Raw genomic sequence first — 109,587 nt, forward strand, 5'->3', positions numbered from 1 at the left:
GCTCCGGAGCGATCCATGGTGACCGGGGAACCCAGCGGGCTGCACGGACTGAGCTCGGATTCCTGCTCTGTTCGCTCTAAAGGAGGAAGGCTGTTAAAAATAGGAAGAAAGAAGCAGAAAGCAGCCGGAGAAGGATGAAATAAACACAAAAACAAAACAATAAAAAGCAAACGCACAAATCCACCCGAACCCAACAGAACGGCACCACGCGGACTCGCGCACGGCGGGGAGGGGGGAAAAGAAGTGGGAGGGGGGGGGGGGTGGAAATCCACGCAGAAACCCGCCCGACCCACTCAGGATGCGATCCGTGAACCTCAGATTTTACCGGAGCGTGCGGGCGGCGCAGCCATGATTGCTGGATGGGGGGGGGGGGGGGCAGAAAGGGGGGGGTTGTGTGTGTGTATATGTGTGTGTACGTGCGTGTGTGTGTGTGTGTACGTGTGTACGTGTGTCCCTACGTTGTTGCATGGGCGCGGGGCGAGCGTGCGGGGTGCGGGCGGGCGCGGGGCGGGGGCACGCCGCCACCCCCGGGTTTCCCCCCCCCCCACCCCGATCCTCCCGGGCCAACCCGGAGCACCGCCCGGCTCCGCACCGCCGCGCCGCCGCCACGGGGGGCCGGGCACCCCTCGCCCCCGGTGGGGCGGCCGTGTGAAAGGAGGCGGCGGACGGGGAGGGGAGCGGGGAGGAGGAGTGTGTGCGTAAAGGGAGGAGAAGGGGGGGGGGGGGGGGGGGAAAGGAAACCCTCATGGAAGTATGAAGGAGATGGTGGGAGGCTGCTGTGTCTGTTCTGATGAGCGGGGCTGGGCGGAGAACCCGCTGGTGTACTGCGATGGACACGGCTGCAATGTGGCGGTGCACCAAGGTAGGAGCGCGGCCCCGCATCGCGCCCGCGGGGCAGAGAGGGGCGGAGGGGGGGGAGGGAAGAGGGGGGAGCGGGGGCCGCCGCCTCCCCTGCCGGGAGCCCCGGAGGCCGGGGGAGCGGGGGCGAGGGGGGGGGGGAGTAAAGGGGGGGCTTTGTTTTCTCCCCATTGTTCCAAATAACGGTGTTGCCGACGGGCCGCCTCCGCCGCGGAGCCGCGCGGGGGGAGCGGAACCGACCGTCAGCTGCGCCCCGGGGTTGGGTGCGGGGGGGGCCGGCAGTGTGCGGGGCTGTGCGCGGTACCGGGAGCAGACAGCCGCCGCCGGCCGCTTCCTGCCGCGGGGTGCGGGGGGGGGGGAGGGGGGGGGGAAGAAGAAGGGGGGTCCGCACGGCCGGGAGGGGCGGAGGGGGGTGGGGGGGTTGGGGTCGGGCACCGCGGTGCGGAGGGGGGGTTCAGACCCTCCGCCCCTCCGTGCCCCGCGGCCGCGCATGGCCCCGTGTAACCCCGCGGGGGCGGCCGCGGGCCCGGCAGCCGCCGCCTCCTCCGAGGGCAGGGAGGAAGCGGCCCTTCTCCTCCCCGAGATAAGCGCGATTTGCATTTTAAATGACTCGGAGCACGCCCCTAACACACGCGATGGGACCGGAAAGTTTGTCCTCCGCGCATCTCCCAGGAAATAGAGACGTGCGCGCGTTTGTGTGTCTTTAAATCCGACAGAGAGGAGCGGCGATCGGCCCGGCTGGTTTGTTTTGAACAGCACCGAGGTTTCTGGTCTCATCTGGCGTGTCCGTGTTGCCGTCTATTATTATCACATCCATCTCACCGCGTGTCCCAACCCCTTCCTACGCGGCTCTCCCCGCTGTCCGGCCGCACGAAATGCCTCCCGCATCAGGCGCGGCTCTGGGGGTCCGCAGGTGGAGCTTTCTTCTCCTTTTTTCCCGTGCTTGTGCTGACAGCAGGTGATGGGAGAGGGGATGAAAGAGGAAGCCAAGCCGGTCAGGGTTGCTCTGCGCTCGGTCAGTGCTCAGCATCTCCTGGTTGCCTCCGTGTTGGGTCTCTCTGGAAGGATGTTTGGCTTCTGAATGTCGGTGGTGCAGCTCTTCCATTCCTCCCATCTCTCATCGGACTGCGTGTGAGGGAGTGGTTTCATTCACCGCTGTTTTTGGAGGGAGGTAAAGGATGCTGACATCCACGTGCTCGCCGCCAAGGTTCATCCGGATGCTTCGATTTGGTGGCAGGAATGATTTCAAATTGTGGCACGTTGAGGGTGCGTGCTTCTGGGCCCCGTGGCCACAGAGATGGATGTGCTGGCTGCTAACAGCAGGCAGGTTGTGTTGATTTGGTAGAGCTGGAGCGCGTTGGAAGAGCCCCTTGGAGAGCACTGCTGGTGTGCTTGGAAAGCACAGCTGTGTAGTTAGGATGTAGCAGCTCACGGGGAGCAGAGCAGTGTGCAGTGGCTGCTCAGAACACCTTCAGTTTGCTCCCCAAGCACAGCAGCAGTGCGGTGTTTTGCTGGGCTTCAGGTTCCTAAAGAGAAGCAAACCATAGTGGGAGTTCATCTCATCTCCTTCCCCAAGGCCACGCGCTGTGTTTGATGCCTGAATAGCTGCAGAACCAACGTTGGCTTTTGGGATGACTGTCAGGCTCAGTGAGGAACCCCCTGCTCAGCACAGAGCTGAGTTAAAAACCACCAGTACCACTTCTGTGACGACACTAAGACATCTCTCCAGCAAAAAAAATCATTCAAGACCTTAACAAAAACTGGAAACGAAATCTCCAAGAAGAACATTTGCAGATGACGTTTTCAGCTCTGCCTTATTGACAGTCTGCTTTTCTCCTTGTTTTCTTCCCCGTTTTCCTTTTGGAAGCAGCGGGCACAGAAGCTCACGCTGGCTCCAGCTGAGTGCTTGCTGTTGGCCCTGAGCCTGTTGCTAAAGATGGACCCTCGGCAGGCTCCTCTGTCATTGCTTTCATGTAGTTTCTATTTCCTTGTGTCTGTGCCTTGGCTCATCTTGCAGTCGGCTCTCTCAGTTTAACTCCAGCATTGCGTTCGTTTTCCTGGCTGAAGCAGAATAAAAGACATTAGAGAGATGGAGAGAGCCTGCTGTGGGTCGTGGCTGCTCCTTTCCCCGGGGACAGCACCGGATTGCTTCCAGCAGGATATTTTCAGATGCTTTGTCCAACCTAGTTTCAAATGTCTCGAGTGGCCGGGATTCCATTCCAACTGCCAGCTCGCATCTGAAAGTGGAATACAGGAGATAGAATTTGCTCTTTCCTCCGAGAATTCCCCCACCTGGACACACACAGCTTTATTTCTTACCCCTATCTTTACCAGCTCTGTTGCTATAAACCCACCTGTGCGGTGCTCAGGTTCACCAAAGCTCCCTCAAGGCCTCAACAGAGAGCATCCATGGAGGTGATGGGCTTCAAGCAGCACGGCCCTGTGGGACAAGGAATGAATGTTAGAAGCGTGGGAGCTGCAGCTTGCAGAGGGAAACCCCTGAGACAATCCATAGGGGCGTGAAAAGCAGAAGGGATGCCTGGTGCAGCTGGGTGAGGAAGCAGCTTTGTTGGGAGATGGAGTTAACATGTAACCCGTTCCTGGGGTGCTCCTGAATATCCGAATTTGGTGCTCACATCATTCCCTTCACCATGCTGAGATCTATCTTACCACTGATTATGGAGAAGGTGCTTAGCAGCCATCTATGGGACAGTGTTAGATTCAGATCACTGGTGATGCTTGCAAAGTTAAGGGGTGAGAATTGACCCCATTTGGGTTCGTTGGGCAGAACCGGTCTCTGAAGTGCTGCATTCCCACTTTAGGGCAGATTCTCACTGGAATGCTTCCTTCTGGCTGTGAGCTCGTTGGATCACTGTGTCATGCTGGACCTCTCACTCTGGGCTGCCTGCTGCTGTTGGGTGTAGAAATGAGAAAGGGGAAGAGAATGCTGCTCGAGTGCAATTCTTGGTTCTGTTACCCGCTTCTGACCAATAAGACATGAAAATTGCTCCGTTCAAAGATGGTCAAATGAATGTTTCTGCTTCCCTCGCAGCTTGCTATGGGATTGTCCAGGTTCCTACTGGCCCGTGGTTCTGTCGGAAGTGTGAATCTCAAGAGAGAGCCGCCAGGGTGGTGAGTACAGAACCCACGTGTTCCTATGGGGAGCAGATTGGGGCAGAGCCCTTCATGCCACTGCCCTGACCGAGGGATCCCAGCTCTGCCCAAACCCTACAGTGTGACTTTAAGCAAGGAATTCACCCCTCACCATCCCGAGGGACCAATTCTCTTTCCAAATCTTTCCCTTCGCTTCTTATTTGTGCAATAGGAGGAATTATATCAGAGGGTTCTCTAAACCGTTTCAGTGAGAGCGCTGCCAAAGGAGCTTGTAAGCAAAGTGACAGCAGGGAAATCTGGAGACCTCAAGCATAACGGTGTGCTTGTAAAAGGTTGTGGCTCTTCTGTGCAGCTCCTCAGAAAGTTTTGCAGTGCTGGAGGGCTGTCATCACTTGAGACACTGCTGACAGGCTGGAATTCCTGTCTCACTTGCAGCAATGGTCTCCCGTGTGAAGGATTTGTTGCATAGAGGAAGGAAATGCCAGGATGCTGGACCAGGGCTTCATTTCTGCCTAAGTAGCAGTTTAGCTGCATGGAACACTTTGCAAACGTTCTTAATTAACCCTGGTGGGGCAGAGAAGTGGAAGCCATCGGGCCAGCAGTGCCCCTGAGGTCTGTCTGTGGGGCAGTTATTTGTGTGGGCTGTGAGGTTATAGCACAGCAGCTCCTTGCAGTGCCTGCACATGTGAGCCCCCATCAGATGGGGCTGCACCAGCTGCTGCTGAGGGCCTGGATGCAGATCTGTCAGCTGTATTGGAGCCATTGCCTCTGCTCTGCCCTAAGTCCAAGATAGTCCCCCGCTTCACTTCCTTCAAAGTGAGTTTAGATTGAAGCGTGGCCTTTTTCAAACAGAGAAGAGCTCAGCTGGGATGGTCAGCACTGATGGATGCTCACGCTGCCTTCTGAGCTGTTTCAGCTCATTTTTGGATGAAGCCAACAGAGGGGATCTCTACAGATGTGTGCTCCATCCCAGCTGGGCTTTGCTCACTGCAGGACAAAAGTGTGATCTGCTCCACGGATGGGTGAAGAACTTGGCAAGGAGGGGTGGATGGGGAAGTAGGTATCTGTGCCACGCATCCTGCATCGCAGTGACTCATTCCTCATTGGAAGCGAGAGTGTAAACAAGACCAGGCTTTCAGACCTGAGCTCTCCTCCCTTTGTGAGACGCCGCTTTTATGTGCGGCAGTAAAGAGGATCAAATGTGTCTCTGAGCAGCTTTACATCCTGCAGATCGCTTCAGAGCAAAGAAAGGAATTTGGGTTTCCTGAGCCTCCTTCCTCCCCCCTCTCCCAGGTAAAGAGAAGTGGAGCAGCAATGCAACCCGTAGTAGTGCATGCAGCTCCTCCTCACCTGAGCTCATCACAAGGGTTCCCACTTTCCTCTTGTGCTTCAGGCACTTCCAAGGTGTCAAACAAACATCACCCCCACAGGTGGCTGCTCATTTAGCTCAGCCCCCCTGAAATCTCTCATACCCTTCCATCCTGCAGCATTCAGCCCTGCTGCTCCGATAACCCAGCGGTGATAATCTTCCTTCCCAAAGCAGAGCTGGGGGCAACTTCCTATCCAAATCCTTCACCTTTCCAGTCATAGCAGCAGATGTGCAGATGGGTAAAATGCACGAAAAGAATCTTCTTTGATGTAGTGTGATCAGAGTGAGGGAAATGAGTCAGGTCCTGGGCGATGCGCTCAGCTCCGCCGCTGCGGTGCCGTTGGATGTGCGCTCCGTGGTGCAGCACTGCCATGGGTATCACTGCACCTCTGCTGCAGTGCTGCCTTCCTGCACACGCTGCTCTCAGAGGAACGCTGCTTTCTGAGTGCAAAACCCACTCCCAGCAGCGGGACGAATTGAGATTTGTGTTTCTTTCGTTGCAAACTCCTTTTGCAAAACAGCGGCGTCTTTCTTCTCCGTCTGCCTCCGTGGATAAAGCTTGTAACCAGCTTTGAGGTTCCACAACAAGCGTCTGCATTGGCTAAATATTGATATTTCTGCTTTGAAAGCGAGATAGGAAAGTGCAAAGGATGCTGCTCTCCTTGAAAACTTTGTGTTGTCTGTGCTTTAGGGGGAGTCCGTCTCCTCTTTGGTTTGGAAGGAGCTCAGTGCCCTGACCGCAGTGGGATGATGCTCCCATGGCTCTGTCCCTGAGTCCACAGCCCTGGGGGGGGAGGGAAGGAAGGGGAGTCAGGAGCTCCAACCTTGCTTTTAATCAACCAACTCCGCTCTTTTCCCAAAGAATTAAAGTAAAAACCCCGGAGGCTGCACAGGTTGAGTGAAAGGAGGAGGTACCGTTAATCCCTGCCCGCATCCCGGCTCAAACGTGCGGGTCCCTAAAGGATGCAGCCGATGCTTTGTGCTTACCGTAAGCAGCTCAAACCCATCCACTTTGTAATCAAATTGTCTGGCGAGCCCGGTGAGCTGCGATGGCCAGAGGGCACTCATGTGAGGGATCATGTGAAAGCTTTAGCTGTCATTTAGAGGCAGGGCTATTAAAAGTCTTGTGTGGGGCCGATGGAGCTGTTAACCCCTCTTGTTACAATCAGAGCTTTGCTAATCGCGTGGTGGGAGAGCCGCTTTGATCCGAGGGGTGGAAGGGAGAGCGGAGGGGCCTTTTCAAGTGCAAATTTCTTATTACAGTGTCTCGGTTCACCCAGTTGTTTTTTCTGTCTTGGCTTTCCATGCTAATTGTGAGAGCCTCTCCGTCAGTCTGGACCCAAGCAGCAGCAATGTGAACCGCGTATTCCAAGCAAAGTTGCAGGGAAAGTGAGGTGGGCACCGGTTTTTGTCCCTTCATCACTTATTTGTGCATTGTCGTGGGGATTTGAGAGCTGGGATGAGCCTCACTGCTGCCCACAGCACTGCAGTCCCACTGCTTGTGTCTGAACGTCAGCAGGAGGAGCACTGAGCTCCGTGAGGATGCCCGCCTCTATGGAAGGAATTTGGGATGTACAGGGATGCCCACCTCTAAGGATGGTCTTCAGGGATGTACAAGGATGCCCACCTCTGTGGAAGGTTTTTGGGAGTGTATAAGGATGCCCACCTGTATGGAAGGTCTTTGGGGATGGGTGAGGATGCCCACCTGTATGGAAGGTCTTTGGGGATGGGTGAGGATGCCCACCTCTATGGAAGGTCTTTGAGGATGGGTGAGGATGCCCACCTTTATGGAAGGTCTTTGGGGGTATATAAGGATGCCCACCTTTATGGAAGGTCTTTGAGGATGGGTGAGGACGCCCACCTCTATGGAAGGTCTTTGGGGATGGGTGAGGATGCCCACCTGTATGGAAGGTCTTTGGGGATGGGTGAGGATGCCCACCTGTATGGAAGGTCTTTGGGGGTGTATAAGGATGCCCACCTGTATGGAAGGTCTTTGGGGATGGGTGAGGATGCCAACCTCTATGGAAGGTGAAGGTTTTTGGGGATGGATGAGGATGCCCACCTTTGTGGAGGGTCTTTGGGGGTGTTTGAGGATGCCCACGTTTGTGGAATGTGCTCAGGTGTGTCTGAGCAGCAGTACTTGTGCTGGAGGGCTGCTCTTGATGAGTGCTTCTCATGGCACAGCGCTCCTAGCAGTACAGCCACCATCCTTCTGCAATGCCTGGCAGCTCAGTTCAAAACTTTCTGGTGAAGCACAGGAAAAAAAAAATCACCATTATTGGTGGGTTTCTTTAATTAACTATTATTATTATTATTTTACAAATCTGGTATTTCTGCTAGGGAAGGAGAAGGGCTGGGAGGGGGTCACCTGTGTGTGCCAGCGTGCCCCCAAACCTCCCCAGTGCACATCTGCATATGGAAACTGAGGATCCAGAGCAGACAGCAGTGAGCAGTGCTGGGCTATGGGGCTGGGCAACCCATAGCTGTTGGAAATGTTACAGCAGCCCCAGTCATGAGACTGGCTGGAAAAAAAAAATATATATATATATCACAAGAGAAAGAGAAAAGGAAGGAAGGAAAGAGGCAAAGATAGATAATGGCTTCTGCTTATTTGCCTTTTGCTCTCTGAGTCACGGTTTTCAGTTTTACTTCACGACCGCAAGGACCAAAACTTCTTTTTAAAAAGCCCCATGAAAGTCAAGAGCTGCCTGTGGCCCCCAGGTTGGGGCTTAAACGTGTCCATATCACACAGTCTGACACAGCTCAGTGTCTTTCTGTACCCACACCGCTCTCAGCCCTCCTTCCACTTCCTCTCCTTGAAAGCAGCCCCGTCTTTCAGAAGCACATTCTAAACCAACCACCCTTCTCCCAGCCCTGTGCCTTAGGTGGGGAAGTCAGATTAAACTTGTTGTTTCTGCTTCATTTCAAGAGATGTGAGCTGTGTCCCCACAAAGATGGAGCCCTGAAACGGACTGACAACGGAGGTGAGTGCAGAGCATTGGGGTCCCAGCAGCTCTCCTGGCTGCAAAGCAATTCTCCTTTGAGCTGCATCACCAGCAAAATGAAGCTGGAAGCACAAAGGATGTGAGCATTCTGCCCTGAGAAATCAGTTTTCAGAAAGGCTTCCATACCTTCGTGCCCTGCACCTTGATAGTGGTGAGGGAGGTCTTTATTCTGATGGAGAATAAGATTTGGAGAGGAAGCCCTGAGCCCTGGGTGTGTTTGGCAGTATTGTCTGCTAGAAGAACCTTAGTTCAATAGCATCCCCATATGGGGGATTGCTTTGTAATAGCATAGCATCTTCCTGCTGTCATTCTGTGGTTTGGGCAGGTCTGTGCAGACAGGCACACGAGGTGTTATGCACGTGTCACTGTGCACACACAGCCTGAGTGCTTCGAATGCTGTGTGACTCTGTAACCATAGAGCCCAGCTCTGCCCATCCGAGTGAGTCCACCCTCATTCTAACCAATTTCTGCCAGTGCAGTCAGCATACCAGCATGGATCAACCCCCAAAGGCTCCTGACCTTCAAGCTTTCTCAGTTCTGTCCTGACCAGATGGAATTTCAGCTGACACATCTGATTTGGGGGAGCGTCTTGGTGGCTTCAGATTGTAATCTCACTTGGCTTGGTGAAAAAGAGCCTTCTCCAGCCACTGATAGCAGCCAATAAAGGGAGCTTTGTTCCCACTGGCATGGGACCACACGTCAGACTCACCCCATCAGCATCACTTACTGCTGGGACGCTGCCCATGGCTTTGGTTAGATCTGCAGCACTGGGTTATGAGTCCTCAGGTTTGAAGGGCGCTGAGTGCTGCACGGTGCTTTTCCCCAAAGAAACCTCTGCGTTCTCCTGTCTATCTGCCCATCTTCCTCCCACAAAGGCTCTGATTCCTAACCAAGTTACAACAAGCAGCGTTTCAAATCTAATATCTAACTCAAGTTGGCTTCCTTCCTATATTTCTCTTCCTTCTTTCCCTGCCGTGCCTTTCTGCAGCCCTGCGTGAGCAGAGGGCTCTTCTGTGCTGCAGCACGTTCAGCACTGCTCTGCCTTTGCTTCCCCAGGCTGGGCCCACGTTGTGTGTGCTCTGTACATCCCAGAGGTGCAGTTTGCCAACGTGCTGACCATGGAGCCCATCGTCCTGCAGTACGTCCCGCACGACCGCTTCAACAAGGTGAGCCCTCCTTGCCCCAAGGATGCTTACCCTGCCTTGTTTCCTGGCTTCTTTTAGTCTTTTGTGGCCACCTGCACAATCTCCCAGCTCCTGTGTTTATTTTGATCAAATAACCTGTTTGGATCAAACGCATGCATTGTTTGGGGTTGGAGAAGGGGCTGCGTGAGTCGTGTGCGTGGCACTGAGAAACGACTGCAGCTGCCATCTCAAGAGGGAGGTGATGTGAGAGCTGAGCTCCTGAAAGCTTTGCCTCCTGGGGAACAGCAGAGCAGCCTGCTTCTCTGAGAGATTCCCTTTGCCTTTTTTTCTTTTTTTTTTTTTGCAGACCTGCTACATTTGTGAGGAGCAGGGCAGGGAGAGCAAAGCAGCTTCTGGAGCGTGCATGGCGTGCAACCGGCACGGCTGTCGGCAAGCTTTCCATGTCACCTGGTGAGCTCCATCCTCTCTGCATCAGTTCCCAGCTGGTGGTTTTGCTGCTGTGGCTTTGGGGCTGCAGCACGCAGTGGTGTGTAAGGCTTGGGGCAAATCCCTCTTGTGTGTGTTCTGTTGAGGGATATCTCATCCGTGTTCTGTTTGCAAGGGGAACTTCCCCAGGAAGGCTGAGGTTTCAGCAAAGCCTTCCCCGCTGAGAATGAGGGCTGGGGATTTCCCTAGGACTGTGTGGAATCCAAGGAGAGAAGGGATGAGTCATGAGCCAGGAATGTTCCTTTTCCAGCACGGTATCATCTAGGTGATGTGATGTTAAGGGCTGATATCCTCGTGTACCCCTGCAGCCTGAAAGCAGCACTGCCCACCAGCACAACGAGGGGATTCCCAGCCCTGCTCAGATTCCTTCCTCCTTGTGTGTCTTCTGCTGGAGCTGCTGCTGCTCCCTTAAGAAAAGCAAAAATTGCTCAGCAGTTTGGTGGAAAAGTAGTGGCAATTCTAATAGTCTTAATATGGATTTAAAATAGTCTGAACTCTGCTTCTCCATCCACTTCCCCAAAGACTATTAGCCAAACAAAACGGGAGGATTCACCACCTTCCCTGGGTGCCCTGAACTGTTGTTTGGCCATTTATGAGACACCACGTCTGGCTGTGTGTAATTCTTGTTATCCTCCTGCTGATTCCATGTATTCCAGTGCCCAGATGGCTGGCCTCCTGTGTGAAGAAGAAGTCCTGGAAGTTGACAACGTCAAGTATTGTGGCTACTGCAAGTACCACTTCAATAAGATGGTGAGTTTCCTCATCCTTCAATGGGGATTTTTTTTTGTCATACGTAAGGCATCATCTTCATCCTGCATTTGGCTTCCCTCATCCCACCTGTGTGGCTGCAGAAGCGATCCCAAGATGTCAAAGGGATGTTTTCTCTTCGAAGGAGGTGCTGCATTTCGGTGCAAGGGATGGCAGGAGATGGGAAAGGAGAGCAGGGAGTTAACATGCACCCCGAGCAGGAGGTGTAACAGAACAGCCTGAGCTTCTGCCATCGGACAGGGAGAATCCAGAAGGGATGTGGAGTCATTTGTGGGTGGTTTGAGGGGTATTTGAGGCAAAGGATTTCCCCTATTAATTACAGGAGTGAGAAGCATCGTTAGCAGACACCTGCTCTCCCCCTCCAGTAAAAAGGAAAGCTGACCTCTTCATGGTGGCTCTGTTACCTGCTTTGCCCACTTCCCTCCCTTCTTATCAGTGCCATCACACACTGACTGATGTCTCCAGCTTCCCCTCCAAGCTGGAGGACCCCTGCCCTGCCCTGCAGGTACCCTCAGTATTTGATGTGAGCGCAGCTCAGATCTGGGATGAACAGCAATATTCCTGGGCAGCCTTCCCCACAGCCCCACACGAGACCAAAAACTGCACGCCGTGTCTCAGGAGGGTTGATTTATCCAAGCAGCATCGCTGCTTCCATTCCTCTGGTCTGCAGGATGGTGGTTTCCATCTTAGTAGCAGGGCTATCTGATGCAGACAGAACTCAGCCCCGCATGTTGTGAGCCATTCACTTACGGTGGCATCGCTCGGGTGAAAGCTGGGCTCTATAAAACCGTTCCCTCTCTCTGTTCCTGACCCCCACCCCTGCTTTCCATGGCTCCCCTTCCCCGCTGACCCCAGAAGACCTCACGGCACTCTGCAGGCAGCTCCTTCATTGCTGGGAGGCGGAGCAGATCCACGTCCCCCACCCAGGAGAAGCACGTGTCCCACCACGAAAGGCCAAAGAAGGTGAGATGTGTGTGCAGAGCTCTCGGTCCTGAGGCAGAGAGATGGAGGTGAGGAGGGGAAGGGAGGCGCAGGGAGCATGGATGGATCCTCAGGGGGGCTCTGCAAAGGGATCTGTGCTCAGAGATCTGAACTTTTGTGATGGGAACCCAGAAACGTGCAAATAGAGCATGGGGAATGGGGAGCCAGGTTGTGTGTTTGGATTATAGAGGTGTGCTGGCCCATGAGATGCACAGCTTTCCCATCTCTCTTATGACACGTTGACGTTGTGCTGTGGGTTCCATCTGCAGGGCTGATCCCTGGGAGTACTTTGAGCTGTGATGTTAAACACGAGAGCTTGATAAACTGGGGGTCATTATCCTCAGTTCCCTGATCCCAACTTTTAGGGGACTGATGAGTAAGCTAAGCTTCGACCAGCAGCTTAATTACCAGCAGCAGCACCGCTTCCTATAACATAAGTAGTGCTTTGTGCCACCTGCTTCAAGTCCACTCCTGAAAATAACTTACATTTGCTAAACAAGTGTTTAGAAGGGCACTGCGTGCCAGATCTGATGAGTGCGAGCGTTGTTTGTTTAACTGTGCTGGTTAAGGTGTACTCATCAAAATTGCTGCAAGGTTACAGGCTGTGTTAACAGCACGCCGGGGTTCATAATTAACCAACGGAGCCACGTGATGAAGGTTTGTATTTCAAGGAGAAACAGCAGTGAGCACAGAGGGCAGAATCCCAGCAGAGCTCTGGCTTTCCCCCCTTCGCACCCCAAAACAGGGGTGTAGAATCTGCAGTGGAAATAACATGGGAGGGAATGCATTCAGTGCTGTCAGTTTTTCATCCTGCATTGGTCAGGCTGTGGTTTTTGTTTGGAAAAAAACCCAGAATTATTCCAACAAATGACCTCTGCATGTTTTTTGCTGTGGTCAAAAGCCAAATTACCCCGTTGTGATGTGGTGACCCGATGGAAATGACAGCTTGAGGCCCTCGGTGTAGGGCTGCCTGCTTGTTTTCCTGTGTGTGCTCTCCCCTTGTTGCATCCTCAGCGTGAATAAATGATGCTGAGTGGGTAATCACAGTGACCCACATCCAGCAGCAGCCCTTGGGTTGTGTGGCTGGAGCCTGGTGGATCCCAGCCCAGTTTCCAGGCTTTCAGAAGCAATGTGGCCGTGCTGAATGACCTGCTGGCACCCTGCTGGCAGGCTCAGCTGAGAGCCCATAAGCTGTGTGGGCAGGAAAGCCGTCTCCCTCTTTATTTACAGAGGTTATCCTTCAATATCCAGCTTGAAACACTGCCCACCGTGCCCATGAGGTGCTTGGGAAGCTTGCCCAAACCTACCTGATATGTGTGCAAACAAGGCAAGCCTCACTTCCCAGGTCTGCACGTAGCCAGTGACACCGAGTCAGTAAATTTCCCACTGGTGACAAGGCTCAAACATATTGGGAGTGTTTACTCCTCGTGTGTGTGTGCTCAGCTGCTGGGAGGGGAGGAGGAAGGAGAAAGAGCATCTGTGCATGGGCTGGGAGGTTGGCACGGGGCGAAGCGCTGCGCTGGAACGCACTATTTTTAGGCAGGAGCAGTTGGGGGGGGGGGTGAGAGAGGAGGGGAGGGCAGGGTTGGGTGATGGGCTGGGATGATAACTGACAGTGCAAAGCTGGGGGCTGGCAGAGCTTTGGTGTGTTTGCACAGCTCTGGCTGGGTGCAGGCTGGTGCAGCGCTGCTGGCCAGCTTGGAAAGCAGGTCAGCGCCAGGGGGAAGCAAAAGCAGGAGGGTTGGGGTTTTATTTATAGCTTCCTGGTGTTGCTTGGCACTATTGTTGGCCTCCAGGCTCCTTCGGAAGCATGCAGAGTCCGTCTTGTTGCTGTGGGTGCAGTGAGGCCCTGGTGGGGCTTGGAGTGCTTGGTGCAGCTGCAGTGCCAGGGCTGAATCGTCTGCGTCCCCATGGGGAGGGCAGGAAGACCAGAGTGGGGCTGCAGGGGCAGAGCAGCAGGGCTGGGGGTTGTAAGGATGCTTGGAAGGGGCAGGGAGGGTGGATGGAGGTGGCCAAATTGGGGTTGAGCCCAAATTGGGGTTGAGCGCAAATTGGGGTTGAGCCCAAAAAGGAGCTGAGCCCAAATTGGGGTTGAACCCAAATTGGGGCTGAGCCCAAATTGGAGTTGAACCCAAATTGGGGCTGAACCCAAAAAGGAGCTGAGCCCAAATTGGGGTTGAGCCCAAAAAGGAGCTGAGCGCAAATTGGGGTTGAGCCCAAATTGGGGCTGAGCCCAAAAAGGAGCTGAGCGCAAATTGGGGTTGAGCCCATAAAGGAGTTGAGCCCAAATTCGGGTTGAACCCAAATTGGGGTTGAGCCCAAAAAGGAGCTGAGCCCAAATTGGGGCTGAGCCCAAATTGATGCTTCCCACAGAGTTTTGGAGTACCTGACATGCAGAGTGTGATCTAACCAACATGTTGCAGGGCAGCTGGATGTGCTGCTGCACTGAGCTGCTGCAGAACAGCTTTGCCCTGAGTCTGTCCACCTGTATGGCTGTCGGGTTCCATCCTGCACCGGGTGCTGAATGCTCACTGCACAGCACGGTGTGTGAGCTCCAGGCTGCAGGTGCTCTGCATGGCATTCAGTGCCCCAACACAGAGCAGAGCAGTGCTGCTCTGCTTTAGAGGAGCACAAAGTGAGGAGCACCGCGCTGAGCCCCGTGGCTTCAGTATGACAACAGAGCTGGGCTTTGGGTTCCTGAGCCCTGCTGGGAAGCAGCCTGGTGTTTGTGAAGAATCTTGTTCTCTGCAGGACAAGGGATGATTGTGATGTGGGACTGCAGGCCAGCAACAAGATCCCCCGCCCCTTGCAGGCACTAATGATACCAACTCCAGCATTTCCTTCTGTGCTGTCCTGAAAATGGGAGAACTCCAAGCTTTGGACATGCCAGACGTTAGAAAAAAGATCCCCGTTTATTTCCTTGGGGTTGGTAGTGCCATGTGTGTGCTCTGCCCTGTGGGAGCCTTTGCAGGGTTTGTTTAAAAGGGAAAGGAAGGAAGAAAGAAAGGAAGAAAGAAAGGAAGAAAGATTAAGAAAGAAAGAAACAAAGCAATAGCTAAACACCAAGAAAATGCTGGAGTTGAATGAAGTGCAGATGTTCTGTCACCTATATTGTCTGCTGGAAATGCATAGAAAAATAAATTACTATACCCCATGGAACGTAGTTTGTCCCACCAGGAGTGAATGGGAGCACAGAAATGCTACAAGATATTAAGGCATAAAGCAGAGACACTCATCCAGTGCTGCTCTTAATGAGCAGGGATGCTCATCCAGTGCTGCTCTTACCAAACTCCTGGAATCCGTGAGCAAAATTAGGGGACTGAACGTGGGAGGTGGTTATGAGAGGGGAAAACCCCCATCCTGGAGACTTGCAGTGATGCAGGAACCAGAGGCAGAGATTGGAGCAAAGGAACCCACCTGCAGCTTTGCCCCAGGGCTGGGGATGGAGCAGTTCTGCACAGTCCTGACACACGGTGAGCTCCCAAACTGCTTCCCTCACTGCAGGGTGGAAGCCAGGACCATGGCTGTGCTGCCTCCTCCTCCTTGCAGCCCCCAGAGCCATTGGATTCTGTAAGGCTTTTTGTGTTTGCCTTTGGGTTCGTGATGGAGGTCCATCTGAAGTCTTGGAGCTTTGTTTCCACGCAGGCACTGAGGTGCAAAGCCGACGCTTTTTCCACGTGGGAAGGAGTGCTGAACCTCAGTCTGCTCTAATCTAGCAGAGGAGCCTTGTTTGGCAGCATCCTTGACTCCTTTCTGGGGCCTTTTGCAGTGCAGGTGGGGGGTCTAGGAGGGGGTTTGGTGCCCCTCTGCCCGGTGCCTTCCTCCTCACTGCGGCTGCCATGGCTGCAGCCCTGTTCTCCTCCTCCTCCTCCTCCTCCTCCTTTGGGCAGGGAGTTCAGAGAGCCTGGGAAAGAGGGAGGGAGCAGCAGAGCCCATTTGGCTCTTCCCAACTCCTGGCTCTGCCCTCCTTCCTTCCCTGCCTGGTCTACTTTTAACGATCCCATTGCTGGTGTCCATCAGATTAGAAGAGGGGGCTCTGGGAAGGGGAGCCAGCAAGGGGGGGAAGAGGAGGAACTGTGCACAGCCCTTTTTGGCAGCAAGAGATCCTGTTTCATTCCTTCTCTGCTGGTTGAGCACGAAGGGAGATTGTGTGGCTGGCATGTCCCTGGTGTGGCCGTGCCCTCCCCCCCCCTCCACTATGGCCTGCCCTGCCCCATGCCCACATGCCAAGCTCCAGCTGCTCAGCCCTGCATGGGAAGGGCTCATTTTCCATGAAGTTTGTTGCTTGGGGACAGGTTTGTGCTCCCTGCAGACTGCAGCTCGCCCAGCATGCCTACCTACTGCAGGGAGCATCCAGCAGCTGCAAGGTAGGGCTCAGCTTTGGCTTGCAAAAATGTGGGCAGTGAGAGGTTTCCTGCACGCAGTGCATCCTCTTTTTCTCCTCCTCCTCCTCCAATGGGTTCTGCTTCATGGCATAGCCACGCAGGTCTGGAAAGTTTCCTGGAAAGGTTTCCAGAGGAGCTCTGGGGAGTGCTGGGCACAGCATAGCTGGGTACAGAGCAGGCACTTGAGAGGCAGGGGATGATGCTGCTGCCCTCTGCTCCTCCTGCCCTCCCTTCTTTGCACCCTGTGGTTCTGGCAGGAAGTATTTGGAGCCTTCCAGTTCCTGGAGAGAACCCACAGCTGCTGGGGGAGGCCTGGGTTGCCTTAGTGCATATGAGCATCCAGCCAGGAGGGACCGAGCCTGTTCCTGTCCCGGTGCCTTTGTGGGCATCACCATCCCACCAGCACCTCGCTCTGCCCACCTGCTGAGCCATGGCACTAATTAACCATGCCCACTTAACACGGGGCACTGCTCTGCTCCTCATCGGGTTGCAGTGGCAGAGCACGAAGGCTGCTCTCTGCAGGGCACATCTGCAGTTTGTGTGCAGTTGCTCAGCACATGGAGAGAAGGCCAGATCTTCAAAGGAGCTCCGTGCCCAGCGTTTATTATTTTGGAGAATGTGATGGTTTATTCAAGCATCTGAATGGGAACTGAGGCGTTCCAGAAATCTGGTCCCTATTGTGCAGGCAGGGCTCTTGCTGAATATGTACATATGTATGCACTCCTACAGAGAAGCAGAGCGCTGCTCAGTTGGCTGTTGCAGGCTTTACCAGCAGTGAGGGGAGGCTGTTCAGCCAGGAGACAGGCAGCATTTTGGAGCTGGAGGATGTGAGTTTGGCTGTTAGCATCACGGTGACATCGTGGGAGGTTTCGTGGCTCGCAGTGGTGGCAGGCAGGACATTCCTCTCCTTCTCCATGTGGGTGTGTGTAGGTGTGTAGGCTCAGTGTCATAGCTGTGGTTTGGCTCTCTCTTGTCCCATCCTGACTGTGAACGTGGATTTAAATGATTCCAGCACTGGCTGGCTGGTACTCACAGCATCATGCTGTATTCCCCCCTCTTGCACCTTCGAGGCTGAAATGCATTTGGGGGTCTGAAAGAGAGGGAATGAGTTCTGTGTTGTAAGGAGGTGTGTGGCTCCTGCCTCCATTTCCATGGCTCTTGCAGTTTGTTCTGCTTTGAGAGCACTCATCCAGGTGGGATTGGGGTCCCCAGCTCCTCCTTCTGAGTGTTGCTGTGACTTCCTGTGAAGTCACTGTGAGTTCTCTCATCCCATGCACCCTCACTTCCCAAGTTGTAGAACGAGATGCAGATATCGAAAAGCTTTCTTGAGCTCATCAGCACTTTGCTGTGTGCTGTCAAGTGAATGCAAACGGTTGGTGCTACATCCCACCCCTGGCATGCAGCATCCCATCCCTGCCATCGTGTGCTGGCAGTGCTAGCCCCAAGGCTCTGTCTGCAGGAGGAAGCAATCTCCATCTTCTGGAGAGTCCCTCCCATGTGATTGCTGTGTTCTGAACACATTCTTGAGGTGAGGATTCGGCTCCTGGAGTAAAACAGCCATGTGGAGGAGTGGGACTCTGGTCAGAGCCCATTCTCTAGATGATAGAAGCAGGGTGGGCAGGACTCGGTGTTTCTCAGACCGTGATTTTTCCTTGGTTTGTGATTTGAAGAGTCCCATCTTTCTGGGATTTTAATGAGACAAAGAAACTGGACGGAGGAATGCATCCGAATAGTCTGGCTGCAGTTAGATGGGCCTGGAGCAGCTGTTCTCTGCTGGGAGGGGGAGGTGGGGAGGGTCTGTGGGTTGGGATCTTCACTGTGTGAGCTCTTTACCTGTGCACGTGCAACGCGTGCTGAGGCTGGGATCCTCCCAATGGCTGCACAGGGTGGATCTGAGAGACCTTCCAAGAAGGTAAGAGAGCGAAGGGTAAGGGGCGCAGAGCCCCGGTTGGGGAAACAGCAAAAGGAAAGCTCAGGTTTCTTGAAATCAGGCAGAGCTTGTTTTAAATCCTTCCCTATCTTCTGAAGCATGAACTGATTCGGGGGCTTCTATTGATATTCTGCGCTCCAGATGTTGGCTGCAGCTGGAGCAGAGATAGTGGGACACTCCCAAGCTGGGATGTGGGGGAAGGGACATTGGGCTCTTGTGGATGGGTGGGGAAGGAAAGAGGAATATGAATGTATGGTTGTAAATCCAGCCCTACACACCCTCCTTTCTTTTCCCTTACAACCGCTATTCTCAGCAGAGGAAAAAATAAGCCTTCCAGTGCTCTCTGATTTCTTTTGCAGAGTCGGAAGGACAAAGAAAGACCTAAACAGAAGCACAAAAAACGTCCAGAATCTCCCACCAGCCTTCCAACACCCACGGTGCCCATCGCTGCAGAAAAGGTACTGAGCCCATAGGGTGAGAGAGGGAGGGGAGGGGGAAACCACACTCCTACAGGAGGTGGGATGGAGGATGCAGAGGGGCAGAGAAAGAGCTTTTTGTCCATTGTTTGTGATTCCTGATTCGTTCTCACTCTCTGCTCCCACCTCGGGGATTTGGCACAGCAGCTGCCTGGGTGTCTGTCAGCACTGACAGTGCAGTGATGGAGCTGTAAGTGCCCGCCTGTTCTGCAGCAGATGTTCAGATTTAAAGCTCTCGCAGAACAGATAAATATCCATGATTTGGCCTTTCCTGCTGCCACACAGTAAACAGCCGAGGCAGGTAGGTAAGCAAGGCAAGGCTTAGGGGAGGAGCTGTTATCCTTTGTTAGTCTGGGTCCTTCTGGGTTAGGATTGAAGAGGATTTGCTGTGTGGGGCCAAGCCTGGAGCAGGGAGGAGATGCAGGATAGAGCTGAGATGGCACAGTCAGTCTGAAGGGGCCTCGGACTGGGAGACACAGCTGGATAGAAGGAAGAAATAGCTTCTGAGCTTCAGTCGCTCCTGGTTTCCCTGTACTCATAAGGAGCTCAGCTCTGGCTTTGGGGAGCAGCAGATTCACCCAGTTAACAGAGCTGTTGGGAACTGATGGCGTAAGAAGATTATTTTCAAGCTAAACTGGAATCCAAAACCTGACTCCTGGCCAGCTGAAGTGGTGGCACACAATTACCCACTGTCTCCTCAAAGCCCTGCCAGACCTTATAAACAAGGACAGGAGGGTGAATTTAGTTTTACAGGCAGTTGCAACTTTCTGGAAGCTAAAATGCAGGGGATCCTAATGGCTGTAGCTGTGCTGAGTGACAGCATTTTGGTGTTATTGTTAATCCTCATAGCAGAGGATGCTTTTTGTGTGTGTGTGTGTGTGCAGAGTATCTCAAAGCATTGTTCAAACTCTGCTACCCAAAGCACCACTCTGGATCCAATGTGGGTGCTGCAAAGCCTGCGTGAGGCTTTCTGGATGCTTGCACCAATGCAGCATGGCAGTAAGACCTTGAGACACGTTGATGCAATACATCCAAACAGGTTTTTTCTTTGGAGCCCAAGCCACCTTTGTCCTTTTTAAAGTCTTGGATAGCACTGCTCACCCCAGCAGAGTGTGTTGGGGTACACACAGCAAACAAGAAGCTGACAAGTGTGACAGTGCAGAAGAGCACAGTGCTGATTTTCCCCATTTCCTCAGGCAGCCTGGCCCCTGCTGCCCATCTTTAATTTTGCAATGCAGATTTATTTCTCCGTTCCAATTCTCACCTGCTGCGTTGTCCACCCCTTGCTCCCCTCTTGAACCACGTAGCTGTGAAGATGCTTTGATGTGGTTTCGGTCTTCCTCTTGAAATCAGTTGTGTTACACCTCTGGCTTCTGCCAGCGTTCTGAACCTCTCACTGAAATGCTTCCCTGCGTCTTCTAGGAATCTGAATCCCATTCATATCTGTTGCTTGGGCCCAGCCAAACTCCTGTGCTGTCACTGCCTCTCTCTGCTTTGGGCTGTGAGCACACGAAAGCACAGAAGTGACCTCAGCTCTTATATACACTGGAAACTGAGAGTGTGAACTTCCAGCATGGAAATGATTATTCATGACACCTCTGAGCCCTTCCCCTGCCCCCAACAGATGTCCTTGTGCAGTGTGGATGGCATTGCTCTCAGAGATGGGCAGATCCTGGGGCAGGAGAGCATCCTCATGAGAGCAGAAGGAGTGAAAATCCCCCCGAGGTGCTCGTGGATGGGGCTTGGGGATGCTTGTGCAGTGGGGTGGGTTGTAAGGAATGGATCTCACTCATGGTCATGCTGGTTGCTTGCAGCTCCTGCAGACTTTTCAGGGGAGCAGGAGAGAGGCAGAAGCCATCCCTCCCCTCTGTGTAATGCTCTCTGGCTGTGTTAGTTTCTAGCTGTGGCCCATCCAAACCTTCAAAAACACTGCCAGCTCGTTATGCTTTGGAAAAGCCTCTTGGAAAGATGGTATCCGCAGAGCGAGCTCAGGGCAGGGGAGGGTTTCTTGCCAGCACAGTGGCTCACCAGCAAACCTTGGCTCTGCCAAGCAGCAGTCCCTGCTCTCAGGGTCGGTCTGTGCAGCTGGGGCTCAGTGCTGGCTGCATGGCTTAGCAAGCACAGCAAGCAGCACGCTGCAAGCCCTCACCTTCCCCCTGCAACCCCCCTCCCCCTGGGGAGCCGTCCTGCCGCTCTCTGTTGCACTTGCAGTAAATCTGCAGGCTTGCAAGCCACCCCAGCTGCCTCCTTCTGCCAGCTGCAGCCATCACGATCACTTGTTGACACACACACACATGCTACGTGTTTGGAGCTGCAACATCTGGCTTTCTCTGGGGTTTGTAATGGAAGCGGCGGATGCTGGGGGCTCCCCGCACCCACGCGGCCATCAGGTGCTGGAGGAGGTTGAAGGGGTGGTCCTGAGGTTTTTGTTTTTTTTTTTTTGCAGTGTGATTTAAGTTCTGGGGGTCTGCCAGCAGGCCTGGAGCTGACAGATGTTGGGAACCTCTGCACCATGCATTGCTCGGGCAGATGCGGTAGCTGGGATGGCGCAGGGGTTGTTCTGGTTCCCCTCTGCTCATCAAAGTGTGTCTCAGCATTAGATGTTTGCATAGAGCCTTTCAGCATCCCTCATCCTGACACGGGTATGAATTTCCCAGAGGCATCAAGGAGCAAAAAATACAGCCTTCAGCCCATCGTGCCCATAAGGAGCACAGCAGGGTGCTGGCTGCGAGCAGCTCAGGCACTGATGCTGCAGCTCATCCAGGCACCTCAACCCAGAGCTCCCAATGGAGATGCGTTTGACCTCTGCTGAGCAATCTGGTTTGGAAGGGCAGCCGATGCACACAGCCTGCCCGAGTGGCTGCTCCAACACGTCTCATCTCCTGCTCTCACAGCATTGTTCCTTGTTTGCATCCTCCCTGCTTCTCCTCGCCAGTAGTTTAATCCAGGGCAAAGCAGCTCTGCGTTTTCCACGCTGCACAGCCTCCCCCCACCCCCTTCTGCCTTCCGTCAGTGGTTCCCTCTAGGAGCTCGTCCCTCCAATCAGAAGGCAAAGAGATGCTCTTCTGATTTCCCATCAATAAATTAATGAATGAAGAGCGCTCGGGTGCTGCACAGTGTCACAGAGAGGCCAGCAAACAGGTACAGCCCCGTGGGGACAGCGAGCAGAGCACCGGGGGGAGGAGGTGCATGCATGCCTGTGCTCTGTGCAATGTGGCTCTGCGCTGCTGGAGCAGGAGTTCCCCTCCTGTCACCTCCAGCTGGGGCAGCAGGTTTGTCCTGCTGACGTTTTTCCCTCGGTTGCTTAAAACAGCTCCTCAAAATGGAACTGCTGCCTCATTTTGAAAGGGTGCTCTCGCTTCCTCCGTGCTTCTCTGTTGGTTTTTGGTGTTGTTTTTCCCCCCCCCTCCTTCCTCCTCCTCCTTCCCCCCCCCCCCCCCCAGGCTCTGCTGCATGCGCTCCCCCCCCCCCCCCCCGTGTGCACCTGTTTGCAAAGCACACAAACCATTGGTGTTTCTACACATAAATGCTGGAGGAAAGGTGATGGTGCAGAGCTTGGGGCTTCTGTTTCTATGCAATGCAAGCAGCTGGCATGCAGGCTTTTCTCCAGCCCTCCTTCCTCCAGCTGGAGGATCTCCTTCATTAGGGATGCGGTGGGATGGCAGCCCTCGTTACTGTTATTAATATTGGCACTTCCCATTGGGTCACGGCTGTGTTGCACTTGGCAGTCCATGTGTGTGTCCTGGAAGGATGCAGTGCCACACAGAGAGGAAACAGAGTCACAGTGGGGGGGGGGGAAAGTGATTGAGCTTGGGGGCTCAGGCCCTTGCCCTGTGCTCAGGCTCTGCATGGTGAGGGGTTCCTGGTGGCACCACGCAGATCCATTTGGACACGTGGTGAAATCCTGCCCCCCAGATGTAGGGGGGGGGTCCATCAGAGCAGATTGGGGATCCAAGCATCCCTGCAGGTGGGTTCTTGCCCTCAGCACTGCCCCGTCAGCCTCTCTCCCCCTCCTTTTTCTTTTCTTTTTTTTTTTTTCCTTTAATTTTGCAATTAAGATTTATTTCCCAGCTCAGATTTCCCCCTCCCACCCCGCAGTAATTCATTGCTTGCCCTGCACTCCCTTCCTGACGCTCCCCATTTAGAACATGTCCTCTCATGCGATTTCCCTCTGCCCTTCTGTGGCCTCGTGCACCTTGTGTGAAGTTCCACAGAGGTAAATTTATGGGGCTGGGGGTGGTGGTGGGGGGGAATGCATTTGTGCTGAGGCATGAGCCTTCTTGTTGCTGTGACTTCCCATAGCCCCCAGACACCTCTCTCCTTCCCCCCCCCCCCCCGAGGCAGATGTGGAAAGTCAGAAAGATTTTCATGCTCCCTCTGAGATCATAAATCAGGAAGGCTTAATCTCCTACATCCAGGAGTCTGTGATGAGAAAATACAGATTCCACCCCCTTCTCCCCCCCCCACCCTAATTTCCACCACTCCCTTCCTCCTGTCTTTCATATTCCCGGCACATCTGGTGTGCGTTAGGCCGCCAGCTGTTGCATTGTGCAGAGTGATGAAACCACGTGGGAGGAATAAGGAAAGATTTCTATCTGGGCATCGAGTGTGCATCATCCCCAGCTCTTTTTGCTTTAGCTCTCCCTAAGAAGAGGTCACCTGGAATCAATGCCAGGAAGGTATTGTGCTTCTCTGTGTCTTCCTTCTTATCTGCTCCCATTACAAAATAAAAGGGGTTTGCACTGATGTGCAGGTGTTGCATCTGGGGCTGTGGCCATCAGGTTGGAGCAGTATCTAATATCGATTTGCTTGCAGTCGTGCCTTGCAAGAAGTGATTCTTTGCTGCTGTTTTGGCTTTGAAGTGATGTGAAGGTGAAGCTGTCACATCCCAGTGTGGCTGCCCAGAGGGATCTGGTTTTCCATTCATTCCACCCCCCCTCCTTGCTCAGCTCCCACACTTCTCTCTCTCTCTCACCCCAAGCTCCTGGATTTCCCAGCACCTGCCTGGCCTCTTCACCCCCTGCTTCCCTGTCTCCTGCAGGCTTACAGGGGGTTTGGGCAGCATCTGTTGTTAGATGGTCAGATGCTGTGCAAAAAATACGTGCTGCAGTGGATGTGCAGCTCCCTGGAACGGCAGCAGAGCTGATGGGAAACTCATTGCAACTCCCATCACAGCAGCAGGACGGCCGGGTTCTTGCAGGTGGAGCGACCTGGTGCAGAGAACAGCACACCTGAGGGATGCAGCTGAGACGTGCCTTTGAATTGCAGCCAGTTTCAGGTTGTGTTTGGGTTGAATAACCCCTCTGAGCCTGGGTGCTTCTCTCCGCTGCCCTGCCTGCGCTGTCGGTGCCCTGTTTAATTTCCTGCACTTAGATGGGATGAGCGTAATCCCTGAGTTATAAAGACTGGTGCCACCGAGGAGCAGCAGAGAGGGATGCTGTTGTTCTCCTGGGGGTAACGTGAGCTGGCCTTCGCTCTGTGGGCAGAGAGAGCAATTACTTCTCTTAAGGGGAAATTGGTAAAAAGAGCCCCTGCTGTGGCCACATCTGGTTCAAGTGAGTCACCTCCGTGTTTGCTGCTTGCCAGGGCTCCAGCAGCCACCATGAGGGGAGCAAAGAGACCTCAGAGGTCGGGAGATCAGAGGTGAAAGGCAAGAAGTCCTCGAGTCATGGCAGCAGCCACAAGGGGAAGAAGACGGGGAGCGGGAAGAGCTCAGCTGGGTTCAGCTCTGCATCTTCCAGCAGCACCTTCCAGCCTGCAGGTAAGGGGTGAAGGAGGAGTGAGGGTGAAGGGGGGAATGGCAGTGATGGTTTGCTTTGATTCTTGTTGGTATCTCTGTATCAGTTCACCAGGGTAGCAGTTCAGAGCACGTGCTTTGTGACTGGGCTGATTGCACTTTAACCCCTTTGAACAGAAGGGGGAAGGACTGGTTGCCCCTTGCTCTGTGCATGGGGGGAATAAGTGGGTCTGAACGCTGCAGCCCTGCTCCTGCGTGCGCCTTCTGCACTGAGGGAAAGCAGATCCAGATGTCTGAGCAGAGGGAGGAGGAAAGGGATGCTTGCTCAGGCAGTGTGGGCAGCACCTGCCTCCGCCTCCATAGGTGGGACTGCAGGCAGCAGTGCTGTAAGGAGTGCTGGGGAGAGGACCTGAGAGCCCCATACCCCAGAGCATTGAGTGGAAACCTGACAGGGTTCCCATCTGCTCAGATTTTTTTGTTTGTTTTTGAGCTGTTGCCAGAACTGCTTGCAGGTTTCATCTCCTGGGACCCTGGTTGGGGCTGGAAGAAGGGTGATGGTGCAGGGGAGCAAACACATGCGGGTTTGGGTGGGGTGAAGCTGCTGCAGTGCAACCTTGGTGCTTCCTAGAGAGCATCAGAGCAGCTGGGCAGGGCTGGAAGGTGGCAGAGATGTCTGTCAGCTCGGTAAGCAGCCTGTGACCAGGGAGCTGCCCTCTGACCACGTGCTCTCATTGCATCGTGGGCTGTGTTATTGCCTCCACGAGCCTTCCTATGTCTGCTTCCCCTCTCCCTCCCCCAGGCACCTCCTGCAGCTCCTTGCAATGCTCCCAGGATTTCGTGGCATTCCCCAAGCTAGAGCAGGACGACGAGAAGTACCGCAAGCCCGTCTCCTCCTCTTCATCTTCCCACTGCTCCCCGCTGTATGAAGGCCAGAAGGGGGACATCTTTGAGCAGAAGGTGATCTTCTCAGGCTTCGGGTCCATCATGCGCTTTTCCACTTCTGCTGTGAGCCAGCCGAGGGCCCGTGATGCTTCCCCTGTGGATTACAAAGCCTCAAACCCCATCGGTGGCCCTTCGGCAACAGGCAGCGTTGCCACAAGCAGCAGCCACAAGCGTATGCCATCCCTCAGCATGGAAGAGGGAGAGGTGCTGAAGGAAAAGAAGCACAAAGGCAGCAAGAAAAACAAGCACGGGCCTGGCAGGCCAAAAGGAGGCAAAAGCAAAGAGATGTTGGGTGCCCAGCTGGCTGGGTCCACATCGACGTCCTCGTCACCGTTCTCTGGGGGTTCTCTTGTCAGCTCCAGCATCAGCAACTCTTCGCGGCCCTTCAGCCACACGGGGAACCTGCCCAGCCTCAGCATGGAGTCTCCGCTGCTGAGTTCAGGTATGTTTCCCCCGAGGGCTCCAGGTGTTGCTCCTCTCAGCCCTGCTCCCTTCAGCATCACGTCTGTCTGGTGCCTGAACCTGCCTCTGCGCACTGTCCGGTCCCCATCCATCACTCCCAAAAACTGTAAGAACCCACCTCCAATCTTCTGTTCCCATTGTGGTCTTCATCCCCCGGGTCATCTCCACGCTTGTTGGAACTGGGCTCATTTCAAGCCTGTCTTGCTCAAGTGCTGGAAAACCTCAGCAAGTCAAAGCAAGGCAGACAGGGATATTCCCAGGCCAAATTGGAGCAACCGCCATCTGACCCCAAATGAGGGATTCTCAGGAGTGGTTCAAGCTTAACCCTTCTTTAAAAAGCAAAACCTTTCGTCCTGGTGTGGCCACATCCACGTAGGGTTGGAGGATGGGTGCCCCATTAACGCTGCAGAGGGGCTGTCAGCTGCCCCTGGCCTGGGAACCCAAATCCTGAGCCCTGATCTGGCTGGGGAGGGGTGAGAGCAGCAGGATGTGCGGCAGGAAGGGGTTAAGGCAGCATGCAGGGGAGGGGCCTGCAGCTCCAGGCTGAGGTTTGACACTGTTCTGGCAGCAGAACTTGTCATGGGTCTATTGTGGGTTGTTTGCAGATGCTCCAATTTAGGTCAGATTGCAAAGGGGGGTGGGAAGGGGGGGGTTTAATTCTGCTGCGTGCACCCGGGAGCTGCAGCCCATTTGTTTGCATTGCCTGAGAGCGGAGAGGAACTGCAAGAATCCTTGCAGCCTCCTCCATCATCACAACCTTAGGCCAATTTTTTTCTTTCTTTTTTTTTTTTTTCTTTCCTCTCCCCCTGGAACAACAAAGGAACGTTTCAGAGAGGAAGAGGCTGCCAGGGCCTGCCCTCTCCCTGCTCATTCTCCCATTCTTCTGCAGAGGGATGTTGGCAGAACCAGCGCTGAGCTGTGTGCCTGTGCAGCAGCTCCTTCCTCGTCCCTCTTTGTCCCCCCTAAGCCATTTCTCTGTCCCTGTCCTTCCTCAGTCCCTGAGCACAGTGGAAGGGGTCAGGTTAACTCAGCAGCAGTGCTGTCCCTTGGCTGTGGGTCTCCCTTCTGCCACCCACGTGTGGCTTTGGTGAGTCACTCAATCCAACGCACGGTTTCTCAGTCCAACTGTATCGAGGTGCAGCAGGCAAATGAGGAGGGAAGGCTGGAAAACTTTGACGCCTTTTGACAGAACGATGATGGGCTGTCATTGCTCTGGACCACGAGATGCTGAGGTGTCCATCCCACGTGGTCCTTCTGCAGTGCCACCCTCCCTTGCAGAGATGCGCCCTGCAGGACACCAGAGATGCTCCTTGCTGCTGCTGGGAGCCTCTCTAACACATTTCCTCCCCTCACAGGGATCTACACCAGTAACAAGGACCCTATTTCCCACGGGGGTGGAGTGCTCCGGGCTGTTTGCAGCACACCCCTCTCCTCCAGCCTTCTGGCACACCAGGGCACCGCATCCATCCCTCCTCTCAACCGCTCTCCTTTTGCAAGCACCATCCCCACCTCCTCCTCCTCCTCCGTCTCCACCACGCAGGTAAGAACCTGGGGAGCAGGGTGGGCTGTTGTTCAGGAGGGCACTGCACTGAGCAGGGCTGGTTTGTGGGCGCAGAGGAGCTGCTTTTTCCCTTCCTTTGCTTTGGAAGGGAGCTGCCAGCTGCACCTTCCTTTGGCATCACTTAAAAGATGCAGACGGAGAAAGTTGCGGGCAGTTTGGCATCACAGCAACAAAGTTCCCTTGTCTGAATCACTTCAGTCTGGAGACTGCGCTGTTCTGTTGGGTTTTTATACCTGAAAGACTGCAGAAGTGGCATAACCCTGAGCCTGTTGTTGCTACAGCTCAGAATATCACTCAATGCACACAACAAACCCTGTGTCCGGGGCGCTCTGAGGATGCACGCAGCCACTTTGGGGTGAGAGGAATTGCAGCCTGATGGCACGTTACACTAAACTCCAGCACAAGGAGCAGAGCTCAGGTGGCAGAGGCGTTGTGTCCCTGCTGCTCACCACCAGTGCCATCCCTCCAGCACGGGGAGCTCAGTGGGAGGCATCTCAGCTGGGTGGGCTGCACGTGTGCCAGCACACAGAGCCCCGTCCTTTGTTGGGAGCTGGTGGTGAGAGGTGTTTTACAGGGAGGAGAGAGTTAGTTTTACAGCTGCAGCGTTACTCAGCCTCTTCAGACCTCTTGGCTCGGAGATGGGGCTGGGAAGATTTTCAGCTGTCTGCTGGGACTTCCAGGGAGATATTTTTAACGCTCTCTCTCATGACCGAGCCGAGTTCAAGAAGTAATCTCTCCCTTTCCCTCCCTCCCACCTCCCTCCTTTCTCTCCCTCCCCACCCTCCCACCTCCCATTGCCATGCAGGTGTTCTCTCTGGCAGGTTCCACGTTCAGCCTCCCCTCCTCACATATTTTTGGAAGCCCCCTCACATCTGGGCTGTCCATCAACCCGCTCTTAAATCAGTCGGAAAGCAGCCGGGCAGGTACGTGAACCAGAAGGTATGTGAGCTTGGGCTCCTGGAGGGATCTCCCTGGAGGAATCGAGAGAAACAGCATCCATAGTTGTCCATCTGCCCCCCCCCCTTGCTTGCTCCCACCCCACAGACGTGGCATACAGGGCCAGGGAGGAGGCGCAGTGGCTTTTCCCCATGTTTGCCTTCACAAAGTATCCCCCCCCCAGCCCTGTATTTGCTGCCCTGTGATGCGTGTCCCTGGACACGAGCTGAGGAGGTGCAAGAATGGAAATCTTTCCCTCCTTCCACACCCCAAACATTTCCCTTTCCCAAAGATTCGGTGCCTTTTTACCGACTAAAGCTGTGCAAACCCACTGAAGAGCTATTCTGAGCTTTTGCTTATTCAAAAATCCTCCAAAGGGCCTTTTTGTTGTTGTTTAAAACACTCTTAATTTTCATCTTCCAGTCCTGTTTTGAGTTACTTTCTGCTCTTCCCCTTTGGCTTTCTCATGAAATGCAGCAGAATCTGCTGTTTTCCACTTCCAAACACAAACGTGCCAAGCACCGAATTGCTTACAACTGCTCATTTTTTCCCACCAAGGCAAATCCATTTTTCTTGGAAAGCTGCCTGGTTCATAAGCAGGAAACTTGAAGCATCGTAAGGCTCTTTTTTTTTTTTTTTTTTTTCCAAGCAGAACCGGCCTGCCTTTCAGTTTGCTCTGTAGTTCAGCAATAGCAGTTAGCAGGGCTCGTGCTCCCCTAGCCCAGAAATGCTGGCAGCTCAGCATGTTGGATGCTGAACCCACGGAGGTAAAGCTCTGCCCAGCATCACGTGGAGCAACAAGGGCTCGGAATGGCACAGACCTCAATAGGGATCACCCTGAGCTCCCTGCTTAATCCATTGTGCCCTCGTTTGCCTTTAACCATGCCTGCATGTAAAGCATGAGGGAACGCGTGTGTTTATGTATGAGCCCTCTGGAAATTGCTTGTGTGTGGCTCTGCTGGCAGTGTTGTGTCTGCATGAGTGCAAAGGGAAGGGAACCACACTGCTGACAGCAGCGGGGTCAGGGCTGCTGTGCAGGAGCTGTGAGCCAGGAGTGGTCACCTGGAATGGAGGAGGGAATGGGATGATTCCAAGAGTTATTCCTCCCCCGTGGCCATCAATAAGAGAGAGGAGGGGACCCCGCTGCCACTTCCCTGGGCTGTTATTTTGGCGAGGTGCTGACAGCAGGAGGAAGCAAATGGGTTTTTAGGAGCAGCCTTGTGGTTCAGGTGCTGTGCAAAGGCTCAGCAGCCCGGGTTCAGCTCCAGCCCTGTGGCTGATGATGGATGAAGCAGGCAGGCAAAGCCCTCACTGCTCAGTTTCCATCTCCAAAATCGCTCTTTTGGTTTGAGTGGGATTCTTCCTGATTCCAGCCAGCCTCCAGAACAGCTCCTGTTGTTTGTCACCTTTAAAAGTTCTCTATCACCATCTCCTCTCTGCTGCAGCAGCGACCTGGAGGCCATTAAGCCAAATTCCTTTCTTTTTTTTTCTTTTTCTTTCCAGTGGGATTAATTAACATGCATTAAACCTCCTTTGCAGCCATTTTCACTTAAAACTGTGACGACTGCTTTAATCCCAAGTCGTTAACAAGGTGGCTGTGACGTTTTAAGTGTTCCTGCCTTGTCTTTAATACAGATTACCTTTCCTGGGAGTGTCTGTGTAGACAGATCCCCTGCAGACATAGCTTTCATTGCCCTGATATTCGAGTCCTTCACAACTTTAATGTGATGTAGGGAAACGGTGTTATCCTGTCTTACAGATGGAGGAACCAAAAAAACTGTTATCCCTGATGCAGGTTGATACCAGAGTGCCTTTGGCAATGCAAAAAAGTCTGATTCTTATCTTCCCACTCCCTCAGCTCCTGTCTGGTTCATCCACCCACTGCTTGTCCTGGATCCTGCCTCACCACGATGACAGCCCAAATGCATTTATCTCCCGTGGCTGTTTTCGAGCCTCTTTTTCCTACTTGTTGCCCTGCAAAGAGCTGTCTGTGTGTGATAACTCAGTTATCTGCCAGACTTCCAGCCAACAGAATGGCGTTGGCCAGGAGATAGCTGAGTGTGGAGCTGCAGAATCACATGTATGGACACAGCCTCCCTGGTCTGCAAGAAAACAGGACAGCAGCATGCAGACAGTCAGAGCTTGGCTGAACGTTGGTCTGCTTGCATGTTAAACCTGTTGTGGCACTGCTGCATGCCATGGGATGTGGATATGGATATGTTCTGAAGGGTTTAGGGGTGAAAATGAACTGCTGTGGTGGGACTGCCCCCAGGAGCTGAGGAAGGCTCCATGGCATCCCCTAAATCCAGCCTTGTTGGCCTTGTTTCCTTACACCAGCACATCACTGCTGGCTGGGAGCAGTGGCTTCTCCCCATATGGGCTGACCAGGTGTGGTTGGTGGCTGAAAAGGCACCACCACATGGCTGAAGGGCTGAGGGCTGGTCTCATTCCTGTAAGCCTTGCCCTTGCTTGTTCTCAGCAGCAGCAAATATTGCTGGTAACCAATGCCCAGCTCAGGGCATGATGGTGTAAATCACAGTGCTTTGCAGTGCTCCCTGCGGGAGACTTCCTGGATTCCTGCACATGAGAAACATCTCTTGTTGTGTGAGGAAGAGGAGGGGCAGCCAGGCGCCGGGGTTGGGCTGCATTCACAACACCTGGGTTGCCCCAGAGCAAGGCTAGCATGTGCTTAGGGGCTGCAAACAGCAGATAAATCCTCCTCGTTCTCGATGACTGTTTGGATAGGAGATGTCTCACAGCAGCATCACTGGGTGCTGGGGCACTGGAACAGACTGCCAGAGAGCTGTGGGTGCCCCATCACCGAGGGAGGGAGGGGGGCTCTAAGCCATGGATGTGCAGCCTGAGCTGGGGAGGAGACCGATTAGGGCAGGGGTTGGAACTAAATGATCTTGAAGGTCGCTTCCAAGCGGAGCTGTCCTGTGATTGTATGATGTGGAAAAGCTGGAGGACCGCAATGCTGGGTTGGGGGAGGGATGCTGAAGGCTCAGAAAGCCGAGCGCGTCCGCGCCCGCGAATCATCCTCAGCAAAACGAGCATCTTCAGCTCGGTGATCGCAGCCCGGACGGCACCCAGTCGTGACCTTCCCCGGGTGACACTCGGGGACACGCAGCCCCTCCTCCGTCGCCTCCCCCCGGGGGCGGGGGCTTTGCGGGCGCTGCGTGACGCAAAGGTTCGGCCGGGCTGCTCGGTGCTCCCATCTAGCGGGGACAGCCCGGCTGCGGGCACCTGCAGCACCGAGCGCTTATGAACGGGGTGCCTCTCTGTGCTTCTCCCCATCCAGAGCCCGACCTGGAGGATTGCAGTTTCGGTTGCCGAGGGACTTCGCCCCAGGAGAGTCTCTCTTCCATGTGAGCGAGCTTCGGGTGTTTCGGGAGCCGTGGGAAGTGGGTGAGGCGGAGTGGGGAAGGAAGGCTCGTGTCCTCCTCCTGGGGAGGAAGGCGTAGGGCTGCTCCGGCAGCTGGGCAGGTAGAAACGTGGGATCTGCTCCTGGAGAGGGGATGGGAAGAGCAGAGCTGGGAGGGGTGTGGAAGAGCTGCGGGGAGAAGGGAGGGGAGGAGTGCGGTGCAGATGAGGGGTTCTGACTGCATCCCCCCCTCACCACACCTCCTCCAGGTCCCCCATCAGCAGCCTGCCGACCCTCTTTGACCAGACGGTGTCCTGCAGCAGCAGCGGGCAGCTGGAAAATGTCCCCCAGGCCACCCCCAACATCGAGCAGCTGCTGGAGAAGCAGGGCAATGGGGAAGCTGGCGTTAACAGTGAGTCACTGGGGGGGGGGGGAGGCGCGGGGCTGCGGGAGGAGCGATCTTTGGGTGTGTTTTGGGGGGGTTTTGCCCATAAGAAATGGAGCCAGGCTGGGGATGAAGCACTGAGCTGTGGTGTGGGGAGGAGCTGGCAGTTGGGGGGCCAACCTTCACTCGATGTGCTCTAATTGCAGCACCCCTGTGTGCTCCCCCTTCTCCTCTTCTCCTCCCCGGATTCCATCCCTCCTCCCCTTGTTCTCTTCCATTGCAGTTGTAGAGATGCTCAAAGCTCTGCACTCGCTGCAGAAGGAGAACCAGAGGCTCCAGGAGCAGATCATGACGCTGACAGCCAAGAAGGAACGTTTGCAGCTCCTCAACGTCCAGCTCTCTGTCCCTTTCCCAGTGGTGACCAGCAGCAACGGGCCTGGCAGCCAAACCCATTACATCCTGCCCAGCAACGGTGAGGGGCGGTGGGAAGCATCGCTCTGTGTCCCCTTATAGGAGGTCCTGGGGTGGGCAGGGGTGGGTCAAGGCAGGGAGGATCTGACCCATTTATGTGGCTGCAACCACTGGTGGCAGAGCCATTGCTGTGGCAACGTCAGGCTCCACCCCTGACTCTCTGTTCTCACTTCTTTCCTCCTTATAGTGTGCAACAATGATTCCCTGAGCATCAGCAAGAGCCCCCCGTGCAAGAACAGCTTTGGGATTGAGAACTCGCTCTCCACTTCCTCTGAGGTACACGGGGGTCACACGTCCCCCAGCCAGCTGGGGAAGGGACTGGGGAGGGAGCAGAGCAGTGCAGTGCCAGTGCTCTGGTTTGGTGTCCAGCTCACAAAGCCTCGTAGCCGAGGCTTCTTTCTCTGGAGTTGCTCATTCTCAGTGCTGAGGGTCGCTGAGCCCGCGAGCGAGAGGTGAGAGTGCTTCCAGGCTATTCCAGCCACGCTTTTAGAGATCCTGCAAAGCATGTCTGAGTTCTGGGACCTCTCTGAGCATACGCCTGCACTTGCACTCACAGCCCCCTTCCCACCTCCGGCTCCACCCCCCCCCCAGAGCTGAGCCAACCTTTCACAAGCTGCCCCAGTCCGATGCTCTTATGTCCGTTTCTCCCCCAGGACCCTCATTCAGGTTGCCCCAGCAGGAGCAGCTCTTCCCTGTCCTTCCACAGCACTCCTCCACCCCTGCCCATGCTGCAGCAGAGTCCTGCCTCGCTACCCCTTCCCGGGGTGCAGCAGGTGAATGGCCTGGCCAGGGTGGCAGGCAGCGGGCTGGGGGGTGGCACCACTGCCAGCCACAGCCTCTCCACGGTGCCCATGGTGGACGGCCTGATGGGGACCGTGGCAGGAGGTCAGCAGATGCCCATCAACGGGATCCTGGGGAATCTGAACGGAGCTCAGGCCGCCCAGCCTCCAAGCGCGCTGACGCAGGCGAGCGGCCCTCCGACCTTGCAGCTCTCCACCAGCCTGAGCAGGTGAGGACGGGGAGCTCGCGGGGACAGCCGGGCCCTTCCCAGCAGAAGTTTAGCACCGGGAGGGAGGGAGGGATCCTTGCACACGCAGGACCAAGGCAGGCCGTGCTGATGCTGGCCGCTCCGCTCCCTTGCAGCATGCCGAGCCTGAGTCCCCTGACGGAGCAGCAGCGGCACGTCTTGCACCAACACGAGCAGCAGCTCCAGCAGCTCCAGCAGCTCCTGACTTCTCAACCCCTTAATCCGGTAAGTGCTGGCACCTTCTGTCTGATGAACTGTTGAGTGGGAAGGTCCTGGAGCTGGGATGGGAAGCGTTGCTCCCTCCTGCAGCTGAGCCGAACCTTGCGGTCGTGCGCGTTCTCCCCATCTTGGTGCTGCTGCGGGTGGAGCGAGGAGGAAAAGCTGTAGGCAGGAAGGTGTGGAGGGGACAGATAGGGGCGTGGACTTTGTTGTGCAAGGGAAAAAATCACACCCTGAGGGTGTGAGAGCACGGCAAAGCCAAGCCGAGGTGAAAGCAGGAGCACTGTTACCTCCTCCTGCCAAGTGAGTGCAAACCGTGTCTGCTCCTGCTGCAGATGTACCAAGGCTCACAGGAGAGGAGGAACTCGCCGAAGGACACTGAGTGTAGAAGGAGATAAGCACCAAATTGTTTAGTCCTGAGGCAGGCAAGCCATGCCTGGGCACCAACGTGGAGAACTGGATGTGGGGTCAGGAGAAGGGCTGGGCAGCTGCTCTGAGGGTCTGACCCCATCCTCCCGGGGGAAACAACAGCAGGCAGCTGTGGGCAGGCTGCACAGACGGGTGGTGGACAGAACCTGGAGCTGCAGTCGCTCACCCTGCAGCCACCAGTGCTGTCCCTCACTGCGGTCACACAGGAGCGCTGACAGCTCCCGTCAATGAAGCTCTGCTCATTTCTATCTCCCGTGAACTCGGCCCCCTGTTCTTTGCACAGATTTCTGGGTCAGGCTATTTATAACCAGGGAAAAGCAAATTTCCAAAGGCTTCTCTTTGCAGCGGCTGATGTCACCGTGTCATCAGCTGCATCCCTATGGGCATGGAAACAAAGTCAGCTCTCAGCGCGCCGCATTGGTCGATGGTTGCTATAGTGACTTCTGCAGTTCAGTTGGGTGCCAGGGCATCCATCCCTCCAGGCTCAGGTGTGCTGTGGTCCTCATCCCAAGGCTCACCCAGACCCACCCTGGGGTGCAGCAGGATGGGCTGGGAGAGGAAAGCAGCACCCAGCGTAGATATCCAGGGTTGGGAGTGCAGCAGATTTAAAATCCATGGATTGGTTATGTGGAAAGCACTTAGTGGGTATGTGTGCCCATGCTTCAGGATCTGATAGGGTCGGAGAGGTGATGAGCACAGGCTGCTAACGAACACAACAGATGGTTCCTCTCCGTACTTACAGGGATGTGATGAAGGGGACTCTTGCCTTATCCCCATCCACAGCGTGCTGATAAGTCTCCTGGCTTCTTTGCCTTAGGTGTTACCCCTTCCCAAGCCTTTCGCCCCTCCTTTGATGGCTCTCCTCACCTTTCCCCACAGGAGCAGCAGGCCCTGGTGTTCCAGATGATGCAGCAAATCCAGCAGAAGAGGGAGCTGCAGCGGCTGCAGATGACGAGCTCATCCCAGCTATCCATGAGCAGCCTCCTGGCAGCCACCTCCACCCCCCTCCTGCACTCCAGCACCAGCGCCCCGATGACCTCGGCCCCCCAGCAACCCCTCAACAGCAGCTCCCTCATGGCCTCCCTCTCCCCCCAGCAGCTCAACCCTAGCAATGCCCTCCTGGCTCCACCACAGGCCACCCCACCGCTCAGCGCTCCTGGCAGCAGCCTCATGGCTTCGGGGACAGGCATCCCTCCCGTCCTCACAGCACAGACTAACCCGTTTCTCAACCTGCAGGCTGATGGCAACACCCCGAAAGGAACGGTGCGTATGCTGCTTACACTCCCCTAACCCCACTGAGCTCCTGGTGCCAGGCACTGCGCGCCATGCACCGCACTTAACGTGGGGGAAGCAGGGCATCGTGTGGGCAGCAGAGCCAGGGCGCTCCGCTGGCTTTGTGCCCCTCTGAGTGGCCACTGTCACGTGCTGACAGACCTCCAAGGACTTCTCTAGGCCCAAAGCTGGGCTGTAGGTGGCCCAAAGCAGGGCACCCTTCCTAAGACGTGGATGGGTAGAGTGCCCTTTGCGGTGCCAGCCCTCGTGACGAAACGCAGAGGTGACTGCATGCTGAGACCCAGGGTTTAGAAAGGAATCTAAGAGGTCTGCAGCCTCTCTGTAAAGCATCCTTGTACTGCAACACCAGCATCCAGGGATGGGGTGATACTTTTGCAATTCCTCCATCCCTCCCCTGGCCTGTGTTTGTACCCGGAAGGTCCAGCCCTGGTTGGAGACGTTTAGGAGCAGGCAGAGGGGAAGCCTAGGGCTCCCTGGTGTGTCTGTTGCTCTTGGTGGAGCCTGAGAGGTGGCAGTGAGCAGGGCCAGCTTGGCAGCACAGCAGAGCTCTCTGTTTCTGCCCCTCCGGTACTGATACCTGTCTCCTCTGCGTTTCTCTTTCTGTTTTGTTTTGTTTTTAAAGAACATGAATGAAAAGGGAGCTCCTCTTACCCAAGACAAGGGCTAAGCTCCCTCTCACCCTGAACAAACCAGCAGCCAACTCCTCTCAGCCAGGGGGAATGTGGCTTTCCACAGTCAGCAGCTTTGGTACTGTTAGAGCAATGAGCACAAGGCTTCCGAGAAGCATTTCCTGCTGCTGGGCAATGCCAAGAGGTGCTTTGGAAGACAGTCCGTCTCCGACCAAGCCCTGCTATCGGGAAGAGCAAAGGTGGGGGGCAGCTTGCCACGCTGTTCCGTGCCCCACATGGCTCAGAGTGAAGCCGTGTTTCCAGACATGAGTAGAGGAGAGTTAACAACCGCGTGCCACCATCGTGCTGTGAGCACAAGAGTGTGGGCTGTGTGTGCACTGAGAGCACGGAGCATCCTCAGCCAAGAGCTCGGTGGAAGGGGGAGGGGGGGGACGACTCCCCCTGCTGAGGACACTGGTGTGCAGTGCAGAGGGACGTGGAGGTGCCCTCGGAGGCAGCGCTGGATGTGAGCCACCTGGGGATGCTGTGCTGGTACCTACGTGGTCTGCTCCTCCCCGCTGGGGGGGGGGGTGTGAAGAAGTTCCATAGCTGTGATTTCTCACCTGCTGGGCTCTTAGGATGCTCTTTGGAGCCGTCATACGATGCCCCTACACCTGAGCTGGACGCAGCCCCAGCCTGAAGGATGCGGGTGGTGGAGTGATGGGTGAGGAGTGGTGTTTGGAGAGCTGCAAGCTGCTGCTGCTGTAAAGGACACGGCCAGCTGCTGGTGGGTCAGTGCTGTGCTTGGGGCCTGAAAAGCACATTCCTGCTCCTCGTGCTGCCTCTCTTTTCTTCTGAGATGTCCAAAGCCTGACGTTCAGCTTGCAGAGAGGGGCTGTGGTCGGTGTTACCCCATCTCAGCCATCTCCCGAAGGTGCGTTGAACCTGGCTCTTACATCCCAAGCCTCAGCTGGGCAGCAGAAACGTTGTGTGCATGGAAAAGACAGCTCCAATCGTGGTGCATCCTTTCCCCACCACAAATCATTCCGGTCTGGCAAAAAAAAAACCAACAAACAAACAAAAACCAACCCCAAGAAACAGCGTTCTTCCATTGGTCTTAGGCACTGAGAGAGGGGATCTCCAAGCAGCAGGGCATCGTTGAGCTCCCACGTTGGGGCATTGGACTCTTTGTTCTCTTCCACCTTTTGACCTTAACTCCGTCTCACAGCCCAGAACCTCAGCGAGGAGCTTCTGCTTCTGAGCCTGGATGTCACAGATGGATGGCAGGGCAGGTGGGGCTGCTCTGAAGGTGGGGAGCATTACGTCAAACGTAGACGTGCTCCTCTTTTTCCTCTTCCCAGCTCTCCTGGGTGGGGGGAGGATGGGACAGGTGTAAAAACTCCAGCAAACAGAAGCTCCGAGGGTCTTAAAATGTAACACATGGGCAGACCTGAATCTTTTTCAGCACATTCCCACTGCCCCTAACTGGTTTGCACTATTCGAATTTGTCAGCAGTGGGTCTGTGCTGATGGGAATAGAAGGCTGGTGGTGGGCAGATCTCATCCGTGATGTCTTTCTTCCTTTTTTTGGTTTGGTTTGTTGTTTTCTGTTTGGGAAATGATCACCCCGAGGGTTGGATAAAGCTAAAGACCAGAGGGAAAAGCTCCATTCTGATCTCCAGTTCTGTGAACTGGGCAGCACGCAGCCGTCTGCCCAGAAATACAGTTATATATCATTTTGATTTAAATTTTTTTAAATGCTAATGTTTTAACAAGGTTAAGAAGCTATCGGGAAGGATGGGGATGGCAGCTAACAAGGAAAAATAAAACCCAAGGACAAAAAACTTCCCCCCTCCTCGTGGTCCCTGCAGCGCAGCCCCGGCTCGGAGCACCTCCTCCCCATTGCATCCATTGGGGCTGGGGGTCTGACAGCAGCTGTGAGCTCTGCCTGCTGCTGCTCTGCTCACCTGGGGCTCTGATTCGATTCTGATGATGATGCTTTTTCTTTTTTCACTCGGAGGTCCCTATGGGGGGGGTAAAAGGGGGGGGTGCCACCTGGTGACCCGCTGCCCATGCGCACGCAGGCTGTTGCAGAGCAGAGCCACGTCACAGAATCACAGAATTGTAGGGGTTGGAAGGGACCTCCAGAGATCATCGAGTCCGACCCCCCTGCCAAAGCAGGTTCCCTACACCAGGGAAGCTCAGATCACCAGTTCTAGGCTCAGACACAGTACTGAGTTGTACCGAGTTTGAAGGGTTCACGTGCCTCACTGGAAGGGCACGTGGGGCAGCAGGCACCACCTCAAGCTGCTGGCATTTAAGAAGTGTTTGGATATAGCGTTTGGATTATGAAGGGTCCAGCATGGGGCCAGGAGTTGGGCTCAAGGATCCCTGGAGGATTCTTCCAACTGAGGATGTTCTGTGGCCCTATGAAGACCTGGGAGCAGGGAAGGAAAGGGTTTGATGGGTTGGTGAGTTCCATCAGCGTGGCTCTGATCAGCAAATCAAAGCCTTGCTTGGATCTGTGGGTCAGCACCCCAATGCTGAGCACCAGCAGGGAGCCATGGGGTCAGGAGAGGCTCATAGGAAAGGTGAGAGCCCCGCAGATAAAGCACTTAGACATTCCTCGGGGCTCTTCCAGAGGTGCCAGCACCTCTCAAGGCACCTCCTGCCCCCTGAGATCCCTTTGGGCAATGGGGGGGGATCAGCACCGAGCACCCTTATGGCTGTGAAGACAGGAGGAGGAGGAGGAAGGAAAAGAAAAGCTAAAGATGAGCTGTGTTTCAGTTGCACTGGGGTACGTTTCTTTACCCATTTTGATGCTGATGTCTCATTTAGTACGTTGCATGTGTCTTTCTTTTGTTCTGTTTCGTTGTTTTTTTTTTTTTTAATTAAATAAAAGAGAAAAAAATGTGTATATTTTTGGCAATTTAAGGTAATGTAGCTAAGATATATTTTTTTCACGCTGCTTGACTGTTCTTTATTATAATAAATAATATTAATATGAAAAAAAAAGGCGTCGTTAATGCACCTGTGGGGGCGCAGCTGCTCACAACCCCAGCTCTCCAAAGCTGGCACAAAGCTGGAGGGGCCCCAGGCTCAGTGAAGGGCTCCGTGGGGACACAGCAACACTTTGGGGGTGGCACAAAAGCCTCTCATTGCCCTGCTTGTCTGCAAACCTCCCTGCAAAGCACAAATGAGGTGTGTGAGAAGGGCTTTGCAGGTGTGCAAAGGACACCAGGGAAGCTGGGCTCCTCCAGTGCAGCAGTTCTTGCATCCCAGGTGAGCAGCTTGCATTGCTTTGCTGCTTGCTGCTGCCCTCGGCGTTGCAGTGAGGTTGCTTGAAAGGGTGAAGCAGCAGCTTCCCAGCAGGAGGCCTGAATGCACAGCTCACACGTGTCCTCTTGTCTCCTGTTTTCCAGTGGATGGACAGCAAGGAGGGTGTTTGGGAACAGCTGGAGAAGGGAAAGGGAAAAGGGGAGGGAAAACAGGGCAGGAAAGGGAATGGAAAAGGGAAGGGGAAGGAGAAAAGGGAAGGAAAAAGGGGGGGAAAAGTGGAAGAAAAAGAAGAAACGGGGGGGGGGGGAGGGGGAAGGTGAAAAACATTGGAAAGAAAAGAAAAAGAAAAAAGAAAAAGGAAAAAGAAAAAGGAAAAAGGAAAAAGGAAAGAAAAAGGAAAAAGAAAAAGGAAAAAGAAAAAGGAAAAAGAAAAAGGAAAAAGAAAAAGGAAAAAGAAAAAGGAAAAAGAAAAGGGAAAGAAAAAGAAAAAGGAAAAAGGAAAAAGAAAAAGGAAAGAAAAAGGAAAAGGAAAAAGGAAAAGCAAAGAAAAAGAAAAAGGAAAGAAAAAGAAGAAAACGAAAAAAGGAGGGGGAAAGAAGAAGAAAGATGAAGAAGAAGAGAAAAAAGGGGGGGAAGAGGGAAAAAAAGGAAAAAAGAAGAGGAAAAAAGGGAAAAAAAATAAAAAGATCAAAAAAAGGAAAAAAGAAAAAGGAAAAAAGGGAAAAAAAAGAAAAAAGAAAAAGTAGAAAAGGAAAAAAAAAGATGAAAAAGAAAAAAAAAAAGAAAAAAGAAAAGAAAAAAGAAAAAAAAGAAATAAGGGGGGAAAAAAGAAATAAAAGGTAAAAAGAGAAAGGAGAAAAAAAAAGAGAAGGAAAAGAAAGAAAAAAAAATAAAAAGGAAAAAAGAAAAAGAAGGAAAAAGAGAAAGAGGAGAAAAAGAAGGAAAAAAAAAGAAAAGGGGGGGAAGGAAGGAAAAAGAAGGAAAAGAAGCGAGAAAAAGAAGGGGAAAGAGAAAAAAAAAGAAGGGAAAAAAGAGAGAAAAAGAAGGGAAAAAAGAGAGAAAAAGAAGGAAAAAAAAGAGAGAAAAAGAAGAGGAGGAGGCGGGGCGGCCGCTGTGACGCGGCGGATCCGAATTTCCGGCCCGGCGGAGCTGCGGCCGTTCCGGGGCGGTGCGGGATGGCGGCGGTGCGGCGCGGGGCGGCCGCTCTCGTGACCCGGCTGAGGGCTGCGCTCTCCCCCCGCATCGCGTTTCCGTACCGCGTGGAGCTGAAGGAGGGAAAGAAATACGCGTGGTGCTCGTGCGGGCACAGCCGGGCGCAGGTGCGCGGCTGCGGGATGGGCCGGAGGGGTTGCGGGATGGGTGCGGGCTTCCCGCAGTTTTTCCTCTCGCAGAACCGCGGTTCTTTTTTATTTCTCAGCCGTTCTGCGACGGCACGCACCGCACCTTGGCTCCGGACAGCGTTCCGCTGCGTTTCACGGCGGAGGCGGATGGCAAAGTGTGGCTGTGCGGATGCAAACGGACCCGCAGCCCCCCCCGGTGCGACGGCAGCCACCTGCGGCTGTGGGAGGCGGGGAGCGGAACCCGGCGCTGAGCTCCGTTGTTGGGTCCCCTCCTCATCCTCGTCACCGCACCCGGCGGGGCAACCCGTAGGGATGCGGCCCCCTGTGGTTTTGTGTGGCTGCCGGGGGGTGCGTGGCACTGAGCAGCGTTTATTGCACGTCCCGAGCTGGGGCGTAATGCAAATGTTTGCCCGATGATTGTATGGGATGATGCAAATATATTATGGGATGTGACGGTAGGTGGGATGTGAGCACATGGAGCGTAGAGGGGAAAAAACACACCGGGGGGGAGGGGAGGAGGGGGGGGTCCTGCAGCATCGCAGTGCAGGAGGTGGGGGCTGCAGTGACACCCCAGGAGCAGCATTTGAAGAAAGCAATCCTAAAGCAATCCGTGAGCCCACCGATGCACCCCAGGGTCCGGGGAGTGGGGTGAGAGGCAGCCCGGGCTGAAAGGAACTGTGGTGCCTTTGGTCTGTATGCCAAAAATCCAACATGGAGATGGGAAATGAATCATCCCAGTGGGGAGTGAGGGCTGGGGGGGGAGGAGGAGGATGTGTGGGGCAGCGCCCGGCTCGCACAACTGCAGCGTTAAATAACAAAACCGAAACTGTTTGCAGCAGCGTGGAGAGGTGCTGAACAGCTGCCTAAAGCTATGGGTGCCCCGTCCATCCCTGGAGGCGTTCAAGGCCAGGGTTGGGGCCCTGGACAACCTGCTCTAGTATTAAATGTGAAGGTTGGCGGCCCTGCTTGCAGCGGGGGGGGGTTGGAGCTCCATGATCCTTGAGGTCCCTTCCAACCCGAGCCATTCTAGGATTCATTTGAAAACACCCGAGCTCCCCTCTGCGCCTCACCTGCACTCTGAACCCACCCGTAAAACACGCGTGCACGATCTGCACCTCCCTCTGTACACGTCTCTCTTTATAGATGCACATATATATAATATATAGAGCTATACAAAACCAACGCGGCCGTCCCCCCCCTCCCCCCGTTAGGTCAGCGCGGACCCCGCGGGGCCGTGAGCCGCGGCTTTGCGGCAGCGGGAGGGGGGCAACGGGGGGCAGTTCGAAGCGCCGTGGGGAGCGGCGGCGGTTGTGGGGCTGGGAGAACCGTGGGGCGGAGTGCCGGGGCTGGGAAGGGAGGGCGGAGTGCGGGGCAGCGTGGCGGGGCTGTGCGCTTTGTCGCTGAGCGATTCGCATTCGGAGGCGCCGCTGGTGTTGGTGCACTCGGAGGTGGGCGGCTGAGGCAGCTTCAGGCGCTTGCAGGTCGGCTGGACGCGGTATTTGAGAGGCAGAGGGCCGTTCTGTGGGGGGAGACGGGCAGAGCGTGGCACCTTGCACCCTGTGTGCCCCACACACCTTGTGCTCCATGCACCCTACACGCCCTGTGCACCATACAACCCGCACCCCGTGCACCTTGGACACCCCGTGCTCCACGATCCCTGCACACCTTGTTGCACTCTGTGCTCCGTGCACCCTACACACCCTGCACACCCAGTGGCCCGTGCACCCTGTGCACCATGCACCCTGCACCCCGTGCACCCTGCGTCTTGTGCATCCCATGCACCTCATGTCCTGTGCCCTCTGTGCACTGTGCACCATGCACCTCGTGCACCCCGTGCACCTTGCATCTTATGCATCCCCTGCACCCCACGTTCTATGCCCCCTCTGCACCGTGCACCCCACATCCCATGCATCCCATGACCCATGCACCCTGCATCTCATGCACCCCATGACCTTTGCACCTGACATCCCATGCACCCCATGTCCCGTGCACCCAACGTCCCATGCCCTCTGTGCACCATGCATCATGTGCACCCCCTGCACACCCCATACTCTGTGCCCCACGCACCCTGCATCTTGTGCATGCCACACACCTCACGTCCTGTGCCCCCTGTGCACCATGAACCCCACATCCCACGCGCTGTGCACCCCATAGCCCACGCACCCTGCATCCCCCCACTCACCCTCCTCCAGGGGTAGATGTAGGCGATGTCCATCAGTGTGTAATACTCCCTCAGGGGCTCATCTCCATAGAGAACCTCCACCTGGTGCAGAGGACAGCATCAGTGCCCCAGGGCGGGGGAACGAGCAAAGCCGGGTTGGGGGCGGGGAGAGGGGATAGCAGGGGTGCTCACCTGGTACTTGCTGGGCACGTCCATCTTATTACGCAGGAACTTGGCCAGGTGCATGACAGTCATAGCCGCGGGGCAGCGCAGGAACCGCACCGCGTTCCTCTGGGGGAGAAGTGCTGCTGAGCACCCCCTGCAGTGGGGGCAGCCCCCCACCCTCACCCTTCCGGTGTGTCCCCGTTGCCCCTCCTCCCGCGCTCACCTTCTCCTTCTCCAGATCCCCATTCTCGATGGTTCCTTTTTTCTCTTCTCTGGGGGGCAAGAAAACAAAGAGGGCGGTCAAAGCTGAAGGAAAACGCAGCCCCCCGTGGGAACCTTCCAGGGGGACACGGGGGGGGGGAAGAGAGGGAGGACACCTCGGGGCCTTTCGCCGAGCTCCGTGCGCACAGCGCTGCATCTCCGACACCGAGCGCTGCTGCTGGGGACGTGGGGCTGAGCCTTGCGATGGGCCCTGGATGCTCCCCGCCCCACATCCCCGCCCCACATCCCCTTCCCGACCCCCACCCCACGTCCTCGCCCGGCGCTACCTGGCTCCTTCGTAGAACTCAATGGACAGACTGACGATGCCGTCCTCCGTCGGCTGCGTCCCGTCGCGCTGCGGAACCTCCCCGCGGTCCTCGTTGGAGCCGTTGGACACTGGCGGGCACGGGGGGAAAAGAGGAGGGGTCTGAGCCGGGGGTCGCGTAGGAAGGGGGAAGGGGACCCCATGGGCAGGCACTCACCCTCGGCCACGGGGTACGCGGCGTAGAAGTCGCGGCGACGCTTCATCTCATCTGTAAAAGAGGGGGATGAAAGGAGGGGGGGGCACGGCCGGGGGTCCCGGGGGTCCCGCAGCGCCGACCCGCACCGTACCCGTGAACAGTCCCGGAACCAATTTGTACACCACGTCCTGCAGCGTTCTGTCTGACCTGAAGGGAAGGGAAACGAGAAAAGGCGGTGGGAACGGCACTTCTCCCCCCATCCCATCCCACCCCATCCCATCCCACCCCATCCCACCCCATCCCATCCCACCTCCCCTAACCTCATCTCCCCCCACCTCTCCCACATCCCAGCCCCACATCCCCCCCCACCGTAGGGGTCACCCAGCAAAATATCCCGGCACACCACGCACCTGATGCTGAGGAGGGGTCTGGTTTTGTGCACCTGGGCGTCGCACATGGGGCAGTACTTGTTGGCCTCCAGGTAACGCACGATGCAGGTTTTGCAGACTGCGGGGAGAAACGCAACGCCCCATTGAGCGGGACAGCCCCCCCCCCCATCATCCCCCATCCCCCCTTTCTGTTCCATTACAACCGCACGGCGTGGGGCACCCGCGCCCACTCACACGAGTGTAGGCACTCCACGATGGTGGCGGCGTCGATGAAATACCCCCCGCACAGCGCGCACATCAGGTGCGGGTTCAGCTCGGTGATCTTTATCCGGGTGGTCCTGTGCATGTTGCAGCAGCTCCGCCCTGGTTGGGGGGAGGGAGGGGAAAGGGGAAGGAGAACGACACGATCGGTGCCAAACCGGGACCCGTCCTACCTCCCGCAAACGGCCCCGGAGCCGCACGATGGGCAGCGCCCGCATCGCCACGCACTGCCCCGCACATTGCCCCGCACAGCCCCACGCACCGCCCTCCCCCAATCCGTTCTCCCTTCCTCCACCGCTTTAGGACTGCATTCCCAAGCGTATCCCCAGCGCCCCTCTGCCTGCAGCTGCCCGGGCTGCACACGCACACGTGCACACACACACACACACACACACGAGTGCACGAGTGTGCTTTGGTTTTGTTAGATGGAAGAGGCACTTATCGCCTCTCTCGGTTTCTATAGAAACTCTGGAGTCTGCCGCTGGGCACTGTGGGCACCTGTGTGCAACGGGTGTGCAATGGGTGTGCACGGGGGGTGTGCACAGATGAGTTTGCACAGAAGGGTGTGCACAAAGTGGTGTGCACGGATGGGTGTGAAGAGATGGATGTGCACAGATGGGTGTTCGGGGAAGGGTGCGCATGGATAGGCGTGCACAAAGTGGTGTGCACACATGGGTGTGCACAGAGAGATGGGCATAGATGGGTGTTCAGGGAGGGGTGTGCTTAGGTGTGCACACGGGAGCGTGCATGGGTGAATTTGCACAGAAGGATTTGCACAAAGTGGTGTGCACAGAGGGGTGTGCACAGGGTTGGGCATGGATGGCTTTGCACGGATGGGTGCGCACAGATTGGTGTGCATGGGGCTGGGCTTAGATGAGTGTGCATGGATGGGTGTGCACAGAGAGATGGGCATGGATAGGTGTGCACAGGGTTGGGCATAGGTGGGCGTGCACGGATGGGTGTGCACACAGAGAGGTGCGGATGGATACGTGTGCACAGATGGGTGTTCAGGGAGGGGCGTGCATGGATAGGTGCGCACAGAGGGCTGTGCACGGATGGGTGTGCAGGGCCAGGCGTGCAAAGGCGGTGCCCCCCGGCACCACAAGCTCTGCCCGCTCCATCCGTGCCGCCTTCACGGTGGGACGGCGCAGCCACGGCCCGAAATCACCGCAGTTTTATGGTTTCCATGGCAACCCCCCGCTCGGAGCAGGGGCGAGGATGCGGGCAGCAAAGCGCTGCGCTCGTGGAAAGCGGCGCGGGGTGCGCACGGGGGGTGCGCGTGGGGGTGTGCACAACCGGGTGTGCACGGGGGGGTCTATGGGGTGCGTGCAGGGCGTGCACGGGGTGTGCATGGGTGTGTGATGGAGCTGTGAGTGTGCACACGACTCGGACCCCCCCCTCTCCCCACCCCCACCGCAGCCGCCCCCCTCCCCGCGCTTTATTTCCCCACGGGCTGCTTCTGGTCGCCGCCCCCCCCCCGGCAAAACCCCCAAGCAGGAGCTCGCCGGGTCGGTGGGGGCTGCGGGTCTCCCGGCGGCGGGGGGGGGGGCACAGAACCACCGGCACAAACCGGTTCCACATCTCGACCCCCCCCCCGTCGGGTGTCATACAGTGGCTGACCGCGAACCGGGGGGGTTTTTGTCCCGGAGCCCCCTCCCTAAAATCCGCAACGCGTTGTGTTGGAGAGGGAGGGGGGGAAGGAAGGGCGTCTCAAAGTCACCGCTCCGTACCGGGACGGGGCACGCGGTGAAACGACCCCCCCCTGCCAAACCCCCCCCCCAACCCCTCGTGTGTCCCCGCCGGTGGGTGACGCTGCGCCGGGACGCGGACACGCGAGTTGAACGAAGCGGATCACATCCAACCCCCCCCCGCGGTGTCACCCCTCGGCCCAATGGGGGCTGTTGCCCACCCCCCCCACCTCCGCTGCCCGCACCCTTTGTACCGAGGCTGCCCCCCCCTCCCTCCTTCCCTCCCCCGTGGAGCTGTCAGCGCCCGACGCCCCGCGCCCGTGGGGGGGTCACGGCACAAGGCGGCCATCGGCCATCTTTGAACGCGGAGAGAAAAGGGCGGGGGGGGGGGGGGGGGGGGGACGCGGGGGGGTCCGGTCCGTACCTGCTGGCGCTGCCCGGTTCGGCGCGGCTCGGCTCGGCGCTGCGGCCGGAGCCCTTTTTTTTTTTTTTTTTTTTTTCCTTTTCTTTTTTTCTCTCTTTCTCCCGTTTCTTTCTTTTTCTTTTTCTTTTTTTTTTTTTTCCCTTCCCTCCCTTCCTCCTCCTTTTTTTTTTTTTCCCCTTTTATTTTTTTTCCCCTTTTTTTTTTTTTTTTTTAATTTTTTCCCTCCTCCAGCCGCCGCCAGGCCCCGCCCCCCCCCTCACGTGACCTCATTCCTTTGGGGTGTTACGGAGGAGGGGAGTGAGGGGCTGAGATTGCGGCCCCCCCCCCCTTTCCCCCCCATCCTCCCCCGTTATGGCCCCACGGAGATCCGGGACCCCCCCGCGGCGGCGCCACTCACCGGGACCTGCACTCTTCACCCCCCCGGGGAACAACGGGCGGTGCGCGGTGCTCGTGGTTCGGGGGGAGGATGGGGAGCAAACAGGAGGGGGGAAAAAATAAAGGGAAAAGAGGGAGAAAAAGGGGGGGAAATAAAAGAAGGGGAGAAAGGAGAGAATGAGGAAAGGAATAGGGGAGAAAAAGGAAAAGGAGGGGGTAAAAAAGGCAGGGAAAGGGAAAAAGGGAAATAAATGTAAAGGATGGAACGGGGGGCTCCGCGCCCCCCCCGCGGCGGCAGCGCAGCACTCAGGGCAGCGGCCGCAGCGCTGCTGTCAGCGCGGTCTCTGTGGCGCAATCGGTTAGCGCGTTCGGCTGTTAACCGAAAGGTTGGTGGTTCGAGCCCACCCAGGGACGGGGCGGCCTTTTTACCTGCGCTGCGTGTTTTGCTTTTTCTTCTTCTTCTTTTTTTTTACCTCTTTTACCCTCTCTTTTACCCCGACCCGAATCCAATCCCACGCGATCCCCGCGGGCCCGCAGCTCCCTGCGCCGGATCTGCGTTTCGCTGGGAAAACAAAAGCTGAAAGGGATCCAAAATCTGCGCTGCTGAATTCCTCCTCTTTTACAAAGCCTTTGTAAAATTGATGCCACAAAATCTATTCATGTTCCCGGCCTGTCCCGGTCTTGTTTTCATACCAGAAATAATGAAGTTCGTGTTTTACTGCGGGGTGTGAGGCAGAGCAAGGAGTTCCCTGCTGTTCCCTGCACAGAACCTCGAGCAGTAAGAACAGGGGGTGGAATGGGATGGGATGGGGATAGAAACGAGGTAGAGGTTGGGATTGGAGTGGGGGTGGGATAGGAATGGAGTGTGATGAGAAAAGGGATAGAGATGGGATGGGATGGGGATAGAGATGGGATGGAGATGGGGTCTTGAGGATGGGATGGGATGGGATGGGGATAGGAACGAGGTTCAGGTTGGGATTGGGGTGGGGATGGGATGGGAATGGGATGAGATGGGAAAAGGGATAGAGATGGGATGGGATGGGGATAGGAACAAGGTAGAGGTTGGGATTGGAGTGGGGGATGGGATGGGAATAGGATGGGAATGGGGTGAGATGAGAAAAGAGATAGAGATGGGATGGAGATGGGGTTGGGGATGGGATGGAGATGGGGTTGGGGATGGGATGGGATGAGGATAGGAATGAGGTTCAGGTTGGGATTGGGGTGGGGATGAGATGGGAATGGGATGGGAATGGGATGAGATGGGAAAAGGGATAGAGATGGGATGGGGTTGGGGATGGGATGGGAAAAGGGATAGAGATGGGATGGAGATGGGGTTGGGGATGGGATGGGATGGGGATAGAAACGAGGTAGAGGTTGAGATTGGAGTGGGGATGGGATGGGAATGGGGTGAGATGAGAAAAGGGATAGAGATGGGATGGGGATGGGGTTGGGGATGAGATGGGAAAAGGGATAGAGATGGGATGGGGTTGGGAATGGGATGGGGATAGGAATGAGGTTCAGGTTGGGATTGGGGTGGGGATGGGATGGAAATGGGATGAGATGGGAAAAGGGATAGAGATGGGGTGGGGTGGGATGGAAACGAGATGGGGATAGGAATGAGGCTGCAGTTGGGGTTGGGGTGGGGGTGGGAGAGGAATGATTTGAGATGGGAAAAGGGGTAGAGGTGGGATGGGGATGGGATGGGTGGGGATGGGATCAGTGCTGCCCTTCAGGTCTGGCTGGAAGGTGAAGGGCAGTGGTAACCAGGGGGATCGCTGCCCTGAACCATGCGGGGGGGCTGTGGAGGCTCTGAGCTCAGCCACAATCTGCCTTTCATTTCCGCCTGGCTTTGGTGCTCCTCTCCTCACTGAACGACACGTTCCTGCCAGAACTTCATTCCCACAAGAAACCTTTTACAATGGAAAAGTCTTTAAAAATCCAACGGCCGTGGGATGGGCTGAGCCTGCAGGGCTCGGTTTTGGGACAGGCGCTGCGGGGGCTGTGGGGGTTCATTGAAACCAGGCGGGTGATCTGCTGTGCGTTTTGAGCGCGTTTCCAAACACATGGATCTCTGTCCCTTTGGCACGGCATCACTCCCTGAACCGAAACATTGAATCCTGTCCCCTCCAGGGCTGAGCCGCTGGGAGACTCTGCTGCGCTGCTCCATCAGTCCGCACTGCTCCAGCACCGCCAGGGATTGGAGGAAACCATTTGTGCCCACCCCCCCTTGTGGGTTATGGTGCTGCCCAGCTGTGCAGTGCTTCTGTATGGACACCCAGCTGTGCAATGTCCCGCATGCACATCCAGCTGTGCAATGCATACCTAGAGATGCAATGTCCGACGTGCACACCCAGCTGTGCAGTGTCCCTAAATATGTGTGCATCTGTGCAATGCTCAGCATGCACACCCAGCTGTGCAATGTCCCTAAATATGTGTGCATCTGTGCAATGCTCAGCATGCACACCCAGCGTTGCAATATCCCTAAATATGTGTGCATCTGTGCAATACTCAGCATGCACACCCAGCGTTGCAGTGTCCCTAAATATGTGTGCATCTGTGCAATACTCAGCATGCACACCCAGCGTTGCAGTGTCCCTAAATATGTGTGCATCTGTGCAATGCTCAGCATGCACACCCAGCTGTGCAATGTCCCTAAATATGCGTGCATCTGTGCAATGCTCAGCATGCACACCCAGCGTTGCAATGTCCCTAAATATGTGTGCATCTGTGCAATGCTCAGCATGCACACCCAGCTGTGCAATGCTCTGCATACATGTCCATCTACCTGTGCAATGCTCAGCATGCACACCCAGCTGTGCAATGCCCCCAAGCCGTGCAAGCCCTGCATGCACGCCCAGCTGAGCATCCGCCCCCGGTCCGCCCCGCGGTCCGCCGCCGTCCCGGCATGCCCCGCTCGCTATGACTCTTCATTTTCCCCCCTTCCTCCTTCTCTATGGTAGCAGCCAGTCAGGCTCCGCCCCCCAGAGGGACAGTCCACCAATAGAGAGCGGCGGATTGACCGGAAGAGCGCGGCGGTGGCCAATGGGAAGAGGAGAGGGGCGGGACAGCGGAGCGGCGGGGTTGAGGCCGAGGCCGAAAGCGGAGCAGCAGCGCGGGGTTTGGGGTTTGTCCGAACAGCCGGCATCATGGTGAGTGCCGGGCTGGGGCACATCGGGGATGGGACCGGGGTCTACGGAGCCCCGGCTGAGCGAGAAGCCGCGGGTGGGAGCTGGGGGGAGGGCCGCTGCGGCTTCTCAGCCGGAGCTGTGGGGGCAGAGCGGTGGGGGAAGGCCTGAATGTGGGAACCTAAAGGCTGGGGGGGGCAGGGCTGGGTGGTCTCTGGGGGCTGGGAGATGGGGGGGGAGCATGGTTGAGTGGTCCCTGTGGGGCTGGGAGATGAGAGGGGAAGAAGGGGGGGGGAAGGGGGAAAAGGTTGAGGGGGGGGGGAAGGCAGGGTTGAGTGGTCCCTCGGGGGAGGGGGGGCGAGGCTGGGGAGATTGGGGGGGAGGGCTGAGTGGTCCCTGTGGGGCTGGGAGATGGGGTGGGGGGGGCAGGGTTGAATGGTCCCTGTGGGCTGGGGGCAATGGGATAGGGAAGGGGGGAAAGGCTGGGGGGAGGCAGGGTTGAGTGGTCCCTGTGGGGCTGGGGAGAGGCCAGGGCTGGATGGTCCCTGTGGGGCTGAGAGATGGGGGGGAGGGAAGGGGAGAAAGGGTGGGAGGGGGGGAGACAGGGTTGAGTGGTGCCTGTAGGGCTGGGGGCAATGGGAGAGGGAGGCAGGGTTGAGTTGTCCCTGTGGGGCTGGAGGGGGCAGGGCTGGATGGTCCCTGTGGAGCTGGGATGTGTGTGGCTGTGCCCCCCCCCTGCTGTACCTGCTGCCTTCTCTTGCAGTCGATTATGTCATATAACGGTGGGGCCGTGATGGCCATGAGAGGGAAGAACTGCGTGGCCATTGCTGCTGACCGTCGCTTCGGGATCCAGGCACAGATGGTGACCACAGACTTCCAGAAGATTTTCCCTATGGGAGAAAGGCTGTACATCGGGCTGGCAGGTCTGGCCACGGATGTGCAGACGGTGTAAGTGGTGCTGTCCCAACTGCGTGTCCCCAGGCTGAGCCTGGGAGGGGTTTATTTACAGGGACACCAATGGCAGCCTGTGCCACATGTGTAAAAATTGAGGAGTGTAACAAGTGGTACCAGCACTCCTCTGGTCTCCCTTCACTGGGTTTTTTTGGGCTGTTCTGAGACAAGTTGAAAGAGTCAGGTTTGGTTCTCGCTGTGCTCACTTCTGACCTCACATGTATGTGCTGGAATGTTTTCCTAATCTTTGATTACTTGTGTTTATACAACTTCTGCTTATGTTTGCCATACAAGAGTGGATTCTTTATTTTAAAAGTAAAACAGTGTGTGATTTAAGACCTCGTTGCTTCTAAGAATTAATAACTTCAGGTATAAAAGGGAATTGCACCTGAGGTACCTGCCTGTCTCAGGCATGCATTGGGAGCAGCTGGTATCTCTGTGAGCAACTCAGGTCTGGTGAAGATGAAAGCAAAACGAACCTGCTTGGGCCTTAATGCTGATGGTCCTCTCTTCTTGCAGAGCCCAGAGGCTGAAGTTCAGGCTGAACCTCTATGAGCTGAAGGAAGGGAGGCAGATCAAACCGCAGACTTTTATGAGCATGGTTTCCAATCTGCTCTACGAGAGACGGTAAGTGTCAAACAACTGAGTGCTGTTTGTGTGTTGGCAAAGGGTGCAGCTGTTGGAGTTCGTCTGATGTGAGGGAGAGAGCTGGGAGGCTGAGGAAGGCTCCTTGTAAAGACTTGTTTTGGTGTGGGAAAAGGAAACTTTCATTTATTGCCAATGTTATCTTCAGTTTCCTTGCCAAATAATAATGAATTTTGTTAAAATACTCCACTAACAGTAAAATTTTTTTCACTTTGCCATGTTAAAACCACTGTGAGATGCTTCTAGATCAATCTGAAAGGTCCACCACCAAAAGTGCCTGTGGGATATTTTCCTTGTATGGACATTTACATGGCACTTCTTCCAGGTGGTTGGACTGTTTTGCACTCTGTTATTCTTTCCAGGTTTGGACCTTACTACACAGAACCGGTCATTGCTGGCCTGGACCCCATAACACACGAACCTTTCATCTGCTCCCTGGACCTGATTGGCTGCCCCATGATAACTGAGGACTTTGTGGTTAGCGGCACCTGCTCGGAGCAGATGTATGGCATGTGTGAGTCCCTCTGGGAGCCCGATATGGTGAGTGAGGCAAGCAGGTTCTGCCTGGATCCCGGGATTCTGCCTCCTGCTGTTAGCTGGGGAAGCAGAGAGAAGGTTGGATGAGCAGCTCTGTCCTTGGATGACTCGGGAGAATAAAGGCTGTAGCTCACAGCAGCCTGCAGGAAAATGCTTGCGGCATCTCGATGGTGTTTTGGGGGTGTTGACAAAATCTGGTGACTTGACATCCAGTTCTAAAACAGCTTCTCTTCTTCAGGAACCCGATCACCTCTTTGAAACGATCTCGCAGGCCATGTTGAATGCAGTGGACAGAGATGCCCTATCTGGCATGGGAGTAGTAGTGCACATAATGTGAGTGCTGCTTTCTTGACCTTCTGAACAGAGGTAGAGTTTCCCAGCCTCAGAGCTAAAATCAGTTGAGGGATTGGCTTCCCAGCTATCTCCAGTCTTGTTCTTTTTCAACAGTACTCTTAGAGCAGAAAGCATTACTAAGTAGTTAGTTATTTCCCACGTATGCTTGCTGTTGCTACAACTGCAGCAGTTAACTCTAGAGTTCAACTCTCACTGCATGTGGATTCCCTCACAGCATTCCCATCAGTGTTTAGTAGCATGATCCCTTCAATGGAAGTAGTACTGAGCAAGAGAATGCTCTTTGCCACAGCAGGATGCAGGGTTAGCTTTCTGACTGCAGTCAGACTCTCATCAGATGCAGCTTATTTTGCTTGTGGTGCTGCTGCCCAGCACTGTCCCCAGGCATTGCTGCTGGCTGAGCCTGCTCAGCTCCTCTGGAGCACAGCAACAGGAGGAGGATTGCTGAGTTCTGACAGTCACCTCACATGTTTCTGCATGTGCACACTGCACCTTGTGAGGAAAATGATGATCTGCATAGAAGTATCTAACACTGATGTCTTCTCTGTCTCCCTCTTTAGTGAAAAAGACAAGATCACCACCCGGACTCTGAAGGCACGCATGGACTAACCCAGCACAGCTGTTCCTGTGTCTCTCAGCCCAGTTTGCGTGCAAATTTTTTAAAATAAAACTCTCTATTGTAGTGAACTTTCCTTTTCTTGAGCCCTAACAGCGGGATTCAGTTCTTATCTCTAAAGCTTGCAGAAGGAGCTTGGGTTTCACACACTAGCAGAGCTTATCTTTCTCACTAAGCCACCTGTGCTCATCTTCCTCAGTCCACCTGTATGTGAGCATCAGCAGCATCTCCTCCTGCCAGCTCTGAGTGGTTCTCATGTGCATCATGTGGCAGAATCAGTCCTTGGGAGCACAGAGCTCTTCTTTAGCTGTGGTTAATCCAGGACTGAAGATGACCAAACATCCCATGCAATACCAGCTGGTCGTCAGAACACGCTGCAGAGGACAGCAAGGAAGAACACGTGTACACAAAGTTTTGATTTTATTTTTCTCTGCTTGGAGACTCATCTTGTAACATGCATGCATTTCAAAACAGTAACAGTGTCTCAAACTGCTCCTAGCAAACAGACAAGCACAGAGGACTTAAAATTCCTATTTAAAAAACAGCAGTGAAAAAAACCTAGAACGCATTATTATTTTTTTTTTCCTGTTTGTTTTGTTTAGTTTCAAACTTAATTTATTCACATTTGTTTTCAGTTGCACTGATTAGCCCTACTCACCCCCCTCTCAGGACCTGTGTTTCACACTCCCTTGCCACAACTTGACCCACTGCACTTTGCTTTGTGCAGCTGAACGAGGAGCAGCGCAGGTTGTGAGTGATGAAAACCAAAACCATGATCAGCAACGAGCGAGCAGAAGTTGGTTCTCTGTGCTTTGCCATTGCTGGTCCACGGGAAAAGAGCAAGGGAAATCAGTAGTGGCTGATAGAGATCGTGGAGAGCAGCTCTGCAGGAGGAGGGCAAGGCGACAGCGAACCTGAAACGGTGTTTGGGAGGGGAGGAGATGCTGTTGTAACAGTGATCCATCTCAGGTCGGTTGCACGGTGTCACAAACCAAGGTTTAGCACACGCTGACTGCTGAAGGGTTTGTGCCACCTCGGGGTGGGACTCAGAGCTCTGCAGCTCGAAGGGAGGCCTCTGTAAAGACTGCATAGCAGTCACAGGAGGGAGGCAGCTGCTCTGAGATGAAGACAATCCCTATTGAACACAGCCTGCAGCAACTAAACCAGTGTCAGAGCTCACAGCTGGGGCTGTGCAGTGCCCTGCAGGGATGCACGGAGTCTTCTCCCAGCTCCCAAAGTACAACTCGAGTGCCTCAGTGCTCCTGCTGGTCATGGCACAGCAGCTGGAAGCCAGGATCCTCCAGCGTGGGGGGAGCATAGGAATGCAGAGAAGCAGAAGCCAACAACCACCCCGAAAATTCCAAGTGAGGAACTTCACAATCGTGGCCTTTATAATGAACACTGGGTCCCTCCAAGACAAGAAGGAAGGAGTGCAATGCTTCCTGCAGCAAGAATTGAGCTCCCACTGCCACTGCTCATGCATTGCCACCAGCAGGCTGCTCCCTGGTGCTGACCCACAGGGTGGGTGCTCCCTGTTCCCCCCCCAACCCCCACCTTTGGGTGACCCCTCCTATTCTCGAGCATTTTTATATTGCACCAACAGGGCAGCACAGCACTCAGACATGCACTGCTGTGCTCTGCCTTCCCTCTTCCCCTCTCCTTTTTGCCCCAGGATCTCTCTTTTAGGCAACCCAAAGCACATTTCAGCGCTCACATTTCAACAACATCAGGGCCATACTCTGAGAAAGCCCACCCTGGGACAGGCAGGACCACCCCCAGCCCACCCTGCACTCTGTGGGGCACATCTACAGACACAGCTACCTACATCCAGCACACTACAACTAAACTCACACCAGCAACAGACAACAAACGAGCACGAGCAGCTGTAAAACCAGAATGGAAAGGGCTAGGCTTTCTTAAATACTTGAGTTAAAAATAATAATAATAATAATAATAATAATAATGACCTAAAATAAGATTTAAAAACAAAAAGAACAAACAAAAAACCCAAAGTCCCTTTTAAAAACAAAATATTTGCAGCTTCACCTTCTTGTTCTGGTAAGAAAAATACTGTCTCAAAACGAAAATTAGCATCTTGAACACAATGCTACCTCCCCAAATGTAAACAATATACAAAACGCTCACGTTAAACGAAGTTACACGCCTGGGTAACACAGCATTAAGTGAGAAAATGGCATTTCCTTACTGCAGTACACACAGCATGGCAACAAGGGGCAGAGCTGGGGAAATGGGCTGAGCCACAGCCCCCTCCAGTTCAGTCCTAGCATGAGTTTTGCTGGAGAGGAGTAACACAGCTCAGTGCCTGCAGCTCACAGGCTCCCCTCCCTCCTTCCCCCCCTGCCCTTTCCTCTTCTTTTATATTATTATTTTATAAATACATGATTTAAAGATGATCAGTTTAAAAGGAGACAGCTCACTGCCCAGGAGAGCAGCAAAGCTCACCAAGCCAAAGCTGCAGCTCCAATGCAGGTTCTTAAAACAGTCAAGAATAAAAAGCAATAGGTGTCAAATTCCTAAGGGATAGTAAACGTTAAGTGCTTATTTTCTTTCTTTAAAAGAGCACAGCAACCAACAGAACGTCCTCCATCCTCCCTTTTTCAAGTGCTCTCTCAGCTGCACTGCTTCTGAGGCTGCCCCACCTCCCAGGGAACGACCCACAGAAGGTCTGTATCCCTCTGTTGACCCCCAATGGTCATTTCTGACTCCGTGAGTGCCCTATTTACAGCGTGCCTCTATGGGCTGAAGCTCAAGGCCCTTCTGTCCCCTTCCAAGCTGAGAATGGTGGCATTCAGGCTGCATCACAAGGAACTGCCCGTATCCCACATCCCACAGCAGAGCCAGGAGCCCGTGGGGACAGCTGGGATGCAACGAGCACCAGAGATCCCCCAAAAGGAGTGAGCCCTGCAGGGCATCCCAAAGAGCCTTCATCCCAAAACAAAGGCATTTGTGAAAACAGTTCAAGGCAGATAAGCAACGCGTTGCGACGGCGAGTTTTGTTCAAGACGCTGAATCCTGCTGAGAAAGGAAACGAAGGAAGGAACCCAAAGGTCCATCAGCGTTGTGCAGTGCTGAGAATGGAGCCCACAAAGCCTGTCTGGAGTTGGGGGAGGGGAGGGAGAGGAGAGGATCAATATTCCCCCATCCTTCCATACTGCTCAGAGAGGAGCACACAGCCACAGCTCCGGGCACGATCGCATCAGCATGGCAAAAACAAACCCAGAAATCCACAACCCTCCATCAGGAAGCAAATCCAAGCATGCCTGCTGCAGACCGAGCGAATGAGGAAGACACAACTTTAGCTGGATTAACACTGAACTGCAGACACGAAGCTACGAACCAAAGAGACACAGCGACTCCCAACTGCGGTGCGTGGGGAAAAGGTTGCAGGTAGTCAGGTGTTATCCCACACCTCCAGGGACACAGAGCTTTGCTTTTTTTTCTGTCCTTTCACATCATCTTCACAGCTGGCCAATCGTACAGCACGCTGGGTCTGAGCACATCACCATCTGATGTTGTTCAATGTCTCTTAATGCTTCTCACATTGCTTTTTTTAGGCTCCGGGAGCAAAGACCTCTCTTAGTGATCATCTTTGGTAGATGTTCATTTCCCTCATCTTTCTTGTAAATCGAGTGCACATACAAAACAAAACAAAACAAAAAAAACCAACAAACAACATCTTTTTGTTACTTAAATTAACCAAAAGATATAAAGTGTCCCAGTCTGAATTCACCTAAAGTTCAGCGACTCCTCCTCATCAGTGTAATATTTTCCATCCTCGAGATGGCGAGCGATTTTCCTTCCGATTCTCAGAACGAGGGAAGTAAAAGGGCTTGGAGGTCATTCTTGCAAAGACAATTCGATGATAATTAATTAAAAAAAAGAAAAAAAAATAATAATAAATGTAGTTTGTGGCATCAGGCACTGCTTTACTCCAAAGTAAAGCTGAGCTCAAGTGCCCCTCCTGCGCAGCGCCTCATGTCACATCCCTGGGAGTCCCTTGGTCAGAGAGGAGGAAACACCGTCAGGAAGAGCAGTGCTGGAAACAATGCACTTTTCTTGTTTTAAAAAAAGCCCTCGAATTGATGTCTGGGCACTTTTGTAACAAACACCCCCTTCTCCCCCCCCCCTTTTTTCTCCCACCTGGCTGATGTGGGCTGTTGGAGGGTGCACCGAAAAATGCGTTTTCTCTGAAGTCACGCAGTGCCACGCACTCACTCACACTCACACTCACACACACCCCACATGCTGCTACAGAGTCTGTTTTAGTGTCACAGGCTGCGTTCTCCGCTGGGAAGTAGCCCCTCTTCTCTTCGTGTTCCTCTGAAGGCTGAAGATGACTATGTCAGGATATTGGACATGAATTCATTGAAGCGTTTGGAGTACTGCTCCGGGTTCACGGTGGAGATCTCTGCCCCAGCCTGCAAGGCAGAGAGGAGGAGAGATGAATCACAGCAGCCTCCCTGCACGCAGAGCTCACAGCAGTGCACAGCAGGAGGAGGGAGGCCAGCAGGGAGCACTGCCTGGCTGTGCTGGGAGAAACCCACAACACAATCTGCAATTTCTAGGAAAAGCCAACAGCTGGAGAGGGTTGGAAAGATCCCCAAGGAAAATGGGTTTTAGCTGCAGCTGCATTTCTCCTGCAGACTACTGAGTCAGAGCTTTGGAGCTGTTCTCTTATGGGTCAGAGATGTGGAAAAGAGATGTGGAAAGAGAGTGAAAACACGTTTTTCCATTGAATGGGGATTTTTTGGAGCTCTTTTGGGAAGTTCGGAGTCGGTGCCTGTGAACAGGTCTGGCTGCAGGAAGGGGGCATCATGCCTGCCTGCACCCCAAACATTCCTGCCCCCACCAGGCTGCTGCTGCCATGCAGGGAACTCAGGTGAGGGAGGGAAGGGCTGCTCTTGGACGTGGGATCACTGGACAACATCCAGCCTGGCACAAAACACACGTCAGGAAGCACCACGCACACACACAAGCATGCAGGCAAAGCAGAAGCCCCAAAGCCCATCCTCCCTGCAGGAACCAGGCTGCTTACCCCATGTTTCACTGTTTTGGCAGCGTGTGCAGCTTTCTTCTTTGCATCGTATGGTGTAAGAATGTCTATAATGGCCATGAAGTACACTTCCTTCTTGGGGGCACCTAGCAAGGCAAGAGAGTTGCTAGCACACCCTGAGCTGTCAGCAAAACCCAGTTGCATCCCTTTCTTGAGGGACAGCAGATCTGCTTTAATGCAAACAGGAGAGAAAGCAAGGCAGGGGGAGCTCTGGAAGGGCAGAGAGGAATAACTGGAAACTGCACACCAGAAATTCACACACACACACACACACATTCTGAACACTGCACTGCTCCTCAAACATCACTTCCAACATTCAAACTCACACCACCTGCAGACAGGGACAGCACAGGAGAGGCACTTGGGAGAGTTTCCTTCTCTCTATGGACAGTCCTCCGTTCCCTTTAGCTCACACAGTCCACAGGATGCCTCCTCTGCCCTCCACACCTTCAAGGCAACATCCCACAGTACTCACTGTCGTGGCTTTTCATGGCGTAGACATCAACTGAAGGATCAAACTCTCCAGGCCCAAAGAAGCGAGGGTAATTGAGGAGATTGCCAGGGCTGTCTGGGGGGGTTCCATACGAGGAGATGGGGTTCCCTCCGAGACCATCATTCTCACACTCCTCATCCTCTGCCCGATCCTCCACTTCCATCTCTTCCTGCTCTGCTCGGTCAACATCGTGGATCCCAACCAGCAGGCTGTAGTCCATGATCTTCAGCTGAGCTAAGAACTGGGAGAAAGAGATGAGTGAGAATAATGGAACCCGTGTGAGATCACAAATCCTGCCCTACTCTCCTGGTATCCCCTTAAGGGAGCATTTAAACCCATATTAGTCCCCACAGAACCTACGTGGGAGCTCCAAGCTGTGCCCTCAGCCATGGGTATAACCCTGACCACATCTGTGTGCTTTCTGGCCTTTGTGCAGGTGGTACACAGTGAGGCACAGAACAAAAGCCATCCCCCAGGATATTCTACCTCCACATCCCGCTTCAGCTTCTCGAGGAAGTTCTTTTTGCTCTCTTCCCCAACATGCAGCTTCTGTCCCTCATTCAAGAAGTCGTTGTCCTTGAACGTCGGCAAGTCCTTGGCCTGGAACAAAAATCCTGTGTCAAATTCCCAAACCTGGACCCCTCGAGGCCAGGGTGCACGCTGATCCTTTAGCAATAAACCCATTGCTCAGCATGGGGCAGCACCGGAATCTCCCGTCTGTTCATAAGCCTCATCCCATCCACTAATTAGGAAATGGCAGCAGGCAGAGCACAACGTTTGTCAATGAGTCTGTGTACCTCCGTGCTTCCCTTCGTACCCTGAGAACAGCTCAACTTTAAGGACTGCTGGGAAGAAGTGCTGCAGGCTGAATGCTTGGCAGCTGGGCTCCGGCCCAACCAGCTCCCAGAATAGAAATGCATCCTGTTGGATTCTGCCTGGGGTTGGGGGAATTGAAAACAAAACTCTTCTTTCCCAAAAGACTCGAAGAAAGAAAAAAAAAAAAAAATTAAAACTGCCTGTTTGAAGGAATTTGTCTGCCAACGGACCCTGAGGATTTTCTCAGGGATGTGGAAGAATGCACAACGCTTTTGTGCAACTGGGAGTTCAATTATTTTGTTCTTAGGATGATATATGAGCGTGGTGGCTTTATATAGGTCTGATCTGAATGGTCTGAGACAAAGTGCATACACAGAAAAAGCTGGAGACTAAACAGGCAGCGAGCCAGGGACGTTTGGGCACCATGAAGCCGTGCCTCAATGCCAGAGCTTTTGGTGCAAATGCAACTTCCTCTGCTCGTGCCAGGGATTCATTTTAGGCTGAGCTGCTGTAGACTTTGCTCCGTAGCTTCAAACCTGCAAAGCTCACATGCAAAAAGGTGCGAATTCAAACAGGATTTTTCATGACAACGTCAGAGCTGAGGTTTTGCAGGGGCAGAGCTCCCAGTTGTAAGTTCCCCTCATGGCAACAGAACCCAAATTTACAAACAGGCCGAGACGTGCCAAGAATCCGAGAGGAGTTGGTCTGGTTTATAGAAGCAGCTGTTGCAAAAGCAAACTGCTGACCTGACTCAGTTTGACACGCTGGGGGTGTATATTGCACAAATGTGGGCTTTGCTACGTGTGGAATTGTGTCCCAAGAGGTTTCTCCCCCTCTCCTGGCAGTGTCAATGTAACAGAGCACCACCTCTCCTTGGACATTACTGGGAGCAGCCTGGTGGCTGGGACAGGAGCAGTGTACCATGCAGGGCCTGCTTTGTTTCCCCTCCTCTGAACCCCTTTGGAAGAGGGAGGTCAGATCCCACCTGCTTCCCAAAGGCAGGAGGAAGGGATGGTCCGTACCTTCTCCTTATCGCTTGCTTCCCTGGACACTGTTGAGCCCTAGCAAAAGAAAGAAGAGAACATTGCTGCATTCCCAAGGAACTGATTGAAACCATTTAACTCATGCCTGAGACAGTTACAGACCTCCCTGGTGCAGCGCAGACCACGTGGGACAGAGGAACAGAATGACACTTAAATCCCACACAAAGCCCCCAGAACTCGACTCCCTGAACAAGAAGCAAAGCCCAGGACCCTCTCACACAGGGGTCACAGAGATCACCCCTCACCCTGCAGGGCTCCCAGCCTCACCTTCAGGTCGTATTTTCGGTGCACTGTCAGCCTGTGGCTGAACACATTTCTGGTCACCACCATGTAGGTTTCCACTCCATCCACGGTGAGCCGGTACATGCCGAGGAACTGGGGCAGAAGGGTGTTCCCATGGCACTCCACTATGAACTGCAGAGAAGCAGGAAGGGAAGGGCAGAGAAAGACAGCACTGTCACACAACACCCATTGCTGGTGGAACACAAGCTCAGCAAGAAGCTGATAAGGAAGCTTCCAGCTCCAGCCATCTGACACTGATGAGAAAGGGAAGGAGGCTTGCAAATGGCTCTTTGCATCTCAAGAACAGCAAGCTGGGGCACTGTGAGATGTTTACAGCCCTCAGCTGAGACAGAGCATCTCATTGTGTGCAGGCTCAGGCTGCTGGAATAGGCCAAGTGTGCCCTCCTACCACCTGGTCACAGAAGTGTGAGCCTGCTGCTGGCAGCATCTTACATCACCTTTTTGGTTACGGGGAAGTAAAGTGCAGATGGACTGGAAGATAACACAGACAACAGCAGAACACTTCCAGCTGTGTCACCTGCCTTCTTTTCCATGCTGCAAGCAGCTCTGTCCTTCCCCTGGTCCCTTCACAAAGTCTAATTCAAAGCATTGAATTAGCACCGTGTTCACAGGTCTCAGATAACAGCAATCCATAATTCATTGCTGTAAGGGACAGGGTGAGCAGGACTCAGCACTGTGAAGGAGCAGGTAGACGTGACCTGGTCAGTGCTACAGAACACTGCTTTCATCTATCTGCAAACTCTGCCACAGCTTCCCAGCACATCACAAAGTGCTCCAAAGCTCCCTGCAGGGCTGCAGACTCACCGTACCTGGTGGTACTTCTTTAAGATGTTGTGCATCTCTGCTACATCCTCACTCGACACGGCCTTAATGACAAACCTCCTGTCGTAGGTGGTGAGGAACCGGGCCCCACATCGGCCCTGGCTGTCGCTGTTCACTGGGGCACTTCGTGTCACCGAGTTCTGAGGGAAACAGAATAAAATAAACAGAATAAAACCGTGGGGAGGAGAAGCAGGAGCTGCCACCTCACTGGGGAAGGAAGCAGAGCGGTCTCAGAAAACAGGTGGGTGCCCAGGAGCACCTCCACAGCCTGGCTCTGTCAGAAGATCCCCAAGATAACACCAAAATATAAATAAAACCAGAACAAAATGAATGGAAACAGTCATCCACGTGAACTGGCAACATTTTCAATGTTGAGGGATTCTTTACAGGACACCCCGAAAGCAAAAGCCACCCTCAGCCCAATCAGATGAGGACGACTGTGACCACGAACCGCTCAGCAGCATCCACCTTTATACCCCCATCTCCACCCTTAGCAACAAAACACTGCAGCTTCTCATCATAACAGCACCACTGGAAAATCCCAAGCTCCCAACTCCAGCACCTCCATCACCTGCACCCATTCAGAAGCCATTTTGTCACCCATCACTACAGGCTCCTGGTTGCAAGCAGACGGGGAGAGCTGAGCTCTGAAACACAGCAGCACCAACATCTAACAGCAGCCTGCAGCTCGAGGTGGATGTCCTTTTCAGGAGGGCTGGGCACTGCGCTCTGTGATGTGTTTTCTAGCTGTTTTATGGCTCTGTTCCTCCCACCCTTGGGCTCTCTGAGCAGTGGACACCAGAGGGAGCCTGCTCTGCTGCAGACACACGCAGGCGAGCACAGCCTGCTGCAAAGAGAGATTTACCACACCATGCTGCGAGCAAGCAGAGAGCTTTCCTTTCAGAAGGAAGCATTTAAAGCCTTTAAAACTTTAATGAAGCAGGGGAACAACTCCTGCCAACGGCTTTAGAAACCATCAGGAAAATAAAAGCAAACAAAAGAAACCTCACTGCTCGCTGACATTTGCAAACGAGTCTGTGCTGCACGGTTTAATCACCCCCTCACCTCAAAACCACAGAGCATTTCTTAGAGTGGAGATGGGAAGCAGAAACTGCGACCACATATGGACATTACCAAACTCACAGGTTTACTTAATTCCCTTCCTGTCATCCCCACCTCCTCCAGTGCTGGGTGTTATGTTTAGCATCCTGGCTCGGCTCCCGCTCCAGCCATCACATTTTACCCACCTGAATTCAGCTCAGTGAATGTTTTCTGCTTTCTGCTCTAGCTAAGCAATTCCAACAGTCACACCGCTCTGCTCGAGGTGGGAGAAGCAATCCTTCACCCCCTTGGTCTGGGAAGAAGGGGTGGAGGAAAGGATGGAGGAGCTGCACGTCTGCTCCTCATGCTATGCAGGACCAAGATCCCCCAGCTCCTGCCTGCCTGCAGCCATCTGCTGCCCCTTATTCCATGCCCACACTGAGCTCTCACCTTTTCACCCTGCAATTGCCCACTGCTTGGCCTAGAGAGATCCATCCCACTGCTGGGAGCCCCTCAAACGATGGGAAACCCATTCACACTGTGATCATAAGGCCTTAAAAACCACAAAAAAAACTTGCCGCTGTTGCAGTTTCTCCCCCAGGCTGCTTATTTCCATCACATAGAAACGAGTCAGGACAGCAGGGAGAGAAAAAAATAAAAGATACCTGGTAGTCCTGGTCATCAATCCCAAACCTTTCCCGGAGGTTTCGGAACACCAGAGGACAGTATTCCTTAAATTTAAAGCGACTGGGCAAGTTTTCCCTAAAAGCAAAGCAGAAGAAATATTCTCGTCAATGATCAGCTTGTGAAATCAAAGTCCTTCCCACACCTCACTGCTAACCATGCAGGATCCCCCCAGCACAGCTCTCCAGGAATTCACCCTCATTAGCTCTGCTTGCTTCTTTAGATGCCTACAACCCACAGAAGCAGTTACAGGTAAGCTGTGAGGCGCACACTTACTTGTTGAACAGGTGATTGTCCACCTTGATCTTGCTGTAGGCTTTAAAATCATCAGGCATCAACATGACAGGGACAGGAACGTTGCTGAGTTCGTTGATCTGCAAGAAAAAGGAAATTGAGACACAAAGCCCAAACAGCCCTGCATTTACCACCAATGGGTTTACGAAGATGCTGAATGCCCCAGAATCTGTTTTGGAAGGAATATAAGCCAGGCAGGCTTTCAGAACACCTTGCTGTGCAGAAGGAACCTGGCGAATGCTGTGGTTTTAAGCCACAGAAGCAGCTCGTTCAGCCCAGCACACAGCAATACCCCCAGCTCTCCCATCTCATCACCCAGGACGCAGCCCAGAACAGACACAAAAGCTGCTATTCCTTCATCTGGAGGTTTGTTTAAAAACAAACAAACCACAAATCAGCCAACTTCTCAGCTCGTTCTCAGCAATGCCCATCTCAGCTGCCCAGCATCAGCCAGTGCAGACGTGGGGAGCACAGCACAGCTCCCCTGCAGACACCGCTCCTCTGTTTGCTGTCTCCTGCTGCTCTTATCCCACCTTCCTTCCTATCAAGGGATGAGTCACTCCATGAGATTGTTTTTGCTCCTCAGTCACGCGTGGCGGCCGCAGGAACACAGGGAAGCAGGAGAAAACGAATGTTGGTTCAGCTGCTGCTGTACAGATCAGCTCACACTGCAGCAGTGGAAGCATCTGCAGTAAGGAACGCGTGCCTGGGCTGCCACACAGCCAGGATGTACAGAGCAGCACGTGTGTGAAATTCCTTTTCCAAGGGCAGCCTCAGCACCACTCATTCATAGGGATATCTGAGGGATCAGTGCCACCCGACCTGCATGCTGCATTTAGAAAGTGATTCCGTTACAACATTCACACCCAGCAGGTAACACTGGAGGGATCACAGACTCACAGAATAGCCTGGGTTGAAAACAATCACAAAGATCATTTAGTTTCAACCCCCCTGCTATGTGCAGGGTCGCCAACCACCACACCAGGCTGCCCAGAGCCACATCCAGCCTGGGGATGCAGTCAACCATGCCAGCAGTTTGGCTTGGCTAGGAGCACAGCTTGCATTGTGCACCCAAACCCAGGCAGCTCAGGGCACTCCCAGCACACCTGGGAAGCACATGGCATTTTCCTGCCTCCAGGGGATGGGGCTCAAGTGCTCAGCCCAAGGAAATGGGCTCTGCTTCAGGGATCCTCCTCTTGCACGCTTACGCACTCAAAGGTGCTGCCACATCTCCAAGCAGGGAGGTGCAAGAAGGGACGAGGAAAGCACGATGTGTGACACAGTGCAGGTGCTGGGGGGAGGTCGTGGCTCTGCAGATGCACGGTGAGCTGCCTGGTACATGGCTGAGCCTTCCACAGGTGGGTGTTCTTCATATCCTGTCCCCATCGTTACCAATGGGAAAACAGAGCAGATTTCACAAACGTCAGACTGGGCAGAAAGACACACATACATACATACACACACACACAGCAAAGAGAAAAGATGACTATTTTCAGAGACAGCCATCCCACACAACAGATAAAGCGGAAAGTAAAGCAGCCCCTGCTCAGCTGAGAGCAGAGCCCTGCCCTAAGGAGCACTAAGCACTGCCACAAAGTGCTCAGAAATGCCACACCACTGAATAATGCCACAGGCATTACAAAGAAATTAAACATAACGCCACAGGCCTCCCATTGCTTGGGGTCAGAGTGGAGCAGGAAGGCTGGCAGCTGGCTCTGCAACAAGCTCAGTGCTGCAATGGGAGCAATAGGGGCAGCCCCACACTCAGCTCCTCCTGCCAGGTGAAGGGAGAAAGAGAAAAAAACAGCTCATTCTGCACCAAGCCACCCATTAATGCTGTCAGACAGCAGGGGAAGCCCGGCAGCACAGCTCTGCACGCTCTCAGCCCTCATCTCAGCACTGGGAAGGCACAAACAAGCTGTTATCAGCTCCTTCCAGCGTGGAGGAAGGGTGCTGAGATGGAGAGGGAACAGCAGCTTGGAGATTTTTCTCCTCCCTGCCAGAAATTCAGACAGAGACGGTAGCAAAGTGAGATGTCACGACGTCTCCTCGTGTCCTCGTTTCTGCCAAAGCAGAAACCTCAAAGCAAATGTTGTACCTGTTGCCAGCTTCCTGACAGGCAGAAATAGCATCGTCTCCTTGCTCTCGTGCTTCCCAACGTACAACAGCCAAAAGAAAACCCCCCTGCAGGAGCCTCTCCCCCCTTCCAGCTGCACACAGAGGAGCCTTCTGGATGCTTCGGGATTCCTGTGCTGGAGGAGATGGGGGGAAGGAAGAGATTGGTGCAAAGAGTTGCTTTCCCAAATGAGAGCAGAGAACAGCAGTGCTTCATAGGGTTCCTCTCCTGGTGGAGCCTGAGCAGCTGCTGAGAGCAGAGCAACCAACACCGGGCACATGTTGGTTCTCTCACCTTCTTTCCCAGGCAGATTATAAATAGCAGAGTGTGTCTGTGTGTATTTATGCTACAGGAGGCAAGGTTGCAGCAAGGTACCCTGCAGAGAGGTGCCCAGCACTGCCTTTTCCCATAGACACTGCTCAGCTGGAGCACAGTGCCCACACCTGGAGCTCTGTAGGTCCCCTCTGGTGCTGCCCTCAGGATGCTCAGATCTGGTTCTTTGTTTGGAAGCAACCAGATCCCCACCAGCATCACCTCACTGCAGGCTGCTGTGAGGAGCAAAGAAACTCCAAAGCAGCCTGAGGACACCAGCAGCCTTTCATCCCCCCAGCACAGACAGCCCTGAGCTGAAAGCACCACTAAGGAACAAACTGTGCCACCACCACCTGCGTTCTGCAGCAGTGCACAGGACATCTGTGCAAGGCAGTGCAAACAGCAGAAGCTGGACAGCCTCACATAGCTCACACATTTATACATAGAGGCTCCCAGCAGAGCTCAGAGGACTTAAAACCACGACACGTTTCAGAGAAACCAATGGGCATCTTCAGCTCTGGCCAGCACAGTGCTGGGTTTATCTGTCTATGATGCCCCTGTGCCACCAAAGAATTCCTTTCTCAATACCACACACACTCAGGGACAGCTGCTGCAATGTGATTTTGTTTCAGAACCTGACTGTGGTCCCAAAGTAGCAATTACCATCAGTAAATTGATGGGAAAATGCTATTTGTTTACTAACGAGATCCAAACGACGCAGTGTGAGAATCTGCTCTCCAGGATTCTTTACAACAAAATTACTTTGCTCCTCTCGATGCCACCCAGCTCTGCATCTCAGAGCGTTCTGAATGGTGCAAGTTCACAATACCCCAGGGCAGCAGGTAACAGACACGCAGCAAAAAAATCACTTCAGCACAGAGCAAAGCAGCAAAACTTTGCAGCACAGGACAGCTGGGCAGCAGTTAGGGGGGAAAAAAGCACTACTCTGCATGAACTAGGGCATGGTTAATCAGCATGGGAATTAACAGAACCTCCATGCAATGCTGGGCATGGGTGAATCCACCTCTATGAAGCGTGTTGGAGCCACAGTGTGGGTGCAGGGGGCACAGCACATCCCCATCACCACAAGGAGCCCGGAGTTGGGCTTTAACAGAAGGTCCCAGGCTGTGGAAGCTCAGAGCCAGCAGGCTCCATCGTTAGCACCGGTGCTCATCACCATTACTGCCATATGCTGTGCTCTCCAGAGGTCAATTAGAGCCAGGGCAGACAGCGAGTGCAGGAAAGGCCAAACACAGACTGCTTCCCCTGCGCCAGCACTGATTTATAGCACTTCAGCATTTGATACGTGGCAGATGCTGCTCTGGCTAGAGTTAACATGGCAACACCAAAAACAACGCCGAGGAGAAGGGAGAAGCGTGCTGCAAATCCCAATGCTGCTCTTTCCCTTGAATACTAACGAGCTTCACGTTGTGCTGCCTGGCACCAGGCGGGTCCTGGGAGAGCAGCAGGAGCTGCAGCAGCAACCAGAGCCCCCAGGGCAGACCCACAGTGCCAGCAGAGATCTGCCCTTCTCAGCAGGATGGGATTTCTTTCAGGCCATCCCCACCACATCCACAGAGCACAGTGGGACCAGCAGCCCCAAAGCAGCACCGGCGCGCCGCAGGCAGCTGCCTGCTCATCACACAGTGCCCTCTCCTCCCCAGCACATCACACAGTCAGCGCCTTACAACCGTTTCTATGGTTTCCTGAGCATCACACAACAGCACTGCCTTCATCTTGGTGCTTCCGAGATGGCTGCTCCCACCCAGCACCACCCGACCTTCCCCCTGCCCACCGGAGCTGCACCACCTCTCCCAGCACCATGACAACAGCAGACACAGCAAAGCTTCCCCTGGAGCCGTCTCCACGCTCGCTGAGTTCCACATTGCAGGCTTGGAGCTCACAAAAAAAAAAAACCATCACAAACCCAAAAGGTGAACCCTCGTGACTCCGCTCCATCCTATCTGCATCCCGGCTCCTCTCCCCCAAGCACGGCTTTCTGGCTCCAGGTTTGGCTCTCAGTGATACCACCCACGTCCGGCCGCGTTTCAGCAGCCACAGCCGCACCCATGCGATGCTCTGAGCTCAAGCATTGGCTCGGGAGCACTGGGACAGCAGAGAGCCAACTCACAATTCACATAGAAACGCTCAGAATGGGTGTTCCAAAAGCAGTTCCTGTGCTCTGCACTAACATCACTGCTCTGATCCTCTCCAGACCATCGCTGCCTCTACTCGCACCAGCTGCTAGCAAGCTTGTTTAAACACAAGGCAGGGCTGTGCTGCTGCCAGACTCTGTTAATGGACCCGGGGGAATTTCTTCAGTCAGCAGAGATGGTGGATTGCATAAAATGGTTGTTTGTTTGATTTATCCATGAAAAAGTTCATCTCAACCACCAGCATTTCTGATGGAATCGTGCTGGTAGCGGCGCGCTCCCCACGGCGTCTGCTTCTCTTTGCAAGGCTGTGCACCAGAAACCAAACGTGAAACAACCCCAGCAGATTCCTGACAAGGTTCAAAGGCACTTCTGAAAACACCCATCAGCTGCCCGGAGCAGTTTGCTTGAAGAACAAAAAGCAATCCCACCTTCCATACGAGCAGGGCACCAGCAGCATCTCTCGGGAGCAGATCGGGATGAACAGCTGCTCGTGTGTTGAGCAAAACACAAATAGTTTGGCTCACAGCCTGCCCTGCTCCAACCCTCGGCTGCTCACCACTGCAAACCGAGTTGCAGGAATGGGAGCTGGGGGAATCCCTGCTGCCTGCACCGGGGGGGGAGGAGGTCACAGCTGAGATGTTCTCCACCCTTTTCCAGCTCCTCCAGGATACGGTCCTCGTTTCTGGCAGCAGCTCCTTCACAACGTGCACCCGATACCATCTGCATGGACACAGCTTGCAAGGAGAACTATCAGCTTGCAGAAATATTTCACAGCCAAACGGTCCTGAAGTTGCAGGCCCTGATCCAGAGCCTAAAAAAGACTCCAGGCTGCCCCACCAGCCACAGAAGAGGGCGAGCTGGCAGCCAGCAGCCTTAAGAGGCCACAAATGAAAGAGAAAAGCCCCACCAGCTTCACTGCTTCTTCAGGGCTCCCAAGGGCACTGCTGATCAAAGCCTGGTTCAAGTCATTGCTCTGCTTCTTAGGTGAGGAGCAGCGAGCATTGGGAACATCCTCTGGCTCTGGAGAGACAACAGTGCTGAACTACAGTGGGAAGATTCACTCCACCATCAGGAAAGCTAGGAATATAATCCTATTTTTCCCAAAGCGTTGTTTATTCCTGCAAAAGCTAAACCCAGAGAAGGAAAGGGATCCAGGAAACAGCCGCAGAGAAACGCGTGCCTTTGAGCCTGAAGGTGTGTTAATTGAGGAAGGCATGAGGTTGCTTAATTTTAACCACCTGAACATCATCATTACCCACATCCAAGAGAGCGCAGAGGAAGGGCAGCCCTTCCAGCCTACGCTATGGAGGAAAGAGAGGTTTCCAGAGAGAAGGGTGATTTTAGGAAGCTCCGTTGGAGGTGGGCTGCAGTGCTGAGCTGTTCCCACAGAGCAGCTCCTTGCTTCATCCTGGGGCTTCAGGGGGAAACAGAGCAGCTCAGGAACACACAGATGTGGCACCGCCAGCAGAAAGATGGGAATCAAAGCGACTCAAGGCTGGGCAAATTGGGCCCAACGATACAGGATGGAGCTGTGGGACACATCGCTCCCCCCAGGGCCCATCCCCAGCCCCCTCACTGAGATCTGGCCCTGTGATAGAAGACCAGGGGTTGGTGGTAGGGGGTGCCCTGGGGGGATGCTCACAGCTAAGCACGCCTGGACCACAGCATCTTACAGGAAGGGCTGTTATCCTAAATGGCAGCAGGGAAACGGGGGAGACGGATGCTGGGGGGCAGCGCCCGGGGGAAAGGCTGCAATGGGACGGGGGTAGAAAGAAAGAAAGGGGCAGCGGGGCTGAGGGGGGTTCCCTTCCGAGCCCCTACGGCAGGCAGGGCGCTGGGGTGAAGGCTTCGCCCCGACGGGAGGGAAGGGGGGGGGGGATGTGGGGTGGGGGGTTCCGCCCGCTGCTCACCGTATGGTTGGCCCCCCACATGAGGACGCTGAGCAGCGGCTCCGAAGCCCGGAACAGCTTCACCTTCTGGCACACGAAATGTTTTTTCTTGGTCTTGGTTTTGCTGGCGCTCAGTGCCGAACCCAAAGCCGCTCCGCCGCTCCCAGCCGCCGATCCCCCAGCGCAATTCGAGGCCATGGCGGCCTCCGAACGGCCCCGCAAAGCCCCCCTCCCCCGGCGCTCCCCTACCAGCGCCTCCGCATGGCACCGCCCGGCCCGGCGCACGCCCCTCTGCTCTCAGCGGTTCCGGCCGCCTCCGTCACCCCCGGGGCCGGCTCGGCCGCTCCGCTCCCAGCTCGCTGCTCTCCCCGCGGCGGTTGTTCCGTCCCCGCCTCCCTCCCTCCCTCCCCCCTTTCCCCGCCCCTGCGGTGGTTCGCTCCACCGCCGGCCGAGCGCTCGGCGCCGCTCTAAGGAGGCGCCAAGATGGCGGAAGGCGAAGGAGGAGGGGATGGGGAGGTGCCATGGCCGCGTCCCGCGGGGGAGAGAAGGGGGATGCAGGGGGGGCAGCGCGGCGCCGAGCGTCGGTTCGCTTCGCCTCAGCGTGCGGAGGGGAGGGAAAAAACGGAACGCGGCCCGGGCTGCGAGCGGAACCGGCTGGAGCGGCGGGCAGAAAGGGGGGGAAAGGGGAAACAAAGGCACCTCCCTCCCCCTCTGCGCGGAGATGGTTTCGCCCACCCCGCGTGACGTAGCGATCCAAGCCACGCCCCTTTCCGAGCGAGCCAATAAGCGGCGAGGCGCCTGGAATTATGAATGGGCCGCTGAGCACGTCACTGCCGCCTCTTAAAGGGCCCGCAGCGCGCAGCTCCGCGCACTGAGCCGGTGGCCGCACGCAGCCCTCGGTCCGTCAGCCCCTTTGGCAGCGAAACCAACACCGTCGCCCCGACAAAGCCACAAAAAAAACATTTAAAAATCGTAAAGTTTCTCCTTTAAAAAAAAAAAGAAGCAAAACAATCTTCACTGCTGTACATATACACATTACTTACATTACAAAATCCCAGAGAGATAATTGTTGCATCAGTTCTGCTCTGCTCATTTCCTTTCCCTGTGAAGCTGCTCCCTTTGGGTCAAACAGCATTGAAATAGGTGAGCAGAATCAAATAATGGCTACAGATATTTTACAGCCTGGTCTGAGCTCTCCCTCCAAACCCACAGCAGAACGACTGCAGTCAAGCAGAATGGCACCAGTCCATCACACAGCTTTATCACATCCAGTTACCTCACATGAATTTGTTCTGTTCTGATTTCTAAGGACTAGCAAAAATAGGTCTTTCGCTCTCACAAACAAAGAGCACAGATAATCTGCCCAGTGTAGAAAGCAATTACCACCCAGCATCATCTAATAATAACAACAATATACAAAACCGGTACGAATCAAGGTGGAGAACAGGAAGAGATCTGGCAATGTGCTGTAGGATACAAGGGCTCACGAGTTCTCCAGCTAAGGTCTGCCTGAGGGATCACCCTCGTTACAAACATATTTACAGTGCCAGAAGTTCAGAACACGCTGTGGGCTGCAGCACAGAAATTCAGCAGCTCTTTGGCAGATGGTCCTGGAGAGAGAACTGAGTGTGTGCTGAGTGTGTTCCTCTCACCTTGGGGAACAAGTGTCCAATTAACTCCTGCACAGAAGCAGAGGAAGAACAAACTTCATCTCTGCATAAAGTTTTTTTCCAAGGCAGCAGGAGTTCTCTGAAGGGAGTGGATGTTCCGCTTCACCCGATCTTCTAAAGTGGAAGTAGAAGCACTCTCCAGTTTAAAGTGACTGCAGGAAAAAAAAAAAGAAATCAATCTCTTCCCATTGTTTCCAGCAGGGTTCGTTATCCCCAAGTCAATTAACTACGTGATTCTAAAATGGAAAGCAGCAAATGATTTCATATCAAAGTCTGCACCGAAAGAACTGAATAGCTTTTAGTTTGGCTTCTAACAGATTCAATACTGTATTTAAGGTCAGTGCTCAGTATTTTCATCCCAAACGTTGGTGCCATCACACACTCCTGAGAAGCTGTGCCCTGTACTTCCCACAAATGCAAAAAATGACCACCACCAAGACACTCACTGCAAGAACTTTCCATCTCCGGAGTCGAGTTTCTCCAGTTCTCTCTCCAGTTCCTCCTCCTTTCGGTGCTTCTTGAGGTTGTTCACCCTCTCCTCTTCCCTCCACTTGGCGTTTTCCATCATTTCCTGGCGTTTACGCTCCAGTTCCTCCGGAGAGATCTTTCTGTTTGTACAGAAAACAGCACTGCCATAAACCAGTAGCATGCTAGATCCAACCCAGCTCTTCCTTCCCAATCTTCAAGACTAATAATCCCCAAAGTCAGGGGTGTTTAATAACTGCTTTTCCTTTGGCTCCCAAAGCTTTTTAGTACAAGTCTAAACAACTAAACAACTCTAGCAAGAGCTTGTATTCCCCCTTTTAGCTTTTCTTTTTTAATTGATTGATAAGATGATACTGTCAAGATCAAAGTTAAACAGAAGGCTTTTAATTAACCGATCAGACAAAGACTGATTTCACCTCACTGTGAGGCACGCAGAGAATTAAAACCATTCCACGAAGTTTGGGAGGCTGAAGGAGTTAGCTGACAACTAAGCTCAAGAGCTAAGATCAGACCAAGCACTTCAGGACAGTGTGTGCCTGTCTGGATGCCTGATACAGTCCGTTCTAGACAACGGAATAAGATTTGGTTCACAGATGATATCCAGCTGTTTCACAACCATTCACCCAAAAAACCACAGAGAAGATTTTGCTTACCTGGTGTAACCCGGCAGGTGCTGTCGCCGATAGCTCTTTTTGGGGGAAGGACTTCTTGCTTTCCCTTTCTCCTCTCGACTGCTATGTCTACAACCCCAAAACACCCCTTTTTTTAGGAGATATAGACACATTATCACATCTCTAAACTTTACCTGGATTTTTTAGCAGGGATTTTGATCCCTGAACACCCCCCCCCCCTCCCCTGCAGCTTTCAGTTCATATTATCCAGCTTAGCCACACTCACTGTTTACTGTGTCTGGAAGGAGATCTCGACCCCCTGCATCCAGATTGCTCTGTGCTCTTCTTGTTAGTGCATCTCTGTGGGGAGTGGGATGTGCTCCTGGACCTGGAGCGCTCCCGGTGCCTGTGGGAGGCTCTGCCCTGCCCAGCAGCTGGAGAACTCCGAGATCTGTGGTTCTTGTCAGAGTCTCTAACCTGAAATCCAAAAGCGCCCATCAGGAGAGATGTCCTGTCAGAGCATCACAACATAATGAGGCTGCAGAAGCCTCAGGTTGGGCTATAGGCAGTGTACATCTTGCTTTGCACTTCCTTATCTCACTCCCTAGGTTCCTATGAACACCTTTGTCTAAAAAGATAGTTTTTGTGATGCTCAGTAAACTAACTGCTATGACAATCACATACAATATTTAAACAGATGTGTGACTCTGGGAAGGGAAACTAATTAAAACTCAACTTGAACTTAGAGAGGACAGAAGTCCTACTAGGATCCGAAGAGTTTCAGGTTAGGGCTCAGAGGCACCAAGTCGAATGTGAACATCATTAAATCATGTATCACTCATAGTCCTCTTCTACTGGGAGAAGCAGCCTTGTGCAGCAAGCTGATCTTTTGCTGCTCCCTAACCCATAAGTTTGCTACTGAAAAGACATAAAAAAAACAGACTTACTTACCTGTAAGCCATATCCTGGCACTTTAGAAGGAATGGGTTTCCAGGAGGAACTGTTAGCCTTCTTCTGAGACCTAAATAAAAAAGAGAACAGTACTTTTGAAGCAGATGAGCTTCAATAATCCTATATTTTGCGTATTAAAACGTCAAAAATAAGATACTGATGCAAAAACAAAAGTACTAATACAGTAATATTTAAGCAAATGAAGAGCATTAAGTAGAAAGATGAGATTCAAAGAAGATCAGAAACAGATGAAAAACAAACAAGACAGTAAAGAAAATAAAACATACCTGGCTTTGCTTCGCTCCTCATCACTGCTGGCACTTTCACTGCTAGAGCTGCGACGTCGGTGCTTCTTGTGCTTCTTCTTCTTCTCTTTCTTCTTCTTTTTCTCTTTTTTATCTAAACTGTTTTGCAGCTATAAAGAAAGACACCAATTTATTAGCAGCAATTACTGTCCCTGCGCTCGGGCAGTCAGTATCATAAGGCAAGGGCAAAGAAATGGAGTTCTCCTGGGACAAAAGAAACTCCAGCAAGGTATGTGCACAGACCCAAAAAGCATAATGGAGTCACCTACCAACTCTTTGATTTTCTTCATTTTTACAGGATTATTCAGAACCTCCCTCTTCTTCTCCTCCTCTCTCTTTCTAAAGCAGATCAAATAAGAGTATTAGTATTTTCAAGCAACTCTAAACATCGTTTTCACAAAAGATACAAAACTAAAGCAAGCTCTAGCAGCCAAGTTTTGTTCATTCTGCAACACAAGTCCAACTCATGCAAAGTCTGTCCTTTTCCTCTCCACTACAGAGTGCAACTAGGAAGTTAAGCCAAATTTTTGTTCTGTTAATATCTATCTGGCTACACTGCTGCCAACCAGATGCATTCACACACATACAAAAGAGTGACCTAAGTTTGCATATATGAGCCAATGAAGAAAAACAACTTTGGCATTTACATGCAAACTTTCCACAAATAAAACAGCTCTCGTCAAGCTGCCATCACTGATGCATTGCCTGATTCATTCCTGTATTTGGCTCCACGTTAAGTACCTTATCATGAAAAGTGGATCCTCCCGGATTTTGTTTGCCATGTCCAGGACAGAATTGGCACCTGACTTGGCAAAAATGGAGCCTGGCAGCAGTCCTGTCTCGTTGGAGCAGCCAGCATCCTTGTCTTCTGTCTTCTCAAAGACATATTTGTCCACAGGGCGACCCATGAGATACTCCTCTCTGTTCACCATGCCCCCAGGACCCTGGTACATCCACTCCAACTTTTCTTCTCTTTTCCTATTGCAAACAAGTCGTCATATTTTCTGTCACGGAGGTATAAAGCTACAGTTTAAAGCTTATGAAGTAAGTGGAAAGCTTCTAGCATTACAGAAATTATAAATTCAGTGTTAAAATCTCTGTTTCTCAGAGGTACGAGAAGCACATGGACCCCCTCAACACGAAGCACTGCTCCTCCCCCTGCCAGGACCGGCAGCCCCACGCTCAGGCCCTGCCTCTGCTCACCGTACAGTGCCCATATCCTCAGCATATCGCTGCATCTCCTCTCGGGCCCTTTCCTCCTGCAGCTCCCGCTGCAGCTCCTCGATCTTCTTCCTCTCGGCCTCATATTTCTGCTCGGCCTTCCACACCTTCTCCACATTGCGCAGGGTCTGGGGGTGCCAGCTCTTCTTCAGGTTCTGCAAGGAACGCGGGATGTGGCACAGGGCCCCTTACCGAAGGCCCCGGCCGTTCTCTCACCGAGCAGCGCCGCAGCGCTGGGCCCAGCCCCACCACAAACAGCAAGAACGGACGGCCCGCCCCAGGCCCGGAGGTGTCACCGGGATCCCAGCGGCCTGAAGCTCCCGGTCCCCTCCACATTCCGGACCCCATCTCACCAAGTCGCCTCCCCCCATGGCTGCTCGGCTTCCCCTCAGTTAGCGGGCCCGCCGTACGTCATCAACGTGCGCCGCCGTCGCCTCCCTACGCGTCGCGTGTGATATACGTCACTTCCGGCGTGGGGCTGAAAGGTCCCGGCAAAGGGATAGAAAAGAGGCGGGCAGCGCCTGGTGCTGCGGCGTGCTGTAGCGATGAGCGGAGCTGTAGGCCGCTGTTTGCCGTTCTCACCCGTTCCTCAGGGCTCTGCACCGAACCGCGATGTCGCCCAGAGAAAATTCGAGGACGCGAGCGAGGTTCCTCGCTGCTCGTTGCGGGTTTAGAACCGGGGACGTTCCGGCTCCCAGCCCGGCGCTTTGCCCCTGAGCTACGTAAGCCCGCGAAACGCGGCTTTGGGGCGGTTCAGTGGTGGGGGCGTGGCTCAGGGGCAGCGCGGCTGCCTGCGGCTGCTGGGGTGCCGGGTTCGATCCCCGCGGGGGCACAGACACCTGTCATACACTGAGTATGTGGCTTTCTAGAAATTACTTCAATTAGCAACAACTGCTCAGGCAGGAAAAACTAGACCTGCATCACCTCTACTGCACTATGCTATTTGTGTGTGCGTGTGCTGCTCAGGAGAACCACAAGAAAACTAGAAACCTTTTTTTATGGTAGAAGTTTGGTACAAGTGATCTTGAAGACCTCTGAAGAACAAGAATCCTGTCTATGAAGAACTTGGGAAGAAGAAAGGTTGGAAAAGAAGGTAAAGAGGGGGCACCTGGAGTTGAACCAGGGACCTCTTGATCTGCAGTCAAATGCTCTACCACTGAGCTATACCCCCCTGGCTGAGCAAGCAGACAAGGAGCAATGAAAAACAAATACATAAAGCAGAAGTTTGGTTTGGTCATAATTCTTCAGATGAGTGCTCAGCATCTTGAACAGGGACGTTTGGTGGTGAGGCCTGCAAGCAAAGCAGAAGCACACAGGACCTAAAAGTGAGGAGAATACTCTTCATATTTACCTTTGGGAGGAACAATCAACCAAACAAAAAGCACACAATCCAAAGGGGGCACCTGGAGTTGAACCAGGGACCTCTTGATCTGCAGTCAAATGCTCTACCACTGAGCTATACCCCCTTGGCTTAAGAACTATAAAAGATACAGAGGAAGAAAGGAATATATAGAGAGCTCAGTTTTGATGTCCACTGGTTAGATTCTTTTGTTTGGTATTGATTTGACCATGCATGTTTAGATGAGTTCTCAGAGTTATGAAGATGGAAGTTGAGAGACCAGCCCTCAGAGCAAAGCACAAGCAAACAGATCTAAGAAAAAAAAAAAAAAAAAGAAATGTTCTTCATATTTATCTTTGAATAAAAATACAAGCTGAAGGGGGCACCTGGAGTTGAACCAGGGACCTCTTGATCTGCAGTCAAATGCTCTACCACTGAGCTATACCCCCTTGAAGCAGCACCTGCACAAGGTGATTTTTTAAACAAGTTTATTCACAGAACCCAGAGTTGACTGATATCCACTGTTTAGATTCCCTTACTTGACAGCCCCTGGCCTACCCATGTACATTCCATAATGTATGAGGGAGTTATCACAGGGAATCAAGAACAGACAAATAGATACAGTGTGCTCACGCAGTGCAGAAGCCCCACCAGGCAGCTGCTCAGGATCTTGAATATCACAACTTCAACACACAGCACAAGCTCACAAGACTGAAGAGGATGTGTCCATCTTCTTCCTGTGATGAATTTTGGCAAAAGGAAATTGGGAAAAGAAGGTAAAGAGGGGGCACCTGGAGTTGAACCAGGGACCTCTTGATCTGCAGTCAAATGCTCTACCACTGAGCTATACCCCCTTGGCTTAAGAACTGAACAAGGAGCATTAAAAAACCAATTCACAGAGCCCAGACAACCAGAATTACAGACAGCTACACTGTACAGACATTACACAGGCTAGAACCAGTCCAGTTTCCTCACTGATCTAAAAACTACTATGGCCCAGCAACTGGCACAATGCCTTTACACTGATACAGACATCGATTTGGGCTGTATATCCTTAGATGAATCCTCAGTATCATGAACATGGAATTTTGGAAAGCAACACCCTGGAAAAAGCACAAGCAGACAAAAGAAGGAATGCTCCTCACGATTCTTCTCTAGAAAAAAAGTCCACCACATGAAGGGGGCACCTGGAGTTGAACCGGGGACCTCTTGATCTGCAGTCAAATGCTCTACCACTGAGCTATACCCCCTGCTGCTGCCTGCCTCCCCAGCACGAATTTTCCGAGTAATTCCAAGGATGAATACATTCCTGCCAATTATTGCCAGTGCAAAAAGCAGTGCTTAAGGAAACGCTCAGGTCTCTGCTCACCAACACTCCGCTGCCAGTCCTCTTCACGTGGCAATCTACTTCTTGGCACCCGGTCATTGCTGCACTCGCCAAGGGACATCCCGTGCAGACAGCTCGGGGAAAAAGAGTCAAGTGAGAAGCTGAAAATCAATTAGCAGGGCAGAAAAAAGAGGCAAAGGGGAGGGGGCACCCGGATTTGAACCGGGGACCTCTTGATCTGCAGTCAAATGCTCTACCCCTGAGCTATACCCCCACCTGTGCAGCACCTGCCAGGTGAGGCCCTTTGTGGCCACTGATGGTGGCACTGCTGCATTCCACTGCCTGCACTCCCGGTTCTGGCTCCCACACAACATCCCTTTCATTAACCTCCTCTCTGCTTCTCCTACTTGCAAACTCTTGGAGGAACAACCAGCGAGATCCCTGCTTGCTTTGTCTCACCACAGAGAAAAGAACACGTGGCAGCAGCCACCTCACAACAGCTTTGGAGGCACTCACCTTTGCCTCTGTTTGCTCTCAGCACACAAATCTCCCAGAGCTGCTGCCTCACTCTGCACCTCCTGCACTGCCCGCAGCCTCCCCGCCTCCCCTGCTGTCTGCTTACAGCCTGGGGTAAAGGGAAAGCAAACACCCAACCTCTTACTGCTAACTGCTGTTGCACCATGCCCTGAGTAGGGAAAGAGAGTTTTTCAGGTGACTTGTTTTCCCCCTCGAGCAAAGCATTCGACTCCAAGTAAGCCCTTCTGAAGAGGTGTGAGATGGACACGTACCTGCAACACCGAGACGTCTTCTGTTGAAGTGCCTCTCTTCTGCCCCTTAGTTACACAGTTAATCCATTGCCCACCCCTCTCTGGATGCCTGAGTATTTTGCTGCAAGCAAGGTGAGAAAGAACAAAAGGTGAGGTTTGAAAGCTTTCAGTGACTGAGAGCTAACCATGCAATAAACCTGAGGGAAAGAGCCAATTTTTGCAGAAAAGCAGATTTCTGCCAACCATTACAAAGCGTTGCAGCCTACAGCAAGTTGGAACAGGGCCACACGGAGAAATAAGGCTGAAAACAGGTTATCTACTGTTTGAGTGTGCAGCAGTGTGGATGCTGCTTTGCTACGAGATCCTCAGCAGCACTTAATGGAGTAACTGGAGGAGGTGGGCACGCAGGAATCTTGCAAGTTAAGCCCACTTTAGAAGCTTTAACACGTACAGCTTACTTTCTCTTCCTCTATTCCAGAGGCCTAAAGTTAAAGGCACTACTCCGGGAGAACAAGTGCAAACATTGAGCGTAAGAGACATGACTTTATACATTAATATGTATATATATAACGCCAGCAGCAAATGCATCACAGCTAAAGAACACCTTAGCTAGCACTTAATTAAAAACAGGAAAAATGAGTCACGAGCTTCCTCCAACGCAGTGCCCACACTTATTAAGAGGAAACATTCCGGTGCCCAACCGGCGCCGCAGTCTGAGGCCGTTACCAGCCGCTACAAGGCCGCAGGTTTCACCCCAAACTTCCCAACCCCCCCCAACCGGGCGCCCACCGCCCCTCACCAGGCGACGCCCGCACCTTCAGCGCACGGCGGCTTCTCCCCCCGCAAACCACCGCAGCTCCTCCGCGTTCCCCATGGGCTTCACGCTTCCACACCGTCCCCGCGCAGAGCCCGCAGCCCCACAACGACCCCGCAGGGCCCTTAAGGACGGCCTGGAGGCCCGAGGGCATGAACCGGAAGTGTGGTGACGTCATCAACACGCGCCTGCTCCCGCGCGGCGCTCTTTGTAAACGTCACTTCCGGCAGGATGACGGCGGATGGAAACGAGCGGATTCCTGCTGGCCCCGGCGCATCGCTGCGGCTCCGGTTCTCATCCGGAAAAGAAAAATAACGATTAAGCAGTGACGTGTGATAAATCCGAAGTAAATGCACACGTTTAACGGTGCCGAATACAACGTGCCGCGCTCGCAGCGATGACCGGAGCTACAGGCCGCTCGCTTTGCCGTCCTCACGCCGTTTCCCGGAGGTCTGTAACGAAGCGCGATGTCCCCGAGCAAAACTTCCAGGTTGTGAGAGGGGTCACCTCAGCGCTCGGTGCGGGCTTAGAACCGGCGACCTTCCGGCTCCCAGCCCGGCGCTTTGCCCCTGGGCTACGTGAGCCCGCGAAACTGCGCGCCCGGGGCGGCCCAGCGCTGGGGCGTGGCTCAAGGGCAGCGCGGCTGCCTGCGGCTGCTGGGGATCCGGGTTCGATCCCCTCCGGGGCACGGACAGCAGTGCTTGGCTGCGGCTCCGTCCCCATGGCACCCGGCCCGGGCTGAGCGCTGCCCTCCCACTCCAGCTGCCTACAAAAAACACTTCAGGCGAGGTCCTTTTTTCTAGAACGACCTTGTGCTTACAGCCTCCTGTGTAATTAATGGTAATTATTCAGACAGGAAAAACGAGACCTTCCTCCCCACACTGGCATCGTGCTGATTGTGTAGACATGAAGTGTTGAGCTAAACCACAGGAAAAATGGAAAACTGAGACTTCGCAGCTGGTAAAAGAAAGTCAGGAGATTTGTAAGATCTCAGAGGAATAAGGACACTGCCGCGTTATGTCTGCAAAGGATTTGGGAAGAAGGGTGGAAAAGGAAGGTAAAGAGGGGGCACCTGGAGTTGAACCAGGGACCTCTTGATCTGCAGTCAAATGCTCTACCACTGAGCTATACCCCCTGCTTCCACACCTGGACGAGGAGCATTAAGGAACAAATGCACGGAGACCACTTATGTCTGCTGCTTACAGTTCCTAGCTTTCTGTGATTCCTAATACACATGCTAAAGCAACTACAGGCAAAAAGAATTGCACTGTGCCTATACATTAAAAGGCAAAAATGTGTTACTGATGCAAATATTCATTATGACTGTATGTGTTCAGTTGATCAGTGTCAAGAACACAGATATGGACAGAGCAGCTGGCTCTCTGTGCAAGGCACAGGCAGACAGGGTCTTAAAACAAGAAATGTTCCTTGTGTTTTATCTCAGAAAAAAACACACAATCCAAAGGGGGCACCTGGAGTTGAACCAGGGACCTCTTGATCTGCAGTCAAATGCTCTACCACTGAGCTATACCCCCTTGAAGCAGCACCTGCACAAGGTGATTTTTAAGCAACCTATGCACAGAGCTCAGAGTTGATCCCAGCTGCTTAGATTCCTTCATTTAATGCATCCCTGGCTGTCCTAATACACACATACAGAATCACAGAATGCCCAGGGTTGGAAGGGACCTCAAGGATCATGAAGCTCCAACCCCCCTGCCACACGCAGGGCCACCAACCTCACTACCTTCTACAGAGAGCTGCTACCAAGAGTCAAGTCAGCAGACTCTCAAAGGACATTTATTTGAAACAATTTTGGCCGTGACTTCTCTGTTGTTCTGTAATGTGAAAGCCAGCAACGAGCTGAGCTCAGCACGAAGCCAGAGAGAAAAACCTCGCTTTAAAAAGATGCAGCCCTTCCAAAAAAGAACAGAATAACCCTTACTGGAGACACAGAGCCACATTCATCAGCCTTGTAAGGAGGTAAAAATGATCAGACTGTGCTTCTCACAGCTCCTAGTTCTTTAAGTATCCTGAGAAAAATAACAATCCAAGGGGGCACCCGGATTTGAACCGGGGACCTCTTGATCTGCAGTCAAATGCTCTACCACTGAGCTATACCCCCTGCTGCTGCCTGCCTCCCCAGCACGAATTTTCCGAGTAATTCCAGAGATGAATAAATTCCTGCCAATTATTGCCAGTGCAAAAAGCAGTGCTTAAGGAAACGCTCAGGTCTCTGCTCACCAACACTCCGCTGCCAGTCCTCTTCACGTGGCAATCTACTTCTTGGCACCCGGTCATTGCTGCACTCGCCAAGGGACATCCCATGCAGACAGCTGGGGGAAAAAGAGTCAAGTGAGAAGCTGAAAATCAATTAGCGGGGCAGAAAAAAGAGGCAAAGGGGAGGGGGCACCCGGATTTGAACCGGGGACCTCTTGATCTGCAGTCAAATGCTCTACCCCTGAGCTATACCCCCACCTGTGCAGCACCTGCCAGGTGAGGCCCTTTGTGGCCACTGATGGTGGCACTGCTGCATTCCACTGCCTGCACTCCCGGTTCTGGCTCCCACACAACATCCCTTTCATTAACCTCCTCTCTGCTTCCCATACTTGCAAACTCTTGGAGGAACAAACCAGTGAGATCCCTGCTTGCTTTGTCTCACCACAGAAAGAACACGTGGCAGCAGCCACCTCACAACAGCTTTGGAGGCACTCACCTTTGCCTCTGTTTGCTCTCAGCACACAAATCTCCCAGAGCTGCTGCCTCACTCTGCACCTCCTGCACTGCCCACAGCCTCCCCGCCTCCCCTGCTGTCTGCCTACAGCCTGGGGAAAAAGGAAGCAAACATCCAGTGCCTTACAGCTAACTTGTGCCATGTCCTGCCTAGGAGAAAAAAAAAAAAAAGAATTAAAAAACGCAGCAGGTATTAGGGACAGATCAAGTGAGGACACATTTCAGGGCTTGTTTCTCAGTTGTAAGCAGGCATCTGCTGACTGCAAAGAAGGTCCTTCTCAAGGAGCAATGCAGCATTACCTGCAGCAGCTTCTGGACGCTCACAGGTTGTCTCAGGTCTGCTAGGAAGATGCCACAACTCCTCACCTGCCCCATGGAAACCTGGAGGAGGAGCTGGGCTCACTGCATCCAAGTTCCTTCCCCACCCACTGCACAGCTTATGCTGATCCAATGTCTGTAGGCCACATTTTTATCATGTTTTCCCACAAAACAGAAGAAAGTTATTCAGAAACATCCACCGTTTCTGTTTTTTAAGCAAAGCTTTTTTCTCCACAAATCCATCTGTGGCTCTGCTCCAGTTACAGGGGAACTGCACATGGATCAGGGGGCTCTCCCAGGTGCACACATACCTCACAACTCTGAGCACAAAGCCTTTCAGGTGATCTGGAGAGTCACATCATCCCCCAGCTCGCAATTAGCCAGTGACGTGATGATTTGTTTCACCACTGATTGAGGCTTTGAGGCACGTGCTGCAGCCACCGCCTCAGCTAACAGCAGTGGGCTTGATGTGTCCTTGCATCATCCTCAGCAAGGACCAAAGAAATCATTTTAGTGTGCTCTGCCATACAAACTGCATGGGAGGGGGTTCATCACAAGAGAGGCACAAACACATTTTGTAGAAGGGCTTTCAGATCTCCCAGCTTTTATCACTGCATGCTAAAGCTGGGTCAATTCAGTTACTGGGATCTGTCATCACATTACAAGCATGTTCCAGGTGCTGATGGCTCTGCCTCACTAAGCCTCATCACCAGATCTTAAACTCCACAGCCAATTTCCTCCTGCTGTGCCCACCCACATCTGAGGCTTCATGGAGAATTTCCCAAACCTGAAATAATTCCCTCAACGCTGTCACGCTTGGCAGAAGAGCACACTTGAATCTTAACAACAAGGCAGACACCATTTTCTGGTACAGGTACTTTTATTTCATCTCCACAAAGATGAGCACGTTCATGCAATGCTTCCTGCATTTGAGGCTATCCTGGGCCACAGATCTGCACACTCCTTGGCCACAGGGCCTGTGATGGCTGAACCTGGAGGAGAGAAAAACAAAGCATGACATCAGAGAGCTCAGTCAGCATGGTTGTGTTCTCCCAGGTGTAGGCAGAACCTGGGTCCTTGGTCCAGGTGAGCAAAGCCCTCTAACTGAGCACATCAACCCCAGCCATCACAGCCAAGGTTTCTCTTTGGCCCAGCGCAGGAGGATTCTGCTTGCCCATACCTTTCATTTCACCTTTATTATTCACTATTACTCCCGCGTTGTCTTCAAAATACAAGAACACTCCATCTTTTCTTCTGTACGATTTCCGCTGCCGAATTACCACTGCTGGGTGCACTGCCAAGAGACACAGCAGGTCAGTGTTCCCCCCCAGCACACAGTTAGCAGCTCACCCCAACACCGAGCTCCCCTTTGCAGTGCTTCTCTGGGAAGCTGAATTACACACAGGGTTCACAGTTCTAGTGCAGGCTATAGGGTCGGCAAGGCTGACACCTCAGTCACTCTGCTCTCAGCTTTTCAGCATTCCTCTCACAGAATGTATTAAAATTCCTAGGTTATACCTGGGAATACAGCTTATAACTTACACCAGCCTTGATGGCATCACACTGACAGAGCAGAGGTGATGCCTGCGGGGTCCAGTGACAAATTCTGAAGGCAATAACACACTTAAGAACTGACAAGTGAATCCCCACTTAGAGAAGACAACATTCTTCCAATTTCTCAGTTGTACTTCTAAGTGTGTCAGCTCAGAGACAGCACTCAGCAAGAACACCCCTGGGGGAGGAATAAGGAACCCGATTTCCCAAGGCCGTGTCACATCACTGATTGAAATAAACAGCACAAGCTGCCACTTCACCCAAAAGCGATGCTTTTCTCTGCCCTTCCACGACAACTCACTGAGCCACGGCACACAGACCCAACAAGTGCTTTTGAGAAGGGCGGAGCAAACGCTCCAGCAAGCAGGCAGACATCTGCCTTTTGACTCCTTCCTAGGCAGATATAATGCAAGACCTGCCCCTCTGTCCCCTGGGAGGACACTGCGGTGCTCACAGACTCAGCAGGAGCTGCCTGTTGCTACAATGAAGTGTGGGTTGAGGAGTGCCACGCAGGCACAGCAGGCCCGGCCGCTCTTCCCCACGCTCACCCTTCTTCCTCAGCTCTGGTTTGCCTTTCTTGACAGTCGCCATCACCATGTCACCCACGCCGGCTGCTGGCAGTCTGTTCAGGCGGCCCTTGATCCCCTTCACGGAGATGATGTACAGATTCTTGGCGCCTGTGGAGAGAAGAGCTGAGGATCTGCGCCGAGCTGCTCCGCCTGCAGGGCCTCCAACCAACCCATCACCCAACGAGGCCAACAGCACGGGCTGCCACTTCACCCCGAAGCGACGGGCTGTATAACACGGCCCTGGTGAACGCTTTCCAGAAGGACAAAGCGATCTCCAGATGCACCCCCAGCTTCCTGCCGGCCTTACAGCCCACCCCGCACCCCCCCAGGCCCACCCGCAGCGGGGCACCCACCGGTGTTATCAGCGCAGTTAATCACGGCTCCTACGGGGAGACCGAGGGAGATGCGGAACTTCGCTCCGGAGGAACCTCCGCGTCCTGCGGGCAGAGGAGAGCCGTGAGGTCACCGCCGGGCGGCGCGGGGGGGGGGGGGAGCCGGCAGAGCTGGGCGACGGGGCACCGGGTGCGGCCTGCGCTCCTCGGCGGGCCCGACGCCGCTCCCGGCCGAACCCGGGCCCGCGCAGCGCCCCGGACCCCCAGCATCCTCCACACCCCTCGCCGCAGCGCCCGCACACCGCGGAACGGCGGATGGAACCGGATGCCGGCCAGGCCCAGCGCCCCACCTCACCTCGCTTCGACATCTTGGCGCCGGAAGAGACGGAGGCGCGCGAGGCACGCTGGGAAATGGAACTTCCCCGGCGGACGTCACGTGGAGAAGCCGGCCTGCGTCACGTGGCGGGGGAAGATCACGTGGCAAAGATCACGTGAAGAGGGACGAAGCGGAGCCGGCGCCCCCTGCAGGCGTTTCGCTGCGCGCTCCACGAGCAGAGTGCGCCGCGGGCACCGGGAACGGCTGCCGAGCGACCCCCCGACAGAGAGAATTTGGGTGAAAAATTCTTCTTTCGATGTTTTCGTTCTAAAAGGTAGAAAGCAGGAGAGTGGGAATAAAAAGAAAAAAAAAAAGAAAAGAGGGGGCACCCGGATTTGAACCGGGGACCTCTTGATCTGCAGTCAAATGCTCTACCACTGAGCTATACCCCCGCGCCCGCACTGCTCTGCGCTGTGTGCGACAAAAGCTGCCTCCGCCTTTCCCTGCTCGCAACGTTTTCTGCCCCAGCGGCTTTGCAGACCCCAACCCCACGTCACCCCTCCGCGAAAAAAAGGGCTTTGCTCCGTGCCAGCGCACGCCTGATTTCCTCCAGGTTGTCCTGATGTGCTCAGGAGGGAAGAACGGAGCTGGGAGCCTCACAGCCTGCGAGCAAAGAGTGGGAATTCACACTGAATCATTGCAGTACGCGAGGTGCTGTGACCTGGGTGAGGGGATGCACGGCACGCACAGCACGTTTGCTGATGGCACGGGGAACGGCTGGCAGCAGAAGGATGCGCTGCTATTCGTTGGGAGAGGCTGAGAGCTGCACAGAGAGCGACCCGATGGGGTCCGACACACATTGGGGGATGTATCGGTACAGACTGGGGGCTGTGCTGCTGGAAAGGAGCTCAACCACGAGGTGACCACAAGCCAGCAGTGTGCCCTGGTGGCCAGGAAGACCCGTGGGACCCTGGTTGGCCAACGGTTGGCTGTAGTTTGACTGTGAGACAGTGCAGATGAGGGGGATCTGATCGACGTCTGAAGGGAGGGGGCACGGGGGATCGGACCGGGCTGTATTCGGTGCAGAAAGCAAAGCGTTGTGACAACTCACAGCACTGGGTGAGCTCCTGCTGGTGCAGCTCGGGGAGATGGAAGAACTGACAGGGATGGAAGAGCTGCCCTGGGAGCCCGGGGATCTCCGCCGTGCGCAGGGGTGGGAGCTGCCCCTACCGGAGCGTTTGGGTGCGGAGCTGCTCCGTCCCCCGCAGCACTTCCTGAGCCAAACGAGGAGAAACCGCCCACGGAGCAGCGCGACGCGTTTGAAGCCGCGATGGGGCGGGGTGGTGGTGGTTGTGGTGGGGGGGGGGGGGGAAGAAAAATATAAAATCCCAACGAGGGGGCACCCGGATTTGAACCAGGGACCTCTTGATCTGCAGTCAAATGCTCTACCACTGAGCTATACCCCCGGTTGCCGCTCCCAGCCCCGCACCGCTCCCCTGTGCGGGACCGCGGGGTGCGGGGCGGAGGGGGGGGGAGGGGAGGTGCGACACGTGGAGCGGCTCGAGGAGCGAAGCGCGTGCGCGTGCCCGCGCGGAGGGTCGTGCAAAGGGGCCGCGCACCCGCGGGGTGGGATTTGGGGGGGGGGGGGGATTGTGTAGGGAGCGGGGATTTGCGCGCACTGAACGGCGCGCAAAGGAGTGCGGGAGCGCGCGTGAGGGCGGCGGGGCGATGCGCGTGGGTGGGAGCGCGCTTCCGCCCCGCCCCGCGCGCCCCCGCCGCCCCTCCTCCTTCCTCCCCCCCCCCCTTTATTTAGGGGCGCGGCGCGCGGGCGGCGGCCCAGAGGCGGACGCGGCTGCGGGGGGAGCGGGGCGGCCATGAACCCCAACTGCGCGCGTTGCGGGAAGATCGTGTATCCTACCGAGAAGGTGAACTGCCTGGATAAGGTGAGAGCGGGGGGCGGCATCCCGCAACCCTCCTCCTTCTCGACCCGATCACCGCCACCGCGTTCTGCCCGCACCGTTGCGGAGCGCTCGGAGCTGTCGGAGGGGGGGGATGGAACCGCTCCGGGTCCCGCAGCGCCGCGAGGCGGAACCCATCTGGATCCCATTAGCGGTGGGGGTTTCTTTTTAAGCTCCGGTTCCAGCGGGCGCGTCCCCGTTCCCGGAGCTCTGCGCTTCGCGTTGCTTTCTCTCGCTGCTTTCAGTATCGCTTCGGAGCGTTTCCCCGTTAAAAATAAAGCTTTTCTGCGCCGGCGTTCCGGCCTCGAGGAGGGGGGTGATGGGGGGGAGGGGTGCAGCGATGTCTCGCTGTTGCCCCCCACGGGACCCCCGGAGTCACCCCCTCCCCCCCATCACCCCCCCCCACTCTGGGGCGCTCCCGCAGGTTCTAAAATAAGTAACTCTCGGAATGCGCCGATCCGCGCAGCGACATTCCTGAGCCGCGCAGACCCCGGGGCCGCATTTTTCACGGATGAGGTTTTTCCTGACGCTGGGAATCGGCCGACGCCGATCCATCAGCGCTGTGTCCCAAAGACCCTCCCGTTTGTTTCAAGCTGAGAAGTGGCTCTGTCTATACAGCACCCCCCCGACCCCCCCTCCCCCCCCGCGGGTGTCCTGTTGGGGGTTCATTGGGGGAGGGGGGGGGATGCGCTTCCTCCTATGCGCGCAGCCCCGCGCTGCTTTCACTGCCCGCTGTGCGTGCGGGGCTGCGGGGGCTTCGCTCTCTGCACCCCCCCCCCCCCCGCGTTAATCCTTCCTGCGGCCGCACGAGCCCTCCCGGAAAGCACGACCCGATCTCTGCTTTTACAACGTCCGTGTCAGCTCCGTGCAAAGTCTGAAAGGGCGGATTTGTTCGCACCGCAGCGGTTTGCCTTTTCCCGGAGCGAAGTGCTGATATCGGCGACGACTGATCCGAGATCCTCGGCTGAGTCGGACGGGGGCTGAGCCGCTTGGTTGGGATCTCAGTGCCGCTGTTTCGCACGGAACGACGGCTCCGCTCGGCAACCTGGGGGAGGGTTGGGGTCCCTGCCCATGGCTGAGGGCTGCGATGGTTCCGCTGTGGGGGTGACACGGGGCCCCTGCAGTGCTGCTGTGACTGTGAAACCAAGGTGGGATTTGCTGTTAGTTCCTTAAAGCTGGCCACAAACCCAGCGGGGCTCTCCCTGTGCCGTCTTCATCCTTTTGAGTCCTGAATGGTGCAGCAGCAGCAAAGGATGAGCTGTGGGTGCACGCAGCTGTGGGCTCCATCCCCGTTCTGCTGCACGCGAGTGGGAATGGTGCTGTGTGCATTGCATGCCCAGCAAAGCAGCTCTGGGGGTTTGGCACTGTGCAGCTGTGCCTGAGCTCTGCTCCAGGAGCTCTGAGCAACCTCAAGCTGGGAACTGAAAAGCAGAGCCTTCAACTCTCCTGGAAAAAGCTATTTGCAGCGTGGCCTCCTTTCTCAGCTGGAGGGTGAGGGGCAGCGGGATGGGGAGTATGAAGAGCTGCTGTTCCTGTGCCTGTTGTGCTGCTCCTTTGTGGTGTGCAGGGCTGGAGGAGGATTCCCACATCCCCTCCCCAGCATCAGTGTGGGTTCGTGCATCTGGTGTTGGGGTAAGGTGATGTTCAGAGGTGGCAGTGCTGAGGGCTGCAGGCAGCTCATCTCTGGGTATTCGTGTTGTTATGGTGCCATGGATGGCTGGAAGGCTGTAACTTATGGGATGCTCTGAGGGCTGGTGGTCTGTCTGTCCCATCTGAAAGCATGGAGAGGGGGGGAAAAGCAGGCAGGATAGGAGCTGGGTGACAGCAAAGGGCAGTGCAGTGCGATGCCCCTCTGCTTGGCCACCGTTAGCAGGAAGCCAAGGAGGAACTCTCAGGAGGAACTCGCAGGAGGAAAAGCACAAATACGTTGCTCTGAGCAACTGAGAGGCGGTGAGTTGTCCTGCTCCGCTGAGTCACAGCGCCCAGGGCTGTGTTTGTGCTCGGGGTGTGGTGCTGGGGGCGGGTGGCACAGGGCTGCTGCTGCTCCTGCAGGATGAGAGCACAGAGCAGAGCACGGCGCCAGCAGTGGAAACAGATGCTTAGAAGCTCTAAGGTGGAAAAAAAACATTACGGGTGGAAACTGTAGCACCAGCAGCAGCTGTTCTCCCTGTGTTTGCTCACTGCATCGCCTGACTCAGAGCTCTGGGTGCTGAGCTGCTGGCTTGGCTCTGCTTGTTCCTTCTGTGTTTTTGTGGAGAGGCTGTGGGCACCTCGCATGCGAAGTGTGTCTGCTGATGGAGGAAGAGCCACTGGGGTGGTGCTTTCCTTCTTCAATTCCCCCACTCAGCTCTGCTCCTCAGGCATGACTCCAAGCCCCCAGCCCCTTGCTGGGACCCTGGGCACGAGGTCACAGCAGGGCACAGCTGGGGCCAAGCATCCTTGAGGGGTCACGCAGCTGCTCTGAGCTGCTCTCACAGGGCTCCTTCCAGCCCCTGGGTCAGAACGGCCCTAAATGCTCCAAATGTGTCTTTAGAGCTCATTAGATGCTGCAGCCATTCATGTCGGGTTGTGATCTGAATTTTGAGTCTTTAACCTTGAGTGTGAGCTGGAAGGAGAGCTGTACTGCTGTGAGTCTGTGCCTGGCACTCAGCTGGGGTGTGCAGGGCTGGGGGAGGATGCCCACACCCCCTCCCCAGCATCAGGCTGCTCATCCTTATCACTCCAGCCCTGCTCTGATAAGGTGCTGCTGTGTCTTCCAGCAGTGGGGGAGAGGGCCTTGAAGTGTGCATAGGTCAGCCATGGGGTTTGGGGAGGGCAGTGAGGGTGGGGGGAACCTTTTGGACACCCATGTTGGACCGAGTGCTGCTCGTGGGGGCTCTTTTTCTCTATCTCCATCTCACTCCCTGGGCTGGGTGTCTCTGCAGCCCCACCTGACCCTCTCTCCTGCCCAGCTCTGGGCTCCCATCAGCAGAAAAACCCACAGCGGTACCTCTGAAGCTGCAAACCACAGCTGCTGGCTCTGCTGAGTGCCTGCGTGAGGAGGAGCCTTCTATCTCCTCCTCAGCCTAGCCCTGTGAATTCCTGATCTGGAGATAAAGCAGCACAGTGCTGTAATGCGAAGTTATAAACGCTGCTGCTGTGTTGGGGTAAGATGCACTGGGTCCTGTGATGGTGGGAGGCCCTGCAGGGGCTGTGGGTGTCAGCACTGACATCTCTGGGCTGAGTTTTGCAGAGCAGGGCCGTGTCCCATTAGAACAGAGCCTCGTGCTGACACTCCTCTCCTCTGTTTGCAGTTCTGGCACAAAGCATGCTTCCACTGCGAGACCTGCAAGATGACCCTCAACATGAAGAACTACAAGGGCTACGAGAAGAAGCCCTACTGCAACGCGTGAGTGCTGCCATGGGGGGTTGGGGCTGTGAGTGCTGGGGGGTCTGTGGGACTCTCCTCTCTCTCAGTGGTTGATTTGTTCTCATGTCCCACAATATGGGGTCCTGGAGCCCTGATGTGGTTCCATAGGATCGTTCTCCATTGCTCTGCAGCATTTGGGGATGGGGAAATGGATTCTGGCTGTGTCCTGGGAGCCAGCCCTGCTCGGTCTGCAGGTGAATAAGATTCTGCTGTGTGCGTTTTCTTAATGTCTATAAAGCAGCTTTGCAGTGAGATCTTTTGTAGCTGCTTCTTAAACATCGACGGGTCTTAGGAGGAAAATGAGATGATGTGCTGCTGCTTAGCACTTGTGTAGTGAGCTCCATTCACAGAGTGCTTTAAAAACTCTAATCCTGACAACATCCTTGTAAGATGGGTATTAACCATATTAATGTCTAAGAATAGAATGGAGAAGCAATAGGGCTGTCAGTCAGCAGTGCTGCAGCAAAACCCTCTTCTGTAGCTCTGGTATTGCTGGGAGCAATGGTGGTGGAGGTGACACAACCCTGAGAGTCCTGCAGGGCTGAGATGGTGCCCCGTGTGTCCCCTTGGGGGGGGTGGCTGTGTCCTGCAGGGTGTGTGAGCCCTCAGCAGCCCTTGTTGCAGCCAAACCCCTTCCCCTGTGTGCCCAATGGGCTGGGATGTGCCCGTCCCCATTTATACCACAAACCTGGGGTCCTGTTCTGCTCCTTCCCTCTGCTGCTGTAAGGGAAATGGGATAATAATGGGAAATTCCTGAGATTCCAAGGAGTCTGCGCAACCCCGACCCATCTCAGTTTCTCAACCCCCTCTGCTCCAGTGCTGCCTTTGATGCTGGCTGTGGCCTTAACTCTTTCACAGCCGCTCAGGAAGCCTTGGTTGGTCTCACAAAGACCCACATCACGTTGTGCCCTTCCTGCTCCGTCTGGCCTTAATGCACAGGGCACTGGGAGCTGCTGGCACGCAGGGGGGTGAGGCTGTGCTGCCCGATGCTGTGGGGCAGAGCACAGGACTCTGTGCTGCCCCAGGAGGGACAGGGGGACGTGGGGGGCAGCCCGCTGGGTCCTGATGCTGCGGGTGCCTACAGGAGCGGGGGAACAGCAACGTTTACTCTGGCAGGGGAGCGGCTGCTGTGCTGAGCACAGGGTCTACTCTGTTTGAGCCGTGGCCTCCTGCCAAATTCCGAAGTTTCTTTCTTCAAGAGAGCAGAAGGAAGAGGGCCGGGCTTCCTCCTGCTCTGCCATTGCCCTGCAATAAATCCGGGCGCAGCCTTTGGGTGGTTGCAGCTCTGAGCTCCCTGTGGTTTTGGTGCTGCGATGCAGCTGGGTGCTGCTGGCGGTGTTTGGGGCTGGGTTCATCCCGTGGGAGCACCTCGAGCTCCAGGAGGTGGAAGCAGAGACAGAGGAAGGGCTGTATTCAGATCAGGGATGGAGGAGAGCTGAGCTGCAAAGGGGCAGAGGCTGCTGGAGAGGCAGAAGGGTTTCTCTGCCTCGTCCCAGTTATGTGATCATTCTGCTCATCTCCCTTGAGAGCACCTCCAGACAAGGCCAGGCTTCATCATCTTGCTGTGGGCTTGCCTGAATTCCTGCTGATCTCAAAACAATTGCTGTGCTGAACTTGTTCAGCTCAGACAGCCCCGCTCCTTGTGCTGCTGGGTTTGTTCCTTGGCTGCTCACTCAGCCCCCCCCCCTTGCTGGGTTTGCATGGGGCACTGCTGCTGCCTCACCCCTGCACCCCTTATGCTGGCGAGGGGAGGGAATACTGCATTTTCCCCTTTGCTGAGGGGCTCTGGGCTGTGCCAGTAGTACATGGTGTAAGTGTGCCAGTCCCTGCTCCCTCCATCTGCTGTGTGACCACAGCTGCACCCAGCTGTGCTGTCCTGTGTGTGCAGTGTATCCTGAGCAACGGGGAGTGCTGTCCTCCAGCAGCATCCTGTGCTGTCCCCATCACCTTCCTTCCCATTGCTGACCTCGAGGACCCCCCCTATAACCCCATCTCTACTTTCCATGCAGTGCTGTCCCACACCCCTGGGGCTCTTGGAAAGAGAGGAGCCCCAGCGATGCGTTCTTGGCTCGGTGCAGTGCTCCATCTGGTAGCAGCTGCCTCTGTTCACACAGTGAGCCCTCAGACTTGGGGGGGGGGAAGAGGGGGGACAGGAAGGAAAAGAGGAACAACTGTGTGCCAGGAGGGTGTCCGGGTGTTTGTGTGGCACTGGGTTGGGGCTCTGGGTGGAAGGAATGGCTCTGTGCTGTGGGTAGGTGGGAGCAGGCAGTGGGGTAACTGGGGAAAGGCCCCCCCCCCCTGTCCCTCTTCTGATGGAGAGGGGTGGGTGTGTGGAAGCTTTCATGCCCCCCCCAGCCCTGGGGTTTGGAGGAGGGGCTGCACTCTCCTGCTGCAGGTATTGGGTGCCCACGCAGACACTGCCCCATTGTTGAGCTCTGCTCACAAAGCAGATGGTGAGTGAGCGTGTTTGCTGGGAAACACAACCCTGTCATCAGGGTGGGGGTCCTCACTGCACAGCAGCAATATCCCCAGCCCTGCATGGGAGGTGGGGGTTCAGTTGCAGAGCCCATTGGGCTGGGCTGCTGGTGGCTGTTGTGTTCCCAACCTTGCTTATCCATGCCTGGGGCCAGAGACCTTGTGGAAAAAACCAGTAGTGCTGTTATGCCGGCTCTGCTCCCATAAACAACACTCTGGGGGGGAGGAGGGGGGAGTGGACAGGCAGTGCTCTGTTTGGGGGTGGGGGGGGGGTGCAGACAGGGTGGCTGTGGGATGAGCATTGCTGCTTCCAGGAGCTGCTGCTGCTGCTGACTTCACAGCTTGGCACACCCTGCTCTGCTTTTGCTTGAAATCTTTCCACTGTGGATGAAAGCAGGTTCTTGGAGTAGGCTGCTTGCACTGCAACACCCTCTGTAAGTGCTGGCACAGCCTCTGGGAAAGGGGGGAGAAGCTGAGCAAAGCCCCAGGAAGGCAGTGCAGTGCTCCTGCTCAGCATTGGGTTCCCTGTGCTGGAGCTGTGCCTGTGGGTCCCTTCTGCCTCCAGCATGGAGAGGGCACTGGGGCAGCCTTGGTGAGGAGCTCATCCTGCAGAGCTGTGCTGAGCTCAGTATGGGCTGGGAACAGATGCTGGGAAAAGCAGCAGCTGCACACACAGAGGGCTGGCCCAGCCATTTTGGCAGCCTGAAAACACTGGGAGGAACTGAGATCCCACTCTGCAGCCTGCTCCTTTGGGGTGGGATGTTTGCAAGCTCTCTGCAAAGTAACAGGGTGCTGCTTTCATTTAAGAACAACAATTTATTATTGTTTGAGTGTGTCCCTGTGAGCCAGCAGCTCCATGATGGGCAGGATGTGACCGTGCAGCCTGCTGGCAGCACTCAGCCTATTGCTCCTGCTGCATAACTCTTTGTTCCCAAAGCTGCCGTGCAGCTGTGGGGGTGATGCTCACCTGGAGGTTGTGGGGTTGTGCTGCACATCTGCCCAAAGCACTCGCTTGGAGCCTGTTTGTGAGGGCAAGCAATGCACCGAGCTCTTGCAAAGCACCGATTGCTGCCAAAATGCAGCACAGAGTGGCCATGCAAGGAAGCAGAGGTGCCTTGGAGTCATGCTGAAAGTGGCAACTCTTGTTCCTGTTGCCTTGCAGAAGCATCTCGCTGCTGACCTTACTGGAGAAGTGTAACTCCATCTCCAAGTGCAGCCCCTCAGCTCCGTGCTGGAGCTGTTATGGGGTGCATGGGAGGAGCTGCTGTGCCCCTGCCATGCAGCTCTTCAGGAGAGCTCCCACCCCCATGGAGGCAGCAGGGAGACAGCAGAGCCAGCTGGGGGGTGCAGAGCAGACAGACCCTGATCCCTGGTAATCCCCAGCTGCCTCCAGGTGCTGTGGAGCTGGCGGCCCCAAACTGCCCCTAATGCAGCAGCCAGACAGGCTCTGTCCACCCTGAAAACACTGCCCTGACCTGGTTTAGTAGCACAGCACGAGGTGTCTGGGGCTGTGTTGGGGTTTACTCCCATTTCTGGGGATGGGACAGCATGCACTGCCTTCTGAGGGGTGTCTTGAGCAACCCCATGGATGGTGCCTGCAGAAGGTGAATGGGGGAGAGGCCACGAGCAGGGATGTGCATCCCATATCACCCTGCTCTGTGTCCCTGCATGCTGCTCTGTTTTGCCCATCAGCAGCCCCATTGGATCCCCAGTGTCCCATTCATTAGGCACTAATTAGATGCGGGGTGCCCACTGGGAAAGGCCTGCAACTGGCTCTTGCTTCCTTCCTCCCAAGTTTTACTTCCCAATCCTATGCAAAGCTGCCTCCTCTGAGGTGTTTGGCTCAGCACCACGGGGCCACGGTGCAGTGCCAGGACCGTGGTGGGCACGGATCCTTTTTGTGCAGGGTACCAAAGGCTGTTGCTCACTAATTGCAAGGCTGGTTTTGCTGTGTGCTGCTCGTGCTTCTGGAGGAGGCAGGTTGGGTGCTGAGCATTTTCCTTACCTGCACCAGTTATGGGTCTGACTGTGGGATGGAGAGCACAAGAGCACAGGGGACACACCATCCCCATCCCTGGTGCAATTCTGCTTCCTGCACGCTCCCCCAACCCCACACAATCTGTCGGTGCTTCCTCATTAAGATTTAATTTACTGCTGCGAGCGCTGTGGCTGATTCTCATGCATACGAGATGGTTTCCCTGTTGCAGGGAGATGGACATCTGTGGTTGTGCTGAGTGTCCCCACTCCTTCGTTCCCAGCACACGGAGATGCCTTTGGAGCAGGTGGATGCCACAGCTCTGCACAGAGCTGATGCCCAGCTGTGGGGGATGTGGTTCACTTGATGCATTTCCTCCCATTCCCCTCTGCAGGAGGATCACTGCCCCCAGCAGCAGATGTGGGGCTCAGGGCTGCAGCCCTGGGGAGGCTCCTGCAAAATCTCACTGACCAAAGAAGAAACCCAGTGCTATTCTGTGCCCCTCTCCTCCATCCCTGCCCACACTGTGAACGGCATCAGCATCTTCCAGAAGATGATGATGATGATTTTGCCCTACAGCCACGGCCGTATGGTTTCCCCCACCTTGGCAGGGATGATCTGTGGCATTGCTTTGCAGTCCTGCAGCACTGGGGGCTTCCTCCTCCCCACACCCCATGCTCGGACCCTTCTCCATGCTATTAGCATGCCCGGAGCATTGGATGCTGTTGCCATGGAAATGGGATGATTTAGGCTCGGAGAGCACAGAGCTGTGACAGAGATGAGGCTGCAGCTCAGTGCTGCACCACTGCCATTGCCTTTGCCCTTTGCAGGAGCTGCACAGTGTCACACTGTGCTCTGCATGGCTGCTGCCCCCCGGCCCTGGGCTGAACGCAGCACTACGGCCAGCAAAGGGGTTTGGATTTTGTTGCTTTTGTGCTTAAAAAGTGGTTTTGTTCTCTTTGACTTCAGCGTGAGTTAGGCAGTGGTTTCCAAGAAGCTCAGGAAGAGGCTCTGTGGTGTGACTGGGAGCACCTGAGCTGTCCTCCAGTACTGCTGAGCTGCAGTGATGCATGGGGTGCATGAGTGCTGCTGCACCAGAGCCCCAGCACCCTGAGCAGCCGCCTCCTGGCACTGCGTTGGGATGAAGGCACCCATTTCCTGCACCCAGGTTTGGACAGAACGCTCAGTGCGTGCACTGCTGGCTCTGCAGCACAGATACCATGGCTATAATGCACATGCAGCATCCAGGAGCATCTTTCTAACTGCAGCCCCAGCACACATGTGCAGACCCTGCTCCTTTTGCAGCGGGCAGCAGCAGGCTGTGTGCAATGGCTGTGCTGCTGGTTGCTGCTCTAGAACATCACTGGGGCAGTGTACAGCCACGATTCCCAGTGGATGGAGGGGTCTGGAGTTCACCCACTTGGCCATCCCTCCAGCTTTAGCTTCTGGAAGAACCAAGCATTGAGAGAGCTCTGCTTTCACCCCAGTGCTTTGGCTGATGGCAAATCCCCCCCAGTGCTGCTGCGTTGGGTTTGGTCAGCGTGGGGTGGCAATGCAGAGCCCAGCAGCCCCCAGCTGGGTGAATGCTGTGCCCCAACACCGTGCCCAGCCATGGTGGGAGCAGAGCCTGAGCACACAGTGTTGTATCTCCCCCCACCCCCCCCCGTCAGATTAATCTAAAAAGAGATTAAACCATATCCTCGGGGCGCTCTGTGATCTGCTCTCATCCAGCACTGCTCCTTGTCCCTCTCAACTGCTGCTGAGCTTCCTTTCCCCTTTCTGCAAACCACATCTGCTTTGTCTGCTTTCTGGGTGTGCGTAGGGGGGGGGGGGGGGTTCTCTGTTTTCTTAGCATGGCTCTGGAGTCTATTTTTGTTGTCTCACTTCCTGCAGTGCTGTGTGAGGTATGTGCTGCTCTCAGGTCCGTGTCTCAGTGTCGTGGTGCAGATGGTTTCCTGCTGCTCTGACCGCAGTGTGGACAGCCGTGGGCAGAGCTCTGCTCACACTGTGTGCAGTCAATTCCCTGTGCTGGCTCTCAGGGCACAGCCTGGGGCTGTCAGACCCACAGGGCTCCTACATGGTACAGGTAGGGATGGGGCTGCAGCTCCCCATAGGTCAGGGCTCACCTGGTCTGCCAGTGTGGGAGCTGTGGGCTGGCTGGTGCAGGCACGGCAATGGGGCTGGGATGGGGTCAGAGCTGTGTGCATCGGCAGCAGATGCATCTGCAGGGTTTGCAGGTTTATTTTCAGCCCTGCTCGCCTCCTTCCAGAGCCGCCGTGGAGGAGGAGAGCTGCCTTGTCTGGGCTTTAAGGAGGGTTTGTTCAAGCAGTGTGAGCTGGGGTGCTGCTGCTCTGTGCCCCGCAGACCCAAAGTGCTGCATCTGGGGGCAGCTGCCATTGCATGTGATGGTGCCTGGCAATGGATTTGCTCATTGAACTCCCCACCTTCCAGCAGCTTTGCCTCCCCTTTTCCTGGGAGGGGGAAGGGCTGCATGAAGTGTTCCCATCTCAGGGGGAGCTCGCAGCGTTTGTGTCAGATGTTCACCTCCTGCCACGCGTGAGTTCACCCCGCTGCACATCTGTGCTGATAGCAGAGGCTGTGTGTGGCACTGCAGGAATGCAGCCCAGCCTTGGCTCTCCTGCTTTACAGCCCCGTGTTGGGCACACGCTAAGCAGTCACCCAACGTGTGGGATGGGTGTAGGTGAGAAGTGCCCCAAGTCAGACACCGTTCTGCTGACGGTGCTCCTGCTGGGTGGTGATAACCTTAATGTGAGGTCTGTGGCTGAAACTTCAGCAGAATGAGTAAGGAGAGCTCTGGGCTCCTCTGAGCCCTGCTGGGAGCAGTGGAGCAGAGGCAGAGCGGTGTAAACCAAAATGTTTACTTGGACTGATGTTACCAGTGATGGTAACTGAAGGTCCTGGTGAAAGTGTCCATGCAGAACTCGGTCACAAAGCTGCAAAGATATTTTCCTTTGGGAACAAATACTTATGTAAAAAAAGCCAAGCCCTCCTTATCTGCTTTTCCCCATGAAAGCAGCAGAGTGCAGAGGGGGTGGCTGCTCCAGGAGCACAACTCCAGCACGGTGCAATGGAGCGGGGTGGGCACCTGGTGCTGATGCTATGCTTTCCCCCCCACAGACACTACCCGAAGCAGTCCTTCACCATGGTGGCAGACACTCCTGAGAACCTGCGCCTAAAGCAGCAGAGCGAGCTGCAGAGTCAGGTAAGCATACATTGTGCTGCAGAGCCAGGTGAGCTGCACTGTGCTTTGTGCTGTGCCCCGTTGTGCTGCGTTCTCTGCTCCGGTGCTTCCCTGGCGCACAGCAGGAGAGGTGTGCATGGGGTGTGGGTCTGTTTTGCTGTTTGCTCTTCCACTCATTTGTGGTGGCTGTGAGCTGCCTCCCCCAGGCATCCCCAGCCCCGCAGTGGGATTTTCCCTGCTGACACCCAGCATTGCAGTGGGGTGAAATGGAAAGGAGGGGCGTGCGCTTTGCGGGCGCCGATTTTGGGTAAACCCAAAGGTTGGAGGGATTTGGAAGCTTTGGCAGGCAAAAAATGAGCAGATGGAACAGATACCAGCGGGTGCAGATAAAGTGGGAAGAGGGGAGGCTGTGTGAGGAGGGAGCTGAGCAGACGTGCCCCATTCTGTGCTATGGGGTGTCCCAGAAGTCCCCAGCTCTGATGCAGAGCTCCGGGCGCTGCTCCTCCTGGAAGTGTTGGGGTTGCTCTGGGTGGGCAGCAGGCAGAGCTGCAGTGGGAGAGAACGCATCCAGGGGCAGTTCTGGCTTGAGTCACCATCTCTGGGGAGAGCACAGGATGTGGCCACTGTTCTGGGAATCTCTTTAACTTCTTTTTTCTTTTTTTTTATTTCCTTCAATGGAAAGGGGCAAAGGGGAAAGGGCAGAGAGTCCACCCAGAGCTGTCAGCATTGGCTCAGCGCAGTGCTGGCAGTGGGTGGGCAGAACAGGGTTGGGGTTTGCCCAGGGTTGGTGTGAGGTGAGCAGTCATCCTTTGGGGTCAGCATGTTCCCCTCCATGTGCCTGGAGGAGACACTGCCCTCCTCCTCCTCCTCCTGGAGCCGCCAGGAGCTGGAAAGCAAATAGAGTGGGGGTCAGGACCTCACCTGGTGGCAGATAGAGCTGTGCTTTGCAAGGCTGGCCCTGCCCAGCAGCACCCTGTGCACCTGGATGGAGCTCAGCCCGGGTTCACTCTGTGCTCCAAGGAGCCACCAAGGGGACACAGTTGCTTTTCCTCAGTAACAACCCAGAGAACACTGCGCCATGTGCCCTGCAGCCCCCAGTGCTGCTTTTACAATGAGCTCAGCTCTTCATTATCTCTTGCTTATTAAAGGAGACCCCGGGGAGGGGGTGCTGGCACTGGGACGCTCGGCTCCCCGTGCTGTGTGCTGTGCTGGAAGTGAAAGTAGGTTCCCTGCTCTGCATGATGTCGGTCCGGGGTGTCACCCATCCCATTTCCCTCTGCACTGAGTGCCTGGAGAGAGGTGCTCAGACCTGGACATCTGTTGTACCTGGAGCAGGGACAGTGCCCTGGGAGGTGCTGGGGGCTGCATCCCATTCCTGCACTGCTCCTCCACCACTGCAGTGTGCATGGACCCTTCTTAAAGGAAGGGACTGGAACAGACACGCTGTGTTGTCTTAACATTCCCTAATGCTCAGCTACTGCTGTATCTTATGGCAGGTGAAGCAAAGCTCTGTGCACAGCCCCATCACTGCAGGTACACTGTGGGCACTGGCAATGGGAGCAGCACGTTGCAGGGTTGGCTATGTGTGAACGTGGCACGAGAGGGGCTGGGGTGCAGCCAGGAGCTTCCAGTCTGTGGGACGGTGGCACCCACGTCTTGGTGCTGGGATGGGCTGAGGGCACGGCTCGAAAAGCAGGAGGGAGCAGAGGGGATGGATAGCAGTGGGACACGGAGCAGCTGAAGCATGTGGGAGCTGCCCAGAGCCCCTTGTGGAGGACAGACCCTGAATGTGCTACAGATAGGATCTTAGTGCCTTTGTTCTGCCCACAAAGGGACTCTCCTGTTTTGCATTTCTCCAAGTGCTCCAGCTAAAGCTGCCACTGCTGTGTTTTGTGGACAACCTCATAGGGACAGCAGGAGCTGAGCAGACCCTTCAGAGAGCCCTTCTGAAGCAGGAGCCAGGCTTGGGCTGTAAACTGGAGCTGATGGTTGGGAGCAGTCAGAGGCTCCGTGTCCTCCGTGGGGCTGCTGCCTGCTGGAGCTCTGCAGCTCCGTGCTTCCCTTCACAGCTGTGTTTGTGGGTGACCCCAATAGGGGTGATCTGCCAAACCCACAGCCCAGCAGGACCGGCAGAGCCGGTTGTGCACCGGTAACGGGGCTGCATGCAGATCCACCACCTTCCTCCTCTATTTGTGTTTGTGGAGAGGGCGTCTTCTGTTCCGGTCACCGTAGACTTTGGATAATAACAGCCTGTGTAGTTAAATGTGTCTGCAAAGTGACAGCTTTTACGCCTGCAGCCTCCTCTTGCAGCCCACGTGCGGTGAGCAAATCGCAGGGTTCCCCTTTCTGTGGTTACTCCCGAATGCTAAAAATGGGCATTTTGGGAGCAGCCGCCCTGCCTGAGCACTGCAGGTACCCACAGCACGGGGCAGGCACCGGCTGCCTTATAAGGGCAGGGAGAAGCAGAAAATTGCCCATTCTGAGCACTTCCTCCCTCCTTCCGCCGTCTGTCCTGGCCACGGCGATGGCTGCAGCTCTGCAGTGTCCCCTGCTCCGTGTTTTCCCCTCCCAGCACCACCCCGGTGCTCCTGCCCTGCTCTGGTTGCCATGGGGCAGAACCTCCTCTGCAGCACACGCTGTGCCCCACATCCTGGCATCGACCCCCCTTGCATTCAGGGCAGCCTCAAATGGGATCCTCTTGGGCTGCGTTGCTCTAAGCTGGATGTTATAGGGAGAAAAAGAGAGGGGTGGGATTCGGGAGGGTAAATGTACAGAATATCAAGGGAACTGCTTAGCCCTGTGATGAGCTTCTTGCTTGAGGATGCTCTACCTTCCCTTCTCTTGCTTGTTGAGCTGTGCGTTTGCAGCCTGATGTGTAACACCCTGAGGTTGCTCCTTCCTAATGGCAGTGTGTGGGATGTGTCCCTTACCCTGACCAGCTCTTCCTCATTGCCATAGGCACACAGAGGCTTCTGCCCTGAAATCGGCCTCTTGGTTCCTCCTTGATGTGCTTTGGCATCTCGGTGACGTTGTTACCCTCCCAGGGAGGATTCTGCAGCCCGGTTCATTAAACCTTTCCTTTCTAAGTCACATCAGAGTTACCAGTCGTGGATGATGCCATGTGTGCTGTGGCTGTGGGGAAGGGGTGGAGGCTCCCATAGCTTGCATTTCTGCTTCTGTGCAGGGTGGGAGCAATGTGTTTGCAAGGTGCAGCTCAGGGCTGTGTGCTGGAAACGTGGTCTGAACGCTGCACAGAGCTATTGAAAAGCATGCAAGGGGGTGAGTGAAATAAAGCAGGGCTCTGCTGGTGCTCTGCTGGAAGCGATGCTGATGGCAGTCTGGCAAACAAATAGGGATGCTCAGTTCTGCTGGCCTCCAGCCCCACAGCCTGCTCTGTGATGGCCATCCTGGGCCTTTTCTGTCCCTCAATGTCCCCTGGTGGAGCAGTGGGTGCAGCTCATGGAGCCCTCAGGACCCACATATGGGCAGAGAGCTGCGGCTGAGCTGACCTGCAGTGGCAGCCTGCAGGAAATGCAAAGTGAATCCAAGTGACCCCAGCCCTGCTGAGAGAGCAACAGGATGAGCAGAGCACAGGAAGCTGTTGCGTTTCAGCTCTTTGCAGTGCCCTGTTTTGCTGTTAGTAGATACATTATGGGGGCTCCTGCACAAAGCCAAGGCTCAGACAGAGCTGCTGTGGGGGCAGTGAGGTCCGTCTGGGTGAGCAGAGCAGCTCCACACACTGCATTCCCCTGCAGCTCACTGTGTTTGTTCTTGATCCCACCCAGATTCGCTACAAGGAGGAGTTTGAGAAGAACAAGGGGAAAGGCTTCAGCGTGGTGGCTGACACCCCGGAGCTGCAGCGAATCAAAAAGACTCAGGATCAGATCAGCAACGTGAGTGCCTTCTGATGGCTGTGTCTGATGCTGCTGCGTGCTGGTGAGGGGGGGAGGGGGGCACACAGCATCACCTGAGCTGTCACCATACCTCATCGTCACCCAAACTGCCAGCAGAGCCCACTGAGCACGCAGCACCACGTGGAGCTTTGGGCTGTGTCTACAAGAGTCCCAGCTCTCCCTTTGTAAAAACAAGAAGCCCAGGTCTGGCTTGGCTATCAGGCTGCATCGTGCTCCCCCCATCCCTGCCCAGGTGCTGTGTGCAGGATGTGGATGGCTGTTTCCATGGTGAAGGAGGAGGATGCACTCACACACACACACATACATACAAATATACACACAGCTGTTGCATGGGGTGCAGCCAACCTGGGGCACAGTGACAGGGCTGCCTGCAGCAGTGCATCCCTCCAGCAGCACGCAGAGGGTTAATTAACCTTTAGCTGCTGGTGAAAGTCATGTGCACAGCCCTTATCTAACAGCCCAAGCTGTTGCAAAACCTGGCCCAGCAGCAAGCCAGGAGGTTCCTTGCTGAACCCAGGGCCTGCCCTGAGAGCTGAAGCTTTGCATGCAAAATGCTTTGGGTTTCGGAAAGCTGCCGTGCCTGTGCAAGGAGAGGGAACCCACATGAAGGAGCTCATAGACACACACAAACACAGCACACCCCATGGGGCTGGAGGCAGCTGTCTGTTCCCTCTCCTTTTGATCCCATTCTGCAGCTCTGGGCAGCACATGGGGGGCTGCAGGGATCTGCACATCCAGCCCCAGACCTGAAGGCTCTGCCTGAGTTGGGGGCTGCTGGCTGGATTTTCCTGCACAGGAGGCGTTCAGAGCCCTGCAGGCATCTGTTTGCCAGCTTGGCATGGCCGTGACCCACTTAGCAGCCCCTGCATGCAGCCTGCTGTGCCAACAGGACTCTGCACCGCGGGGGGATGAGCAGCACAGGGGCTGCAGGCTGAGCTGCAGCACTGCCCCAAAGCATGAGGTGCAGATGCAGCCCTGCACAGTAGGAAACCTTCCTGGGGATGGAGCTGTGCAGAGCCCAACGCTGAGCCTCTGAGCGAGGGGAAAGTGCAGTCAGTTCTGCAGCAGCATCCCCATCCTTGCAGCTCTGCTCCGGGCTTTGCCTCCCGCCTGCAGGGAGCCCTCTGGAGTGCCCTTCAGTACAGCACTGTTTAACCAGCAGACAAATGGGCTCCAGGTGCTTCCCAACGGCAGGGTATTCATTAACATGAGCAGCTATTAATTTTTACACCGTGCCCAGGGTTGGGGTTAACCCTTTGCTGCAGTGTTTGCTGGGTGCTTCTGCTCCGTGCTTCTGCGGTGCAGGGGGTTGGGAGGCTGCTCCTGAGCCTCACCCATGCCTGGAAACCTCGCAGATTCCACCCCAGGACCCTGAAGTCCTCCTTCCCCTTGGTCCAAGGGGTAGTCACCCATTTGAGTCTGCTTGGTCCTCCCCGTGTACCTTAGTGTGCATCCTGACCACAGTGATTCTCTGCCCCTTCTCCAGACAGGAGCTTTGGGAGTCTCTTGCTCACTCTGCACGCACCTGAATGCTGAACCCTTCCTCATTTGGGGCATCACTGCTCTATGGGGTTTCCCTCCTTCCCCTTCCTATGCCCACTCCCATCTCGAAGCAGCCACTGTGCTTCCTGCCCTGCTGCCCTGGTGAAAAGCAGAAAGCTGGGACCAAAGGATGCTGCTGGGGGGCCGGGGCCTGCAGAGCTGCCCAGGCTGCACTCTGACCTCTCATCCTCTTCTGTAGATCAAATACCATGAAGAGTTTGAGAGGAGCAGGATGGGCCCCAGCCCCAGCGAGGGCGCAGAGATGGAGCGCAGGAACTCCCAGGAAAGCGCCAATTACCGACGGCCGGAGCAGCACCAACCACAGCACCACGTCCAGCCCAGCAACCCGGGTAAGGGCTGTCCCAGCACCTGGGGGCTTCGCGTGGCAGCAGATCCTGGTGCTAACGGTGTATTCTTCCTGCCCAGTTTACCAGCAGCAGCCACCAGCCTCGCAATCCTATGGCTACAAGGAGCCAGCAGCGCCCGCCTCCACGCAGCGCAGTGCACCGTCCGCAGCGGGGGTGAGTGAGGGCTCTTCAGGGTCTCTTCCAGCCCACACTGTTCAGTGATCCTGTGGTCTTTGAGGTCCATTCCAACCCAAACCATTCATTCATCCTATGATCTTTGAGGTCCCTTTCAACCCAAACCATCCTATGGTTCTACGATCTTTGAGATCCCTTCCAACCCAAACCATTCTGTGATTCTGTGATCTATGTCCCTTCCAACCCAAACCATTCATTGATCCTATGATCTTTGAGGTCCCTTTCAACCCACACCAGCTCATTTTTCAATGATCTTTGAGATCCCTTCCAACCCAAACCATTCATTGATCCTGTGGTCTTCGAGACCCCTTCCAACCCAACCATCCTATGGTTCAATGATCCTCGAGGCCCCTTCCAACCCAACCATCCTATGGTTCAATGATCCTCGAGGCCCCTTCCAACCCAACCATTTTATGGTTCAATAATCCTCGAGGCCCCTTCCAACCCAACCATTCTATGGTTCAATGATCTTTGAGGCCCCTTCCAACCCAACCATTCTATGGTTCAGTGATCCTCGAGGCCCCTTCCAACCCAACCATTCTATGGTTCTACAGTCTTTGAGGTCCTTTCCAACTCAAACCATTTGGTGATCCCGTGATTCTTTGATCCCGTGGCTATTGCTGGCACAGCCCTGGGGTCCCCATGGTGGGCTCCATGCCCGCTGACCTCTCTCTCCCCACAGAAGCGTTTCCGTGCCGTCTATGATTACAACGCGGCCGATGAAGACGAGGTCTCCTTCCAGGATGGCGACACCATCATCAACGTGCAGCAGATCGACGACGGTTGGATGTACGGCACGGTGGAACGCACGGGCGACACGGGCATGCTGCCCGCCAACTACGTGGAAGCAATCTGAAGGGGTTGGAGCCAAACCTCTCCACCCCGTGGCCCCGGTGCGCGCGCGTCTCTCTCCCCCAGCATCCCTTCCCTCTGCCGGAGCCGCGTCCCGACGTCTCGGTTTCTTTGTGTTTCTGCAGCCGCCTCTGGTTTCTCTCGCCAATGTAGCTTTGTTCTCGCTCTGTCGGGACTGAGGGTCTGTCTGCGAGGGATGGCGGGGGCTCTGGGACCAAATCTTTCTCCCTCTGCCTTCCTCCTCTCTTCCGCAGGGGATGGGGTGCACACACCAAGCTGGGCCCCCCCCCCAGTGTGCTGGGAATGCATGGGGAGGGAGGAGCAGAATCATTTCCTTAGGACCAAACATCCCAACTCTTGGGGGTAGGGGGAGATGCTGGGGGGACCAGCTGGCAGCACCTGCCCTGTGCTGCTCCGGCTCTGCTTGTCCCATTGCTTCCCCTGGCTCTCTGCCTGCAGTTCCTATTCTGGCTGCACTCCCTCAGTCCTCAGCATTGCAAACCAGAAGAATATTTGTGGTTAAAATCTTTTAAAAAAAAATCTTTTCTTGGGATTCAGAGTGGTTCCGGGCAGCCCTGGGAGTGGCTCCTGCTGCTTTTTTGGGGTCCAGCTGCCTCATTCTGCATCCCAGGCTGAGTGGTGCCACTGTGCAGGAGCACCTGCTGCCCTGACCTCATGTCCCCCTGCAGCTCCGGTTCTCCCCTTTTGGGTCCCCATCCCTGTGCCTCTTTGGGCCGAGTGTGACATATCTCCCCGCTCTGTCACCACACTGGGACTGTGCTGGGGGCTGTCCCTGCTGGCAGCAGAAGCAGGGAGGGGGGGGGTTGAGCACCCCGAGCCCTGTGCCATCTCCCACCTCTCACCCATTGATCCCCAGCAGTGCTGTAGGATCGCATCATGGACCAAGATTTCAAAGCACATCTCTGACCCCTTCCTGTTCAGGCTGGGAAGGTCCCAGAGCTGAAGGTATAACTGGAAGCCTGCAGCCAGGTGCTCATGTCCCAAAGGACCAAAGTGACCGAGTTCAGACAGCCCTCAGCTCTGCCTGGGGACAATCCCATGGGATGGGGGAGGACCCCGCTGGGAACATCCCACCCCTCTCCTGCCTCCATCCCACCAGGGTGGGCTGCATGGGCTGGAGATCCGCTCGGTGCTACACAGGCAGCGCAGGAGGAGGGAAGGGGGCAGAGAGTCCACATCCCTCCCCATAACCCTGTCCTTCATCATCCTTGTCTGGGAAATAGTGGGGGGGGAGTGTCAATGTGAATAAACCGTTTTTTAATGGACCAAATAACACAGGTGATCACGTTTTGGTATACAGACCTTTTTTTAATGCTACCTTGGAACCATTGTCCTGAGTCTCCGCGCCCCTTCTTCCCCACCGTGGGAAACAAACCTCTTACTGCTTCATTTCTGCCTTTTCTCTCGACTTATGCACTTTTTTGCCTTTTTTCATAGCTGAAAAGCACCTAAACCTGTATTTAAAATAAATAAATGAATAAAAAATGTTAAAAAAAAAAAAAAGAAAGAAAGAAAGAAAGAAAAAGAAATGGAAAAGCTGAATCGCTTCTCGTCCAATGTAAAATAAACCTCGCCCTTCTCGGCTGCCCGGTCAGGTCTCAGTGCTTAGAAGGTTTTTCCTTTGGATCCATCACTTGGTGGGGGTTTGCCCTCATGTTTTCCTTCCCGTGGGGCTGAGCACCCACCGACAATCCATCCTTTGGCCTTTTTAACCCAACCCTCGAATGGAACAGACCGATTGATCCTTCTCGGTTTCCTCCACAATAAAAGTATGGTTTCTACCTGCCCGTGGTGCTGGTGTCATTGCAGTGTTCCCTCGTGCCCCTGGGACACACAGGGACCTGGAGACATGGGGACCCTGCAGATCTTTGTCCCCTGGTGCAGCCCAGGGGGGGTTCAGCATCTGCATCCAGCCCTGAGCAGGGGGTGAGGGCTCAGAGGTGGGTGGCTCTGCTGGCCCCGTTGCCTCTCCCAGCTCCGTTTGTTGTTCCCATTCCATCTGTGCTCCCTTTGGTGATGCAAACCAGAAGAACGCTTGCAGTTAAAAACTCGAGAAATCCTTATTTCTTAGGAAATCTTCCTTGGGAAATCCTTTCCTGCGATTCTGAGTGGTGCTGCGCAGCTCCGGGAGCGGCTCCTGTTGCTTTTTGGGGTTTGCTGCCCCGTTCTGCATCCCGGGCTGAGCTGTGCTGAATGTCATCCGCACACACAGGAAAAAAAATAAATAAACCCGGTTGCGTGGCCGCCGCTGCCGCTCACGGACTGCTTTGGGACGGACTGGAAGGGGTGAGAACCTAAAGGCAAAGGGCGCTGCAAAGGGTCCCGCTTGGATGCGGGGCTCTGCGGGGCGTCGGGCGGCGGCACCGCTCTGCTGGGAGCAGCTCCCCGTGTGGGGTGAAACCCTTTCCAGGCGGATATGGGGTCCCCGAAGCTACGGGGGCATCTCGGGCTGATGGAGCTCAACCGGAGCCTCCGGGAGCGCCGTGCGGGGCCGCAGCCGGGCTGCACGCGTGCGCCCACCCTTTTATCTCCCAGTCGGCTGCGGGGATCGGCATCGCCTCTCCGAGCTGCGGGGGTCAGCATCGCCTTCCCGAGCTGCGGGGCTGTAGGGCTGTAGGGCTGTAGGGTTGTGGGGCTGCGGGACGCGCGGAGAGGACGTCGGGGACGGCGCTGGGGACACGGCTGAGCCCCGGCGGCCGCTCGATCCTCGCCATGCTGGATATTTTCATCCTGATGTTCTTCGCCATCATCGGCCTGGTCATCCTGTCCTACATCATCTACATGCTGTAGGGGACGCTGCGGGGGATGAGGATCCGAGCAGAGCCCGGCGCAGGTGAGCCGAGCGCTGATTACTGGGCAGAACCGTGCGGAGGGGCGGGGGGTTGTATTTATTGATGTTTTCTGCTTGGGGATGGAAGGAACGCACAGACGGCCGTTGTTCCGAGCGGATCGCCCCGTGGAAGCCCTCGACCCCCCTCCCCCGGGTGTAGCTCCTCCCGGTGCTCTGCTTCGGTTCCCGTGGGGGGGCAGACAGAGGAGGGACGGCGGCTGCATCATTTAAAAGGAGGTGAAGGGGAATCGTGGTGCCTCTGCCTCCCTCGTAAGGAGCTGCGAACCCCCCCGCCCCCACCGCTGCTCACCAGCATCTCCCTTCTCTCCCGCAGATCCTTCTGGAACAGCGTTGCCCCCTCCCGGAGCCGAAGGACGGAGCGAGGGGCCGAGGGGATGAAGGAGCGCCGTGGGGTCCTCCTCACCCAACCCCCCTTTCCAACTCCACCCCCCCCCCCCCCCCCACGTGCATGGGATGAGCGCTTCGGGATCGGCCCTTCGGGTTTCAGTTTAGAAAGCACTCTGAATTCTTATTATTTTTGTGTGTGCGTGTGAAAAATGCTCAGTGCAACGAAATAAAATGGCCAGGAGGAGGAGGGGAGATCTGATGGCGTCGGTGCTGCTTTGGCTGCACCAAATCCTCGTGCCGGGAGCGATGCTGCTGTCCTATGGGGGGATGGGAGCCTCCCCAGGGGATCCCCGCAGCAATCCGCACGGACAAGGGACGTTTTGAATCCGATGGCAATGATTGTGGGATGGAAGAACATTTCTGTGCCTCGTTTTCCCCCAGCGTGGAGAAGTCTGAGGAGCTCTTTGGGGCAGAGGGAAGAATTTTCCTGTTCTTTCATGAAGCTTTGCAGTAATCCCTGCCTTAATGCTGCCAGTCCCACGCGGTGCCCTATGCAGACTGCATGGTCCATCCCTCTATAGCTGAGGATTTAGCTTGCCCAGCCTCTCCCAGGATACTTTATCATTGTAAGCACAAAACACCTGAAACATCTCAGTGTAGGATGGCTGCTGTGCCCCGTCAGTCACCCACAGCCCCATTATGTGGACAGGGGGACAAGGGTGAGACCAGGGAGAGGACACTGGGCTGGGTGGGTTGGTTGGGCACTGGGGGGAACCTGAGGAAAAGGGAGGGAATGCGGGGCTCAGGGATGCTGTGATGCTGCCAGTGGGATGCTGAGGGGTTCCTGCTGTAAAATCCTGGAGAGAAACTCCAAATCAGTGCTGGGTCTGAGGCCCCAGGCAGAGCATTTTTCTCACTCCACACCAAATATAGTCGAAAATGTGAAATATTCCGGGAGGAATTTCTTCACACATAAGTCATGTTCTCAATAACCTCTACTTGGTGAGTCTGGATCCGATGTCAACATCTGCAGTGATTAAGAGAGAGTGAGTAAGGAGGAATGGAATGGAAACTCAGCTGAGTGTGAAACCAGGAACAATCCTTTTCTCTTCCCCTGAGCTCTCAGCTGCCAGCTCTGCCCCACAGCAGCTGAGTGGGACGTGGCACTGCTCTGCAGGGTGAGGGGC

General features: G+C 54.8%; 8 protein-coding genes and 14 non-coding genes across 24 annotated transcripts; 5 read left to right on the plus strand and 17 right to left on the minus strand.

Moving 5' to 3' along the window:
- The first annotated feature begins 376 nt into the window (after positions 1-376).
- Positions 377-38,920, plus strand: MLLT6 (MLLT6, PHD finger containing). Of its 2 annotated transcripts, none has more exons than XM_031600651.2 (20): positions 377-862; positions 3,911-3,990; positions 8,271-8,325; positions 9,403-9,512; positions 9,838-9,941; positions 10,634-10,727; positions 11,601-11,708; positions 18,401-18,499; positions 24,104-24,278; positions 25,054-25,638; positions 27,014-27,198; positions 28,025-28,142; positions 31,457-31,523; positions 31,789-31,931; positions 32,188-32,376; positions 32,563-32,651; positions 33,029-33,384; positions 33,519-33,627; positions 34,930-35,313; positions 35,966-38,920. In XM_031600651.2, exons 1-20 carry the CDS (start codon positions 754-756, stop codon positions 36,008-36,010), a joined length of 3,204 nt encoding a protein of 1,067 aa, XP_031456511.1. In that variant the 5' UTR covers positions 377-753; the 3' UTR covers positions 36,011-38,920. The 2 variants fall into 2 exon arrangements, with proteins under 2 accessions (XP_031456511.1, XP_031456512.1); XM_031600652.2 differs by having other exon boundaries at positions 11,604-11,708.
- Positions 38,921-40,352: 1,432 nt separating this feature from the next.
- CISD3 (CDGSH iron sulfur domain 3) lies at positions 40,353-41,027 on the plus strand. Its single transcript, XM_031600760.2, has 2 exons — positions 40,353-40,548; positions 40,647-41,027. Exons 1-2 carry the CDS (start codon positions 40,405-40,407, stop codon positions 40,818-40,820), a joined length of 318 nt encoding a protein of 105 aa, XP_031456620.1. The 5' UTR covers positions 40,353-40,404; the 3' UTR covers positions 40,821-41,027.
- A 528-nt stretch (positions 41,028-41,555) lies between these two features.
- PCGF2 (polycomb group ring finger 2) lies at positions 41,556-46,880 on the minus strand. Of its 2 annotated transcripts, none has more exons than XM_090125074.1 (10): positions 46,777-46,880; positions 44,241-44,369; positions 44,028-44,124; positions 43,769-43,824; positions 43,639-43,689; positions 43,444-43,552; positions 43,119-43,167; positions 42,923-43,021; positions 42,752-42,832; positions 41,556-42,088 (listed from the first exon to the last, which is right to left on the minus strand). In XM_090125074.1, exons 2-10 carry the CDS (start codon positions 44,350-44,352, stop codon positions 41,777-41,779), a joined length of 966 nt encoding a protein of 321 aa, XP_089981200.1. In that variant the 5' UTR covers positions 44,353-44,369; positions 46,777-46,880; the 3' UTR covers positions 41,556-41,776. The 2 variants fall into 2 exon arrangements, with proteins under 2 accessions (XP_089981200.1, XP_089981199.1); XM_090125073.1 differs by lacking the exon at positions 46,777-46,880 and adding an exon at positions 46,380-46,497.
- Positions 46,881-47,094: 214 nt separating this feature from the next.
- On the plus strand, positions 47,095-47,168 carry TRNAN-GUU (transfer RNA asparagine (anticodon GUU)). The gene has a single exon. It is a non-coding gene; the product is annotated as a tRNA-Asn (tRNA).
- A 2,583-nt stretch (positions 47,169-49,751) lies between these two features.
- PSMB3 (proteasome 20S subunit beta 3) lies at positions 49,752-53,045 on the plus strand. The gene is made up of 6 exons (XM_031600750.2): positions 49,752-49,903; positions 50,643-50,827; positions 51,350-51,457; positions 51,838-52,015; positions 52,251-52,345; positions 52,924-53,045. Exons 1-6 carry the CDS (start codon positions 49,901-49,903, stop codon positions 52,970-52,972), a joined length of 618 nt encoding a protein of 205 aa, XP_031456610.1. The 5' UTR covers positions 49,752-49,900; the 3' UTR covers positions 52,973-53,045.
- A 351-nt stretch (positions 53,046-53,396) lies between these two features.
- On the minus strand, positions 53,397-70,433 carry PIP4K2B (phosphatidylinositol-5-phosphate 4-kinase type 2 beta). Its single transcript, XM_031600725.2, has 10 exons — positions 70,044-70,433; positions 63,532-63,629; positions 63,237-63,333; positions 61,518-61,670; positions 60,673-60,819; positions 60,385-60,423; positions 59,033-59,146; positions 58,529-58,787; positions 58,036-58,139; positions 53,397-57,418 (listed from the first exon to the last, which is right to left on the minus strand). The coding sequence occupies exons 1-10, from the start codon at positions 70,218-70,220 to the stop codon at positions 57,338-57,340; spliced, it is 1,269 nt and encodes a 422-aa protein (XP_031456585.1). The 5' UTR covers positions 70,221-70,433; the 3' UTR covers positions 53,397-57,337.
- A 543-nt stretch (positions 70,434-70,976) lies between these two features.
- CWC25 (CWC25 spliceosome associated protein) lies at positions 70,977-75,985 on the minus strand. The gene is made up of 10 exons (XM_031600727.2): positions 75,620-75,985; positions 75,249-75,421; positions 74,787-75,023; positions 74,315-74,384; positions 74,028-74,155; positions 73,741-73,810; positions 73,076-73,266; positions 72,832-72,918; positions 72,139-72,300; positions 70,977-71,844 (listed from the first exon to the last, which is right to left on the minus strand). The coding sequence occupies exons 1-10, from the start codon at positions 75,635-75,637 to the stop codon at positions 71,730-71,732; spliced, it is 1,251 nt and encodes a 416-aa protein (XP_031456587.2). The 5' UTR covers positions 75,638-75,985; the 3' UTR covers positions 70,977-71,729.
- Positions 75,986-76,365: 380 nt separating this feature from the next.
- On the minus strand, positions 76,366-76,437 carry TRNAC-GCA (transfer RNA cysteine (anticodon GCA)). The gene has a single exon. It is a non-coding gene; the product is annotated as a tRNA-Cys (tRNA).
- A 223-nt stretch (positions 76,438-76,660) lies between these two features.
- Positions 76,661-76,732, minus strand: TRNAC-GCA (transfer RNA cysteine (anticodon GCA)). Its single transcript has one exon. It is a non-coding gene; the product is annotated as a tRNA-Cys (tRNA).
- Positions 76,733-76,982: 250 nt separating this feature from the next.
- Positions 76,983-77,054, minus strand: TRNAC-GCA (transfer RNA cysteine (anticodon GCA)). The gene has a single exon. It is a non-coding gene; the product is annotated as a tRNA-Cys (tRNA).
- Positions 77,055-77,387: 333 nt separating this feature from the next.
- TRNAC-GCA (transfer RNA cysteine (anticodon GCA)) lies at positions 77,388-77,459 on the minus strand. Its single transcript has one exon. It is a non-coding gene; the product is annotated as a tRNA-Cys (tRNA).
- A 324-nt stretch (positions 77,460-77,783) lies between these two features.
- TRNAC-GCA (transfer RNA cysteine (anticodon GCA)) lies at positions 77,784-77,855 on the minus strand. Its single transcript has one exon. It is a non-coding gene; the product is annotated as a tRNA-Cys (tRNA).
- Positions 77,856-78,134: 279 nt separating this feature from the next.
- On the minus strand, positions 78,135-78,206 carry TRNAC-GCA (transfer RNA cysteine (anticodon GCA)). The gene has a single exon. It is a non-coding gene; the product is annotated as a tRNA-Cys (tRNA).
- Positions 78,207-80,576: 2,370 nt separating this feature from the next.
- TRNAC-GCA (transfer RNA cysteine (anticodon GCA)) lies at positions 80,577-80,648 on the minus strand. The gene has a single exon. It is a non-coding gene; the product is annotated as a tRNA-Cys (tRNA).
- Positions 80,649-80,976: 328 nt separating this feature from the next.
- Positions 80,977-81,048, minus strand: TRNAC-GCA (transfer RNA cysteine (anticodon GCA)). The gene has a single exon. It is a non-coding gene; the product is annotated as a tRNA-Cys (tRNA).
- A 515-nt stretch (positions 81,049-81,563) lies between these two features.
- Positions 81,564-81,635, minus strand: TRNAC-GCA (transfer RNA cysteine (anticodon GCA)). The gene has a single exon. It is a non-coding gene; the product is annotated as a tRNA-Cys (tRNA).
- Positions 81,636-81,914: 279 nt separating this feature from the next.
- On the minus strand, positions 81,915-81,986 carry TRNAC-GCA (transfer RNA cysteine (anticodon GCA)). The gene has a single exon. It is a non-coding gene; the product is annotated as a tRNA-Cys (tRNA).
- A 1,436-nt stretch (positions 81,987-83,422) lies between these two features.
- Positions 83,423-85,515, minus strand: RPL23 (ribosomal protein L23). The gene is made up of 5 exons (XM_031600755.2): positions 85,372-85,515; positions 85,038-85,121; positions 84,664-84,792; positions 83,742-83,855; positions 83,423-83,553 (listed from the first exon to the last, which is right to left on the minus strand). Exons 1-5 carry the CDS (start codon positions 85,382-85,384, stop codon positions 83,471-83,473), a joined length of 423 nt encoding a protein of 140 aa, XP_031456615.1. The 5' UTR covers positions 85,385-85,515; the 3' UTR covers positions 83,423-83,470.
- LOC116233765 (small nucleolar RNA SNORA21) lies at positions 84,328-84,459 on the minus strand. The gene has a single exon (XR_004168007.1). It is a non-coding gene; the product is annotated as a small nucleolar RNA SNORA21 (small nucleolar RNA).
- A 197-nt stretch (positions 85,516-85,712) lies between the features above and the next one.
- Positions 85,713-85,784, minus strand: TRNAC-GCA (transfer RNA cysteine (anticodon GCA)). The gene has a single exon. It is a non-coding gene; the product is annotated as a tRNA-Cys (tRNA).
- Positions 85,785-86,726: 942 nt separating this feature from the next.
- Positions 86,727-86,798, minus strand: TRNAC-GCA (transfer RNA cysteine (anticodon GCA)). Its single transcript has one exon. It is a non-coding gene; the product is annotated as a tRNA-Cys (tRNA).
- A 339-nt stretch (positions 86,799-87,137) lies between these two features.
- Positions 87,138-106,725, plus strand: LASP1 (LIM and SH3 protein 1). The gene is made up of 7 exons (XM_031600744.2): positions 87,138-87,275; positions 90,584-90,678; positions 98,288-98,372; positions 102,137-102,244; positions 104,007-104,157; positions 104,234-104,328; positions 105,032-106,725. Exons 1-7 carry the CDS (start codon positions 87,207-87,209, stop codon positions 105,203-105,205), a joined length of 777 nt encoding a protein of 258 aa, XP_031456604.1. The 5' UTR covers positions 87,138-87,206; the 3' UTR covers positions 105,206-106,725.
- The last annotated feature ends 2,862 nt before the right edge of the window (positions 106,726-109,587 follow it).

The sequence above is a fragment of the Phasianus colchicus genome, chromosome 26 (genome assembly GCF_987193195.1).
Source record: "Phasianus colchicus chromosome 26, bPhaCol1.hap1.1, whole genome shotgun sequence".
In the NCBI taxonomy this organism is placed as follows: domain Eukaryota; kingdom Metazoa; phylum Chordata; class Aves; order Galliformes; family Phasianidae; genus Phasianus; species Phasianus colchicus.

Bases quoted from the DNA above. Each gene is read 5' to 3' on its own strand.
- MLLT6 (XM_031600651.2), top strand. From the start codon at position 754: ATGAAGGAGATGGTGGGAGGCTGCTGTGTCTGTTCTGATGAGCGGGGC. The intron at 11,709-18,400 runs GTGAGATGTGTG...TTTCTTTTGCAG, and splicing joins ACCACGAAAGGCCAAAGAAG to AGTCGGAAGGACAAAGAAAG. The intron at 31,524-31,788 runs GTGAGCGAGCTT...CACCTCCTCCAG, and splicing joins CAGGAGAGTCTCTCTTCCAT to GTCCCCCATCAGCAGCCTGC.
- CISD3 (XM_031600760.2), top strand. From the start codon at position 40,405: ATGGCGGCGGTGCGGCGCGGGGCGGCCGCTCTCGTGACCCGGCTGAGG. The intron at 40,549-40,646 runs GTGCGCGGCTGC...TTTATTTCTCAG, and splicing joins GCGGGCACAGCCGGGCGCAG to CCGTTCTGCGACGGCACGCA.
- PCGF2 (XM_090125074.1), bottom strand. From the start codon at position 44,352: ATGCACAGGACCACCCGGATAAAGATCACCGAGCTGAACCCGCACCTG. The intron at 44,125-44,240 runs GTGAGTGGGCGC...TTCTCCCCGCAG, and splicing joins CGTGGAGTGCCTACACTCGT to TCTGCAAAACCTGCATCGTG. The intron at 43,022-43,118 runs GTGAGCGCGGGA...CTTCTCCCCCAG, and splicing joins GGGATCTGGAGAAGGAGAAG to AGGAACGCGGTGCGGTTCCT.
- PSMB3 (XM_031600750.2), top strand. The intron at 51,458-51,837 runs GTAAGTGTCAAA...TATTCTTTCCAG, and splicing joins AATCTGCTCTACGAGAGACG to GTTTGGACCTTACTACACAG. The intron at 52,346-52,923 runs GTGAGTGCTGCT...CTCCCTCTTTAG, and splicing joins GGAGTAGTAGTGCACATAAT to TGAAAAAGACAAGATCACCA.
- PIP4K2B (XM_031600725.2), bottom strand. From the start codon at position 70,220: ATGGCCTCGAATTGCGCTGGGGGATCGGCGGCTGGGAGCGGCGGAGCG. The intron at 63,334-63,531 runs GTAAGTGTGCGC...CTTTGCTTTTAG, and splicing joins GACAATCACCTGTTCAACAA to GGAAAACTTGCCCAGTCGCT. The intron at 58,788-59,032 runs GTAGAATATCCT...TCTTTCTCCCAG, and splicing joins AGCTGAAGCGGGATGTGGAG to TTCTTAGCTCAGCTGAAGAT.
- CWC25 (XM_031600727.2), bottom strand. The intron at 75,024-75,248 runs GTGAGCAGAGGC...TGTTTGCAATAG, and splicing joins GAGGATATGGGCACTGTACG to GAAAAGAGAAGAAAAGTTGG. The intron at 72,919-73,075 runs GTGAGTGTGGCT...TTGGGGTTGTAG, and splicing joins CCTTCCAGACACAGTAAACA to ACATAGCAGTCGAGAGGAGA.
- RPL23 (XM_031600755.2), bottom strand. The intron at 84,793-85,037 runs GTGGGTGCCCCG...TTCTCTCCACAG, and splicing joins TAACTGCGCTGATAACACCG to GCGCCAAGAATCTGTACATC. The intron at 83,856-84,663 runs GTGAGCGTGGGG...GTCTCTTGGCAG, and splicing joins ACCAGAGCTGAGGAAGAAGG to TGCACCCAGCAGTGGTAATT.
- LASP1 (XM_031600744.2), top strand. From the start codon at position 87,207: ATGAACCCCAACTGCGCGCGTTGCGGGAAGATCGTGTATCCTACCGAG. The intron at 87,276-90,583 runs GTGAGAGCGGGG...CTCTGTTTGCAG, and splicing joins AGGTGAACTGCCTGGATAAG to TTCTGGCACAAAGCATGCTT. The intron at 102,245-104,006 runs GTGAGTGCCTTC...CCTCTTCTGTAG, and splicing joins CTCAGGATCAGATCAGCAAC to ATCAAATACCATGAAGAGTT.